Source organism: Streptopelia decaocto (genome assembly GCF_964273445.1).
Source record: "Streptopelia decaocto genome assembly, chromosome: 3".
Lineage (NCBI taxonomy): Eukaryota > Metazoa > Chordata > Aves > Columbiformes > Columbidae > Streptopelia > Streptopelia decaocto.
The window spans coordinates 53,253,445-53,368,351 of NC_138656.1; the positions used below are offsets into that span (position 1 = coordinate 53,253,445).

The 114,907-nt window shown below is 39.6% G+C and overlaps 1 protein-coding gene and 1 long non-coding RNA gene across 6 annotated transcripts; both read left to right on the top strand.

The window, feature by feature from the left end:
* Positions 1 to 4,529: 4,529 nt before the first annotated feature.
* Positions 4,530 to 39,461, top strand: LOC309438195. 4 transcript variants are annotated; one of them, XR_014183725.1, is made up of 6 exons: positions 4,530 to 5,057; positions 19,117 to 19,230; positions 21,887 to 22,757; positions 29,670 to 29,843; positions 37,649 to 38,249; positions 39,255 to 39,461. It is a non-coding gene; the product is annotated as an uncharacterized lncRNA (long non-coding RNA). The 4 variants fall into 4 exon arrangements; XR_014183726.1 differs by having other exon boundaries at positions 4,531 to 5,057; positions 29,710 to 29,843; XR_014183727.1 differs by lacking the exons at positions 37,649 to 38,249; positions 39,255 to 39,461 and adding an exon at positions 33,012 to 33,118 and having other exon boundaries at positions 4,542 to 5,057.
* Positions 39,462 to 41,190: 1,729 nt separating this feature from the next.
* TAB2 (TGF-beta activated kinase 1 (MAP3K7) binding protein 2) lies at positions 41,191 to 102,440 on the top strand. Of its 2 annotated transcripts, none has more exons than XM_082048052.1 (7): positions 41,191 to 41,606; positions 82,838 to 83,027; positions 88,084 to 89,596; positions 95,886 to 96,046; positions 96,706 to 96,799; positions 98,117 to 98,197; positions 100,390 to 102,440. In XM_082048052.1, the coding sequence occupies exons 2-7, from the start codon at positions 82,926 to 82,928 to the stop codon at positions 100,533 to 100,535; spliced, it is 2,097 nt and encodes a 698-aa protein (XP_081904178.1). In that variant the 5' UTR covers positions 41,191 to 41,606; positions 82,838 to 82,925; the 3' UTR covers positions 100,536 to 102,440. The 2 variants fall into 2 exon arrangements, with proteins under 2 accessions (XP_081904178.1, XP_081904179.1); XM_082048053.1 differs by lacking the exon at positions 41,191 to 41,606 and adding an exon at positions 85,844 to 86,130 and having other exon boundaries at positions 82,899 to 83,027.
* Positions 102,441 to 114,907: the final 12,467 nt, after the last annotated feature.

A 114,907-nucleotide genomic window follows, 5' to 3' on the forward strand; every position in this document is an offset into this window, starting at 1 on the left:
CTGAATCAGCAATTCAGCTCAGCCTGAATTTGCTCATGTTTCTGGAGAACACATTGGGAAAGCTCAGTGGCCTAGCAAAAGCTTTAACATAGCCGCTTTCCTATCATCAGCTGGCTGGCATAATCGCCCTCAAAGTACTAATACAATTCTTACCCTTTCAGTAGATATCAAGCAGTAGAAAAGCAGTCCCAAGAAGAGACATTTATTTGCTTTGCCTCATATAATATCTACATTTATAGATTTAAGTTCAATAAAGAAGGAGTAACTGCATGTGTATGTCGTGTGTGTGTGTGTTTTCAGCACATTGGCCCTTTGATACTGACTTTTGCTTTGTTTTTCTCAATTAAGATTCTGGTGGGTATCAGGAAGTGTTCAAGCAAACAAGACATTAGCCCCATTTTTCCCAATATGTTTTTACAGGGGAAATGCAAGGACAGCAATAAGAGCGTGAACAACAAAATGCAGCTCCCAGCCCTGCAGCAAGCCGTCCTCGGTGCGCGGTTTTAGCTGAGCCACACCAGCCTCTGGGCCAGAATAAAGTATGTATGTTATTTCTGGGATATTGTCAGTAGCTCTTTGTAACTGCTGAGTAGATTCAGATATCTTCTTTATCAAGTCAGTGTATGTCAGTCCTCTGAGTGCACTAATAAGCATTAATGGCCTTGATCAGCCTCAGCTGGGGCTTCTACCCACACCCATGAGCCCAGAATCCCCATTTAAGCCCGGCCTAGGGCTGTTAGTCCTTGGCTGAGCTGTGTTGGAGTTCTGATGCTTTCCAGCTTGTCTGTCTTTGTTTTGCCACAGGCCTTGTTGACCCAGACCTCAACCTACAGATTGACATCCTGGCTAGACTTCAGCACAGCTTTGTTGTTGTGGACCTCCCCAGCCATCAATAAACTTGATCTTAACCCTAACCTACGGATTGAATTTCCAGCTTGACCTCAGACCTGTCTCATGGCCGTGGTATTGTCTTTTGGTCTGGACTCTCAGCTGGTTCTGACCATCATCTCCAGGTGTGTCCTGCTCAGCTCATTCAGATACTGTGGAAGTACTTGGGAAGGGCACTGTTTTGGGCATCTCTCTCTTTCCTCCTTCTTCTTCCCTTGTAGATTTCTACAAAATCATCTTTAAGAGGCTGCTACACTCTCAAACATAATTTAAACTGGCTAGGGTGTTCCACAGTACTTGGAGAAGGGGCTGAGAGGCAGATGGGCTTTGTGTAAGCCTTTGTTTCTCTGAACTCTTATACTATTAAGGGAGATTAAAGTGCTCAGGGAGTGGAGATATTTTACCTCCTTCGTTGTTTAATTCAAATTCATCCAACAAACACTGTAATGATGTATTAAGTGTATTTAAAATATTTTAAAACCACTGGTTTCTACTTTCTGTTTTCAGAACTGCTGTGCAAGATCAGCATTTTACACTGGGTTGTGATAAGAAGGAGCTTCTAAACAGCCATTAAGCTGCATGAGCATATGAGGAACTGCTCATCATTAACTTACAACAGAGGGGATTTTTGCAATTTTGAAAGACTAGCAAGTGTAGTTAAAATCTGTCCCTCTCTTTTTCTTTTTTTTGCTGTTTCTACAACAGCCTGAAGTGTAACCAGATAGTTTTTTGAGACCTCTGTCAGCAAGCAGAGTTTAGTGTGCAGGCACCAATCCTAGTATTATGGGAGCTTAGAGGCCTTTGAGCGCGGAACAAATTGGTTTTAAAAGCAATAGCAATTGCTAAAAGGATCACATTACATTAATAGATTCGAAAGCTTACATTATGAGCAATGCAGCAGATGAGAGTCGATGATATAGATGAAGTACTTTGTGAGCTGCTGGGAGTAAGACAGGTCCTGATTATGGCATTGACAGGAGTGGGTTGTGGGGGTAGCTGACACCTCATTAAAGTCAGGGCTTTCAATCTATCCACCACTACCATGGGACTCGAAAGGGGTGCAGGAGCAGCACTATCAGTCACAGGCTGGATGAAGGAACAAGGACAGCCTGTATCTGTAAAGTCAGTAGCACTCTGCACTGACTCACCTAAATGCTGCTGTGATAAACGTAATACTAATTAACTCTAAAAGGAAAAGAAAGAAAGAAAAGAAAAAAAGATAGGACCCCTGAGTAGAGGGAACTTTAAAAAGATCTGCATAACCCTGACAAAAGAAACCAAGGCCCAGATCTGCAAAGCTGTTGAGATGTGTGTCAAGTGGCTGAATAACTTTTAAGATCTCAGCCACAGTCTGAAGAGACAGAAAAAGAACTGGTGGTCTACTTAGCTGCTGCTTGACAGGCTGCTTTTCATCCATTTTGAGAGGAAGCCTGAAAGGCTGAGCTGTCAATATTTTTCTGGATGTTCATGCTATGGGAATTTCTTGTGCTTTTATTTGCTGTATCACAATATTCTCATTTACACGTGGTATACACATCAGAAGTAACTTGAAATGCTAGATGTTTCTTTGCTTGGCTGCCTAAATACAGCAACACCTTGTCTGGCAGACTAAATAAAAGATTAAAAGTTTTTTGGATGTAACTCCTTGCCATGATAAAATCAAGACCTTGATTTCCTCAAACACAAACTCCTCATTACGACCACACTCTAGCAGCAATGGTTAATGTCTCTAAAATAGAATAGTTATTATTAGCTAAAGCCAAAACATATTCAGTCAATCAGATTCTTGTTTGGGGATGTTATGGATGGTATGTAAAATGAAGTACTAATAATTGACAAAATAGCACAGCAATGAACTTCTATTCGTAAATTCATGCTTGCTGGTTTCTGAACTATTGTTATTGGCCATTTCTTCCTGGATGTCAAGAAGGCAGGGATGGAAAGGAAGAAAAACAAGAACTGGTAAACTAAATTTTAGTGAGCATACATATACAAGCATACATGCATGTACGTACGTTATCACGTGTGTTTTGTTGTGGGTTGTTTGTTTTGTTTTTTTTTAACAAGTGAGATAATGCCCTGTCCATTCTAAGCATTGCTTTTCTGCTGTTCTATCTGTACAAAGGGTTCTTACAGCATTTATAAAAAGATACAGAAGATGAAGAGAGGAGCAAGTGCGTATAAGACCCAAGAAAAGTGTACAAATCATGTGGACGCATACTGTGTGGGCAGCGTGTGCTGCCCCTTTGTGCCCTATCCACTGCCTTTAATAGTTTACAAACATCCTACTGGCCCTCAAATGGCTGTGAGGATGGTTTTGAAAATGTCAGCCAAAGATAAGCAATACAAAGGTGTCCACAGGCTGGCGGAGCAAGATCTTCAAAGATCTGAACTTTTGCTATTCATCTTAATGGCATGTTATTGCTTAAGTCATGCAGCAATGTACAGTTTAGTAAAGTTAACTATTTCATTGCTGGGTAAAACTTGCAAGGAAAAACTAGTATGATGAGTAATAGGAAGATGTCCACCAGTCTCTCTCACTGGCATCTCATTTTGGCTTCACTTCTGAGCTTCATATTTGTATTATAAAGATTTGTTTGGAAATTATTTGCTCTTAAGCTGATATTCTGACTGTTCTGCTGTTTACCTGACAAACTGCATTTACATCACAATTTGACACTACTGTGACCATTGAACGATAAAATTTAAGTTCCCAAGGAGAGAAAGGAAAGCAAATTTCAGGGTGATAATCCTGGACTATGGGAGAGCAGATTCCATTGCTTCAGGATACTGTGGGAGGCTGCCACAGAGCAGCAGAAGGATGTTCTTTTGATCTTCAAGAGCTTCCTTGGAGTACCAGAATGGCCCATTCCGATGGGCAAGGGAATGAGCAGTCCTGACAGGGGACTGGCTTGGGAACAGGGAACTCCTGACTGAAACAAGCTGCATCCTTTAAGGTTTTCTGAATTTAACAGGATGAAGCTTTGAGAAACCTGAAAGTTATTCCTCCTTCGCACAGCAGCGGTTGGGTGGTCCAGAGGTCCCTTCCAACCTACAGTATTCTGGGTTTTACGTTTACGCTGTGCCTTAATGGGTGTGCATTAAAAAGATAAATTCTTTTCAGTTAACAAATGAAAGACTCCTGGCCATTGTTTGAACTGAATATGCTGCTGCCAATTAAAAATGAGAAGTCTGTCTGATATTTCTGTGGTTCTTCCTATGACCTTTTTTCCTATGCAGCTTATTCTGATTCTCCACTGTAATACAGCCACCTATAAATTCCATATGCCAGCAAAGATCAGCAAGAATCATGCAAGTAAAGGCAGACAAAAAGGTTGATCTGTGCTTTCTACAGTGTTGTGTCTCTGTAATTCTGCAAGTTTTGGGCCAGATTCTGTCTCTGTTCCACTAGAGGAAGCAAATGTATCTTCCCCAATTGAAAATAACACCCAGATCTTTGAAGGCAGGACATAGGTATCTGTCACACTATTGCAAGGCATCTTGAGAAAGCATGGCATTTCAATATGCTTATTTCTTGTTCCTGCTGAAATGAGTGTGTTCTTTACAACCTAAGGTGGTGTGATGGGGCTCCAAGTTGACTAGAACATTGAGGCAGACCTGCCAAACTCTTTTTTTTTCTTAAGTTGGGCACTCCCAAGACTGTAAAAGAGCTTTTAAACTCGAACATGAGTTTTGTTTTAATAGGAATTAGATCTCATATATTTTAAAACAGACTGACACAAAGCAGAAATGAAAGCGTTTGGAAACTGGATTCTTTCTTGCCCACTATGTCCTTGCAGGATTATACAGTATCTAAAAAACTCACCTGAAAAATGAAAGGGGCTGATAAGAGGGGAACTATTTGGCAAGGGCAGGGGGCAGGTTGGAGGATATAAACTGTTGAAGGAGGTTTATTTTAAGACCAGCTTGGCGTTGTACATGTGTGGTGAAAGAACACCACGTAAAGAGAAGTCTCTGGCTGAGTTTCTAGGGTTGATTTCTTTGTTGGTTTGTGTTGTGTTCTTTTTTTTTTCTCTTCAGCTTTAATGCTTAATACCATATAAATTGCACATGGCATGATGGAAGAACTGGCCCATAGAGGAGATTTTGGTGGTTGTCACAGAAGGACAGAACAATGAAAATCTTCAGAACCGGCTACAGGAGAGAAGGTAAGAAAAGCTACAAGAGAGAGAGAAGCCTCAAACAGTGGCGGAAAGAGAAACTGAAATGGAGGAATGATTTTACCATAGGATAAGATGTTGTTTTGTAGTAACATTTTTAAAACCATAAGAAGTTTCAATCTACATTGTACATAGACTCTTCTAGAAAGGTAAACTGCATGTAGGAAAGAAATTATTTGGTAAAAATTTGTTAACATAAGAAAGTAGCTTTGCTCATAGGTGTTTTTTCTTTTTAATGGAAAACTGCAAGAGGCACACAGATGTTTCTCGAAGACTTAGTTCATTCAGTTTAATGCCATGGAATGCCACTGTTTGTCACAAGGATGTTCTAACACCTAGTTTTGGCTCTTACCTATTTTTAAACTGGCATTATGAAACTAAACAATCAAAGACTCTAACAGTACCTATTTAAAGCAATGGTTACTAGATGGACAGGGAGAGAAAACTATACAAATACCTTTCTCTTCTCCCGCTTTTAAAAGGACTGTGTGCATAGAAAATGGTGCAGATACTGTGGCCACTCCACTCCAAACCACAGACAGCTGTGTGAAGGAGAGCCCAGGGCCATCCCCGAGTCCACCAGCAATTACAGATCTGTGGCTGCAGAGCTCACCAGAAGAGGTGCCACACCACCAGTGGCTGTGGTGGCAAGACAAAGACCTGCTCAGGCCAGGGAGATGCTGGGTTCCTGATGGTTTATACTGGGTGGAAGGCCTGGGTGTGAGGGGAGAGCACGGTACCCAGCTGCCAGTCACAATGGCAGCCTGCAGTCCCAGAAAGGGCAGGTATGCATGTGGGGAGCTCACAGAGCTATTCCTTAATGAGTCTGCAGCATGCCGGTCTTTAGATTGGCATGAGTCAACCATTTGGTTTTTAATCTCTTCCCCTGCATGCATAGTGACTATTCATGAGAGGATTACTATGAAGTGCACGGAAACTAAACGGCATGTTTAGGATCTCACGGCTACGTGAATGAAAGTCACAGGCAAGCTTGGATAGCACAAGCAAGATGCAGCTTTGTTCGCATTTTCCAAAAAGAAACTTAAAAGACCAAATACTCAGTGTCACACTCTTACTCGCACTTATCCAAACTCATAATGTAGCATCAGCTCTAAAAATTTAATTGGTTTTGACAGTATGTAAGCGGAATACCTCACATGGGTGGCACCTCTTCAGGATTGCCTTGTTCTTATGGCTCAAGAAGTCAAGCAATGGGAGCAGGTGATCACATCAGCTGAGAAAGTAGAAGAGCCAGTATCTTCTGCAGATCTCATTTTTTAAAATGTTCTCAACAAGCATATGCCTGCCTGAATTTACCCTGTAAGACAATATAATACTCAGCTGTGTAACTACAGAGTTACTGCTTGCCAAGACTCCTGTAAAGCTGAAGTTTTATGTAGATCCAGGTACTTAAGGCTCGCCCTTGTCTCTGGGGCACATTTTGCAATGCTTCACAGTTAAAGTTACACACATATGCTCAGCAAAACAAGATCTCTTCCACTGGGATGAGGGGAACGGGTGCATGGCAGCTAACTACCAGTCTAAAGACAGAGGAAAATGAGTCACAGTCATTAAATAGGTCGCTTCCACTTTTTGCAGAAGTCTTCTTCTAGTAGTCAGGCTAGCCTCTAAAATAAGGAACTGTCTGGGCTCAAGTTTCCTTCTGTGTTTGCTGTTTCTGCTCCAGATAAGTGGGGAAAAATAAGGGAAAAAATCCTGCATAACAATTGGTGGTTTTAGCTGATGAATGTATGATTGTGGATTCTAGTGAAATTATTCTAACTCCTACCGATTGAACATGTGGGTTAGTTTTGTTTCATGCATCTACGTAGCTTCTTTAAAAAACAACCAACCAACCCACCCTCTATAGCAGCTGCATTGGCTTCTGCTATTATTTGCTTCCCTTACCAAAAAAAAAAACCAAACCTAAAACCTAAGCAGTTCAGTAAAAGATGAAAACCCTTTATTTATTTTTATTTCAAATCACGTCTTTGAAATGTGAGTTTCTGCTGGAAGAAGGAACACAAGCTTATCTGTAGTGAGTGGGAGGTTGCAGTATTAGATCTTTCAGGAAGCCTCTTTGACCTCAAACAGAGGGTCAAAGCATTTTGGTCATCAAACTCTTCAAACAAGGCATTTCACAGCATTTGAAGATGTAGAGATAACAATGTTTTTTCAGGAAATTTCTCAGAAGAGGGAGGGGTGGTGGTGTTGTTTTGCTGTAGCAGATACACTGCTGTCTGGAGACACTGTCCTTGCTGGAAAATTGATTATGGTTTAGTTTTGAAAGGGGGTGTTTCCTCTGCTTTTAGTTACCATATTAGGTGTTCATAAGAATAAAACCCCTCATTTCTCATGTTCCAGCTACTTCCCCGAGAGAGCTCTGTGTCACGATTTACTGAATGTGAAATAAGCTGCTGCTTCTTTTTTTCCCTCCCCCTCGAGGAAACAGTTGCTTTAGGACTGATTCTAGTAACCTGATACCACTTGATGTATTTTTGCTGGAATATAGAGCCTACATAAATTGCACCATAAGCACATTTCTTTATAATGGAAGGATCGGGAAGCTGCAGTTTGGCAGGCCATTTCATTGGTGTGCTTTTTTTAAGGTGGATTTTCCAGACGCATTTTTAACAGATGATACTGGAGACTTTTGCAAAAGGTATTAGGAATATGCAGTTGTCACTGTTCGTACAGAGCATCCCACCTGTAGACAAAATGGTATGTATTTGGAAAAGATCCTGCCTGACAGATATGGCTCTATAAGCTAAAAGGAAAACTGCTGTTATTTGTCCTTCCAAATGTGCCTAGTTATTTATTAGCAGTGTTACATAAGCCCAGAGAATCCTGCTGAAACTGAGTACAATCTTTGCACAATCTCAAATAGAGATGAAAACTTAGTCTCCACTTCCACAAAAAAATACACAGAGCAGTAAAATATGTATGCATTTTAGTAAACCAAAACATCCTTCCTTTCTGACTGGGACACAGTTGTTGATACAGGGACTTATTTAGATGCAGGATGGACAGATGTGACACTGCAGCATGGTGTGATGCAGGCAGGGGCTCTTCCAGTGCTGATGCTGAAGGCCAGAGCTTCCAGCAGGAGAGTTTCCTCCCAGCTGAGAAAAAGTTCTTATAGATTATGGCTAGAGAGCAATCAAGCAAACCATCTGGACCTACTGCATGCAGAGTGCATCTGGGGACTTTGCTTCCATTTGAGCATGTTGTTCCTCCTCAATAAAATGAGCCTGTGCTCCAGAAATTTTTCTTTTAAATTGTTGCATTGGAAGTAATGTTTATTAAAGGAGCCAGAGAGAGACTGAAATCCTTTGGCCATCCCCAGGCCATATATAGCAAGTGACGCTGTGAGAGAAGCTTCACTGGGCTGCCCTTCCAGCAGATATTTGGACCTTGCAGGGCTTCAGCTCAAGGGAAAAGGAGAAATAAATCTTCAAGGCACCTTTATTTCCATTTTTCCCTGGGGACACTGTCAACAATGGTGCCAGGTGAACTGGACAGGTGCCCATAACACTAATGCCACAGCTGCTAACCAGATTCACCCAGGTGACAAGGCAGTGTGTCAGTGCAGCAGATCTGGCCACAGGTCCCCAAGGCCATGGGCTGTTCCTCAGCTGGTGAGAGCCTTCCTATCCTCCTGCTGTCCCCAGGCACTCGGCCACCAGTACCTCCCACACTGCAAGGGGCTGGTACTGCATGAACACTGCAGCAGCACGTCCTTTGCCTTGGGCCTTTCCAAGGCGCCATGCTGCTGATGCCTTTGCTAGGATTTCCTGACAGCTCTGAGAAAAACAATTCTTCATAAGGTCAAGACTTATTCCTGCTATCATCAGAAGCTACCTTCCCTTCCTGCATTCAAACAACAGAGTGGGAAACCCTGGTCAGCAACTTCGACACGGGAAGCACTTTTCAGAGATTTTAAAACTTGCGTTGTGTGCCTGGCACAGGTTGATGTTCTGGGGAATGCTCCAAACCATTCAGACCGTGCAACCTCTGAATAAGAGAGCTCCATTACAACCCATTAAAGCTCCCAGACCATTCAGATTTGATCACGTTGTCATTACAATATTATCTGTCCCCAAGATGCTGCACAGTAGTGTGCCTTCTGCCAGCTCGTCCTCTCGCTGCGGCGCACGAACGCATGGTGCCTGTGGCTGAGCTGTTTGTCAGGCTGTGCTGCAGGGGAATTTCTCCTGATAAGGTAAACCCTCATGCTCTGCCCAGAAATGGAGCCCAGCCCTCCAGAAGGAAGGAAAGAAGGAGATTCCCACTTTATTCCTTCCACTGGAAAGAATGCTGCCCAGTGATCAGATTGAAGTAAACAGGAGATAGGAGGCTGGAAGGCAATTCTTGCCTTATCAGCTCCTGGGCCCTGCCTTGGGAACCCTTTTGTCATTTGTCATTTTGTAGCATTTATTATGGGCTTACCAAGCATCAGAAAAGCTTCTGGGCTTTGGGCCTGTGCTGCTAAATTACTTGTGTGTTGATGAATGAGCACTTTAAACTTACAGCACATTGCTTCATCCATCTCCAAAACTCTTTAACAGGAATTTTACTGGGCTCCCTGGAAACTCAATGTTCATAAATTGCTTTGAGAGCCTTTCATCAAAGGCTGTAAAGGCACAAAACATATCTTCTTGTCATGTACAAACAGTGTAATAACCATAACTCCAGGTTATAATTCTACAGCCAAGTACTAAAGAGCAGCTCAAATTCACACTGCTCAGGGTTTGTCTGCCCTGGAGCGAGGTGGCGGCATCCATGATGTGCTGCTACCTTTGGCCCAGGTTTCCTCTAGGTCCCGTGTAGCATAATTGTGGCCATGAAACTCTCTTTTCTTTTATGTATAACTTTTTTGAGTTCAAAGTCTCTGATATAACCTGATCTCCTGACAAATTACTCAATGAGAAAGTCTTTCAAATACAGTCTCAGAGGCTCTTGTTCAAAGAAATGGTTACAAGAAACTAAACCATGCATCATCAGATAATAATTATTATAATTAGGTCCTATCCCTTAGTCTCATGCTTTAACTGTTCAAAAATGAGGGTATAGCCTTAAAAAGCCCTTTTTAAAATATATGTTTAGTATATGTGGCAGCGTGGTTTCCCTAGGCAAAAGACCATATCTGCTGCTTGGTAACTGCTAAGGAGGAGCTGGTCTGTGCCTGTGGGAGGGATTTCCCCAAAACTCGGCACCCAGGGATCCCAGCCCTCAGACACTGACACTTTGCATACACCTCCAGCCCTGGTGGTTGCCGCCAGTCGTCTTAACTTGCATTTATCCATAGCCACTAGTTCTGGGATTACTTTTTAAAATATTTTGTTGGTATTTTCATAATGTGTAACAAAGAAAGTGGGTGATTTTTTGAAACAAGTTTTCCAGGTCATGTTCATTTGTCTCCCAAATTCTTAAGTGATGGCAGCTGAGATCACACTTCTTTTCTCACAGATGCCTACAAGGGTCAAAAAACAGACATAAGGCAAGAGGTGTAGAGTAAGTGTGAAACGTGTCATTTCACTGTAGCTGTGCAGAAAACAGTCAGGTGCTGCAAATGGGTATTAGGGAAGCAGCACAGCTCTAAAGGGGCATGCGTTGAAAGAGCCAGGGAGGTAACACACCCACTGCAGAGGTATGAGCTTATGTCCTTCAGCCACAGGAACTCCCAAAGATCCAGTAGATTTGAATATTTGTCACATTTGTGTTCTAATAAAAGTGGGAAGTTAATTGGGAAGTAGTTCACTTAACTGGATTTTATTCTCTACTAGAATTTTACTCCTAGTTTTGGTTGAGTTTTTGTTTTTACTGTCTTGATGTCCTCCTGTTACAAATTTAATGTTTCCTTTTTCGCTTTAGTAACGTTTTTTTGTTGGTGTGCAGGAATCTGAATAAGAGTTAAGTTATCCCATAGGGACACACAAAGGAAAGACAAGGACAGAATAAAACTAGAAAGAGTGCTTTGGTAGAAAACATGGTATATCTTAAAATGTATAAGTGGCAACAGGAAAATTGGTCATGTGGGATTTTTCTGGAGAAGACCTTTCAAAGAAGGCTTAGAGACAAGCTGAAGTAGTCACCTAGGGGTGCTTTGAGATTTATGTGCTGATTGCAGCCTAGTGTGAAAGCATTCAAACAGTGTGAAGTCCATGCACAGAATCACAGAATGTTGGGGATTGGAAGGGACCTCCAAAGATCATCTAGTCCAATCCCCCTGCTGGAGCAGGAACACCTAGATGAGGTTACACAGGAAGGTGTCCAGGTGGGATTTGAATGTCTCCAGAGAAGGAGACTCCACAACCTCCCTGGGCAGGCTGTTCCAGTGCTCTGTCACCTTCACTGAGAAGAAGTTTCTTCTCACGTTTAAGTGGAACCTTTTGTGTTCCAGCTTGTACCCATTACCCCTTGTCCTACCATTGGTTGTCACAGAGAAGAGCCTGGCTCCATCCTCCTGACACCCTTTATATATCTGTAAACATTAATGAGGTCACCCCTCAGTCTCCTCTTCTCCAGGCTAAAGAGACCCAGCTCCCTCAGCCTTTCCTCATAAGGGAGATGCTCCACTCCCTTAATCATCTTCATTGCCCTACTAGTTGAACTGGTCAGTTCCCAAGGAATAAATTATTACTGTTCTTGTTTGACATCACATGGAACAGGAATCCAACACTAAATGTTTTAAAAATATGGAATAAAAAAGAGTTTAGCTTTATATAGATCTCATAGCTCTAAGATGGTGCTAAAATACGTTATTTGGCTATGATAACATGTCCAAGTCTTACCTGTTTCAGATGGAACATGGTTATGGAAAACTAACTGACAAATGTTAATCATCATGTACTAGACATTTTCCGTCCTATCAATAAAACATCAGTAAAGATATTCAAAGAACAGGTTACTTTCCAGACAGAACAAACAGCAAAGTATTCATGGTAGAATTTGTACTATATTGTGCAGTCTATGCTGCTACGAAACATAGCAATTCCTTCTGATTTGTGGATGTCAGTGAGAGATGAGCATAGCTTTATTAGCAAAGGGGGAGTACATTGTTCAAATAGAGTTAGATATAAGTAAAAGACATGATGCATACATGCATACATCAGAAATGCATGTAATATTTGTTCTTTCCTATTCTATGCATTCAGAACTAACTCTTTCACATACAGGGTGCAAAGATGTGAAAAGATGGGGTAAAGTGGCAGATGAAATTCAGTGATGAGAAATACAAACCAGGGGACACAGGGAACAAGAAAAATTAGCTACCACTGTAGAATGCTGGGTACTAAATTACTTACTGCTCCTTAGGAAGGGGACCTTGGAATGACTGTGGCTAATCCTCTGAAAACAGTTGCATTAGACTCAGAAAGAGTGAAAAAATTCTCTCAGAAAGGAAAGGAGAGTTAAAGAGGAAACGTCGTTGTTTCACCACGGAAATTTATCATCTACCTACACTGCGGTTATTGCAGGCAGTTCTTTTCCCCTGTCTCAGAAAGTGCTGGTCAAATGAGAGAAAAGTCAGGAAAGAGAGAAGAGATGCTCAGTGGTGTGGAATGTGAGGGGCAACTAAAGAGTTTGACATTTTTAGCTTGAAAACAGAGATAACAGTGAGGAGATGTGATAGCTGTAAAACAAAGAAAGCAGGGAAAAGGTACAAAGGAAGCACTTCTTCATTACATCTTATATCAGAAAAGCTAGGTGTCATCTGAATGATCAGGCAACAGGTTTAAGTCAATACACACAGAGAACAATTATGCTGTGGAATTCATCATGCAGGATGACATGGCAGCCAAAAGAATAAATTAATTTGTAAGAAAATATTAGGCAATTTATAAGGAATAGCTCAATCAAGACCTATTAATGCAACAATCCAGATGCCATCTCTGGCTCCAGAAATCCTCTATGTGCTGATGGCTGGAAGCTGGAAATGTATATCAGAAAAAAGGATCACCCTGTCCATACTGCTTCTGCTCTGTCTCTAAGCATCCGCTATGGTCCATGATAGGAAATAGGATACTGGATCAGACCGACTGGTACAGATATTCATACTGTCCAAGGCAGCACTGATTATGTGAGCTAAGTAACATCCAACAATTGCCAACAGAAAGTGAACACCACTTATAAGAACTAAGTTTGCCAAAGAATCAGCCAGCCTTAACATTGCATTATGTTGACCAGAAGTCTCAGCAATAATAGAATTAAACACAGAAGCCCAGGTCATGTTTTTTAAAGCCTTTACAAATAATAGTAACCTCATTCAATCAACAGAAGAGTGATTCATTGGATACCTGTTTTCCTTACCAGGTTCTTTCTTTCCTTCGGTGTTGCAGAACAAATATAACAAACTAATCATCAGGGTCTTTAATTTACACCAAAATTACAATGACATTATTTACAACAAGGAAAAGTTATAGCTCCACTCAAGGTGGAAACGTGAAACTTTTTAAAGCTGGTGACCTATTGCACTCGAGGAGCGAAAGCCCCACTGCAGCAGGCCGAGGCCCTCACAGGGGCCTGCTGCAAGAAAGCTCCTCGGCAAAGGAGGCTGAGGCACTTCCAGAAACGGGGCGAAAAAATAGTAGTTTTTGTTTCAGTATATCAAAGCATTTCCTACTTCAATTTCGAGACAGATGAACTTTTGACAAATAACAACCCATTCGGGTCCTGTATACCCCTTGATAGCCATGGGGCGAGTACTTAGCAGGGACTGTCTGTCCAGATACTTTGCCTCAGAGCAAGGGCAGCAAATGTCAGCACCTGAGGGGGTCATGACATTTTTGTAAGGCTGTGAAACAGTTAAATACATAAAGGTATTTGTATGTATTTATACACATAGAAGAATACATGCACACACACTTATGTATTCAATATATTCAAATAGACTGCAATTTTTGAGCAGAAATTGTGCAACTGGATCTGTGTGATAGTATGCAAAATTATTCATTTTCTATGTTTCTTCAGCATTTCCATCATTTTTATTAAACATTTTTAATGAGTTCTCTCTGAACTCCTATCAAATGTTAGCATTTGCCTACAATGGTTTGTTTCAGTAAATGAACATAACTGCAGAGTAAATTTGACTATGGTGTTGTAGAAACTTTTGTGTTTCTGTTGGTGAGTTTTTACTCTGGGGAAAAAAAAAGAGGCATTTTCTGTTGGAAAAGATTTCTCATATACAAATTTTTTACTAACTTTAATAAAAAGTCAAAGAAAGGAAAACATTCCTGTCTCTTGGCTCTTGCCAGCTGCTGCTGCTGCTATTTGTTTTTAGTTTGTTCCTTTATTTTTATTATTACCGACCATTTATTAGCACTGTAGTGGTGCCCAGAGCCTCCCCAGGACAATCATAACTACACTTTGCAGCATGATTTAGAAACCGACAAGTTGATACCAGTTCTCCCACCAAGACCTTGCTCTCCCAGCACACAGTCAATGGACCTAAAGCCAGGGAGAGCAACACAATAAAATTGTTCTGAGCTTTGGGGTATGTATTGTGAGCAAACACAAGTGGGGGGATTTAGAACAACCGCAGGCAAAAACAGTTGGGGGGGCTCAGATCTGCATGCTGTGGGCACTGGTATATCCATCTTTCTAAGAAGAGGAAGGGGTATTCCTCAGCCAAAAGAAAGGCTTTTGTTCATCCTCCAGGAGTGGCCAGTAACTGGATTCTGGAGAAGGCTTATCCTGCACCTTCAGACTGTGATGGCATGTCACCCCCACTCCAGGTAGATGGCCCTGGGCTGGCAGGACAAGGTACAGCCACCGGGATGGGAGCCTGGGTGTGTTTCTTCCGTATTGAAGGCTTCAGCAGGGGTCACCGAAGGGGGAGCATGGGGCCCTTGACAGGAGAAAGGATTTGTGAAGGCAAGAGCTCATCTAGGTTTGAAGCCTAAACAAAACAAAACAAAACAAAAAAGAGGGGAGTTAGATAAGCAGTTACAGCAGTGGACAAGGTTTGGAGGGTTTAGGAGAGCTTTGAGAAGGAGAGAAGTGTGTGATCTTGTACTATTTTGAGAGCATGGAGGGTTTGAGAGAGGATTGATGGTGGAAGGAGGGAAGACATCATGTCCACTGAGGCTGGGAGAAGGGATTTCCTTGCCTACTCACTACTTCTATGTGAGAAGGTCTAGTCACTTGGAGGGAAAATAATCTCAAATAGTACACCAGAAATTAAATTTGTATTTTTATTTTTTTTATAAACACACTGAAGTTGGAAGGAAGGTATTAAGAGGCTGCAGACACCTTCTATTGGAAGACAGTAGCTAAAAAGTGTTATAAACTTGTCGAGTGGAAGGAATGCAGGTGGAAATGTTCAGGACTGAGTAGCACAGAGGGAATCAGTGGCTTTGCAGCAAAAGAAGCTCTGGGCAGGACTGGGAGGGCTCAGCTGGTAGCACCTGAACCAACAACAAGGCAAAAAAGCCAGAAGTAATCCTGAAGTAGGAGAAAATGCAGGAGTAAAGAAAATAAGGCTGTAGGGCACTGGAGTGAGACATGCCTGTCGGGATGTGGCAGGAAATAGAGCTCACTAAGCCCATCCGTCTCCCGCTATTAATAAAAGTAATTTCCCTGAAGCTAATGGAGTTGGTTTGACATTCATTAGGTGAAGACAGTGAGGGGATGAAAGAAGATGATGATGATGCAAAAGAGAGCTCTGGAACATAATTCATCCCTAAACCTGCCAGATAATGTCTGGCTTGGTCCGGGCCATGCAGTCAAGGATACCAACAGCAGGAGAATAACTCCACGACTGCCTTGGTGGTGAGGCTGAAGGCACTAAAGTGAGTTATTAACTGTAGTTTTATGTCAACAATGGCATAACATTTATCCTGTAAAGAGCTAAACTGATAATAACTAGTAAGAACTGTTTGTGGCTTGTTCAATGTAAATTAAGCCAACAATGAATAAAATATAATCAGATATGCAACAAATGCTAATTAACAAATTAGAGACAGTGAGACAATCATTGGCAAGCATGATTAGAAATGCTTAAATACTGTATTAGTTGCAGAGCAGATGTAAATTAAGTTAAATGGACAGTTTTGGTGACAGAGAAGATAAATTTTAAAAGTAGTAAAATTCACGGGCAAAACATATTCTGCAGTGGACTCAGAGGATAATACAGGAACTAGTATTGAGTTGCCATATATCAGATGTTTTGTTTATAATATCACTATGATTTCTGCCTCTTTATGAGAAAAATGAAAAATAAAACATCCATGTTCAGTCCATGTAAGAAATCATATCTGCAAAACTCAGTAAGACAAGACTGAAAGAGCACAGAAAGTTATCATTCTTTTTGATTCAATAATGTGGAGACACCTGCCTTGGGAAGGTACTAAATACATTATCTGCAACAACTATTTATACTGTATTAAGGATGAAATCAAAGTAAGCACAACCACTTACTGCAAGCAAGGGTAAACTGGTAAAATTTGCTTACAGTGTTTATATTAGCCTCATACCATGAAAAACACAATTTGTTGGAATAGATTTTTTTATGGTATGTTTCTTTTGGCTTTACAAGTTGTCCTGTAACTTCGATCATGCAGATAAAGAAAAAAAAGATTCTACCTGAAGTATTCCTGTTGTCACATAGTATTTGTGTTGCTGATAAACAGGAAAATGTTTGCTCAGCCTCTTGTTGTAAGGCCATAGTGAAGCAACAAGTGGTTTCTAAAACGGAACTACGTTGCTGTAGCCTGTATTTTAAGGCTAAAATCTGAAAGATGAGGTGTGAGATAGGAGTCCTTGTGTTCACCCTCTTATCCCTTTCTGGCAGAACCAAACCTCTGTGTGGGAGCTACGATGCTGAAGTCTGGAGCTTCACACTTATCCCTCTCTGCTGGCTGGGTAGATCTGTACCCTCTCACTATCTAAGTCAGGTTTTCATGTGACCCTTGCAAATCTATTGTCTTTCTGCTTTTCCCAAATCCAAATATTTAATTCCTAGATTATACACTCCAGGGGCATCAGTCAGGGTCTTTTATAAAAACTCAAGCGAGAAAGGAGAAAGAGTCCTCTTCCTTCCGTATAACACGGCATATTCATTTTCCAGAATAATTTTTTTCTGTGTATAATTTGGTTCAAAAGAAAAAAAAAAATCTTCTGAAGACAAAATGAATGAAGGTTCCTAGTTTGAAAAATGCATTTTGTATTCTGTATTTTTGGAAGAGATTTTTATTGTGCTTCTTTCTGTTTGATTGTTTTGTTTTTGTTAGTGGAGAAGAATTCAATGGAATGAAATTAAGCCTATGAACTAGAACCAGTAATCACATTAAACATGGGAGAATTGAACTAGCAATTTCCCCCAGCTGTAGGCAGTTTGTGAACTGCCAGGCAGTAAATCCATTGCCATCTACCACAGAAAGAACTGTTGCCTGGTTTCCCTTCCCTCTGCTTTGGGATTTGCTTTGCATTTGGTAGATTGCTTCAAATCCTTGCCCACATTCAGTATGAAGGCTGCAGTCCAAGAGCAGCTGAGAGTTTCCTCCTTTGCAATCACTGAGTGGGGCCAGGTCTTTGAGTATTAAATATGCTTCAGGGGACAGGCACAAAGAAGTGATCAGGTGCTGGGGAGCCTCCTGTGCTGTAGAACTCAGAAAATAGGTCAGCTGTCCTTCAGCTGCCTTGCAAAAAAAAAAAAAAAAAAAAAAAGCGGGGGGGGGGCGGGGGAAGGAACAAACTTGTTTTTCTTTACTTCCTATCAACATTGTTCCAAACCTGAGGTGGGGGGGAGGGGAAATATCCACCTCCTACAAACTGCACAAGGGCTGATGTTCAGATTATCGGTTGTTCCATCTTTCTGCTGCTGCGAGTTCCCGGCTCCTGGGGCTGCAGGGGCTGCAGGGGCTCCATGCGCCGGGCAGTGCCGGGGCAGCGGGTACGCTCCCAGGCAGATCCCTGCTGCCAGCTCCTGCCAGCACCGCGCTCTCGGGGCACTGCTGCGCTCCGCTCCTGCCGCCTTCCCAAGCAGAATCACAGCCCTGTAGAAAGAGCTCCTTTCTCTACGCTGGCTTTAATTTCCCCACTAATTCTGCAAACAGGCGGGTTCTTTTCTCTCTTCTCTTCTCTTCTCTTCTCTTCTCTTCTCTTCTCTTCTCTTCTCTTCTCTTCTCTTCTCTTCTCTTCTCTTCTCTTCTCTTCTCTTCTCTTCTCTTCTCTTCTCTTCTCTTCTCTTCTCTTCTCTTCTCTTCTCTTCTCTTCTCTTCTCTTCTCTCCTCTCCTCTCCTCTCCTCTCCTCTCCTCTCCTCTCCTCTCCTCTCCTCTCCTCTCCTCTCCTCTCCTCTCCTCTCCTCTCCTCTCCTCTCCTCTCCTCTCCTCTCCTCTCCTCTCCTCTCCTCTCCTCTCCTCTCCTCTCCTCTCCTCTCCTCTCCTCTCCTCTCCTCTCCTCTCCTCTCCTCTCCTCTCCTCTCCTCTCCTCTCCTCTCCTCTCCTCTCCTCTCCTCTCCTCTCCTCTCTTCTTTCTTCTCCTTTCCTTTCCTTCTTTTCTTTCCTTTCTCTCCTCTCCTCTCCTCTCCTCTCCTCTCCTCTCCTCTCCTCTCCTCTCCTCTCCTCTCCTCTCCTCTCCTCTCCTCTCCTCTCCTCTCCTCTCCTCTCCTCTCCTCTCCTCTCCTCTCCTCTTTCTTATTTTCTTTTTTTTTTTTTCCCCTCTGTATAAAGAAAAACCTCTCTCTGAAAAAGAGGGCTTGTACTTGGCATGTAGCATAGTAACATGAGCATAATAAACAAGAGTGGCTGTCCCCATAAATAATAAAAGGAATGTTTCTCCTCACATGGCAGCTTTTCAGAGGAGAAAAGGCAGGGAATAGGTAGTCCTGCTCTAATGCGCACGTCGCAAGCTCTAATCCCTGTTTCTGTTGTTTTCTTTGGCAAGCCACCAGCCAGTGGAGCAGGGGTACCTCTCTGTTCTGCATTCCCTCGTAACTTTTATTTTGTTTCTTATCTCCTGTGCCTTGTGCCTGCTGGAAGCTAGAAGGCTGCTTAAAAACATAGTTATATTTCTTCCCTCTGTCTGTGTGATGTTTTACATTCTCAGGATGATGGAGCTGCGCTCTGCTGGTGATGAACTTGGACTCATAGTACCAGCTTGGACATGAAAACAGACCATTCTCAGCTTCACATCATGCAGATTTATGTTGCTGCAGCAAAGGTGATGAGCTTTTGATATAAGTGAATAACTGTATCATTGGAAAATGTTTCTGATGTTGTTTCAGCTGCTTACGTAAAAATGTTAAGCTTTCTCACCATTACGGACATGATTTACTGGCATGTCAAAATTTCCCTTTTCTGGCCACTCAGTTCAAACTTTGAATTTATTGTAGTTGGCGTCAGTCTTCAGAGCCATGTGTGAACTACTGCAGTAGCTGAAAACGCATGCAAATTATCCTTTTATTCTGGCTGAGATTACAACATTAAAACAACAACAACAGAGAAAGGCCTATGCAGAGAGTATCATAAATAATTTAGCTTAAGTGAATGCTGAAATTAGTCAAGGCACTGCATTGCTTGGCTCCAAGAAGTCTGTTTGCAGCCAGATATGTAGAGTACCCTCTGGCCAAAGCTTAGCCTTTCAAAAATGGAAAGCAGGGAAAACAATATGATCTTATTTTAAAGAAGCACGTTGGAATGATCTGCAGGGTTAAATATACCTAGACAGTCCTCCGTGTCATAGCTCCAGTGATCTCGAGAGAAAACAGACTGTTTATAAAGAGCCATGAGCTGGGGAAGGAGATAATGAAATGTGCTCGTGTATTATTGGCAAGTGCTCTGAATGGCACAGGCCAGCTAAGTGCATACAGTATTATCTTGCATAATTATTGGGTCACTGTACTGTAAATGAAGTGGTTACTATACTTAGCCATACTACTGCACTCACTGCCTGATTAAGGACTAGATCCACCTCTCACTCAAACCAGGCTGTATTAACGCTGTGTTCAAAGGACTGAACTGAGGCCTGGCAGTTCTTCTCGTGGCGGCCTTCATTTCTGAATATCTGAGATGAATGTGGTGACAAAATAGTGACGGGCATTTGTAATCATAGCAGTAGGGATGCTCTGGCTGCAGAGATGTCTGGGGAGCCCCTGGGGTTTCGGAGCTGGTTGTGGCCAGGCGCTGCGCAGCCTTTCCCAAGGAGTCCAAGGCTTGAAGACACAGCGAGACCGCAGGTGGGCAAAACCAAAGAGATTACTTGGAGGATTTCAGAGAGAGCGAGAACTGATGTGAACTACAGACTAGACTATTTCACAGCTACTGCTTAGTCCGCACAGATCAGAAACCCCAGAAAATCTCAGCTGGGGAGCAAGTGTGTGTTTTACACACATTCCTTTAAATGTTGGTAGCACGTGCAGTTAGAGTTTGGGGAGAAACTTCTGCCAGCAAAGTACAGGAGATCAGGGAGCAGGCCGTTTGGGCACTCAAAGATTTAAAGACAACTCTGACAGGCAAAAACTGCATTCTGTGGAAGGAGAAAATCTGAAGGAGTTTTTTACTATGGGCACTTTCAGAACCAGCCTCCTTAGCACATTTAAGAGTCCCAAAATGACTGTGCGGTTGAATTAGTCATGGAGAATGGAGGAGACCCCCAAGATAGCCCAAGGCAGTTAGTTAAGCAACAAAATGTGTGTGTGCGCACGTACCCTCATGCAAAACCACACAGCTACTGCGAGTTTAGCAGGCTATTTGTAGTGACACAGGACTGCACTAAGATCAAGAAGAGAGACTGTGAAAACAAGGGGTGAGAGAAGGAAAATAAGCCAAGTTCATAGACTAAGATGAGACAGAAACAAAGGCCAGGAACTGAGATACAGAAATGGGAAGCGGAAAATGCAGCAGCAAGAAATGAAGTTGTGAACAGAAGACAAACAGAAAGAGAATGGAAAATGAAAATAACTTGAATATTTTTGTTGGTTAAAGGAAGAATAAAAAGCTTGAGCCTTGGGAAATACACCAGGTGAGAGAATAGAAAACTTATGTAAATAAAGTAGTGGGAGAAATCACTGAACAACACTAACATGGCAAAGGAGATGAGAAATCTGTCCCCAGATGCTAGTGGCAGTATTTTCTCTTAGCTGACAGGTGAAAAAATGGGTTTAATTTTATATCCTTATTGCCCTTAACCATGCTACCATTTTTTCCAAATGGTTGTTTCACTATGGCAGGCCGTTACCAGTTCTTACTCTGCAAAGTTTGCAGTATAAGAGTAAATATAGAGATAAGTAAAAGTGTAGGTTTTATCTATATACCTGTATCACCTGATGTATTGCTAATGTTTTTCAAGTCCCACAGAAATGGTCTGAGTTACTAGACCATAAAGTCAACTTGGAAAGGTTCCTGATAACTGGGGCTTCTTTCAGTTCTGGTTTCATGGGAAAATGTAAAGACAAACCCTAAATGCTAAGGGATTCCAGTGCATACAGCCATCCTCCCAAAGGCAATCACAGGGTGTATTGCATTGTCTGAGTGCTGTAAGAGAGAATTTCCTCTGCCAGCCACTCCTGCCCTCTCAGTGATGTCCCCCATCCAAACAGGTGGACATGAGGAGGGAATAGTACTGCTCTCCTTGGAGAAAGAGGAGATGCTGAATATGCTTTAGGTAGCAAAGGATCTACAACACCTCTTCACATCTAATGCATCCCTAATGCCACTTTCATAGAGGCAGGAAAAGGCAAAAGCAGTCCCCTTTTATCAGTTCCACATGAAACATGAAATTCTGGGTCAGATTCTTCTAACCATGTGTGTTTTAAGCTCTATTGAAATATCTCTTCCAAAGATTTAATTCTGTTTGTAAACAATGTTTTTTTCCAAAGGACCTGGATCCAAGGGAGTATTGAAAAAAAGAAGCCAAGATCTGACATAAAACCTGAGAAAAACTTAATTAAGATATTCAGCCTTCATATCGCCTGAAGAGGAGCAGTGGAAATAGAGACTGAACCCATTCACCTCTCTTCTCACACAAGCTGGGACAGGGCTCACGGCAGGAGAAGCAGCTGGCCTGGCTGCGGGCACACGCAGGGGGAAGTGGTCTTTAGTGGCTTTTGCTGCGGGTGCAGAACAAGCTGCAACTCACCCCCTACCACAGGACTTGGACTTGCTATGAACCTTGCGTACAAATACAGTGTTGTGAAATACTGTGGTAAGGGTGCTTCTATCTCCTTCCTTCCTGCCCTTTTTTTTTTTTAAGCTGAAGACTGCTGGTGTGGACCTTGGGAGCCCAAAAGTATGTAATTTTTATCCAACAAAAATGAATCTTCCAGTTATATTGAACCAGTCCACTTACGGTAACTGGCAGGTGGTTTTAATTCCTTGGATGTGTTTATGTGCTTCAGAGATGGCTACTTATGAAAAAGGTAGCTTGATTTTTGAGACTGAGAGGTGCAGCTTTGTAACATTTTAAGTGAAGTCTGAAGTACATTAGCATTTCCAAAGCAACTCTTTCATGAGAGCTGTTTGCTTTTTCCACTTTTAAAGACACAAAGCCTGCTTTAGGTATTTAAGATGAGGAAAAAAACTTACCTTATTGAACAAGACTATTTGCCTTATCAAGTCGTGTTCACCCCACGAAACTTGCTACAAGTCAGAAAATCACAAGAACGTGAACTTGGTGTTTCTCATCAGCAATCTTCATGTCTTTCCTTATGGAGGGGCCCAGATAAACACGAGCCTCTCATGAACATTAAGGTGAGGTCTAAACAGATGTTTCAACAGTAGAAATAATTTTTGGACATTTTCGATCTTCAGTAATCTCCCACATAAAACAAGTTGCCATATCTCAATAACATTTTTTCTGAATCCTTACTAGGTTTGGTTTGGTTTGGTTTGGTTTGGTTTGGTTTGGTTTGGTTTGGTTTGGTTTGGTTTGGTTTGGTTTGGGTTGCTTCGAGGGAATTAAATTATGCCTGCAATTTAAACCTGCAGTGTGTGCATGCAACGTAGAAGTAGGTTGCTTGGCGGGAAAGAGTTATACATTCAGTAGCCTTTGTATATTTATTTGTTCAGCATGCTAGCTCTTGTGCCATTTGCTGGGAAGGAATGCCTGCACAAAAAGCTATGAGGTGTCTCAAATAAAAAAATCCTAGAATGTTTTGAAAGCCTCCCCCTTAACTTCTGATTGAGGGAATCTGTAGAGGTTTTGGCACATTATAAATCTGTGTTTACTGGGGGGGGGGGAACAAAAACAAACAAACAAAAACCCCACCACAACAAAAACAAACAAACAAACAAAACCAGCTCCACTTGGATTCTGGGTTTATGTCTATGAAAGCATGAAAGTATATGCCAGCCGCAGTTTATAGAATGTCAAGTGCTAACAAATCACAATAGATCCAAAACAAAAGAAGACTTTAACTACATTCTGGGTCAAAACATGTACAGTATTGAAGTCTAAAAATACTATGCAATTTGATCTTAAGAGAATGAGAAGCTCCAAGCTTATTCCACATTGTTCCAACTCTTCTCCTAGAAACTTGAACATAAACTTTGTGTTTAAATATAAACTCACCTCTGGATTTGGCCTATTCTTATTTATTTTATTTGCCATGCTCGTGAAAAGGTCATGCGCACAAAAAGAATGCCCTTCTCCTAAACTTTTTAAGATACTGATGGGGTTGTTCATGCAGAGCACTTAGTTTCTTTGTGCCTCTAGAAACTGAAAGCAAACTCTCTTTCTAGTTCTTCCATCTCTTTTTTCACACTGTGGCATTTCTTTTTTTTCTCTCTTAAATGCTCATTCTGGCCTTCGGTTACAGACGCACACTCAGTAGGGGATATAGATACCTATCACAGTTTAGAAGTAACTTTGGCACAAAACTCTTGTTCTAACAAGATAAAATCTTTCTTTATGAAGTCCTTCCTAATATCAATAGAATAAGCTGGGATTTCTTTACGTATTACTTGTTTTAATCCTATTTGCCCGTCCTTTGTATGCTTCCTGAGAACTGGGGCAGAAGGACTTTGGGAATAGAAGATTGGTTTTTAGTACCTGAGGAGCCCTAGGAATTTCTATTTTTTAGTACACACTTTAAGTTCTGCTACCACCTGCCCAGGACAGCTGCCATTGTGCAGCTGAGCATCTCCACTGCTGCTTCCACCTAACCCAAACCTGAATTCACCAACTAGGTGGCCCTGGTCATCTGAAGGCCTTGTTTCCATAAGGATATGCTGAATTCAGCACCAGTGCCGTGGTCAACTTTCCTTGTGGATCTTCTGGTCTGTGGCCAGGAATGTGTCTAGTAGAGAAGTCAGCTAAAACTGACCTCTACCAGGAATGAAAGAATGTGAAAAGTCTCCTTCATCAATGCAACAGCCCCAGAAATGTTTCTCCTGTATGTTAGAGTATCTCTGCCCCGCCAATGCTGCATTTAAATCCTTCTGACTCTAATCTCCTGTCCTAACATGGCCAGACAACTGGGAAAAGAAGGGAACCATAAAGCCAATAGTATTTCAGGGAACAGTGTGAAGGAAATACCTCACTGATTCACTGAATTGGCTTCCCAGAGCATTATAGAGAAGGAGCAAGTACTACCAGTGACCTCCCTCTAGCAAGGTGAAGAGCTAGCAAGCTCTTTCTCTCTTTATTTCTCTTTATACACAAATTGTTTTGGAGCAGATGGAGCTATTTGCAGGTGGTAAGTTGGGCTGTGTTGTATTTTGTGAGGAAACATCCAGAAAGCTGATTCTGCACACAGCAGCAGGAACAGAGCATGTGGTAGGGGGCGGGGCTGGGGGGCAAATTGGAGATGAGCATAAAGGTAGCAACAAAAACTGCCAGATTTAGAAGTTTGGAAATTTCACTGATAACCAGAGCTTTACAAAATTGCTTAAACAGAAAACCTATGAGCTGCTTTCTTTTGCTCTAGTGGAATACAGAGGCTTATTCTGTACTTGCTGGCCTTTTTTATTTTTTTTTTTAATGTGGATGAGGCAAAGGCAATCCTCAAACGAAGAGCAAGATTGAATCTTTAAAGCATGCTACAATCTTTTGGTTATTCCTCCACTTTATCACTGCAAACTCAAATAATATTTGCTGGCATTTTAGAGACTCCATAGTTGCTCTGCTCTCAGCACTGCCTGATAACAGGAGATTTGTGAAAATGTCTCTCTCCAAAAGAGAAGGGGGTGGACAGAAACAAACTTTTCACAGTGACTCAGAATTATCTCACTGGTAAGTTTAGAGAGAAAAAACTTTTTGAAATCTCCTGCTGCCTTTGGAACAAATGGTGGGGGGAGGGAAAACAGTACTCATTTCCATTGTAAAGTATTAGTTTTTAAACAGAAAGAAAGAGGTATTTAAAGTGGGGGGATGGTACAGCACGGGAATCATGTGTTTTTCGTAGGAACGCTTCACTTTCTACCAGTAGTTGTAGAATTTCCATTAGACAGAAAAACAAATAATAAGGCTGCCAACCACAGAGATGAAAGAAGAAGCCAATGGAGAGAAACAGATTTTTACAAATAGTACAGTGATGACAAAATACCAAGACTCATTGACAGCATTTTCAAAGCTTAAAATTATAGTTAATGATACAGTAGTGGCTCTCTGACATTCTAAAACACCATGGTACATGGATGTCTCACTGTATTTGCGGTTTCCTTCTTCTCTAAAGAACAACGAACTTAGACTGATCCTGCTGTTAGGTGATAACAGCCAGTGTAAAACAAGTACTGTCTCAGGCTATAGCATAAATTGGATCAGGCGCTCCTCTGTACACTTTGTTATCAGCCTGCTGGGAGCAAATATAGCACCATAGGATCAAGAGTTGTTAGTTCAAGTCAGGACTTGGGTGACTGAGCAGGTGGAAGTTTTACATGTCAGATGGAGGAAGCTTAATGTGATATTGAGTAGCAGTTACATAAACTCTGCTAGGGTGTTACTGCTCCTTTACCAACAGGCAAGCTGCAGAGGCTAGGGAGTTTGAGGTGGATAGAAAAGTCAGGTAGTCCACAGCCATAAAGCTTCTCTTTAATTTCTGTTGGACTCAGGTTTTATCAGCAAATGGTTGATAAAGATTAACTGTCAACACTGAAGTGCTTTGGTTTGGTTTAAAGTGGAACTCAGGTGCCTAACTGCAGCCATGCAGCCTGCAAAACACACAGCCTGGTTCCTTACCTGCCTCTCCATCCGAAGGCACACCAATTCACACCACAGCAGCAGGTTTTGCTCTCCCACACTGTCAGTAGGCACTGAAATGTGAATGAGACACAGGATTTCTCATTTGCTTATGGTGATTTTGTTGTGAATCTCATTTTGGAGCACTCATGCCTCCTGCACCACCTCTGAGTGAAATGCACTGACAGCATGGGGACAACACCTCTGCCTAAAACTGTGGCACTGGGCTGTAAACACATGCTCTTTCTTCCTCCTTCCACTTTTGACCCCAAACCCTTGTTTTTCAGTTTGAACTATGCAGTAACTCAGGCTAACAGATGGGATGCAGGAGGCCCTACATGAGAATTACCTGGGGTGGGGTGGGTGTGCAGACCATGCATGTAGGAGAGACTTCAACAAGGAAGTTGATAAGGATGCCAAATCCTAGTTGTCTCCTTTCTGCTGAGTGCTGTAGGCTACCATGCAAAATGTAGCTGGTGAGAATATTGACTGGTGTCCTCTGGTTTAAAGAAGTGCCAGTAATCAACCATCTGAGGAAAGGTAGAACACGGAAACAAGTAAAGGGAGGGAAACTATAGGTAAAAAATGGTATTTCCTCTAATATGCAGTTTCAGGAGAAGGGTGTTTAACACTAAGAAATGGAAATGAGCATACCTGGGATGGCAGCAAAGTTGAAATACGTGAATGTGCTTATTTGAAGAGTGAGACAGAGATAATACATTAAAATAACCAGTATATTGGAAGAACTAGCACGTGAAATGGAATCGAGAAGTAAAGATTTTGAATAAATAGCTGAGTCTTGATCAGATAGTGAGGAAAGGACATAAATAGCAAGTACTCTGCCTGTGGATAAGATGAAGGAAGACTACAACATAAGCAGTTAGCTCTAGTGATCATATCTCAACCCAATGCAAGGCTTGTAAATATTGAAGGAAATATTACTGAAGATATTGAGAAAAATTAAAAATAAGATAAACCACAACATATCCTTTAGGACTAGATTATGCCACACTGATGAGGTATGAGCCTTTATCAACTGATCTTCTTGCTGACAATGTGTCATGGTTTAACCTCAGCCAGCAACTAAGGACCACACAGCCACTCGCTTACTCCTCCTCAGTGGGATGGGGAGAGAATTGGAAGAGTTAAAGTGAGAAAACTCATGGGTTGAGATAAAGACAGTTCAACAGGTAAAGCAAAAGCCTCCAGGAAAGCTGAGCTCCGTCACACTAACAGTTACAATGCCATCACTCTAAATGTCTCCTCCTTCCCTCTTCTTCCCCCAGATTTTATTGCTGAGCATAATAATATATGGTATGGATTTTCCCTTTGATCTGTTGAGGTCAGCTGCCCTGGCTGTGTCCCCTCTGGTCCCTTCTTGTGCTCTCCCATATCACTCGCTGGTGGGGTGGTGTGAGAAACAGAAAAGGCCATGACTCTATATAAGACCTGTTCAGGAATAACTAAAACATCCCTGTGTTATCAACACTGTTTTCAGCACAAATCCAAAGCATCACCCCATACTATCCACTCTGAAGAAAGTTAGCTCTACCCCAGCCAAAACCAGCACACAAGGAAACCATTGTATCCAGTCCATCTGAATGTCAAAGAAACACACCAGGGACAGCAAAAGTTAATGCAGCACAGATTCAAATTAGTAGCATAAAAGGAAAGGTGGCCAAGGGACCAGCTAAAGAAGAGACAAAACAAATAAGTGAACAAAAAAACCACCACCACCACCAACAACAACAAAAAAGCAAAATAAAACAAAAAAACTAACAGCAAGAACAACAAACAACCCCAAAACAAAGCAAACAACAACAACAAAAACCTGAAAAACAAGAGGAGATAGGGCAGATGTCACTGGGGAACAGAAAGGAGATATTTAAGGTAAAAGTCAGTACTGGCACAAAGTAGTGTAAACTGCCCTAACTAAATTTACATTGAAAACTTAAGAAGTTTTGAAACATTAGAGGAGAGAGCTCTGGGAACAGCCACCCAGTCAGTATAATGGAAACACTGTTTTAAGACAGAACTTTGCAAACAATTTTAAGCTTGATAAATTATAGACTGCACAGCTGACTCCGATAACAGGCACCTGGGTTTGATGAGCCAGGAGATCCTTTCCAGTCCTTTGTATGTAAATTGGAATACAGGAGTTGGAGTACTTGTGGACCAGTCTTCCTACTGATAATGCAAGAGATTATAATTTTGAATACTAAATAGCATTAAAGAATAAAGTGACTTGTTCCTTTATCACCTGATAGTCTGAGGGAAGAGGTAAAGAAGAGAGGTATAAACTTCTGTGAACTGTAAATCTTCTTAAAAATTTAGATTTATTTTTTTAATTTATATTGAACAACTTTTTTTTGCATGTGTCTAACATGGTAGTATTTTGCATTGATAAAGGAGTCATTCACAACAGTAAAAATTGATAAAAGCTAGCAGAAATATTTGCACCTTAATTACAAACCTTTATTGTATACTAGAATCATGTATAGTAGAAATAGGCCTGGGGAGGAACTTACAGAAGTAATTCAAGCCATCCCCTGTGGGATGAACTATACCCTACAGCAGATGACAGATGTTTATACATTAACCTGTTTGTAGAGATCTCCAAAGATGGAACTGTGTGAACTCCCCTTGCTATTGCAATTCTTTTGTTGCACTCACTGTTTAGAAAGGTTCACTTAAGGTCTAGCCACAAACCTTGAAGCAATTTAAACCCTTTTTTTCGTAAGTGACTGTTCCGTGTTTGAAGATTGTTATTTTATCTGCCTTCAAGCTTTTCTTCTCTTGATCAAACAGCACCAGTTCTTTCAATCTTTTCCTCATAGGTTGCATTTTTCTGACTTCTAATCCTTCATTGTTGCTCTTCTCCGGTTTCAATAAAACTGATCTAAAGCCATACTGAACTCTGAACATCAGTGCTGAGTGGCATGAGATTACTTTCTGTATCTTGCCGACTTTGCTCTTGTTTATAAAGCCTAATATGACATTGTTTACTTGGAAGTTCTTCCTGTTTTAAAAAAGGATCATTTCATGAAGGTGAGAACACGTGTCCGCCAGGCACTTTCAAAAAAAAGAACTGAAACAAACTAATGTGAACTGGGTCTTAGTAGAAACGTTTTTAATAAGCTGTGAATAAGAAAATTTAAAACTGTGCAATCAAAAGGCATAGGTTTTGAGTTTTAAAGGAAACACAGAATCACAAATAACAAGGAGAGTAACCTGTTCATGAATTTAAATCTAAGAATTGTAGAACTTTGCCAGAGCACACTGGTAGAAATGAACCAGTAAACATCAGGAGATGTTTTGTTTTAAGCATGTTGGAAACTAAAGGAATTCTAATAATAGTTGGAATTTTATCTAATACAAGGCAGAAATGTTATGTTGAAAGTATCAAGGAAGAGAAAAAATATTCATACGATGGAACTTTTCTGTATTTTGAAATAATTCAGTGATGCATTTGATCTATTTCCCAGCTTTTGCTATTGTTGGGGTGAGACGTTTCTATGTGTTCAGGTCATTTGGTGTTGGATGCATGCCAAATGCCAACAGCTCCGTGCTCCCTGTGTGCCTCCATTCAGCCTGGGTTTCCTTAGTGCGTGCCAAGGAATCTGTTCTGCCCTAGGGGGAAGGACCCATCTCCTGCCCAGGTAATTCTGCTGGTCTCTGTTCTTTGGAGAGGTTTTGCTATGTGTAGATTTGTTTGATACAAATCTGTTTGTTGCTCTGCTGTCCTATATGCTTGCCTTTAATTGTGACATTTGTAATGTCTCCAGTGTTAGGCGGATGGCACCGTATTTATTTTTTTCTCTTAGCGCAGAAGGAAATAAATATTTTACAGTTGAGCATCTTCCTACAGAATTAAAATGTTGGGAATTGTCATGCTCAACAGATGTCCTTACTGACAGTGTTTCAGGCATTACTTCTGACAGGAACCTCTTGCTCACTTATTCTTCTTTGTCTTTCCAATAAAAATAATACAAGAGCATTACCTCTCCCCCACCCTTCACTTTGCCAGGGTAGCAATACAAACAGTTCTTGCACATGCAAACAACTGCCCTGCATTATGTGATGTGATTAAAAGACAAATCGTCCTGCTTGCAGTATCTGTTGATCACACACTCTTAAGCAGAATGTCTTTAAGGCACATGTTGCCACCATGGCCCAGGTACTGTGTGTTGAGTGGTGACATGAGAAAACACTGCTCATGCAATCACCTTGATCACTAAGGGCTCTGTCTCAAGACGGGCTGCAGAACCAGCTGGGGCTGTAGCTACGTGCCACAAATGGCTGCCTGGTACCTTCTGCAGCCTGGTGTTCCTCTCGCAACTTCTGCACAGGTTGTTGTGAGCCAGATGGGAAAGTTTGTGCATACACAGAGAGATTTGATGTAGCGCACATCGCTTCCGGTATGATGCTCTGAACAATTTTGCTTAACGCTACCTGCAGTTGCACCACAAACACAGGAGCTCACTACAGGCTACACTAGTCAGCTCCACAAGGTCAATGACCCAAAGCCTTCAGATTTACATTTGAAATGCTCTCCTAGCTAGTACTAAACTGGGAATTAATGCTCACAGGACCACAGACTTTGTGGAGTTTAAAATGTTTATTATTTGTACCAAAACCACAGTAATGAGACCTTTTAAAATACATAACTGATTTGTTAAACAAGTTATTTTTAACTACTGATCTTTTCCTTAAGTAGAAATATTAAAAGCTGTATTAATTTAATGCTTGGCCAGGTAACCAGAACAGAAAGTATCTCTGCTAGCTACATTACAGCGACACTGGAGCTGTGCTCAGCAAAAGGTTTTAAGTGTGTATTTGAACACTCTGATTATCTGATCTGCATATTTAAAGGCAGGGCACTGGATTATCTCAAGAAGACGTAAGCTGATATGGATACTGCAACTCTCCTATATTCCAATAGCTATTTTCAGCCTAATTTCAGTGCCTTAAGTGGTATCACCACAATACTGCTAAAAGTACTTCCCAAAGTAATATGCATATTTTTTCTTAAAAGTTGGGTCAAATTATTTCTGTTTCAAAATTATCCACTTTTTATTGTTTCTCTATCATAAGATGGTTAGAGCAGTTTCTAGGAATTGTTACAGATCTATATGAATAAAAGGCAGTGTTGGCCCCAAGATATCCATGGAAGAGTTCTTCATTTTAGTGAGACAACTGCAATATGAAACACCTTATAAGAAATGTAGGTGTACTATCTGCAAGCCAACTCCTTTATTGCAACACGTTGTCTTTTAATGTTGTACACTGTTATTTGATTGCATCATTTATGACAGCATGTCCTTTAATTTCAGCTGAAAATTACACACTGTACTGCAACTATTTCCCCTCCCTTTTACATTTCTATTTGATTCCATTCTGAAATGATACCAGGTACTGTTTTTTCATCACTACATTGCTTCAAGGGTGATTACTTATATGTAATTTTCCTGTATAACTCATTGTACCTCTAAAAGAAACAGAAAGTGCTTGTAGTTATATTGCCCAGTTACACAGCCACGTGGTCTATGTAATTCTTTTTTTGAAGCTGTATTATCTAAGCTGCAAACTACAAATTTACTTATGCTGTAGGTATGATAAATGAAGACTGTAAATTAAAGTACATGGAATTGTGACTCAAAATGAATGGCTTGTACATCCTTAAACTAAAAGTTGGATACACTAAATTAGTGATTTATCACAGATGAGCAGCCAAAAGGAAACCAGTTATTGAGGGCATCTTGACTTACATACTTTAAAAATCACCTCTGCCCTCCTCTTGTGCAGAGTGCTGTGTTATTTGTTCTTTACACAGGTACCTCACGAGTCTCAGATGCACCAACTTACCATTGTGTCTTTATTGTTTTCCACATCTATTATAGTTAGGAAAACTATAATCAGAATAATAACCAAAACCTGACTTTCTTTTTTGGGTCCTTTGTTGTATGTTATTTTGAGGTTTTTTCTCTCCTTTGTAAACTGATGGGTAGAAGCTGGTTTAGAATATAAAGTACTGATTTGCAACCCCAAAATTCCTAAGAGCATTAATCATCCTTGAAACACACTTACTACTTGAATATCTATTGCCTTGGGAATGCACAGGTGCTTTTGTAATTTAATATATGCATTGCCTTTGTAGATCTTCATTGTTTGGAACAAAAATTTGTGCAAAATACTGTTGCAAGATTTCTGAATAGAAATATTACTCCTAAAAATAAAACTGAAACTCTCTAAATTAAAAACAAAGTCTGTTTATGCTATTGGGCATCAGGTATTTACAAGTGAGCTTACAAATGGCTTATTATACAACAAATAGTTACTAACAGTAGTATGAATCTTCTGTTTTTCTCAGGGTGATGGTGTCACTAAAATAAATACTCACTGACAATTATTTTAATTGGTAACAGTTCAATGCATATATAAATTTCAGATGACTACCAGGTATTGGATTTTGGTAGCTAGGATATTGAACTGGCTGAGACCTCAGTGGTTCATTGAACTTGGTTACATGAAGCTGCAATAATAGGTTTTTATTCCATTTTGAAACTGTTTTCACTCCCCGTTGCTGTTGGAAGACTATTTCAGAATGTCATTTCTGTGATTAGAAACTTGTTTCTAATTTGTACTTTAACTGCAGCCTGTTACACAGCACTGGGACTGATTCTGACAAAGATTAACTGAAACGGGTAGGAGTTTTGCTTGGAGAAGGGCTGATGATTAAGCTTTAAAATATGTGGTACATTAGGAAAAAGCTCTCAAACTGGAGACCTCAACCTGATGGGATTTTTTTTATGGTTCCATTACTGCAGCTATTTAAAAACACAGCACTGAGTTAACTGTTGGTGAATCTGAACTGTCATCCTGGCCATCTCTGAAACTGTTCCCTGGGCTCTGAGCTCTGCCTGGCAACGGGTGGCGAGCACAAGCACCTGCAGGCTGTGTGCTTGGCAAGCTTGTCCCCTTCAGAAAATGGGCAACAAGGAGAGGGCTGCTAAAGATGGGAGAAAAAACTAACTGGAAAAGGAATGATCATGTCTTGTGAATGGAGGACTTTCCTTTGGAAAACATAGAAAATACAATGCACATACGTTGCTTGGTGATTCAGGTGTGAAGTAATGCTAAAGCAATAAATGAAGCGGTTGTTGCGAAACAGTTTCACACATTTTCTCTGTAAGGGTACTAGTGAGAGGTCTGCCCGTTGGTACAGCTCCACTGCTACTGGGAAGAGCCAAAGTGCAATTGTGGAGCAAGCTGCTGCGACCACTGCTGTCTCCATATACAAGACAGATCTGTTCTGAACAGGGCCAGATAGCACTGCACTTAAAACACCAAAGGAGCTCTATCTACACTAGAGTTCATACTTTGCTGCACTGTTGTTAGCAACAGAAAGTTTTTGCTGGAAAAAATAAAATTAACATAGACACAGTCTAGTAGAATTGTATCCATTCTGCTTTTGCAAATGATGTAAGTTGTCTTTAAAGACTAGACTACAATACCAAATATTTAGAGAGGTTCTTAGCCTTAAAAATAAATACACATCAGTGCACATGCATACAAGATAATTAGTTAACTGGCCTTTATTTATATTTATATAAGCAATTATATGATTTGTTGTGTAAATCATTTGAATAAGCAAATTCAGGTGCATGTGTGTAATGAAACTCAGTGTTTAAAAAGCATGGCCTCCTGTCTGTCCCCTTCTCCAGGGAATGCAATGGTACCTCTGGAACAGCCAGGCTGTTACTAAACAGTGGGAAAAAATGCTTTTGAAGCTTGTGCTTGCAAAACATTTTTTTTTCCTTGATGGGTAGTTTAATTTGCTTTCAGGGATGCAAGGATGCAAAAAATGTTCTTCATCAAATTAAGAAAAATGAAGGTGCTTCTGTAGCAGACTAATTAGATAGCTATCTCAAATAAATGTTTTGTTTAACGCCTGATTTCTTCTTTAAATACATAAATACCAGCTAGTGTTTTAAAGCTTCTGTAGCTGTGAATGGCTCTGCTGTCCCTCACTGCAAGCTACGTTTTTATTACTTCTTCCCAAGAAATTTATTTTGCTGACATGGGCCCTAATCCAGTGAAGTGTTAAAACATATGCTTAATTTTAAGCGTGTGAATAAAGCCAACAGAACTGTTCCTATGCCTAATTTAAGCACAAACTTGTGTATGGCTTAGCTGGAGCTATAGTTTCTGAATTTTCTTGAAGATTGTGTGTATTTTGCAGAATTGGCACCCTCTTCATGGAAGAACAGACTTTCCTGAGTTTTTAAGGTTTGTTGTTATTTATCCAAAAATCTTGAGAAGAAAAATATACCAACAAGTAAACACTAAAATTTTTGAACATTAATGCATTTCTTTAAATATGTACATTATGCAACCCCCAACAAACTTCCCACCATTTCATTTTCCACCTCTACATGACATTGTAGTAGCTGAAAATGGCCGAGATACTAGCTGATTGTTTTAATGAATCACCTCCTTATTTTCTGTACTGGTTTTCCTAGCTGTATTGAGCTTGCATTTCAGTTTGGTGACGAGATGACGAACTGATGTGTTAGAAGTTCCATATTTCTTTAAATCTTGCTCTGTGATACTGAAACATTCTTAAACTATGGGTATACAGAAGTGGTCTTTTCCCACAGATAAGTAAAACCTTGAGAGGTGAGAGCTCAATTGGAACTTGAAAGTCACAGAGGTAGAACAGGAACTTGGTGATTTTGATGCAGTAGCTAGAGGATAGTTGGTTTTATAGTGAAATGTATTCCTGCAATTTTCATTCCTGCTGGCAATCTCAGACAGACCTAGGGCAGGGTGGACCTGGAAGCTGAGCTGCCTCTCCTTACAAGGGCTTGCATGAGATCCAGGAGGAAACAAACCGGTACAGTGTGTATATAAGCTTACATGACTGATTCGCTTTTGTTACACTGGTGAGTTTTCTATGGAAATGGAGAATTTGGTACTGCTTTTCACCAAAATCGAATGTTTTTCATGTACACACACACACACACACATATATATATATAAACAGTAGAAAGCTCAGTTATATATTTGAAAAAAATGGGGTGGCTTAAAGGCTTTGTGTGTTTCATTTGTACCATGCAAGTTGTCAAGCACCACGGCTGAAGAAAGAATGCAGAGAATCTGCACTAAGGTTTAATTTTACTTAATAGCAGGCACAGGATTTGTTCAGAGTTTTATTATTGGGTGAGGAGTTAAGGTAATTACAGCAGTGGGGCAGAAGGCCAGAAGATGATGGAGAAATCTAAAACCATGAACCATTTAGGTTTAGAGAGTACTTTGGGTCATTTTTAAAATATACTAGCCACCTACCAATAACCCCCTTGGCATTTGGGGGAATTTAAATACGCTATAATTATTACACCTTGTGTGTTACCATATATTAATATAATCAGATTAAGTATATAGCAGTTTGCACTCTGTCTCACATTTACAAAGTGTGTAAAGGAAAGGGATTTGGCTGAAGTCAATGAGACAGAAGAGGTTAAAATCAGTAGCTGGAAAATGAAAGAGCTGTAAGACGTTCTGCAAGGGTTTTTACTATGAAAACATTCATGCCTGATTTGAATCTGGAACAGGAAAGTCATTTGTTTGGACTTCAAGGTAGGTTTCCTGTCTCAAATCAGCAAGTTATACCTGTCCAGAAAAACACTTAAGCCCATTCTTTGCCTCAGATTCCAACATGGCGTAAAGTTTAAGCAAGTGGTTGAAAGGTACCCTGAATAATGATGGGCTTTAGCAGAAGACAAAGTGTTTTGCTGAATCGAGACCCTAATGACATGCAGTGAATAAGTACCAGTATTACATAATTCTCAAGAAAGGCAGAAATTTATTTTTATCATTACTTTCTACTGAATTTCCCACAAAGCATAGGAAACAGTGGATTTGGGAAGAAACATAACCAGTATTTCTTTGGAATTATCTTTGAGCCTCAAATCATCTTGGCTTTCTATATTTTATGTCACTGAGTTATAAAATATTTTCATAAAAGAGGCATATGGTAGCATTAAATAATACTAAATTTGTCTCCCTAGTAGGTATTGACTCAGCTGTACGTCATGTGAACATCTATAAACTTTTATTCATACATTTTTAATTCTGTTATTCAGAGCACTAAAATATCTGTGAATTGTTGATGCTATCAACAATGTACTTTTTCTGACTCAGTCAAAAGATTGATTTAATATGGCAGTCTTTCCCAGTTTTAAAACGATTGTTTAAAAAACTTCAGAATTGCCTTGGCTAGGCTGAGATCTTTTCCTTCAAGGTGTAAACATTCTTCTAAGACACTCATGATCAATATCATCTCAGTTTGTTGGGTTAATAAATAGCCTACAGTATCACTCCCCTGTAACAGAGCTCACTATGCTTTTAAAATTGAAATGCCAGGGTTGGCTGTTTCTCTCAATGGATTTCCCTTATGCAAAGGCTTTACCCAAATCCTGCAAGGCTGCTGGAACTCATGAACCAGTAAGGCACCTCTTAATCGTATCGTTATCTCAAATGTCATGTTTGCTCTCTATGCCTAAATAGATGAGCTGTTAGAAAGTGAAAAAGCTGGCACTATCTTGAAGAAAGGAAGGAAGCAACCTGGAAAACCAGGGAAGCCTCAACAGTGATAGCAAAGCTGTTTGTGTACTGTGGACTGAAAAGGAAAACATCAGGGCACAACAGCTTTTCATAACTGCACACATGTGCAACCTAAGGAACCAGAGTTCACTATACTCTTTGAATTATTTGACCTGAAACCTGTTTCTTTACCAAAACATTTTCCTCTACTTGAATGATTGCACTTGTTTGTTATTTTAGGATTGTTCATAAATGCTGAGCTCCTAGAACTGATGTTTCTGATTAAAGAATAGTGGTTTGGGTTTGTTTTTAAAAACAGCCATAGAATTACACTGACATTTAAAAGGAGGAAAAGATAGTAAACTAGAATTTTGACACTACAGTTTCTGACACATTCCTCCAAATAAACATTAATAGCTGGACTACTCCTATGCTGGAAACAAAAATGGACTTTTAAAAGCTATTACATTGTATAAGCACTATAGGAGGGTGAGGGAGACAAGTGCTGTGAACCTTCACTTGAGCAAAGCTGTAGTGTGTATTGATCTCAGCTTTGGCTGTATGCTGAGGCTCTGCAGTTGAATTTGCTTCCAAATCCAGCGATATCCACTTGTCTACAACAGGCTGGGCAAATTACTGCACTGTGACACACAACTGATAACTTCTGGACAGGACAGAAAAAGTACAATACATGAGTCTTGTTAAATAAGGTGAAGTTCCATATTTCCTTGTCACATTATTAATTCAAATTCTAATTATTTTTATTTTATTTTATTTTATTTTATTTTATTTTATTTTATTTTATTTTATTTTATTTTATTTTATTTTATTTTATTTTATTTTATTATTTTTTTTACAGGAGAAGCTGTGGATGTAACCTCAGACTGGGAGCTTCCAAGGACTGTCCTTTGGCCAGTGAATGCTACCTCTATTTTTGTGAACCTGAAGACTGAGAGACATTTTGCCTAAAAGAATGAAAAGGAAATGGCCAGATGAATGTTCAAGGGAAAACGGTGTTTTTAAAGCTGCCAATATCACTGTTTTCCACTGTAGAAAACTAACTTTAAACTCAGTTTCAGAAATAATTATGCCAGTTGTTGTGGATTGTTTTTAACTGGCTTTGTTCTCTTACCTTTTCTAAAAAGCATTCTCAGGGAATTTTAGCATTAGAAACGTCAATACCAAGCTGACAGCATTGACTGCACTTTGCAGAAACACTTTTCCTGTACAATATGTTTAGAATAATTCCCCAATCCTATTTATAATTTCACTTTCTAGCAGTGAAGAACGTAAACAGTTTGATGAAGGTTTTAAAAACATGAACTCATTCCTTGTATGGCCAAAAAAAATGGTAATATCTAAAATCCGCAGGGAAAGAAGTAAGGCTCTGAACAGACTGGAGTGCTGGGCAGGCAGGTCCCTGTGCCTCACTGGTGACTGAAGCCTTGATTTGCATCATGGTAAGAGTTACAACCACATTGTAATATTAGATACATCCTCTAAGTTCTTGTTACAAATGCACAGGAAAAAAGAGTTTTGTTCTGAATCTTGGTACACAACAATTTTCTTAAATACATTGTTTTTTGATTTTGGAAAGGTGTTAAAAAATGATTCACAAGTAGTGCTATAGAGAAGAGCAGCTTTACCAATGGGTTCAGACACAGACACAGTGTGGGGAGTCTGGGAGGGGAGGGGAAGGGAAGGAGGGTGCAGCTCACTCACATGGTCCCAGTGCTCAAGCATTGCAGTAAATAGTGCTGATGGAGCAGCGAGAGACAGTCTTGCACTTTCCTGTGGCAAATCCCTGTTTTAGCAACTGTAGGCAAAAGGGTCAAATATTTAACTTGGTATTAAACTTAGCAAAATAAACTCAGTTTCTAGTGCACAAAACGTAGTCATGTAAGTATACTGTCCTATCTGTCTGAAAGGTCAGGTATGGCTTAGCAAAGTCTGGAACAGTTGTGCTGGAGGAGTTGAACAGCAGTCTGCTTGAGTGGATGAGCAGGCATATCATCAACTGTCTACAGCGTGGGTCACAAAAGAGAAAGGTTTGATTAATGCATCTAAGCAATTACAGTGGAACAACCCTGGTACAGCTCTCTGTGACCCAATTTTTCCATTGCATCTTCTTTCTAGCTGCCCCATTGCCCATTTTTGTAAGGGACTATATCTGGTTCTGGCTGAGTTTAGGAAAATACTATTTCATTTACAATTAACAAAAAAATCTTGTCAGATTTTCAGCCCTGTATAGCCTTGAATCAATACAGGCTAAGTAATACACTTTGGACATGTGTTTCATGTGCCATGCTGCTGATGTACAAAAAAAATGCAGACTGCTGTAGCTTATGAAAACAACTGATTATTACTGGAACGTATATACACACCTATATTTCCACATTTTATGGAGGGAAAAACCTATCTTCCTTTTTCTCTTTTTTCTTTATTTTTTTTTTTTCTCCTCCTAGCAAAAGAACCCACTGTTAGACCTGGTGGTGTCATGTTCTCTCTCTGCCAACTCCAGGCAAAGCCAGTCTGCGCAGTTGCTTACCCTGGGATTCTCGCTGTTTGACAATTTTAACTAAATGCAGTTGAAAGGGCTTTTTTCACTTGTTAACACTTTCATTCGGAAGACATATTTTCAGTCATTTCTGAAAATATCCATTGTTGCAATGCCAAAGTCAACTTTATTTCTTGTAACAGAACACTTAGCCTAAATTGTCACAAATAAATTAGTTCTTGCCTAGCACATCTTAGTTTTTTATTAGTTTATGTCATTTTATCTCATGATTGTCAATTGGCCAGTCTGACAGCTGGTGAACAAAGTGTGGCCTTCTCTCATCACACCGTTGCAATGGACTACGCAGCTTTAAGGTCTGAGATGACTATTGCCTGGCAGTTTTGTAGCTCCTTTCAGACACTGGAGCACGCTGGAAATCACTGGTGCCTCTGGGAGTTAAGGTGGGGAAGAAAATATCTCTGTTGATTTCTGCACAGGATCACTGTTGTATGGGGAAATCTGAAAGCCCCACCACATCCCTTTCCCCACCAGGCCCCCTTCTAGGTTGCAGGGTTTCGGGCCGTTTTCCTTCCACTGCAGGTGATAACGATTACTTTTAAACTATTTCTGTTTCTGACTGTATTTTGTGAAGTAGGATTACCCAAGAACGGATGGATAGATTGTCCATTGTTAGTGCAAGCAGCACCTGCTCACTGCAGGATCCAGGAGATGCAGGAAGAAAGGAAATACAGGAAGAGTAAGAAAGAGTAATTGGTGTAAGGTATCACACTCCCAAAAAACAATTGACTTACTAGATGATTTTACAAATTCAGCTGAAAGTTGCCTTTTCATTGAAGGTGCAACTTTATGAATTATGAAATAAAAAGGCTGACTTGAACGTCCCAGTAAAATCAAGGATGCCTGTCTTCCTGTCTGAAAAGGACAGGTCTGCACCTTAATGAGCCATGGGGCCTCCTGCACCCAGGGATGGCAAGGCTCCCCTCCTGCCGATCAGGGCCTGGCTGGTGCTGCAGAGCAGTTCGGGGCTCCCCTCGGCAGGTCTTGATGGCTGCCGAGCTGAGGAGCAAGAGAGCTCCACCAGCCAGAATACTGGCCCCTTCTCTCCCATCGGCATATTGGAATCAGGCTGAGTTATACCTCAGAGGGATGATGGAAACCACAAACTGTGTACAACGCATGAAAAAATTTAGAGATAGCACCATTTCTGACAGAAAGCGCTTGTTCCCTTTCTGAACAACTGTTTCAGATATAGGGGTGGGTTTTTTTAAAACTAGTAGAGCCATTCCTAGTTTCTTTTTCCCCAGCAGATGCTACGCAGCTTGCGGCTGCCCTTCCTCCCTCAGCTCCCTTAAACCCTGCTCTGTTTCCCGCCAGCCTCCCCTTTCCCAGGCGGGCGGCCCACCCACCCACCCCCGACACCGCCTCCCTTCCCTGGCGCCGCGCCCGCCGGAGTAGTGGCCACAGCAGGAGGGGGAGGGGGGACGGCAGCCGCTGGGGCAAGAAGAGGCGAGGGAAGAGAGGGCCGCTGCGCAGTGGCAGCGCGGGGCTGGGTCTCGCTGGCGGCCCCGCAGCCCGAGGGGCGGGAAGGGTCCCCCCTCACCCACGCGGTGGCCGGTACCCCACGCGCTCCGCGCGCGTGCCGCAGGGGACGGGACGGGGCGGGCGGCACAAGCCGCCGACCCTCGCGTGGCGGCGAAGCGGCTGCCCCCTCCGCGCGAACCCCGCGCGCCGCAGCCCCACCCCCCCACGCCCCACCCTGGGGGCGGTGTCGGCGGAGACCCCGCCCCTCCAGCAAACACCCCCACCCCCCCCGCCCCAACCGCCCGGCGCCCATTGGCGCGTGCTGCATCCCGTTAGCACTCGGGGCCCGGTCTCGCGATGCTGGGCCGCCGCCGCCGCCATATTGTGACACTATTTTGATTTGGAGCGCAGCGAGCGGGGGGAGGGGGGGGCCGGGAGCGACGCGCAGCCGGAGCGGTTCCAGCTGAGGACGGGAGCGGCGCCGCAGGCACCCACCCACCTACCTACCCACCCAACCCCGGCCTCGCCGCTTCTCCCGCCCGCGGCGGCAGCACGGACCCCCCCCTCCCTTCCTCCTCCTTCTCCTTCTCCTCCCCCCCCCGGATCGGAACGGCGGCGGCGGGAGGCTGCGGAGCGGGTCGGCGGGGTCCCCCCTGCCGGGCGGAGGCGGCGCTGGTGGCGGCGGTAGTGGCGGCGGCTGCCGTGGTGGGGGAGGCGGCGGAGGAGGAGGAGGAGGCGGAGGAGGAGGAGGAGAAGCAGCAGCAGCAGCAGCAGCACGGTAAGGCTGACCCCGCCGAGGCGGGCCTGGTGGCTCCCCGGGCTGGTTTCCTGGCGGGACGGGTCCCATCGCCGGGGGGCTGCAGGGAGAAGCGCAGGGGGCTGGCCCGGCTCGGTCCGCAGGCCTCAGAGGGGCCGGGAGCCCGAGGCGCTGCCGTAGCCCTGCTCGTCGCCCTGGGCTCTGCCAGGGCGAGGGCAGGGGAGGCCTGTGCGCCGGGAGGGAGCAGCCCCCGGCACCCCGCTCATCCCGGTGTGGTGGGGCGGGGTGGGGGTGGGAGTCAGCCTCCCCGGCAGGGTGGGGAAGGGCGGGCAGGGACGGGACGGTAAGCCGCCGCGCAGCGGGGCGTCCAGCGAGAGATGGAAACTTATTTTCCTTCGCCAGCCGCTGAAGCTTCTCCCGCGCGGGGAGGGATCCGGGCCCGCGTGTCCGCGGGTGCGTGGCGGCGGCCCCGGCCCTGGCCTGCCCCGCGGCGGGGGCTGCGGCGGCCCGGGGAGCAGCGGAAGCAGCCTGGCCGCGGGCTCGGCTCGCCGGGGGCGGGGGCCTGGCCTAGCGCCCAGCAGGTGACAGGTGTGAGTGCGCCGGGTGAGACACCGCCATTTGGGGATGAGTAACAGGGTGTCAGAGGTGCGGTGTTTTGGTGCCTGGTGCCTTTGCGGGGGCTGGCTGGGCTCGATTCCATGTAGAATGTATTCGGGACGTTAGTTTCCATTATTCAAGTCAGTTTAGTTGTTGGGCAGAAATTCTTGAAATGGTTCTGATAAGAGGGATTTCAAAGAGAGGAGATGCATATGGTTCCTTTTTTACTTTTTCTGTTTTGTCCCTCTGAGAGACCTGGGAATGCTATGCAGAGGTGTGTAGTACTTTGTCTCATTCATTGAAAGGCTTGTATTAAAAGCCTGAATGCTCAGTTCTGTTAGATGTAACAAGGCCTTCAGGGCAGGGACCTTGTGTTCTCTGTACTGTACCTGGTAGCTCAGCAGGCCCTGGTTTCTGCCAGTAGGTGTTTCTGTATTAGTCATAGTAAGTACATACTTAAAAAAGGAATTCTGAAGGAATACTTCTTAGCAAGGAGGAGGTTTCAGGTGTGGTTTTCTAGTCGTAATAACTTTGGGGTATTTGATATAGACTGAATAAAGCCATTTCTGAAGTTCGGCTGTAGAATGCTGAAAATGGTGTTGCATATAATTTTCAGTGCTCTGACTTATGTAGATGTTTAAGACGTACATTAAATACGGAGTAATTATCATATATTGCTCAAATTGTTTCATATCAGAACTTTAGCCACCAAAATGGTACTGCACATGTATTACAGTAAGGAGGGCTAGTGACTGTGTAGTAATAGCACTATATTCATGGTTGGCCACAATTTGCTGAAATCAGGAATAATTTTCAGCTTCGCAAGTGATTTACCAGATAACCAGGCATTTGCGTTTTGTACACATTTTTCAATTATTTGTTCTTTATCTATATTATTGTAATTAGGTTTTCTCAAACCTCAGAATTCTGATATCTGCTTTCAGCAGGAGGGAAGTCCCACTGATAAATTAGGAGGCACATGTCATCAGCTTCAGTAAGTTCTGCTCTTCAATTTAGACCAAAGTTTCAGTCACTTGTGGCTGTTATCCATATGTTAAACTCACGGATGCTCATCTGTAGGTAATACCTTGGCCTGCACTGCTGCAGAACGGATGCTGAGCTGGCGCTCTATTTCTTTTAAAAACTGAGAAGACCAGTGTGTATTTTCTCATGTTGCTTCACAGGAGAGCCAGCAAAGGGGAGGAAGGCTGTTGGAGGAGATACTTGGTTTGGGTCATCCCAGTTTTGTTTCTGAGAGATGTATGGTAAAGCATCATCCCTATGATTACATGTGAAGGCAGTGCCATTTTCTTGCTATGCTGCCCTTGCTTACGCCAGCTTTCAAAGACTTTGTGAAGCATAAACCCTTTTCTCTCTCAACATCAAGAGAAGTCAAAGGGTTCTTTTCATTTAAATTTGCTGATTTAAAAACAGACTTCTTGAAAATGGGCATTCTTCTCATTAGAGTGTCTTGGTAGAAACTTCTCTTTTCCAGCAGTGACGGGATGGAAGAAGATAGTGGTTGTTCTCACCATGGCATTGCTTTGAAGGCTGAGGTCCTGTGTTGTTTTGCGATGGTCTTTGGCTTTATAGATAACTGATATGATTTTCAAGACTTGTAGCGTTAAACCTGTCATTTGTTGAGGAGATTATTCTCAGTAATTTTTTTTTTTTTTTTTTTGCTAGGGAGGTTAATGACCTTTTGGCAAACTACTTCTTCGTAAGAGTGCACTTTGAAACTCTTCATTCTATTCCAAGTGCTGCCTCCTTATGATCTCCATGGCTGGAAACACTGAAAGAAATAAGTTGGTCAGATGTGACCTCAGATTTATTAAATGACGGTAAATTTAGGACTGAGGGATCAGGCTGATCCTTTCTGAACTGCTGCAAGCGGGATGCTGAAAAATGTTGCTGTTGGTGCTTTTACAGGAAATAGAACAAAAATTCCAGTGATTCAGAACTGGAGTTTTTTTTTAAAGCTATACTCAAAACTCAAATATTTAAATGATTGAAATGAAAGTTAACTTTTTTCCCCACTAAGGTATACAATGATTCAAGCTGGGTTTTTTCTCTGTAATTGCATAGTAGGTTATCTCAACTGGAAAAGTATATGCTTTCTATTTCAAACAGGAGAAATGCTGGTGGATATTCTAAACCATCTTGAGCCTTGCTTAGCAAACTCATCTGTATTGGATTCCACGTATTTAAATGCAACTGTGAGAGCAAGAAAGCTGTCAGATTCACAGTTGGATAATATTTTTATAAACTCTTAATTGTAGGCAGAGGTTCCAGTATAACAGTTGTTTGTTTCACCTGCTCTTGAGAATGCTTACCAAAAATCACTGTCATAATATTAATGTTGTCACTGACAGAAGTTTTTGTAGACCTTTTTCCTCATTATAGTAAAATTATTTTAATTGAACTGATCAGCAAGCTCAACTCTCATGCAAGAAAGTATTCCTGGTAGTATGGAGATATTTGCTGAGTTCTTTCTAGCTTTACGTTATGCTTTCTTTGGATTTTGGTATTCCTTAATTGGTAGTAATCTGGTTTCTAGTGAAACCAAGTGAAATAGCTTGACATAATTGAAGTTGAAAGAGCTGTGTTGTTTGTATCTGGTATGCTAACAAACATTTCTGTTGTTGAGTGAACAGCATCACTCATGATGTTCTTGTTGCCATAGGTGCAGTTAAGGTGTAGTGAAATCATTAATATATTTTAAATGTGTTAGGGTTTTTTTTTGGTGGCAAGAAGTTAGGCATAAGTTATAGTAGTGTGCTATTAATAAATAAATGTTTAAGTTAGTATCTGGCCACATAATTTTACAAGAAAATATTCTTTTGTTTAAAATATGCATGATATTCTTAGAAAAATGCTACATGTAATAAATTTTTGTTAGCAATATGGAGAATGTATAGCTCTTTCCTATTCTGAGCACAGATGAAGATCAAAGTTCACTGTCTGTAATGATAAATGGTTTAAAACTCATTCACATCTTGGTTGCACTATCAGCAGGTTTTAATTTTTCCATTATTCAAAAATAAGTGTTTCAGAATGGATGCAAATATTGTTTTCTCTGTAGTAGTTAGAAAAGCATTAACTAAGGAACACGCAGTGGTAGGAAAAAACCTCATGCATTTATGTAGGTTTCATATACAAGTTTTTAAAAATCTAAAAAACAACAAAAAAACTGTACACCTCTTGTCAAGATATTGTTAGGCTTGCCAGAATTTACATAAAATGGGACAAAGCCATTATATCCACTCACTACTTAGATGATTTTCTTAAGTGGAATAAACACTCAAATACTAAGTATCTAAAGCTTTTTCCAGAATTAATCAAATGTGGTGCTATGTGCTGCTGGCTGGTTGGTCTACTGAGGCTGCCAGTGGGGAAAGCAGAGTGCCACCTGCTTTTCCCCTCATTGAAGGCACGAATTAGAGTTTCTTTTTTCTACAAAGCTGCCAGTTCTCACAAATTTTGAGACTTTTACACCTACTTTAAAATGGTTGAGGATGCAAATACTTATTAAAAGGACAAAGAGGACATGTAAATGCAGTTTCTTAAAGAAACCTTAGTTAATTGGATATGCTAGAATTTTTTTTTTTTGCAATTTAGATCAGAATCAACTGTTCTTACATGGATAAGATATTGAGATGCATCTGTTTTCTGTGTATCTTTTTTTGAAGTAATAGGGTTGCTGTTGGATTTTATATCTGTGTAGTATATAAACAGTCTTTTATTCCCCTTTTTAAAAGACACAAATCTTGAGCAATTTTGTTTTGTTTAATCCTCTATGTCAATAACTTGAGCTCATCAGCTAATATCAGCAAATAAATTAGCCAAGGGTCAAAATCTGAAAGATTTTACGTTTTAATAATATGTAACAAGCTTTGTTAAAATTGATGGCTTCATTGAGCAAGATCCTCTCTTTAGGGGAAAGTTTTGCATGAATTTAGCAGTTACCTGTATTTAGCCTACCAGTTGACTGGCAAACAGTTGTCTGCTGGGTAAGAACTGGATATGAAGTGCAGTACTCTTTTCTTCAGTCAGTCAGAGGACATGAGAGGTTAAGTGTATTGTGGCTAGTGCTTGGAAGAGAAGAGGGGTAAGATAATAGGCATCTGGGATAGAGGTGGAATGTGACTACTTGGAACACTGGGGCATGGCTGAGGCAGAGTGCAAATCTATGGGAAATGGGGCTTTGTTAGTTCTGCTATTTATAGAACGATGCCTTTAAGAGGAAGGTTAGCAGCAGCTGCCTGTTTTGGTTTACTAAACAAAAATCATGTTACAATAGGTTCTTAAGGAGATGAAGGTTGTGGGGAAAAAAAAAAAAAGGTGAGATGTAAGGTAGCTGAACAGCCTGCTGGGCTGCTAAGATTGTGTTGTATCACTGGCATTCTTTTGACTCCTCTGACAGGACCTCTTAGGGTGAGGTGGCCATTAGATGTTTGGTGCTACTGTTGCTTACACACACACACACACACGCAGTCTCTGCTGCTGTGCCTGCATGTGTGCTTGTGTGAGCCTGATTGCCCTGACACCTAGACCGATGCAGTGCACATAGCAGCACGTGACAAGAATGCTTGCAAGTCATGGAGGAGTCACTTAAGCTGTGTAAGAAATAAATGTTATTCTCAAAATACTTTCTCTAAAGCATTATTTTATGATTACATTGTATCTAGTTAATGGTTTCTGCACCTAAAGTGACTTAGATGTTTGTCTCATGCTAATAGTATAATTTAGTTGTGTCTTTGTGTGCTGTCACGTGCAACGTTATATTTAATTATTTCCAGGTCTAATAGACTTATCTGTGAAGATGAGCCATCATAGTATCAAATTGTTTTAATAAGCCTGAAATTATTTGCTTTTTATTAAAGATTTATCACAGACTAAAGATTTTGCGTAGTTAATTGAATCTTGATTTAAGTATTTGTCTGGCATACCTCTGTTGTGTAGATAATGCTGGTAGAAATGGATAAGAAATCACTGGCAGATGTGAAATACTCCTAACAGCAAACTCTTAATTTTGTCTATATTGATCAAGATGTTTTGCTATTGTCAGATATTTTCATAGGTGACTTCTCAAAAGATCAAGTATATGTTTAGGGAGCATTTCTTAGGAAAATTCTTAGAGGCTGTCAAAGCTAGGGCTTTAGAATGCATTTTTCAAAGGAAATTGCATTGTATGTGTGTAAAAATACCTTTTGTTGATCCATCTGTTTATCAATATGTTCTCAGAATATTTTTTTTAGTTAGTTTAATCTGCTGTAAAAACAAGACACAGTAAGTTTCAGAATCTAGCCACCCCACAAGACATTAGTACTTGTTACTGATCTGATGCCTCAGAAGCTGTGACTAATATGTACATCCAGATAAATGATCTGTTTCCTGAGGTGGGGGTATTGATTTCTACTTCATAATGAAGGTTAGAAATGCAGACAAGTATTTTCACACATGAGTCCTAAGCCAGATTTTCCCAGGTGGAAAAGGTTATGAACATGTAATTTCATCCTTTGTCAATTCATGTTGTGTTTACACACTTAAGAAAAGTCTCTACCTCCTGTGCCCATGTTGTGCTATGTATCTGTTTTTACAGTGCTCTCCTGTCTTTTTTAGCATTTTTTTTCTGTTTGTTTTTTCTTGAGTTTTTAAAAATCTGGTCCACATGGAATTAATCTCCTCCAACCACCTTTTTACTGATATCCTATTGTATTTGTAGGTGAGCTAGAAAAGGAGATCTGTTCATTCATATCCTTTCTTCACACAGAATAACAGAATGTTAGGGATTGGAAGGTACCTCGAAAGATCATCTAGTCCAATCCTCCTGCCAGAGCAGAAACAGCTAGATGGGGTTACACAGGAAGGTGTCCAGGCCCTTGCCTAGGCAATATATGATCTATACAATTGAAACCTTAGTGCCCTCTTGTTTATACTTCTCTGGCATTCTTTTCTGTTTTAGTCTTTCTTCTTGGAAAATTTTCTTCCTTCTTAAGAGACCAGTTCAGCACTTGTCATTTCTTTTTCATTCTATTTCCTCTTCAGAGTACCAGTTGCCAGGTTTGCTTCTGCTCCATTTAGGTTTCCCTGAGAGAATGAGAGAAAAATAGAGTATCATGGGTTCTGTACTTGGATTTCCTTCTATTCATTCAACTGGTTCAAACTGCTACTTTCCATTTGTTGGACAAACATTTGATTTTTGATGGGGAGTGGTACATTATCTTTCTCAGACAGCCTTCTTTAACAGATTTGAGCCTGGGAATGGGGAATCTCCAGGGGCTTAGCATGTATGATTAAAAAGGCATTTTAGGTTGATAAGTACAAAACAGTATGTTTCACATCGGTTTATGAAGTTGATTAGGTTAAAAATTTTGGTGTCTTATTGCTTTTTCAAAAAATACTCATCTGTCTTTGGTAAGTGGGAATAAGATTTTATATTTTATTTATCCTTTGGTATTGGCTAGAGAGCTTGACTTGGATCAGGCCCTTTTGTGCAAGGCACTTTATAAATATTTATTAAATAAATCAGTCCCAGAAGAGTTGGCAGTACCATGAATAATAAATCTTGTTTACCAAGATGCATATATTGGATTAGAAAATACATTTTGCAAAGTATTAGTCTTACCTTTCATCTATTATGCCTGTTCTTCAGCCATTTTAAACTGTGCCAATCTAAAAAAAAAAAAAAAAAACCAAAACAAAACACCAAAACCCCAACAACAACAAAAACAAAACAAAACCAAAAAACTGTCTTTAATAGCTGTAATTCATTTAACTGTTTTGGCACACAAATTTTAAGATTTATGTGAATGATTCATACAGGAATTATCAAATTACTTGAGTTAGATCATCATCAGTTTGTATTCATTGGTAGCTACTTAGGGTATGGGTAGGTGTATCAAAGCTGGGAATCCTGCTGAAGGTTGTGACAGTGGATCAAATCTATGATGTTTATAGTCAGGACTTCAATCAGAATGAGAACGTTTTTTTGTAAAATGGATTCAATACAAGGAGAAATTTGTCAACTAGCAAACTTTTAAGTAGTATAATTTTGTTGTGTATCTGAGTTAGGACTTAGCTATGTGTAAAAGGGGTTGCTGAAGAGTTAGTTCTTGCTTCTCCACAAGAAGCATATTTTGATCTTCCCTCCCAGGCCTAAAGAAGTACAACACTTTTTGGATTCCTGTTCCACAGTATCTGGTGAAGGAGGATAAAATAAATTGTAAGCAGTGGGAGAGAACGGTCATTCAGATTGTGGAAATTTCTGTTCTCTCCATCCTCTTGTTTCTAGTAGGGGGTATGTTAAGCAGTAAGGTTCAGAGAAAATACCCATCATTTGTTTCTTTTTTCCCCTGCCTGGGGTTGAAAACCCCTGTGGTTTCCAGACTGAAAGGAAAAATATCAATTCTCCCAGTAGTGCTTTCATACGCATATTGCCAAGGGGAAAAAAAATCAGTATGATAATCTGTTATCTTTACTCTTCTGGTGATGTAGGTTTTGTCAAAGCTGCGAGTGGTACCAACATGGCTGCATCGTTTTGGGTGCATGAAAATCTTGTCCTTCCATAATGTAGCTGTATGCATGCAGAGGTTGCTAGTGCAGCTGTGGTTATACATGCAAAATGGTGTTATCTTCCTGAAAGATCTTCCACCTTAGCTTGGCTGAGTAGTTTTGGTTTATTGATATAAAATATGCCTGTGCTGCCATGAAAGGAATGCTTTAACTTTTTCTGTCAGTATTTCTATGTAAATCAAATACTCTTAGAGTAGTATAACAAAACAGGTTTGAGATAGCAGATTTAAAGCAAAAAAAAAGAGGAGGAATGCAAGCATTTCTGAGCATCAGGGGCCAGTCTGATAGTTTGCTGTGACTGAACAGGGAAGATTTTTTTTCACTGACAAAAGCAGCTGGTCTCTGTTACTCGTCTCATCTGTCTGTAAGCCAGATCTGTGTATGTACTAGGGGTTAGAAAACTAACCAGAAGAAGTTGATTGCTATTTAACTGCCTTAGGTGATCTCTCGGACTGAGACCAACGCCTTGATGCTGTGAGGAGCTGTTAGATCAGTTCAGTAGTTTCCTATAACTTAACACTGGGGGGATGTTTTGCACTGCAGCAGTGACAGTACATGGATTTGCCATCCTTTCCCCTTAGTTCACTAATGTGGTTTATAATATGATCTCACAAATAGGTTTTTCTGCTCAACTGAGGTGTGGCAAAAAAGTAGAAGAAGAGAGAAGAGTTTATGAAGCTGGTATTGTTGATGAAGAAATCCTCTTGTGAAACCATAGATCTAAGAGCGGGGCTACAATAGACAAGCAGGAAGAAGTCATTTCTGCCCATCTGTGGCACTGCAGCTGTTTAGAGGGTCACCAACTGAATCTCCAAAATAATACAAACGGCAGCTAGCCCTTCAAAAAGTAGGACAGGAACTAGTTGAAGTGACTTCACCTCAGCAGTGGATACTGCCACTGCGTGAAATCTTCATGAGTGGCCTACCTGGGTTAACAATGGTAACAGGAACCTTCCTCCTGTCTCATGGAGATAATCAAGGAGTCTTAAATGCTTTCAGCAGGCATGTTTTAATCAGTGAGCTTTAAGTGATGATTCTTCTAAGAATCCTAGCAGTTGTCTCTTTGTCAATAAGAATGGCTAGATTTTCCTAAGGTGTTTAGTCTTTGAATGTTGTAGTCCAGTTTTGCAATGGAATAGAAAGTTTGTGTGTCGTTGAAACTAGTGAAAGTGGGGCATAACTGCAATGAGGTATCCAAACTACGGAAAGAGAGAAAGATTAAGAGAATAATTTAGAAAAGACATGCAGCACTTGTCGACATTTGAGGAAAGACATGGTTAAAATGGGATAGCAAAACAGATGTTTTGTAGAGATATTCCTGTTTTATCAGGGTACTATAGGGGAGTATTATTTGAGTTGGCCTAGAGTTAGAGACTTTTGTAACTTTTAATGGTTATGAGAGGAAACTGGTAAATGAATTAAATTATGTGCTATTCAGCCATATTAGTGAATATAAAGTCTAGTTTAAAGATGAGCAAATTAAAATTCATGTGCAGGTGTCCTATTTCTTTAAATTGCAGATTTTGCATGGATTGTGGAACATAACAGTAGCTGCCAGCCTGACCTGCACGTTCAGATTTCAGGTTGGCACACACTAACAACTTTTTCAAGCTAAAGCTTATTTCTAAGTGTCCATCTGTGTACAAAATGCGATACAGAACATAAGTGTTGAAGCCTTATTGATGTGCTGAAGTTTGACACTACTTGTTTCTTGGTTGTGATTATTATATTGGTTTTGCTTAATTTTTTTGTTGTGGATTTTAGTGCCAAGTAAATCCCTTGTGACAGAGAGTATCTTAAAGTCGAAGTACCACCTAATGGTGTTAGCAGAGTTGATGGAGCTACAGGCTTCCTTCCTGTTGAAACTGGCCAAAAGAACAGGCCAAACTGTAGCTTGTGTTTCTTCAGTGTAGAGCCAATGGCAACTCTCCGGAATGTTTTTTCCACTCCCCATCAATGAGTAGGGAAATTCTTGCCAACGCAAAGGAGATCTTGAGACTTGCAACTTGACTCAACGTAATATAGTTCATACTGAAAAAAATACTTTAGCTAGAGAAATATCCAGTTTTATACTAGCATGAGATTTTGTTAAATAGAAAAGTTTTCATTTGCTTTGAAGTTTTTATGAGACTTAGAGCAAAATAGTATTTCAGCTTTGTCTGTATTTCAGGCTGCTGCCTGTTTGTGATAAGGGCAAGTCATCACCTTATGCTGTCACGTCAATGAATGTTGCAGAATGCCTGCAGTGACTGCTCAGACTGTCAAAATTCACTGATTTTAAAAGCATTGTCTCATTTTACATCTTGCTATTGCAGTACAGCTTATTGGGTTTCTGTACCTTTGTTTTCTGATGTACATGCATTGACTAGGATTTTTAATTGATTTAAGAGAAACCTAGCAGTGCAACTTCGTTTGCCTTCTGAACTTGTGAATTTGTCACTACTTTGTCATCCTTTCTAAACCTATTGTGAGAATGAAACTATATGTAAGTGGGAGGAATAATACTTTGCTATTAATTTACGGGGGAAAAAAAAGTGCATTTATGACAAAATTAGAGCACAAGTGGTTTTTTGTACCTTTGTTCATGCCAGCTCCTGTGAAAAGTCCACATCTGCATTTTTAAATTATGCCTGACTGTAACCCGCAGCTTAGTATTTTTGCGGGACAAGCATTAGAAAATTATAACAGGTGCAAAACTGAATCCTTCAGAAATATGAAGCTGAGTATAATAGTTATGAATCCTCTGCCACTTATCTACATGACATTGTTCATCTTATCTTTCCAAAGTTGCTCTACTTCTATTAACAGGCCTCTTATCTTTGCAAATGCAAGAAATGTATTAGTATGCCTAAGTTGTGAAGAGCTATCCAGACTAGCAGAGTTACTTTTCATCTATGGAGCTCTTAATATCTTGTTTTTATAAAATGGGATCTCTGCACTCTCTTTAGTTTCCTGAAAACACCTGATATCCGGCTATATCTGTGGTTAGAAGAGTAAACTTAAACACTAAGGCTTAACTGTTCTTACTTCTATGTACTTTTTGTATTTTCAGTGTTCAACCTCAGTTGTAAAGAGAAAGATAAAACACAGCTAATTTCTTAGTTAAAAGCTATAAGGTAGTATAATATCCAGAAAACACAGAGGAAGGTCAAAATCTGAGTAGGAAGATAAGTGTTTAGTAAAGGGTAGTTATCTCATGTTTAGAATGACTGGCAAGTTAATAAAAAAGCTTGTCATTTTATTAATTAGTTAAACAATAGCTTATTTTTTTACTTCTGGCATGTGTTATTATGTCCAAAATATTGGCTGTCTTATAATTAAAACTGTTTGCTAGATTTCATAGTTTAATAATACATGTATCTCATTTTCAGAGAGAACCATTTTCTATTTTTGCTGCTAGATGACAGTGTAATCTTGATTTCTAGCTTTTTAAATGATGGTGTATTTCTGTACTTACCCTCTGCCTCCACCCCATCCATAGTTTGCAAGAAAAGGCCTTGGAATAGAGATAAGACAGGGACGGAATCTTAGTTCAAATTTTCTGGATCTTTTTGTTTGGATTTTAGTCTTCTGTAGGTCTTGCTTCTGTAGTAGAATTTTTTTTTTTTTTTTTTTTCCTTTCCCAAGCAGTGTGACAAAGTGGAGGACCTTACAAGGTTAAAAGCTCTTTACTCATGTTGTGCTATGAGGTGTCTATTCTTTTTCAACTTCCCTCTATCACTTTCCTCATCTGCCTTTTTCAGAGCAGGTTATTTTTAATTTTTTCCTTTTGACTATCTAGCTGCCTTGTTAATCTATACCTGATGTCAAAACGTGTGTAAGGAGATATTGTTTAAGGTAGAAAAGGTAGATGGTAGGTTAATTTGTAAAATGATTAGTGACCATCTTTTAAAGGTTATAATAGCAGGAAAGAATACGTATTGGGAAGCCTTGAATGCTGGAGGAATTTCTGCTCTTCCCAGCTTTCCTCTCCCCCTTCCCTTGTTACTCTCCTCTCCCTGAATCCTGTGTGGAGTAAAGTGCAGGAAAAAAGATCAGTGTTAGGCCCTTATGGTGCAGGAAGTGCAGTGATCGTATCTTTCTTTGACTTACAGAAGGCTGGAGAACAAGTTGCATTCTTCTTTTCTAGGACTTTCTGCCAGTGTAGTTTCACAGGTAAAGATAACCGCACTTTGTATTTAAGTCAAGCTCTGTTAGCCTAAAACTATGGCAGGTCAGCTTCTTCCTAATATGTGCAGCCTTCCTATCCAAGGGCCTCTGTTCCCCTGCAAGAGAAGAGGATAGACAGAAAAGGGGACTTCTGTGGCCATTTGTTTCTTTATGATACTGCATTAGATAGCTGAATGTCTTTCTTCTGCACCTCTTGGTGGTAGCCTCCTTCTTGGACATGTCGTACCAATCCTACCAACGACTTCTCCTGCTCTCACTTCAGGTGCCCTTTTTTAGCACAGTTGTTTACAATTAGCTGCTCACAACTCAAGGAAGTGGTTTGCTGTTATTAACCCTTTTTGTGTTGCTTCTGTAGAATTTGTATCTTCCTTCCTCGTACCCTACTGGCCTACATTGTTGTTTGTAACAGCTGCCAGAGACAGCTTTGTATAGTTGGGCTAGATGTTTTTCTTCCTAAATATTTACTCTAGTACTAAGGTAATGTAAAATCAGAAAAGTCTCTTTTAGTGTTGAACACAACCTTCATTTTTTCCCTCCTCCTCCAAGACTGCTCTTGGGAAAATGTAAGGGTATGATTTGTAAACCAGTGTTAAGCTGGTTCCACTTCTTTCTCTGTGTTCATACTGGTATTCATCTGACTAAAAGCTAAACTAGCAGAAAATTAACACTACTTTTTTTTTTTTTTTAAATTTCTCCTGGTTTTGTTCCATGAACTGGCTTACTGCACAATCAGATGAGTGCCGGCATTGGCTTAGATCACAGGAGGGAGAGCGGGAATGCATGCCTGGGAGCAGGCAGAATGACAGTAGCAGTATTGAATTGTTTTGGAACTGCATTTTAAGGAGTCGCTGAAATACCCAACCTTACTGTCATTCAAACATTATGACTAAACAAGTCAAGTCCCTGACAAAGATGAAAAAGGAATTTATATTTTTGCCAGAGTCAGCTTTCACTTTTACCAGTGACACCTCTGTTGTGTGTGACACTAGCCTTTTTGCCCCTTGAATATGAGAGAATAGTATGAGGATTACTGGGAAATGAAATCTCAAAGTTCGTGAAATAGACTGAGATTATTCTCATGGTGAGTCACCCAAGGTAAATGGGAAGAGAGTAGAAGTTGCCCTATTGTTGCTCAGGTAATGATTAGAGAACAGGAGGGAAGCTGGAGCTCATGGTACTTGACTGCTTGGTTATCTGACTCCATGCCCACTGGTCCAGTTGCTTCAGACCTTTCACTCTGCTTGCATCTGTTTCTGTGGGAAATAGGACATGGGACTTTCTCATTCATACGTAACTGCCTGATAGTGGTCATGCATTTTATCTTTTTTACGAATTGGTGGTGAAAGGTGAAAGTGTTTTGAAAAGGGTTAATGTACTTTCAAGGAGCAGGTGGATTTTTTTTTTTTTCTTTGCTCATTAGCCTCCTTCCATCTACCCACCCCTCAGCTGATCAAATTGCTAAGGAATGGGAGTTGACCATAAGAGACCTCACCATTTTGGTGGCTGCAGGACAAGGTGTCACTTGTCATGCCTTAGGAGAGTGAGAGAGTTGCATTTGATACTACCTTGAATCTTGTCCTACTGTGCTAGTTGCAAATGTAATTGGAAAAGTTTTTAAGTGTGGTAAAATGAGAAAAGGATAGTTTGATTTTGATTATAAATCATTTTTTTCAGGATATTTTGGGTAAAATAAAGTACAGCATGCACAAAACTGTTCTGATTGATCTTTGTATATATCTTTTAATCATACATTTGTTTATGACACTATATCTTTAAGCCTGCTGTTCTCAAAAGGTGACCTCTTTGAATGAACTCTTGCAGGTACATTTTCCCCAGATCCTTAAAGTAACCAAAAATTTTGCCCCCATCGGAACAACTCCACTTTTACTTCACTGAAGAGAAACCTGTGGCTGATTGCTTTAGCCAGTCATTTTCTAGCTCAAAAATACCTTTAAACTTCAGAAAGAAATAATTTTCTGTGACTTATACTTTTCAGTTTGATATGGATTTAGGCTGTGACACGTATAATAATATTTACCTGGTATGTTTTAGTCGATATGTGAAATGTTTTAATATGCTGATAATGTTTGTTTTCTGGATTGAAGTAGTATGTGCATTTCAAAGTGGTATTGTCTGTAATGAAACATTTTAATTGAAGCTCTTCTTGAGCAGAAAGAAATATGCTGTATGTGAAAGGTGTGCAGAAGAAGGCAGAGACTGCTGTATTTGAAGAGCTGGATCTGATGGATAGGCCACTCAGTAGATAAGGAACTGGCTGGATGGTTGCACTCAAAGAGCTGCAGTTGATAGCTCAATGTCCAAGCAGAGACCAGTGATGAGTGGCATTCCTCAGGGGCTGGTGTTGGGACTGGCACTGTTTAACATCTTTGTTGGTGATGCAGACAGTGGGATTGAGTGCACCCTCAGCAAACCTGCTGACAACAGTAAGCTGTGTGGTGCAGTCAACATGCTGGAGTCAAGGTATGCCACCCAAAGGGACCTTGACAGGCAGGCCTATGCGAGCTTCACCAAGTTCAACAGGTCCAAGTGCAAGGTCCTCCGTGTGTGTCAGGGCAATCCCAAGCACAAATGCAGGGTGGGCAGAGAATGAATTGAGAGCAGCCCTGAAGAGAAGGACTTGGGGGTTTGGTTGATAAAAAGCTCAACATGGCCCAGCAATCACAGAATGTTAGGGATTGGAAGGGACCTCAAAAGATTATCTAGTCCAATCCCCCTGCTGGAGCAGGAACACTTAGATGAGGCTACACAAGAATGTGTCCAGGTGGTTTTGAATGTCTCCAGGGTAGGAAACTCCACAACCCCCCTGGGCAGCCTGTTCCAGTGTTCTGTTACCCTTACTGAGAAGAAGTTTCTTCTCAAATTTAAGTGAAACCTCTTGTGTTCCAGTTTGAACCCATTACCCCTTGTCCTACCACTGGTTGTCACCAAGAAGAGCCTGGCTCCATCCTCATGACACTCACCCCTTATATATTTGTAAACATTAATGAGGTCCCCCCTTAGTCTCCTCTTCTCCAAGCTAAAGAGCCCCAGCTCCCTCAGCCTTTCCTCATAAGGGAGATGTTCCACTCCCTTAATCATCTTTGTCGCCCTGCACTGGACTCTCTCCAGCAGTTCCCTGTCCTTCTTGAACTGAGGGGCCCAGAACTGGACACAGTATTCCAGGTGTGGTCTCACCAGGGCAGAGTAGAGGGGAAGGAGAACCCCTCTCAACCTACTAACCACCCCCCTTCTAATACACCCCAGGATGCCATTGGCCTTCCTGGCCACAAGGGCACAGTGCTGGCTCATGGTCATTCTGCTGTCCACCAGGACTCCCAGGTCCCTTCCCCCTGTGCTGCTCTCTATTAAATCATTCCTCAATTTATACTGGAACCTGGGGTTGTTCCTACCCAAATGCCAGACTCTACACTTGCCCTTGTTGTAGTTCATTAAATTTTTCCCTGCCCAACTCTCCAGCCTGTCCAGGTCTCGCTGGATGGCAGCACAGCCTTCTGGCGTGTCAGCCACTCCTCCCAGCTTGGTGTCATCAGCAAACTTGCTGATAGTGCACTCTATTCCCTCATCCAAATCATTGATTAATATATTGAATAATACCGATGTGGGCTTGCATCCCAGAAAGCCACATTTTAAAAACAAACAAACTTTGGTGTTTTCTAGATTAATCTTTTTCTTGAGAACCAAAGGATTTTTTTCCTTTTTTAAATAGTTGGAATGTATGAACTCTGGATGATGTGGAAATGAAAGGGGAAAATAAGACAGAAATAAGGACAGGGCTGCAAGAGTAAGACGAGTTCCTTTCCTTTCGAGTCTCTGTCAGATAAAACTGCCAGAATGTGTAGAAAAGCATTATCCCTGAATGTGAAACTGAGAGTCTCTGCTGAGTTTACAACTGTTCAGAGAGTCCTAACCTTCTAGACTAGTTTTACTCTTTTGCCTTCCATGCTATTAGGAAGAGACCGTGCAGAGCCTGGTATCTTCCCAGACACCTTAGAATTTTCCAAAAGTTAGCCATTAACTTTTAATCTGCTCCATTCAAGGGTATAAATGCTACTTGTTTTGAATGAAATAAAGTGAGAGAAAAAGAAATTATACTGATAAGAATTCCTTTCTTCTTTCTTGTCTGAGGCCTTTCAAAAAAGCGGAGCTCATTTTTATGTGGCCATGGCAGTATCTTTTTTTTATTAGCGGTTCTTTTAAAACTGGACTTGCAAACTTTTCTAGTCAGCTTCATGCTGCTGATGACTATAATGGATGTAAAATTACATTTGTTATAAAGTTAAAATTGTAAAACTATACAATCGAAATTTGTGTATTCTGAAGGGTTGTCACGACTAACAAGTAAAATATGGATCTGAGCAAAAGTGTCACCATTGCATATCTGGTGCCAAGCTTGAAATTTTTATTTTTGTGAATTACCAGGTACTTGTACAGCTCAGTTAACTTGATAAGCTTTGTTCTTGCTTCATGATGTAGACAACAGATTTTTGGGTTTTCTTGGTGGGTTTGGGGTTTTGTGGGGTTTGTTTTTTTTGTTTTTTTTTTTTTTTTTTAGTCGACTAGTTACTTCATCACAGCATGGTGTCATCGTTTAACCCCAGCCGGCATCCAGGCACCACATAGCTGCTCACTCTTTGCCCCCCTTTAGTGAGAGTGAGGAGAGAATTGAAAAAAACTCATGAGTTGAGAAAAAGTTTAATAGAACAGCAAAGGAAGAGAGAATAATTATAAAAAAATATACAAAACAAGTGATGCGCAATGCAGTTGCTCACCACCTCCTAACTGATGCCCAGCCTGTCCCCAAACAGTGACTCTACCCACTGGCTTCCCCTAAGTTTATGTACTGAGCACGACATCATACAGTATGGAATATCCCTTTGGTCAGTTGGGTCAACTGTTCTGGCTGAGTCTCCTCTCAACCTTTAGTGCTCTCCCTGCCTTCTCATTGGCAGGGCAGTAGAAGCTGAAAAGTCCTTGACCGCTTAGAAACAACTGAGACATCAGTGTATTATCAACATTATTCTTATTCTGAATCCAAAACACAGCACCATACCGACTACGAGGAAAAACATTAACTCTGTCCTAGCCAAAACCAGGACACACAGAAAATGTGCTTACATATAAAGGTGCTGTAAACAGCTATTACTGTTCTAGCTTACAGTTTATTTTCCCCTCCTTTTCCATTGCCCAGGATTTGTTCAGAGAACAAATGCAGTAGAATATTAACTGTTTACGTGAAGGGCGGAGATCCAGTATGAGGTTTTGTGTGTGAACTAGTGAAGGAAACAGTAAATGAGAGAATACACTTGTTCCATACAAACAGGGAATGATGGAGGGGGAGCAGTTTGCAACTTCTATTAAAAAAAAAATAGTTTGTAAGAGAATTTCTTATAGCTCCTGCAGAGTATTTTGTGCAAAGTGTGTGCAAACCTCTTGTGCTTTTTACGCACTTGTAAGGTGGTATTCTTCTATTTTATTCTGCACTATTTAGGTAATGCACTTAATCAGGGAATGCCAAAACATTTAAAGACCAAGGGTGTCATTTCATGAGCATTTATTTCCATGTCAGCACTGGCATGAGCTGCCCTGACCTTATCTTCTCATTCCTGCCTTGCCCCTGAGTTGCACTAGTATAACTAGTTAACATTCCAGGTGGCTATGCAGCAAAGCAGATTGTGGAATTTACCATCAGAAAAAATATTATTTTTAACCTGGACTGATTCCCTGACTGGCCTCACTGCTCAGCTGCATAAACAGTTGTGCCAGCACAGCTGAGCGATGAGGACTGCTTAAGCTGGTACTACAGTGGAAAAAGTGTTGTGAAACTGTAGCTTATGTTTTCTAGGTGTTTTGCTGATACAATTATACTATACTGGCAAAATATTCCTCATACAGATGCAGCTTTCATCAGTACAGTTATTTTGATTGTGGAATGGAGAAAGGATAATTGTGAGTTTTGCTCTGATGCTTCTGTGTTGTCAAAATATATATATGTCAGTCTGTCAATTCTGTATAAAAATCTTCTGTATTAAAAATGGATTTGAACTACTATGGATCATTATAAATAGGAAGAGCTATAAAATCAAGGCATCTATTGTTTATTTGTGCTGTCTGCTTGGAATAAGTGAAATGTTAAGATAGTTCCTTCCCTCTTTAACCACATCAGTATTCCTGCAGATGATGAAAGATTAATAGGGATCTTTATTTTTTGAAGGTGAGAGGAAGTCTTACAAGAAGTGAAATTCGCAGTTGTAGATACAATAAGAAGCTAAAAGCTCTGAGAGGAGTTTTAAGATTTCAGTAGATAATATGGGATTTCTTATGAATTATTTTTTTGTCATACACACGTTGGAAGGTGGTTATATGGCTATTGAGTCCATTTGGGAAAGAAAACACCAAAATGTTTTGATTCTTTGTCTAGAAACTTGGGCCCTCCTATTACATGTCAAATTTCCTACCCCCAGGCGATAAGATTCTTTAGTTTCTTTTCTGATCTGGTTGTTCTATAATATCATTTTAGCTGTCAGTTCGAGTTCTTAGTCTTAAGCTATAAATGGGCAAAAAAAGGGCAAGTATTCTCCTTTACTTAGAATTGTTAAAGAACTTGAATTTTATTATGCTTTGCTTTTAAAATTTGTGAGTGTCCATATTGCTACCTACACTATACAGTGAAGAACAATTTAAAACTATTGTTAACATTTCTTTGTATTTGGGTATCATTCAGCTAAAGTGGGCTTCCTTCAACCATATTTGACTAGTAGTGTATTTATAGTACTAAAAAAAGTGACTGTATTTCATATTTTCTATTCTCTTTAAGTTGGTAAATATCTAAAATCACAAGTGACTATAAAACAATTTCACTGATTTTGTTTGGTAATTAGTGTTTGGAATGTCTTCTGCCCAATTTAAATTCCAAGTGTTAGTTTGGAATGGGCATTGTAATACAGGGACAATGAGAAATCCTAGGTTTTGAAAGACTAGTCTAGTGCTCTAAACACTGTTATCAAATGCTACTTGTCATGTAATGTTAGTGCCAAACAATTGCAAATCAATTGAGAAATGTAAGTTAATGTTACAGTAGAAATTTGCTTTGTATATTCCTTTGAGAATTCACCATCCCTATGCAACAACTGGAAAGAGCTTTTTATAATTATGCAGAGTTTAAGGTTTCATTAAAATGGGGGGGGGGGGGGGGGGGGGGAGGAGGAGGGGCAACTCACTCCTAAGCTTTTACATTTTATGGCTTGGAAGGGAAACACATCTGTTCTTTGTAGACAGGTTTTTTGCTGACTCTTTGTAGCTTTCTTATGCGCAGAAGAGAAATTTGAATATGTGGATATTTATCTGCACAAGAGTGAAATTGCTAAAATCACTGATACTTGCAAAAATTGTGTAATAGTTCAGAAGCTATAAAGAAAACTCTTCCAGAATTTCTTCTAAAGTTGGAAGAAGGCATATAAGCAACTTATTTCACCATAACAGTAGTTTCTCTTGCTCTTAAATCCATAAGAAATATATTTCTAACTTCCAGTGCTGTTTTATAAGATAGTTTCATTTATAGAATTTTAAGTTATGAGAAGAACTGTCTGTTGTGTTTTTTACAATATAAACCAAGATACTTTTAAAAAATGCGAGTTACATTTATTGTTGTAGAGTAGAAGTAATTTGTTGTTAGATTAGCTTTTACTATGAAACATTATAGTGGAGATATTTTAATCAACTATTATACATATTAGCCCAGGCACATTTCATAATTCTTCATTCTAAATTCATATGTCTGAAATGGCAGTGTTCGTGGTAAATTTTTCTGTTCTAGAGTACATTGCTTCATTTTGTTCCCGAAAGATACTGGTCTGTAGCTTGCATCTCAAGTTGGTAGTGTTGGTATTGACATCTAGTTTGGATTTGGCTGGAGCAATCAATCCTGTTAGGACTCTCTGATGATAAAAAGGATTTAGTTTACTGTAGCTGAAACAATGAAGCAAGTATGAATATTTCAGAACATGTTTTCACATAGTGAAATGGAATAGCTGTAAGTTTATTAGATTATAATTACTTATGATAACCTGTGTTACCTTATGAGAAATTCAGTGAATTCTGTGAAAGACTTGCTTTGCATTTTACTTCTTTCCTTGGATGCTGTCCCATGGCCAGCATCACTAATCCTCTGTTAACGGGACTAAAATTAGTCATGTGTTTTAAATCTATATAGTTCCCATTGACATAAAAGGGCACAGTACGGTCAAAATTAATGTTTCAATGTATTGAAAATTTGTCCAGATGTGATTAGTTACTGATTGTTACACACCAATCAACCAAGCTGCTGTATCTATCCCCTATGGATCCCAATGAAATGTTTTAGATGTCTTGGTCAGTGTCGTTAATACTATTACATAATAACAGGAGGTAAGAGGCCTCATCATCTGCAGACTTGTTCAGATTCCAGGGATGCCTGGAATTTTATACTGTTTGATTCCCTCAGTGGCCCAGTCACTAAAACTGCTCCTGTAGTACCATTACAGTGTCAGAATGAGGATGTGACATTTACAGTGAGAGATTACTGACTTCTTTACAGCTTAAACATAGCTTTAAGGGTAAGGTAGAAGGACATTAAAGCTCAAAGTAGTTGTAGTCTTCCAATGTAATTTTGTAGGCTGTTGTCTTTGCTTCTGTTCTGAGGACTTCTAATGTAGTGACCAAAAGTGATTGCGTGTCCGTATGTCTTGATACTATTCAGTAGGCTTTCTTGGAAGATCTGTAGGATAAGAGGAAGCCACAGTATTTTGAAATGTTTTTAATTCGTTTTTTTTCCACATAAAGAATTAACTATACCACCTCGTTTAAAATAACCATTCATTTGCAACATGGTAGTAACTTTTATTTCATGGAAAGTGTAGCAGTTTCCATTCCTTATTGGAAAGAAGCAGTTCTCCAAGGCAGGAGGTGTGGGGGAAATGAAGCTTAAAAGTCTGAAACCATTTGGTTTTGATCTGGTGTTGTGGGGTTGTTTTTTTTGTTTTGTTTTGTTTTCCCCCTTAGTTTCATAATGACTGTTGCCAGTAACAACTCACAGTAGCCCTTTTTGATATCTGTATGCTTTTTCACTTCCAGGGTTTACTGTTTTCTTAACCGATAGATGGCCATCCTGCATCCATCCACAAAAGCAGAGCAAGATCTGGCTGCAGATGTGACATGGAAAGATGTCAGTTTTTCTGAACTTCAGTGTATGATATTGAAAAAGGTTTTCCACTGTCTATACTGGCATCTAAGACTTTCCTACTGTGAAAATATTGCTAGCAGTGGCTTTGATTTTTGGCATTAAGAAGTTTGGCATTTAAAATTTGACTTTCAAATATTTAAATGGCTTCTCTGTGGTTTCTAGAGAGGACATTTGTCTGGGATAGAAGGAGATAAGTCTTGCTTAAATTGAACTAAATTCCACTGAAATATGTGAACATCTAGTTAGTGAAGAGAGCCCTGAAGGTCTCTGGAAGAAAGAGCTGAGGTTCACGTAAGCTGCTGATTAAAGATCTGTATAGAGCCCAACAGTAGCAAATAAATACTTGGCACAGAGGTTTGAATTAAATTTGGGCTCAGTGTCACAAAATGTGTTGAGGCTTATAATTTTTAATATAGCTCTTCCTTATAGCATATTCAGCCCCATAACTTTGATTTTTCTCTGCATGTTTCTCCCTACTTCAGTTTCTAAAGTGGGCAGCTGTCAAACTGCATGCTTTTCTCCACATTCTGCAAGTTGTGTGTGTGTGTGCGTTCACAAAATAATCAGAAGTACGTTGAAGTGTTGAAAGTACTACGCATTTAGAAGTAGAGAAAAAGTACTTCTAAACTATATTTCTTCAGATACCTATTTTTACTTCATTTAGAATAAAATTGTGGATGCAAAAGCACTGTAAAGCTTCAAGTTCATTAACTTTGCTTTAAGAAAAGTATATTTCAAAGAGCAGCTGTGAATCTGTATGGGCTTCAATGTACTTCTCAGTGTGTCAGTCTTCTCAAAGCATAGGCAAAAGGGCTTTTTCAGACTGAATGCAAGAGCAAGCATAGCCAGCATGTGATTATTCCTTCTATTCAGCGCTCGTGAGGATGCGTCTGACAGCCTGTCTTGAGCCTGTCGTTGCAGGAGGTGCTGACAAACTGGAGCAAGTTCAGCTGAGGGCTGGTTAAGATGGTTAGCGATATATGTGGAGAGGCTGAGGAAACTCAGCATCTTTAATGTGGGGAAATGAGGGCTAAAGATGGACTTACGTATAGTTTTCAGTTGTTTTTAATGGGAATTACAGTCGAGGTGGTGAGCAAAATGACAAGAGATAAGTAATAAATTGAAATGGGGAAATCCCGATTAGACATAAGGAAAAAGTTCTTTTAGTGGGGGCGATTAAACACTGGAGGATGTTTTCCAGAAACCTAGTGGAATCTCCATCCCCGGGGATTTTTAAAGTTTGGCATGCACCTGGTTTGAACCTGAAGTTAGCCCTGCTTTGAATAGGTGTTTGGAGTTGTTGACCTTCAGAAGTGCCCCCTTTTTCAGTGATTCTGTGAAAGCAGAGCTGTTTTTTATTGCAGAGTATTCCAGAATTGTAAGTACAAGTTTACAAAACATTATAGATCAGTAGTGTTTTATCGGGGATGCTGTTGGAAGTGGTTTGAGACAGAGGAGTTTTACATTTTATATAATTCTAGTCTGAGTCCACATAAATCAACACTAGTGCTTTCTAGGTAGATGTTTTTACATGTTTCTTAGCAATGTTTTTGATTTGTTGTGAGGTGGGGTTTTGGCAGTCACTGCTTTTAAGCACCTATTCTAGTTGTAGAATCACTTTAATATGCAATCCCATGGAGAGATAATCAGAGTGGAATATACAACTGATGCAGTCATACCACTGATCTGATGCTGGCTGCTAAAATAATATAATGCATGGCTCATAACTCACTACTCAAATTCAGTTTCTGGTCTAGCCACGCTTACAGGGTCTGTAATTCAGATTCTTAATTATAGTTCTTGGAAAGCGGGTGTAATTTATGTCAGCCTCTTTCATTGTTCCTCTCATTGTAGTCATGAAATATTTGATTTCAGGGAATCCAATTCCAGACATTTTGCAAGGTAGGATCTTCAGTGTGCCCTACTATCTGCTGGATGTGATATGGGGGAATGTCCCTAAGGCAGTTTGAGCTTATGCAGCACCTCATTGGTGCTGAAGCATAAAATTTGATGCAGAGAAGAGACCAGCAAATATCATGGCCAGAGCAAGGAAGATGGCAGAACTGCAATGTCTGGGAGAAGAGCAGAGGGAGAAGTAAAGATATGTTCTCTTACTGAAACTTTCAGTCTTCTCAGCTTTCTCATGTAGTTTCACCCTAAATATCTAAGCGCTTCGTTAGTACAGGAGCTTGCAAGGTTGATTGTCACTGCCAGATAATGAACTTGCAGTACAAATCTTGCATGTCATAGCTGCCTCAAGTCTTCTCATAGAGGAAGATTCATGGAACAGTCTTATCCTCACAGTGTGTGAAAACAGAGATAGTGCATTTGTTGAGTATTCCCCATAAGCAGGCTGGAAATTGAGGGTAAAAAAAACCCAAAATAGACTCAGTGGTCCTGTCCTGGCTAAGGTACTTGTGCTACAGCAGACAGCTGACAGATCTAATAACGTTAATGTTGGAGCTTCATTGTTTGCATCTGCAACAACAAGTAGCCTTTGCACATGCTTTGAAAAAGTTCATAGAGATTTGAGGCATATGTATTCAGAGAGGTTCTTTTGTACTCCTCCAAATGCAAAATAGGCTTCATTGTTAATTCTGAAATTACTTTGAAAAGTTGAAAATCAGAAAACTCTTAGGTGCCTGACTAGCCAGCTTTCTTTTGTATTGAAGCCAGTAGAATTTAGGTAAAATATTTTGAAGTAGTGTTTTCTTTGGCAGGGGGAAGGAATAATTAATGAAAAGCCTTAAATATTTGGTAAAACATGAAATTACTATTAGTATGTTCAAATAAATGTTACTTAATTAACAAAGAACAGGAGAGTTACAGATATTCAGAAAGAGTGTGACTGTACCTGTGGAGTCCTTAATCTGAATGAGTACAATTCTGTTTTTAGCAACTAATTTTTTTTTTTTTTTTTTCCATGCATAACTTTTTTGCCATAAATCATTCTCTTAGTTTGGTGGTCTGAATTGTAAGAAAAGTCCTCCTTTTGATACATTATGCCTGGACTGATGATTTAAGTTACGTGATTATTTTTAGATTATTTTAATTGAACTGATTGAAATTATTTGTTCTTTAAATATGGATATGTAAAATAAGTTACTTGCATACAGAGCAGGGAACTCAGAGCACTTTCTGAAAGGAGTATGTGGAAAGTAAAGGGAATACTTGGAGTTACTCTTAAACTTTTTGGATTCCTTGTGGCTTTTTGTGACACATGCATTCACTACTTGGTGAATGCCAGAGAAAGTGTAATTTGATCGTTGAGCCACATTTGGTAAATACTAGTTTTGTGGGGACAGCCTGTTCTGTCCATAGGGGAAAAGCTCACTGCCAAAATTTAAAAGCTTTCTCTTTTATTTAGTTCTGTGTTCTTTTGCTCTAGACTACTGAAATACAAATACATGTTACTTGTGACACTAACAGCATCTGTATTTGCTTTATTGTTGTATTTGGAAAACAAGTTTTCAAACTATACTGTTGAAATCTGACTGAATAGTTACTTAGAGAAAATATTTTGATAAAAGATTTTGCAAAACTTTCTCTAAGGTGATCAGTGAAACATTAAAATCTGATGTGATGCCCATAGCCTGCTGCTTCTTGGCAACTGTTTGAATACTTTCTCAGTTCTGGTATATATGAAATACAACTATTTGTGTTCTGTTGTTTGATGCTTTCTTTAATAGTCCAAATCTATTTCCAGTTTGTAAATGGTGTATTTTTAAAACTATGAGTCAGTCTTCCACACATCATTTATAGTGCGGGTAAGGATGAAAACACTAGCTGAAAGCTCCTTAAGTGTTAAATTTGTGTTCCTTCCATTTGGATTGTAAACGAGAATGAAGTACCTGTCTTGCTAGACATACTTCTAAAAAGCATTCCCAAAGCTTATTTCTTTGGCACTACATAATATTTTTTCCCCTAGAGAAGAACATCAGGGAAGAAGGCAAGTGTTAGCATTCTGTGAAATAGTTTTTCATCTTCAGCTCTTAGTTCTGAGAATGATTTTAGCTGACACAGCATCTGTCAGCTTCTGTTGCTCCAGTTGGCAACAAGTATTTGATTGGCAGAGTAATGAACAAGGCTGGGAAACTGATTTAGGTTAAAATTAACCTAGCCTGAAAAAATGGAATTACTAAATAGACGAAGATGTATTCTGAGTAAGTAATCTAATTTTTTTCATACAAGTGCTTGCTTAAGGGAGAAAGTGGAAGTGCCAGCCCAGGTACTAATGCAGAGAAAAGCAGGATCTTACCCTTGAGAGCACGTGGACCTCAGGCTGCCTTAAATGCCTTTTGTCCTAATCATCCTACCATGCCTGGTATAAATCAACTTAAACTACACATATGAACTATTTGATACTAGTATTTCATAAGAATATTTTGATACACAAGGAGTGATATTTCCACAGTGTAATCTTAATTGCCTGGTTAATTAATGTTACTGAGTTACAAATACAAGTCAATAGCTTAAACTTCATTTACGTCTTCAATGAAATGTAAGTGAAAGGATTTGGTTTGTGGTAATGAAGGCTTAAACTGTGGATGCAAATTCAGTGGCTTGAAAAGCAAATGCTTGTGTGATGAGGACTATACATGACTACTAGGAGGAAGTTGTGTGGTGTCATGACTGTACATGGCAACAGGAAGAAGGAAAACAGCTTGTTCCTTCTTTCTCTAGTGCATTGAGCTGACAGTCTATACACACAGCTATGGGTTGGTGATGATCCATTTTAATACTTTGAGCAATGGCCTTCACGTAAATGGGATCACATGTTTCACCATCAGAGCGTCAAATTGAACTACGCTTCTGTGTGGCATATAACATGCATTTTCACATGGAGCTAACTGAGCATTTGTACTGTGGAGGAAAGAACAATGAAGGTGATATGTGAGGAATTTGTTTTGCTCTTAAATAATACAGTTTATAACTTGTAATAACTTCCGAACTTGCTACAAATACTATTACTCAAGCTATCCTTGCTATCATTTTCCTTTTCTCTAAGCAGATAACCCCTCTACTGCCAGTGGTACTGCTCTGGAATTTTCACTTCCAGCACTTTCCTTTTGAGTGGTGTTTTGTATAAACCAGACATTCTCAAAGTAGTCTGGGAATCACAGTGAAATGCTACATGAATGTGGCTTCAGCAAGCTGAATGGGAGAGTTTGTGTGCTCTGTATACCAGCACTGACAGTTCCTGGTTGTGTGACTGCTATAGCCCTTGCTATAAGTTTGTGCAGAATGTTAGTATTCTTCTCTAAGTGCCTGCTTAGCATATGGGGAATCAGAGATTTTGACCCTGTGAGCTGGAAAAATTCTTGTTATTTCACAATTTATAATTGCTGCTATGTTCTAAATGAGACCAGCAAAGAGACTGTCTTGATAAGACTGGAAGATACGAGAGTTCAGAAGTGTTGAGTTTTGCCTAGTGAAATACAAAAGAAAGATGATGAATGAGCTGGAGTATGATAAGAAGAGAGAAACTGTGTCTTTGGTTACGTTCCAGTTTGTTAATATCTGAGTGTGCAGTTCTATTCCTGGCATTACTGTGGAGTTACTGCAATATGCTAGGTAGGATTTGAGTGATATGAGTGTGAATACACATTGTATGGCTGAGTTGTGATGTTAGTAATTTTTTTACTCTTTTTAACTTCCCAGTGCTTGATAGTTGTTTGGGGTTTGGTTTGGTTTGTTTTTTCAAAAGTAATGTTATTTTATGTGGATGTGTGAAGTCTTCACTGAGTTAAGTTACCATTAATGTAGTCTGCTCTGTAGTGTATGTATCAACTGTTAAACGCTACATACCAATTTAAGATACAAATTAAGAATAATTTTAAAATATATCGTTAAAGTTGGTACTATTTCTGGAGTTTGGCTGTCGTGATATGACTGAATCACCCTTGAATTCATAAATAATAAAATGTATCACAAGTAGATTTAATTTACCTTTGTACATTCATGCTTTTTTGAGGCCTTTTATTCAGTTATTGCATTGGTCTGACTTTTCATCTATAGAATATGATAAACTGTATATAACACAGCTGTGAGGTCAAAGACCCAGCAGGAATGTTCTTCATAGTAATTTTCTTGTTCATAGTAGCTTTATTGTAGCAGGAAATTAGAATTCTAAAGACTTTTTTGGTTATTGTTGTGATCATAGCTATTGTCAGAAGATCAGGTTTTAATTTTCATAATGAAAATTCCTCAAGGTAGAGACCTATCTTGCTTGCCTTGTGAAATGTTATTGCATCTCCTTGGCTAAGTTAGGAACATAATAAAATAAGTTTCCTTCCAAACTGTATGTCTTTGGGAGATTTGGCACTGTGCCATGGCAACTGCATTCAAAAGCATTAGAGTCAGTGTTGCTCTTGCTGCAGTAGAAACAACCCTTGGAGCAATAGAGTAAATGGAGGATGGAGAGATCTCTGACTGGTTGACTATTCTGGGAACATTACAAAGAAAGTTAACAAGTAAAAAATGGAGGCCGACTTAATTATATCAGGGGAAATAATTAGAAAAGCTTCCTCATAAAATCAGGAAACAGTCTGTACCTTGTGTGCCTAAGAAAGAGATGCAAATTTTTTTTCCATAGATTAATTTTTGGTCAAAGCAGCAAGAAAAGTCATTAGAAATACTTGGGGTAACCTTTTTGTTTGTTTGTTTCAGAAAATCTCACTGTTGATACACCAGGTGTGCTATAACAGCATTTTAAACAAATATTATAAGCAAGCCGTTTATTTCTTCTAAGGAAAAAGGTACCTCACAGATTAGAAAAAGGTATACAGCATATAATGTAAGAAAACAATTGACATACCTTGTTACTGCCAGGATTATTGTGAATATGTTTTTTTTTAATGTAATTGTATGCATGCAACCTGCTTTACAGCCTGACTTCAACAACATCATCTAATTGTAGGGGAAAAAATATCTTAAGGCATTATTTAGTGCATTGGATTTTGATGCCGTTAAAAGAATTGCAGCTATCTTTGGTTTGGACATCACTGATTCACAGAATGTTTTGGGTCTGAAGGGCTGACAACATCTAGGTAAAGCCATCTAGTTCAAGCCCCCTGCTGTGGGCAGGACTTCTTTCACATGATCAAGTTGCTCAAAGCCCCATCCAACCTGTACACTTCCAATGGGGGCCATCTGCAACTTCTCTCGGCAACCTGTTCGAGTGTCTCGCCACTCCCATCGTAAAGAGCTTTTTCCTTACGTCCAATCTAACATACACTCTTTTACTTAAAAAACATTACCCTTCTTTAGAGTTATTTGTCTGTAGCTATGGGCAATTATCGAGATACTTTGATTCTGGAATGTTGTCCATAAAAGCTGACCTGTCCTTTCATCTCTGATTAGCTTCATTTCTGATGTACAGTTGTAGGATAATGAAACTTCTTAGCATTTTTTTTAGCAGTACTTGCTTTAGTATGGGTCTGAAGCACAGAAAGAAGTCTCTGAAATACCGGTCTAGTCATAAGCAAAACCACTAAAGATTGAGTTACATAATGGAAGCTTTGAGATGTATAATGCCATTGCTGGCTTCTGTGTTGAACTGCTGAAGTTCAGATATTTGCTTGGGTAGGGAGGCTTTCCCAAGCTCCCAGCTGTGAACTGGCTAACCCAAAACATGTATCAGAAATGGAACTACTTGACAAGCAGCTAAAACATTGCACAACAGTGCTTGTCTTGTTTATGCTCTTGTATGAATTGTGAAAACATATGATAATGCTGTCAGTGGGAGCATACTAAAAGGAGTTCACGCTCAGATTTTCCTCTGTCAAAGTGTGACAACAGGATGATTTTACATCCAACAATTGTAGTTCGTTATAAATGAGAGCAAAAGCTTTATATTTCATACATGTAACTTAGTTGCTCTTTCATCTTTGAATTGACAATGTAGGAAAAACAATATTCCACTTTCAGTTATGAAATTCAAGAATTTTTTCATGCATAAATCTGACAGTTATTTCAGTTTCAAACCAGTTGTGTTTGAAGTTCCTCTCTGATAGTCTTACCACTGAGGTGGGTGTAGTAACAGCACTTTTATTTAGTTCTGAATTGAAGTGATGACACTTCTGGCTGTTTTAGAATGAGAGCTAAGATACACGAAGTAACAACAAGCAATGCATAACTTTCGTTTGTGAGAAACTCTGTAGGAATGTTGGAATAAAGAGTGATCTCTACAATGCTTGTGTGTTAAGGCATAAACACATTGTTTGGCAGAAGCTGTTGATTACTCAGTGTATGAAACCCAGCAATTGTTCTTAAGTATTTCAGTGTGGATTTGCTTCTCTTTGCTCTTTTAAAAATTCAATTTCAAACTGTTTCCATCTAAATTTATTTCTCTAAAGTTGTACTTCCTGTCTTCTAAAAATAAATTGTCTGTGTATAATTTTGAACAGAGCTTTATAGTGAGGAAGCTGGAGATATACCTGGTTGTGTAATCTTATAAGACCAAAAACCATCCTGCTCTTCATATGTGTCACCTTTTATATGGTGATATCCCTTGGTGGCTCTTCAGATAGTCATCATGTACGTCAGTGTTTTCTGAAAGGTTTGATACCTAGTTTGTGTGCTGTCTTGTTTTGGTTTTAAACTGGGAAATCACTGTCAAAGTACTGCAAAATATCTGGGGTTATGACTTCCTAGAAATCATTATTCCTGTTTCATCAGATGTCTGCTTCATTTAGCTGACAATTTCTAAATGAAATATGGGTTTAGTAAGCGTAAGCTGAGTCTTACCTGGATTCAGTGAAACTACCGTGGGACTAGAGACTCCAGAGTTCAGACTGACAGTTCTGGAGCAGCCAGTCGTGGTGCACTCTGGTTTTCAGTGGTGGAACCAGAAGCTTGAAAGCCTCTGCAGCTTCAGGTCTAATCAGAGTGTGGTTTCATACTATTGAGAGGGTGTTTGGAGCCAAGAGGTTTTGAGATGGGCTTCTGTGTATTTAGGCTGCAGGGTCTGGCCCTTTGGCCCAGACTCAGCTGTTGCAGAGGTTCCTGAAACTATTGAATGAACTTGTCATTCATGTCCATTTTATTGCTGCTGTTGGCAGTAGGTTACTGGCAAGTTCCCTGAACATCTACAGCCTTTTAGGGGGCACCTTGTTCTAGGAAGAGTTTGATCTAATTTGGACTGAAGTCAGATACAAAACCTGGAACTTTACAAACTGCTCTGGAGCCAGCTCTTTTTAGAATTGTTCTGTGTGTAGGATAGTGATTAAAATTAATGAAAGCAGAGGGATAGAAATAAACAAACTGAGACTTTTAAGTGCTTGTTACCCTGCTTGTTACTGTGGTCACGACCAGCATGTACAACACTTTTCTAGCTTTAAAGTATTATATTAAGGACTTTTTTGACTATGACTCTCTGTTGCAGCTTTTACCAAGCTATCTCCTACTCAACAAAACAGAAAGTAGTGAAACATTGGAACACATTGTAGACTTGCACAGACAATGATGTTCGTGGAACTAAATATGGAGAAGAAAAACCATAGGTGGGAGCAAGGGGGAGGAATAGGTGATTAAAGTTCCAATATGCAGTCTTGTAGTGTGTGGAAGGCCTGGTGATGCTTACAGGTACTGTTATCATAACTCTCATTACAATTCAGAAGATGGATCCTGGATTCATTGCAGTTACCTGAAACTATTTGCTCAGTGTTCAGCAGCAGCCAGAAGAGGCTGCAGAGGTGTTGGGTATCATCAGAAGGATACTGAGGATATGCGGAAAAACTGTCTTTTTGTTTATCCATAAAGCCCTGGTGAGCTCTCCTGAGTACTGGGTGCTACTGTCCACGTATTTCAGGAAGGATATAGTGGTATTATGGAAAGTAGCAGGAAGATTTTTTTTTTTTTTTTTCCTATTCATCAAGGTGAGAGCTCTTGCCTTTTAAGGAGGCACTTGAAAGACTGAAGCTTATCATTCTGGAAACGTGGAGGTTATAGGAAGATTTATGACTGAAGCTTGCAAATCTTGAAGGCAGTTAATCCAGAACTGTTACAAAATTCTGCAACTTCAAAACTATGTTGCACTCAAAGCTTCTAGGACAACTGGACAGAAAGAGTCTGAGGGAGATCTTTAGTTGATTTTATTGTTACTGTTATTTTTAGATGCACAAAATAGTAAACTTCTGGAATCCTTTGCCGCAAAGTATTTTGGAGGCAGTTTTGCAGGTTAAGAAAAGGAATTTGATTAATCCATTGTCAACAGGTCTGTAAAGAGAAGAGACAGGGATCTACTCTCCAATTTCCTTAATCACAGTTGTGTATACTGAGAGAAGGAGAGGAACATACTACAAAATGGCTCAGGCTCACATGTTCTTCCTGAATATCACTTTTTTGTTGCCCCTCTTGAAGACAGTAGTGAGCTAAAATAACCATTTGTTTGACTTAGTGGGATATGTCCTATGTTCTTATATTAGTGTGCATTGTGACCAGAGAATCTGTAAGAGACTATACATCTAGTTAGATTTAAACTGGTTGTTTAAAATCATCACTTCATTTTGAAAGGCTTTGAATTTTTTTGTATTTGTCAATAATCAGTCAAAATCAGATTTTAAAGGAAACCTAGTCAAGTGAGTTGAAAAGAGAAAAATGACAGGCTTTATTAAGCATATATTGCTTATGTATAGATTATGTTGGTTTTTTGATAAAGGTTTGTCCTATAGGTAAGTGTTTTCCTGCTTCTTTCTCCAATTGGCATTGTCTAAGTTTTTTTCCCCCTCTTCCTCCAAATCTCAGAACAATGGCACTAGAAATAATGCATACTCTTCAAAATAGCCATACCTAAATTCAGCAGTAGACTCCAGGGGCTTCATAGAGGATTATTTTATGAAATTTATGTTGCAGCCGTAGTAGAAACTTGAGGGTGCAAAAGGAAAAAAAAGTGGAATGTGCTCTGCTGCTTTCTCATGTTGTTAATCTGTGGAAGAAACCTGATACAATTGCAGTTGGGGATGTGATGGTTAATACTTGCTACTTGAACTTCCACTGAATTAATGATGGATTTTTCATGCATTGGGAAGTTGACAAATGGAAGCAAATGTGTAGATGTATAGAAAAGAAGAGAATAAATCTGCTTAAAGGTGGAGAAAATTGATTACCTGAGTAAAATTGGCATGAAGGATGCTAAGACTGGAATCTTAATACAGGCAGATTTAGATTTACTATGGAGTTCATTAATATAATTAGTGGGTTGTGTAATGCCTGCTTTGTCTGCTTCATTTCCATATGACATCCTACAGTTGCCATGAAACAGGTGCTGCTAGACACATGCCAAGCGTATGGTTGCTTCTGAGGTGGAGAAAATGCTTTATCAAGATAAATTTATAAGATTCTGAGTCTTTGAAGTTTCTGAGTTTCGTTAAGGACTATTTAAGATACACATGGCATTCAGTCATCTTGATTTTTATCTTCACATATATTCTGTGTGCAACTTAATGGGTAGAGCCTCTATTTTCATATTAATGTGAATACCTAACAAATCATTAGTTCTTTTTTACCAATTAATTGCACTTCCACTGGATTTATTAGGGAGAAAAATAGTATGCTTAGATTTTCTCCTTGTGACCTTTTCATTTCAACTTGGTGAGAGAAATTTGATTCTGGGAAGGACTGATATGTTCTCTTCTTAACCCAAAGGTTAAGAAGATGCAAAGCTTTTAGCAGTTTTGGAAGAACTGTGTGGACGGGAGGGCACATGAGAAGTATTGGTCTTAAACGGTTGGGTCTGCCCTTGAGAATAACCGTAGAAAGAATTAAAAATGCCTTCTCAGACATCTTAGAGATGCTATTCTTTCCTCACCTCTACTTTATATTAAGCAAAATAGAATTGAATTTTTACAAATTTCAAAGCTTTCAGATCCAGATTTCTGTTGTTAATGTGTTATGCAGGGAATACTGGTCAAATTTCAAACTCTCAACTTTAGCAATAGCTTGAGATGAGCTTGATAATGGTTGTCATAGGTTTTTCTGTAATGAAACCATACTCCTGAGGAATATAGTGATCTGAGAAACATATTTTTAAGGTGCTCATGCGTGAGGTTTGCTAACATATTGCTGAGCTATGAAGATGTCAGCTCTGCTTTGGTACAATCTATAGAAAGGCCCACAGTATAGGAAGCTGACCTTGTTTTTTATTAATCTCTAGGGGATTAAAAAAAAACACAAACCAAATTTATGTAAAATCCATGAATAGAATCCCTTAATGTGCACATTAGCATGGCTGACCTAGCAAGAATTAAAATAATTCACAGTTACAATTTTTTTTTTTTACTTTGTGCAAAATGAAAAAAAGTACAACCCCAGCTAACTAACATTCCTTGAAAAAGTAATTGTATAAGTGCTCATAGTTTCCAAGGAAATACCTGACATATTAAACACCTTTAAATGTTTAATATTTGTGCACTTTTGCTATGGGACCCATTATAGTAGATTGTTATTCAGGCCAGGAGTTAAAAAGATTTTATGAAATGTGTTAAATGAAAGTTTTTTCTGGAAATGAATATTTGCAATGAATTTGGAAGAAGAAAAAATACTAACTCATGCTTCAAGGTATGAGTTACTTCCATGTATGGTCACTTAAAATAGGTTTTCAATAGGAACAGATTATTTCTTGGAACTGTTGCAGAGTTTACCATCTTCCTCTGATCGTGCTCATCATTATTTGACACAAGTATTTTGGTCTAATCCATTCCAGTATTGTGTTTGAGGGATAAATAACTCTTAGTCATACTTACTTGTAGTTCTGATTTTTTCAGATTTATATTCTTGTTTGGATTCAGAAGAGTGCAGAGTAGAGAACAGGTAAATAGCTAAATAGAAGTATCACTTTTAGGAGGTTAAGGATGAGGCCAGAAACTGATTTTGATGAGCTTAATTTATTTATATGTTTATGTGTATATCATTTCACTTCTTAATCTCTTTTGCAGAGAGAATATGGCACTCTGTGATAGAATGTTCTTGTTTCTGTATATTCTCCCTTACACAATTACTCTAAATTTTAATTTTAATAAAAAAGTGCGTGGCAGGCAGGCTATATTTGATTTCATGTAAGCATTCAGAAAAACGTGTATTAGATAGGGGAGGAAAGGCTATTTAATTACTTCTTACTGTTTAATTTCTAAATGTGTTTTGTACTGTGGCTTCCCAGAGAATCATAGAGTTTTGATTGTATTGTTCTTGAGGTGTTGGTTTTGGGGTTTGTGTTTGGTTTGGTTTGGTTTTCCCCTGTTGGCAAGTTGTCAGCTTTATAGTTAAGGCTGTGAGGCTGTGCAGTCCTTCCTGGAGCTAGAAACTTATTTCTTTAAGGAAAGTTGGCCTTACGTGCAATGGAATCTTTGGGTTTTTGTGTTTTGGTTTGTTTTTTTTCTTTCCTCTATTTGCTAGGCACATGTAGTGGGAGTTCCTAGACTCACCTTTTAACAAGGAATTGCAGGGATGGGTGAAGAAGGAAAGGATGGACTAATAGGTCTGGAAGTCTGCCTGTTAAGAGGTTGGAGAGGCAGTTTGTAGGAGGAGAATATGGCACTTATAGTCTGGGTTGTTTTTTTTGTTGTTGTTGTGTTTTGCTGTTGTTTTGTTTTCCCAAGCAATAAGGATAAAAAATATACCTCAACCTAATTCTAGGTGAGGGTGTTGACATGTAGCAAGGAAGTATAAACTTGCAATGCTTGTTACTGCCAGAGGGTGAGATCCTGCTTAGGAGGGGTGTTTGCTGGATAGAGATTCATAAGCTTATAATGTGATTGCCAGTCTTAAGTATAGACCAGAGACCTTATTATATTATTGAAAGAGAGATGAAAGAAATGCTAGCAATATCTGTATGAGCCATGCTTTGTAGTTCGAGCTGTTCAGTGCTCAAGAAAGCATGGAGTGAGGAGGAGAAAAGACTCTTTTCCTTTTTTTGAGTGCTCCAGTGGATAGAATAGTTTGGGAGAACTGGGGAACTGCTCAAGTCCTGCTGAAGGAAATTGAGATAAGTGTAGAGGGGTCAGAGTTGGGTTGTTGGTGGTTTGTAAATTTTTTTTTTTCAGTAATCTTTATAATTGTTTATCTGTTTCTGCTGTCTTTCTGCACCTCTTGGATCCATCGAAAGAAATATCAGGAGTCCCTTGGCAATGATCTCAACAGGCGCTTCAGCAGCCTCTACTGGTCTCGTATTGCAACTTGTTGCATCTAATTTGCTGTCATTACAGCAGTCTTCTTAGCACATCTCTAATGTGCACCGTTAATTCTACAAGGAAGTGTACTCTACATTCACAGCACTCTTTTAATAAATATTGACAGCCAGTTTTCTAAAATAAACTTTTAGATGGATTACTTTTATAGCATTTTTAGCCATGTGAGTAACACAATTCAGGGCAGTTCATCTTCTATAAGAATCCAGTAAAACACAGTTCAGATTTGATCAGTTTAAAACTACAGAAAAACATGAGTCATTTACTTATTAGATGTAGCTGAAGGATAAAGATGTAAAGATCTCAGTCATTTGATTTTGGGGGAAGGCAAAGGGCATGCTGTTCACTGTTGCAGTGTTCTGCATGTTTTCAAAAGCTGTTTCTAGAGTGGTGGCTGACGATAAATGGGACTTCAGTCATTACGAGTGCATTGTAAGTTCAACTGGAGTTGTTCAATACAGCAGTTATGTTAATATTCGCACAACTATCTTTGATATTTCTTATGGTATGGACTGTATGTGAAGTTGCAGTAAGAAAAGTAATAAACAAAAGTGAAGATAGCAGCTGACATTCTGTAATGTTTTGTTGAGATTTTGGTAGGTGTAATTATGTCATAAAGTCAGTTTTGGCAGAATTTACTCTGAAGAGCACTCGCATTTTAAGCATTTTGTGAAAAGTCAACGTGATGTTAAGTTTAAGGTTTGTATTGAAGAATTGTCTTTGATCTGTTGAAAGTTTGCTCTGTCAGAAGAAAGGAGATCTAAAAATTTATTTCTTAACTGGCTATTGGTCCAGACTTATAATGGCTTAACGTTTGGCATCTGAATCATATATCGCATTAAGTCGTCTTTGAGTTTTTTAATAAACAAGATAAGCAGTTTATTTTTTGTCTCCTACTCATGGTTCTGAGTAGCCTTTGGGAGATGACGCATTGTTTACTTTCGTATCAATAGTTTTCACAGAATAAAACTTCAACAGGAGCTCTCCATCCATGTTCCATCATGTTACAATTGCCAGGCCTTTTAAGTTATCTGGGGATCTTGCCAGTAGTCTTTGAAAGAACACAGCTAATTAATTATTCCATTTACTTAGTATTTCTGGCATACATGAGCAGTAGGATCTTTGTTGTGCGTGTCTCTTTTCAACAGTTTAAAGTCACACTGAAGGGTTTTTTGAAACAGCTGAAAGGAGTATGTGTAAGGATTAGTAAATGGACATTACTACAAAAATAACTTTGTATTGTACTGCACTCCAGTATTTAAAAGTTTTCCTTTGTAAGTAAACCCTTCTTTTAATGGGTTAAGGAAGAGTTTTTCTCAGAGTCACCATTGCTGGATGTAATTCCTGCTGATAATTAATTTCTTGAATAGATTTTTTTCAGTTTACTTCTGTAATGCTGTATTGCCATTATTTTATGCCTGAGTCTGAATGAAGTCAAATCTTGCTGCCAGCAGTTTCCTTTACCTCCTGTTGGTACCCTTTTTTTCTATGCTGTGCTACTGGCCATCTTGGCTGCTCACTCTTGCTTTTGTGCCTTTTATTTTCCACTGGTGTATATATAACTTTCTAACAATAATCTGGATGTCCTGCTGCCAGATTCCGAGTTCCATGGCTGACAACAGCGCTATGTTTCCATTCCTTAGGCTTGCATCTGTCAGAATAACTTTTAGGTTCTTTAAGCTTTCCTCTGGCAAGATGAGATGGATGTCGAGTCCTTTTTATAGTTCCTTTGCAACATCAAGAGTTGGGAAAAAACCTGTTAATCTGTCTGTACTAAAGAGACCTCATGAGGCTTCCTGTTCTGCCTCTTGGGACTTCCTTAAGGCTTATTAATAATCTCTAAATATCTTTGAGCTCTGCAGTAGGTTTTTCTTTAAGTGATGTTTGCAGTGAGACCTTAATGTTCGTATGACAAAAGTACATTTTTCATATGCTATGTTGGCAGTGAAACCATAGAAGCTACTTATTGTAATTGGAACTGAAGAAAAAAAAAACACCCGCTTCTTTGTGATTGTGGTGGATATACTGCCTTCAGGAGTTTTGAATGTGTTTTTCTGTGAATGAAAATAGTGAGAGCAGAGGCTACTGCATTTCTTTTCTCCCATACTGCAGTAAATATAATGATGTTCTGCCACGTTGACACATTTGATGCTTGTGTAAAAAAATTGTTAGTAACTTCACTAAAATGATAGAGTTAACTCTGCCTCTTCCTTCACTAACTGCATGCATTTTCTTGGTGCTAGGCCACCAAAGCTTTAAAGTACAGTAGTAAAATAAGCCATTGCCCAAGTATTGCATGCTGCTAACAATTAACTGTGTTTTGAAAACATGGGGTGATATCCCATAAGTCATTTTATGTATCATGAAGGTGCAGAAAAGCTTCTTTGCAACCCTTCTTTGAATTTTAAGGTAATTCTTCTAATACTTTGCTGTTTTGGAGTAGTAAATGGCAATTGTGGTCATTCTGCATTTTATCAAGACACTGAAAAATGAGTTAGAATACGAAATATTTTATGGAAATTAAGTACTGGGGTGACAGTGTGGAATGATCTTCTGGTTTTCAGTGTTTTGAATAATCTTTTCTAATCTATTATCTGTGTTTTTCATTAAAAGAGTGGATACATTAGTCTTTCTCCATGCAGTTTTTGCTGTAAAAGCTGTGAAAGTGCTGTTTTGCCGATCTGATTAAAAATCAAAAGATGGAAATTTATATAAAGAGAAAATATGAACTTTTTACTACTGTACAGGGAATTTGAGATGGAGAGTACAGAATTTATTGTTTTGCTAATGATATTTCTTGTGGTATAGGTTGCTTTAATGTAGGTTAGAGAAACGGGAAAAAAAAGAGGTATTGGGAGGATCAAGGGGAGGTTTACTGTTCAGCAGTAAGTTTAATGGGCTACTCAGTATGAGAGGAGTGAAAAAACGTCATTTCATACTGAATTAAGGCAAACCAGTTTCCTTATTAATAGAATCCTGTTGTTTTTCTGGACTTGCTGTCTTCATGCCAGCTTTGAATTTTAGTTTGAGAAGCATTGTGGTACAGTTATCATTTATAAATAATTTAATTCTTTAGTTGCTTAATTTTGTGTGTGTGTGGTGTTTTGTTTTGTTTTTTTTGTTCCTGCTGAACAGTGTTTTTCTTAATAGTTGTTTAAAAGAAGATGTTGAGATCAATAGTGTTTTGTCACTGCTCAGATTTGTCTAGCATTCCTATACTACAGAAGAAATAACAGGGGTGTGTTTTTAGTGAGGCATGGATTCATTAATTTTTAAATTTCACCACCACTGCCACGGAGTTGACTTTTTCAGCGTTTAAGAGTATAAAATTTTGGAGCAGTGTCAACCCAGCTCGTGTTTTCTGTCAGAGTACATGTATTTCCAGAGTTGGGAGCAGGATCTGCAGTCGTGGTTGCTCCAAGCCAGGGATGGATGGCTGCTGAAAGCAGGTGGAAGAGAGCATTTGCTGCCTCAAAGCTTTATGAATTGGTTGCTTTAAACATGAGTAAATGTAAACACGCTTTAGCGTAGTTTTAACAGTACATGTACATACACACTGAACATTGTGCTAGACCAATGCACGGGAGGGGAGAGGAACTCTTTAGTACTTCGTGTTTGAAGTCTTGTTTCAGGATTTCATTTTAACTCTTGCAATTCTTATCCCTTATTTTAACCACATTAATGTTAGATTTAATTGAGCTTTTCTCAACAATAAAGTAAAAGCCTGACACTTTTTTCTGGTAGAAAATTAATTTGTGATTATATCAGAGCATTTATGAGACTAAAATAATGAGCAGATGTTTCCTGGAATATTCTTGGGACTTTCAGTCTTCACTGTTTTGTTGATTAACAAGTTGGTTTTTTCCTATGTGTAGTGCATATAGATGAAGTCTTCAGAGTAACATATATTTCAGGTTGTTTTGATTTTTTTTTTTTTTCTTCTTTCTTCAGAGCTGTTCTTAAATTGTTGGCAGAAAGTTGAACTGGTTAATGTGTTGCTTTTCAGATCATGTTCAGCTGTTAATGGAGGTTGGCTGCTTCAGGCCAATTAGCAGTTGACTAGTAATTGTGTCACTTCAGGCCAGAGAAGATGTAGGAGTTGAAAAAGTCTTATAGTAGACTGGTTCATTACTTCAGTCCTGCAATAGTGTTACACCTGTCTTGTCAAGCCTGCTGAAAGTCACCTGCTTTGTGCTTTCCCATCAATTCTTTGCAGTTTTTCTCCATCTTTTCGGTCTTGAGAGAAGTTATAGCATTGCACTACGTTATATCTGAATCACAAGTGGTGTTAATGCACTAGAAGATTGCGATTAATGCTTCCCAATTAACTTGCCGCTAGTTCCCTTTTAGCACACAGAAGTACAGGCACATAAGCACATAGGCTCACTTACAAAGTGAGTGTCCCAGTGGGATTGTTGGGAGAGAACTCTGGCTGATGGGATCCAGGGAGCAGCACATACAGGTGCCTGGTGGCACTGGAGGCAGTTCTCTGCTGCAGGTAGCTATGAGTCAGCACGTGGGATAAGAGTGCGTGTTGAATATGAGCCAAAGCAAAAAGAAAAGCAGGTAAAGGAGGGAAGGAGAAATCTAATAAATTGATGGAGGTGTTTGAATAAGATTTGCTAACTTTGCTAACAAGAGGTAAATGAATGTTGGAGTTCACTACTCTGTGTTTTCTGAAAACTATATGGGCACATTTATTTGTAGTATACATGATGAAGATACCATTCCATTGCTTAACATATACGCTGGTTCTTCCAAATTTAATTCGTTTAAATTCTTCTTGGTAAAAGCCTGTGGATATCATATGGCCAGGGCAGATAATTTGTATCAATGTGTTGATTGGGTGATTGTGATATAATCTTTGTAACTCCTCTAATTTCCTTCAAAGGAGAAATGGACTTAGTTGAAGAAATGTGAGTTGTCATAGGGCTATTTCTCAGAATATTGAAGTATGTTAGGTGAAAAACAAGTAGACTTGCTAGTAAATCGTTAAGCTTAGAAGCACTGAACTTCTAGCCACAACATTCTGATAGTAAACCATAACAGTGATGATGAAGGTAACAGTGTACGTGTACTCAAAAGCTGAATGAATACCATATTCTGATTTTTGATGTAGACTTCTTTATGTTTGTATTTTAAATAAGTAAAAAATGCTATTCTTAAAACCATGGATTTTAATACTTTGAATCAAGTATTTTTTTATTCATAATATATTTTTATAATGTCAATATAAAAACTAAGCAAGAAACTGGTCAGGAGATGTGTCTATTAATGGCTAGTTTTCAAGGTTTTGAGTGCATGAAGGACGAATAGTTAGCCAGAGATGTTGCATGGGAAAACACTGATATAAAATACAGACTTATATTTCGTAACTGGAAAGGGGGTTTGTGTGTGTGCATTTCCTTTTTTGGCGTCATTTTTTGTTGCGTTTTGTTACATCAGAAGTGTCTGCCTTCAATGTCTTAAGGTTTTGTTTCCTTTTCCAGAAAATGCTGGGACAGAAGAGATGAGTACTCCCTTTATTAAGGCCTAAAACTGCCTGTTGAAAAACAATCCTGACCAGGCAATATACGAATGGCCCAAGGAAGCCAGCAAATTGATATTCAGGTTTTACATGACCTGCGACAGAAATTTCCTGAGGTACCTGAAGGTGTTGTATCCAGATGCATGTTACAGGTCAGTGTTCTGTTAATGACTGTATGAGTAAGTAATGATGCTTATTTAAAGTGTTAAATGTGGATGTCTCATTTGAAAACAGATTTTTCTTTCTATTTGCCTTTTTGTGTGAGATAGATACAAACAGCCAATTTTTTTATGTTGTGCAGCTGGCTAAGTGTTAAAGTGGCCTCCCTTTTTCCATCTCTAATCAGGGGTGGCCCAAGGTGAACAAGCCTGTAAATCAGTGTGTGCATGGAGACTGCCATCTCAGCAATCAGTATGTTCATGCCTTTTGGCCATCTCAAGAGCCAAAAGTAACTGTGGCAAAAGGAGGGATGCAAAGCCAACTTGAGTCGAGCAGGGACAATTTAGGGCAGTGCTGCGCAAATGCAGCTTTGTTTTGTTTTGAGGGGCAGGGCAGGTCCTGAAGCAACTTTGCTACCTTGTCTCCATCAGGCGGTTGCCTGTGTGCAGGTTGCCCCCACTGTTTTCCAGTCCAGCTCCCTTGACTGCAGAGCCAGCGCAGGTGGCCCTTATGTGTCTTCTGCAGCGGGTAGCCTAGGCGTGCAACACTGGCACACCTAAGCTCTGCTGCCAGATGGACTTGCTTTGGTTTATTGTAGCTTTGGATTCCACACTTATATACCCATATTTTCTATTAATTTCTGCTCTATAACATCACACTAGTTACTTCAGCAGATAAATTATTATGCCACTCCAAAGCCCAACATGGGAACATTAAGAAATGCTTGTAGACATACTTAACTGTGTTGCTTAAACATGTTTGCTTTGCATTTTCCAGTGATCCCAAAGCATCCATACTGATTGAATGTTTTTCATTATCTAAGGTATTCAACCTTTGAGTACTCTGGATAATAAGAGGATGGTCTGAATATTTATATTGCTCATCAGTAAAAACAACTTGACTGGAGAAGATGGGTCATGAGTTCCCAGAAGCTAGCTATCTCTCCAGTATGGCTAGGACAACTATGTTTATGATGCAATTGCGAGAAAAAGAATGTTGATTGTCTTGCTTTTTATATGTATTTTTGTGTATAAAATACATATATATGTGTCCTTATATATGTATATGTAGTCACACACACATGCATCCAAACACACTGTTTGTGTTGTGACTATGCCAATTTAATGTTTGTATTTTCAAGACTTTTTCATGACTCTCCATTCATAGTAGACTAAGAAGCTGTGAAAACTGCAGTTCTTTGAGAGAATTGTTTTTGATTGGAAGAGGGCAAAATTCTGCTCAGGACTTTAAGTTTCAGGTGTTTTCCAACCCTTTCTCTCTAATTATTTAGCTGAAGAGGAAGCTGAACCAGACAATAAATTGCCTGTATTTGTTCTCAGGATTGTACACCACCATTTTTATGTTAGTTCTCTGTAGGACTAGTCTTATACTATAAGTACAGTTTTTTTTCTTCAAACATGAGAACTGCTTGTTGAGCAAGGTTAATGAACCTGATAGAGTACATCTATCAGTAATCACTTTTTGAATTTAATTCTTGATAAATTTAAAAGCTAGTGCTTGGTTCTTGAGAGACACTTAACAGTCTTAGTAACATTGAATATAGTGAGTTTGGGTTTTTTATGAAAAGGAGCCTTATAACTGTGAAGAAAAGATTGTGCAAATGCCATATTTTGACAGGAATGTGGGGGAAGGGTTTAGATTTGGGGGAGTGTTTTAGCTAAGCTTTCATAAGAGAATTTTTCAAAAATTCCATAGGGTGAATAATGTTCTATATGTGCACTATTGTTACACTAGAAAGGTAGCTTTTCTGTTGTTCACTGAGAGCTTCTAAGGCTCATTAATAAATTCTGTCATGTTGGTGGTTCTTTGAAATTTCATAAGCTCTGGTTTCTCTGAATCAAGTAGCTTCTAGCTATGCCACTCAGCACAAATTTTGTACTTGGACTGGTCATGAAGATTGAAAAGCAGAATCTGATAGTACTTTTGCATGTGTTTGCAATACTGCTGGAACACTGTCTGAATCCTGAGTTCTGCCTTCTTGTAGTTCAGCATAGTGAAAGGAACTTCTGATAAATGCAGTGAATATGGTTTAGGTCAGCGAGAGGTACTTAAGGACATTATGAGGTATAAGAAATGCTGCATTTGACTTGCCCCACAGTACCTGATATGCAAACACCATGTGTCAGGATGAAGTTCTTTTTATACCAGGAAACATAAGAGATCCCAGGAGAGAACCTGTCAGTTTAAGCAGTTTCGAGTGATACTGACCAAAGGCTTTTATAACAAGAAGAGTTACTCCAGATCACAGCAAATTGTGCAGGAATACTATACAGATACTTCAGTCCTCTTCCTTGAACTTTTTTAGCCAAACACTTTCAGCTTGTTTTTAAAGGAAAGATTATAGCATTATATGCTTGTAATGAAAAACTTAAGGATAAACAGAGTGTGCAAATGTCTTGAGGTGAGTAGTCTGCTGTTGAAATATCTGAACAATATTTAGTATACTAAAAGCCGAGGACCACCAAAAATCTAATAGGATGAAATTTAAACCTGAGTAATCTAGGGAATAGAAAGTTTTATTTCTTTCTTGGGCTGACAGCATTGAATGTTCCTGAAAAGTTTTGCATCTCACTGTTCTTCCCAACAAGTCTCCTGCATTCAGCTCGCCCTTTCTCCTAATTTAAAGGAGTGACTGCAGCGTCCTGAGTCTGTGGACATTGTCCCGTTTTGCTCTTTTTTGTGTCTGGAGCATTCTGTAACCACCTGCTCCTCGAGTCTACGTCCTCTCCTTGCTTCCTTATTTCCCTCCAACATTCTTATTCTTTCTTTTTTTTTCTTTCTCTTTCAGGGTGCCAACATTTTAAACTCATTTGGGACATGGGCAGAGCTAAGATGAGGGGTATTGTTTTGCTGGAATATGCTCATTTCTGCCATCAACCGGTTCTCTGATCTATAAAGAGCTAGAAGCGGTTGAAACTCTGCCTCTGCCAGCCAGAAGATGCCAGGGGTTCCATGTGCCCTGTTTCCCCTTTCAGTTCTCCAATTTGCTCATTGACGTCACTGAAATTTTGGAATTGATTGGATGCAGTCTTAAAAAAGAAAAAAATTGTCCAAAGAAATGCATTCAAGCTGAATGTAAGGGCCTTGCAAGCTTGGCCTGTTCCTTTTTGGTTTGGTATTTTTGGCCTTTTTGTTAATAATTTTAATTCACTTAAGTTCATGCAAAATCTGCCTTTAAGATCTTTCTAGCTTGTTTTTCTGTGGCATCCTATCTTTTTCCCTTTTCTGGCTCGTTTTTCTCCTTTGCAACAAATACAAGCCTATTGTTCTTATCCTTTCTTACCCTCTGTTCTGTCTATGTGTGATTCCTTTCTTCACTACTAACTTCATTTGATTACTTTGTCCTTTGTTGCTTATTCCAAACCAGAGCCAATATGTATACCATCGATTTGACCCACTTTTGTATCTCTCAAGACTTTTCTGCAACAATTCTTATATACAGTTGTCTAGTTAGATGGCCTTTAGGGAATCCTGTTGTTTTAGAAGGCTTTTGTGGCTGGGTTTTTTGTGTGATTTGTGGTGGTGTTTGGTTTTTTTTTGGGGGGGGGGGAAGGGGGAGTTTGGGGTTTTTTTTGTTGGTGTTTTTTTTTTTTGTTGTTTTTTTTGGTTTTTTTTTGTTTTTTTTTTTGGTGACAGTTCAGAGCTGAATCTGGCCTGTATCAATGCACAGTTTTGGTTTTGTGGGTGAGGTTGAGATTTATCTTCATTCACCTGCTTCTGTCATGTCTGTCCTTTTTTATTTCTTTTTTTTTTTTTTTTGGTAAATCTGTAAGGTAAACACAGTCTTTGTACATCTACAAACCACTCTATGACCTAATACTCTCCACCAGTTTAACAAAAATAACTTGATACAAAGCATGTAGCATGGATCAATTTGTCTTGCTTGTGTTATTCTTTAACCGATAATGTTACTACTTGGCATATGCAAATCTTTCCTTGATCATATGCATTTTTTCTAGTAAATGTTTCTGTGTGCTGGATGAATTTGACACCTATTTAGTTTTAATAATATCTGGGCCTCAACAGATGCTCTTCTGGCTGAAAGTATTAATTTCTATTTGGGCTGGGGGGCAGTTCTATAAAAAGAGTAATATGAACAGAACACAGTATTAAGAAATTATGCTACTGTTGCATGTTTACTCTTTTCTAAAAATTCTTGTGTAGGAACTGAATTGAAAAGATCCAAGTACATTATTACTAAATGTAGAAAAAGAGAAGAGGGATTAGAAGTTTGCTTCTGAAATGTCCTTAAAAAGCAAATTAGCTAGATTGTGGGCTTTGTTTCAAGTCATCCTATTACAGCTTTTATAAAGTAACTTATACAAATATATGTATTTAACAGCTTTGCGAGCAGTGGTTTAAAATGAAATTTCAAATGTCCCCTGGGTTTTCCATTAATAGTTTAATCTTGCAAGAGAGTAATTATGCTTTATACATATACTGAATTTTTAACATTTCCTTTAAAGTCATGTACAGCTCCTTGCATCAGCGTGTTTCTTTTCTAAATAAGATTCACTTTCCATTTTCAGCAAGAGATAATGCATAACTGGTTTTGAAGTATTTGGGAAAACATTTAAAATGAACATGTATTTTGATTTTTGGTTTTAAGTCATTGATTAGTAATACACGTGTGCTGTGAGTCAATTTCTTTTGTCATCTTCCCCCTCAAGCCAGAGACTTGGTCATTACTGAAGGTTGTCTGGAAATTGAGAAGGAATAGTGAAAGTATTCATCCAAGGTGTATCATATTGTGTGGTGTTAGCTTGTCAAGGTCACATATCTCCCTGTCACTGCTTCAGCAGCAGTGCCAACCTCTGCCCTTGGTGCCAGCGACCAAGTTGGTGTTCTCAAAATAGTGAAGTTTCACATGCAAGCCCCTTGTGCATGTGTAGTAGTTATGCGAGCCAGCCACCTAAAGCTTTCTGTTTGATGCTAGTTACATTGACAATTTTTGAACGGTGATTGGATGCATATATATCTGTGACAATATTTTATCAGTAATGTCAAACTTTCATCTGTCTTTTATAGAATAACAATAATTTGGATGCCTGTTGTGCAGTTCTCTCTCAGGAGAGCACAAAGTATCTCTACGGTGAAGGAGACCTAGGTTTTTCGGATGACTCTGGGATTCCTGGACTACGAAATCACATGACATCTCTTAATTTGGATTTACAGTCACAGAACGTGTATCACCATGGAAGAGAAGGAAGTAGAATGAATGGAAGTAGGACTCTGGCTCACAGCGTTAGTGATGGACACCTTCAAACCAGTCAGTCCAACAATGAACTGTTTCAGCAGGAACCGCAGACAGCACCTGCGCAGGTTCCACAAGGATTTAATGTCTTTGGGATGGGTAATACAGTTAGTACTTCTAATCCAGGGCAGCACCTTGGATTTCACCTAGGCAGCAAAGGAGTATCTAACTTGTCTCAACAAACGCCCAGATTCAACCCCATTATGGTAACTTTAGCGCCAAATATTCAGCCTGGTCGCAACACCCCTACATCTTTGCACATACATGGTGTACCTCCTCCTGTACTTAACAGTCCACAGGGAAATTCTATCTATATTAGGCCTTACATCACACCTCCTAGTGGTACCACTCGACAGACACAGCAGCAGCCAGGCTGGGCATCTCAGTTTAATCCCATGCACCCTCAGCAAGTCTACCAGCCTTCGCAGCCAAGTCCCTGGACTACTCTTCCTACATCCAGTACTACGCCACATACCTCATTGCAGCACTCAACGCAGTCAAATCAGCAAGGCCACCAGACTTCTCATGTCTATATGCCTATCAGTTCTCCTACTACTCCACAAGCACCTATGATTCATTCATCTGGTAGTTCACAATCCTCTGCGCATAGCCAATACAACATTCAGAATATATCCACAGGACCTCGCAAAAACCAAATTGAAATCAAACTTGAACCACCGCAAAGAAACAATTCTTCTAAGTTGCGTTCAACTGGCCCTCGCACTTCCACTACTCCCTCTTCCCTCAACAGCCAGACATTAAGTAGAAGTCAACCCACTGTTTACATATCGGCCAGTCCTCCAAATACTGATGACGTGATCACACGTGGTCAACCTAAGGTCTACATTTCAGCAAATGCCACAGCAGGAGATGATCAAGTTGTGCGGAACCAGCCCACGCTTTTCATATCAACAAATCCTGGAGTATCTACCACTTCTAGGAATATGTCTGGTCAAGTAAGCATGGGTCCTGCATTTATTCATCACCATCCACCCAAGAGTCGAGCAGTGGGCAACAGCACCACTGCAACCTCTCCTCGAGTGGTGGTTACGCAGCCTAACACAAAATATACTTTTAAAATTACAGTTTCTCCAAATAAGCCCCCTGCAGTTTCCCCAGGGGTAGTGTCCCCAACATTTGAACCTACAAACCTTCTAAACCTTCCTGATCACTATGTTGAACCAGAGGGTATCCAGCATCTTACTGACCCTGTTTTAGCACATGTGGATAGGATCAGTGATGCACGGAAATTGAGTATGGGATCTGATGATGCTGCCTACACGCAAGGTAATATTCTTCATATAAATAGTAGAGATTTCAACCAGATTGTCAAATCAGAATGTAGATTACAGAACAGGAAACAGTTGATAAACCTTTGTGATGTTAATACAGTACCTTCAACTTCAGCATACATGAACACTTGATAAATAAAAAAGCTTTATAAGCAAATAATTTCTTTTTATAGTGAAGATATGTAACTTAATACTTGGAGATAATTATTCTGTTTGTGTTAAGTAGATAACATTATCTGTTTAATGAAGTGGAGTCATAGTGTCTTCATTTTTATGTTGTTCTGAAAGAAACATCTAAGCTTCTTCAGTTTGTCCTAACAATTTAAAGTTACAAGTCTACTAGCAGATTTTTTAATCAGTTGAGATACTGTTTCCATTGGATAAAGTTCTCATTTCTTTTTATTTCTGTGAGTGTTGTTTTAAGAAGCAAGAAAAGCAGACTTCAGAAGCAATTGGTGGGTTGAATTGCTTTCTTCCATTTTTCTTCATGTGTGCCTGACAATAAAATGCTTAAAGTCTTGATACTTACTTCTGTTAGAGAATGTGAGAGGACCACCACACCAAAGAAAGCTGTTTTAAGGGATCAGTGGTGTAATGGGAGGGTGAAACTTAAAATATTTTATACAACACCACAACCTGCTACTCTTTTTCTTCTGTTTTCATGTTTTTTGCATGCTTTTATTGCCAACTTGATGGTTTATTAATCCTCCTGTGGACTTGTTGTACAAGGATTTTGAATAAGTATTAGGATATTTAAGAAATATTCAGGATAGGATGTCAAAATAATTTCTCTTTGACCTTATTAGTCCTCTTTGGACTTAACAAACAATTCCACATTTAAAAAAATGGCTTGTTCCATAGCTATTCTAGAAGTTCTTCAGATTAATTTAGCCATTTTGTTTTGTATAAGCAAGTACAGTGATCGGAACACTGGGAGCCTGGTCTGCATCTGGACTACTATAGTAATGAAATAAACCAGAAACTGATTATAGCTTGTGCACTACTTCTGGGTATAATTATATCTTCAAGAGAACAATCCATGCTAACTTAAGTGTCTAAAGGTTAGGTGTCAAAACCAAAAAACTAACATCCTAGACCATCTTTTACAATTAATGAAAAGTTAACTTCAGAAACTGGTTCATCGGCAGATAAGCAAAACTAATTGCTCTCCAGATGTGATATTCCCTTTCCTTACTCTGAAGGGAGAGTTGTCTGACTGTTTTAGTCCTAGAAGACTTTAGATACTCAGAAATTAAGCAATCAGAATTTTGTCCTTAGGTTCTAAATACTGTTTGAGATCATGAACTTGCTTCCCAAGCATTCTGCATTTTAGGGACACTCTTACCCAAAAGGTAAATTTCTCCTGTTCTGCCTTTCTGATGGAACTGACCTCTGTCAGGTATAGCTCATCATCTCCTGTACCCCTGGTGGCGGTGGCTGCTGTAACCTGACTTCCTGCACAATCTCCAGCATCCAGTTTATCAAGCTGAGACAAGCTTGTGACACCCCGTTCTGCTATGCAGCCTGGAGTTCAAAAGCATTGACTGGCTCCTACCTGCTCTGGAGCCCAGTTGTTCCTGAAGCCAAGACAATGCAGTTTTTAGATGAAGTCTAGATGAAGATGAAATATAGATGCATGATGTGGGCTGGTGCAGCTTTTGGCTTTCTGATGACTTTAGGGAAATGCTGTCCTGCTGTGTCCTTCACTAGTTCATGTGAACTCAGGATTATGAAGTTCTTTATATTCAGAAGTGTTTACAATTTTTGGCATGTGTTCCTCCATTTCTGCTCTAAGAAGTGCAGTATTTTTAATTTTTATTATTTGATCTTTGGAAAGTTGAAAACTCTGTGATGGACTTACTTCTGCAATCTTGATATCTGGTAGTCCTAGTTATTGCTTTTAAATTTGAATCTTTTACTTAGATTTGGCTTATTTCTATTATATACTGAAAGTGTGATTTGAGTAACTTCATGCTTTCCATTGTGAAGCCATGTTCTAAGCTGCTTACAATTTAGCGAGACTCTGCAAAAAAGCTTCCATGCTAGTTGTTCGTCTTATTTTCATTTTAGCCTCAGAACAGATGGGTAGTTTCTCTGGCCATGATTAGAGAAAAATGTATTTTCATTTTTGTCCAGAATGCTCCTTACCTTGGCAAGGAGAACTTAAACTGGCTTGGGGTAGAAGGAATGTGAAAGGTGGAGTTGCTTTGTTGACAAAGGAGACTTCCTTCACTTTGTTCCAGTGAAATACATTCATATGCATGGTCCAACCCAGGAGAATAGAAGGTGTTGGACCTATCTGCAAGTGCTGCTCCCTGCCATATATTTGGCTCTGTATATCAGGCCTCACTCTTTTAAGTGAAGCTCTTTTTTTAAAAAATAAAGGAGTATTGGAAAGGGTGAATTAAAAAAAAAAATCCGTGTGAACTGTTGAAATTACATATTCAATGACTGAATTTTGTGCAGCTTCAGATACAGAGTTTGAAAATGTGTGCAAACATAAGTGTGTCCTGAGAATTTTGCTAACCTACTGCCACAGAATAATTGCATTGCCGGAATTCCCCTTTCCTCCGTATTTGGTAAACTAAGAAAATTCAAAAATTCATAGATCAGTAGAATAGGATGAAACAGTAGTGTTCCTAGATTAGTTTTTTTCTTGGAAATACTTACAGTAATAAAAGACACTATAAAACAATAATTTTTAAAAAATTCAGATTCACAGAGGCTTTTAGAAAACAATTATGCATACATTTTCTTATTTACCAGTATACTCAGTGCCTGTTTGAGTAGGTCTCCAGGAAAAGTTAACTTTTGTACTCTAGACTTTCACATTCCCTGTGATTATAATGATTTACATTTTTTTTTGTAGAAAATGTGCATTTTAATGTCAAAGGAAACAGTGAACATGCAGAAGCTGAAACAGTTGTGTGTGCACAGTACCCTGTTTGCCCGTAGTTAAAACATTGAAATCTATTCTGGTTGTGGTAAAAAATGATGAGTCAACGAGGCAGTCTTTGTTCTCCTTTTGCTAGGATGATTACAGTAAATAGATTAATTACAGTAAATAGCTTCTTTTTAAGGATGTCCGAGGCTTTCTGGCTTGTACTCCAGGTTAAGTAAATTTGGGTGTGCCTGTGCTGCCTGCATAGGTGGAATCCCCTTCCTGCAAGAAGCAGAGAATTACCAAAAAGGCCATGAAAATTCTCCTTGTGCACAACGTAAGCTACATCTAGTAGCCGAATTGCATTAGATTCAGAGATGCACTGAAATTTTTCTTAATGTTTTCAGTTGCTTTGATTGACACTAGAGGGAGCTGAATACTTAAATTGCTGTTTTACATAAATAAATACTGCCATGGGTTATGGGGGGTTTTTGTCTTCCCCACCACGTTTTTCCTACAGCTGCCAAACTGGCATTTAAGCAAAATTACCAAATTGCTTGTGAATGCTACCATTTAAATCAATGTCTTCCCAGTCCCTTATCCAAGTTATTTTTAATAGTAGAAGTTTAGTATAGTGATATCAAGTGATTCTTCTTCTTTAATCATAATGGTAATTTTGTAATTATTGTATTTAAAAATGTGTTGGGATTTGAAACTGTGAAATGGTAAAGTAGTCACAAAGCTGCTAGGAGAATAAATTGGACCATGTCTAGAAAGTGATGTGAAAATGAAGAACATGTGATAGTACTGTGGGCATCCATCAGTGCCTTCTGCTCCCTGTTCGGTTCCATGACCACTTAATTTCTCTCTCACAGAAGTGAGAGAGCTCGCCATGTGTCCTGGAGATGCTCTAGTAGTGCTCTCCCTCACCATGTCCAGTGAGCTGGCTGCTCAGCAGCCTGCATCCATAGTTTGACAGGGCTGTCTTTTGAGACTACTTACTTGATGATTCCAAGTCTTCAGCAAAAATCTTTATCTTGCGATTTCAGTTACTATGTTTTTATATTGCACATCAGCACAGCTGCAACTCTTAACTATAGCGTGACTAGTGGCTACCCCAAGTAAAGGAGCCTATTTATGCAAATGTCTCTAAACTGAACAAAACCAAACAGAAGCTCAAGCAGCTTTGTCATTTTGTTGTCCCAGAAAGTGGGATTGTTGCCCTGTGTGCAGATACCAATTCACACACAGAGTTGAGGTATTTGCTTTATCTATGATTCTGCCCAGAAAAGCGTGCTGAGCAATCCTTTGCAAAGCTAGCACACCAGAGGCAGGCTGAGATACATATTTATACATTTTAGCTTTTAGCCACTCCTGACAACTTATTTATACATACTTGAAGTTCCTTGGTCTAAACTTTGCTGGCTCCCATGTAGAAGTACAGTCCACCTTTATTCTTCTATGCATGCTCAGTGAATAGTGGGCTTTTCCAAGTATGGGGTGTGTATTGAGTCTGAGGTTGTGGTCTCCCCCTGCTGCCTTTACTTTTCACCTAGTTCCTATACCCTTTGTTTAGGATGATCTTGGCAATCATCCATCCTTTGGCCACTGAAGCTTTGAATTCCTCATTTATCTATTTTTTTATCCTTCGGGGAGAGTTAAATTTCAACCAAAGGTTCAACCAAGTGAGCATCTCCACATAATACAAATCCTAAGGTCTAGACAATAAATCATTACATTTCCAGTCACATAGTGGCAAAAACAATTCAAATTACTTATTCAGCTGCCTGTTTCCCCAAAAATACAGCAGGGTCTTATATTAATTTTTGCTCCAAAACTTATACTTTTTACAGGTATAGCTGCCTGGACACTATTTAAATTGACTTTTTTAATGAACTGTAATTAGGGCTTATTTTTGGAGTGGAGCTTATATTTCAAGCATCCTGAAAAATCATGCTAGAGCTTATTTTCGGGAGAACAGGGTATGTCAGCGTTCAAGATCTGAGACATGATTTTCAGTAGCTTCTGAACACGTGTGACTCAGAAACCTAGGCTGAATCGCAGTAAAGCCTTGCAGTAACACTGTACAAAAATAGTTTGGCATAGTTCCTCCTTTTGAAGAAACTCTGGAAGACAAAATATGATGTGTGAATGAAAGAACAAGCAGGAATTGCAGCAGATGGTAGTTCTACTTGCTGAAGATGTGGAAAGTTGATTCTTTTTGATGTGCCTTTTTTTCTTCTGCTACTCAGAAAACCTCCCCAACCAAATTTGAGTGCTTTTAATGTTGGGGTACCTGAAGAAATCATGAGTTAAACATTATGTTCCAACCAGAGTTTTGCTTAAACACTTTGTGAAACAAAATTAACCTTTTAAAAATATTTTGTTATTGCTATTTTTTTATTATTTCCACAGTGCTATGAACATGTGCATAGTCTGTGAAACTGAAACCAGTGTATATGATTCAGCAGTTTAATGGATGGATGAATGAATGGCTGTGTGGAAGTTTAAATGATTGTTTGGTTTATTTAATGAAATACTTTTTTTTATATAAGGTGGTTATTGCTTTGAGCAGTGTTGTCTGCTCATTGGTATAGTAACGGTATATACCTACCTTTAATGAAATAGACTCCTTAAATTGTATTAATTTGATTGCATCTTCTGTTACTTCTTTATAGCTTTAAAAAGCTGTGGTTTAAAATGCTGACTTCATAGTTTCTAAATTAGGTCTCCTTGTGCTATTTTCTTTACAAGTAGTAAACAGTGATAAAAATTAGAAGCTGAGCTAGTGGGTTTGCACCATAGTTTAGGGATAAAATGGCATACAGTCCAGCTTCTGTGATAAATATAACTAATGTTTGCCAGCAGTATTGCTTGTAGTACTTGGTTTCAGTTTCATTTGATGTCTCCTGCTATGACCAGAACACTGTTCCGATCCAAATAGCAATAAAAATCAAAATCCTGATGCTTATCTAGCATATATATAGTGCTCTGTATTGCAGCCATCTCACTGAAATCCTCTTCATACTACCTGTTCTACAATGGTTGGGCTGCATACAATGCAAGGAAACATTTGTTGTTAATTTCTGGGAGTCATTGTTGTAGATTGGTTGGGTTCTTGAAAAATGCTTTCACAGATTACAGCCAAATTTTGCATGGTCATCTGTTATGTTGTATGACTTTCTCATTGTACTTGCTTGTTGTCTGTAACTGATTTGTGTTGTTATCAGGAATACAACACTTTGTCTTATGGCAGAGATTTTCTTACGAGGAAAATGGAAAAGCAGTCTGTAGCATTTGGTTTTGTCTGTGTTTTCCCAAAAGAAAACTCACTTTCATCTTTATCTGATGTTGCCATGTCGAGGATAATAAAGTAGATAAAATGAGACTTTATGTATTGCAGCTCTACTGGTACACCAGAAATCCAGGATGGAGCGACTTCAGCGAGAACTTGAGGTTCAAAAGAAAAAGTTGGATAAACTAAAATCAGAGGTCAATGAAATGGAGAATAATCTAACACGAAGGCGCCTGAAAAGATCGAATTCTGTTTCCCAAATTCCATCAGTAAGTTGAAATGTCTGTAGGCTATAAACCTAAACCACAAGTGTGGTCTGTCACAATAAACTGAAAGGAACAATTACTTGTATATTGACAATATGCTAGTGGCAGGCAGTAAAGGTAGAATTAAACTGGTAAACAGTATAGTTTAAAGACTAAATATGCGCTGTTTAACCACAGCCTTTCAGTTTGTTAACTGCTTTGTGAAGTGTTGCTTTTAAAGGCAGCCACAAAACTTGACCTGGTAGTCCTTCAAGATGTTGTTAAAGGCATGATCACCTAACGTTTCAGACTACAACTTAACACTCAGACTGCTTTCCACACAAAATATTTTTTAGTCTTCATGCAAATATCAATCTCAAAGAAACTGATTAATGCAGCAGATTTCAGTGCCAGAAGATCAGCTGTTGGTCAACCATAGATCTGGTGTCCTGACCACAGTTTGGAGTTGTTCAGTCAACCCTGAAGTCTGGTCAGAGAGGGAAGAATTCAGTGGGTCTGAAAGCTTTTTGTAAGATTATGCTTGGATTAGAAGAAAGGTCATTGTAAGGGAAGATTGTTTTATCTTCATTTCTAAAATAAATAAGTGCTGTCTATCTCTGCATGAATGATAACTGATAATAAAATGGGAAAACTTAGTCTAACAGGCAGATTTAATTTTTCAGCTGGAAGAAATGCAACAGTTAAGAAGTTGTAACAGACAGCTGCAGATAGACATAGATTGCCTTACTAAAGAGATTGACCTTTTTCAAGCAAGAGGTACAGTATGTCTTCGTGCATCAGCAACTCTAAATGTCTGATTTTTAAATTTTTTTTTCTCACTGTCTGCATGTGTCAAAAGCTCTGTGTTATACATGATGGGTAATATGCACTTTGCAAAATCATCACATTAGTTTGAGTGAAACCATGGAAGTAATTGTCTTCTAAGCCTGTTGTTGTTGCCTTTATGATTTTCCTAATCCCACGGTCATTTCTGTCTCATACTTAGTTCAGAAGAGAGAAACTTGTGATGCCATTTACTTAATAAATGCTGGGGAGGCGGGAGAGGTTGTGGATATCTGGTTGAATATCAAAAAAGGGAGAGAAGTTTTCTAAATGATAATGCCATGCGGATGTGTCCATCTCTGTCTTCTGCTTGTATTCAGCCTCCCAAGTTAGCAAATACAAAGTACAGTTGGAACTTCCAGTATGCTCTCCTCCTTCCACTTCCCTTGTCTGCAGGGACACAGCCTTGGGTCACGAGGTGAAATTATGAGACAGCTGAGCCAATTCAGGAGCTGCCAACAGGAGGTCCCTTGCTCCTCCTGCTTCCCTCTCTTGCTGCTTACTGTGCTCTGGCTCTGTATTGGCTATTTAGACCCTTTGCAGAACAGATTCTGCTCACTAACCAAGCAAAAAAATGTTGCATTGCTGGAAGAGCTTGCTACAGCTGATGTGAGGGAGAGGCACGGGAAGGGAGAACTGAGATAGCGAGAGGGAAGGGACCAACACTTTCCACTTTGAGCAGCAGCAAGCTGTTGGATCACTTCAGTCAAGTGGAGGATCTTCTTCAGACAATGTACCTGCAGATAAGGAGAATGTAGGCAGGTGTGCTGAGTGTAATGCTGCACTAAAAACTTGACCTTAAATACAATATTCAAGTTGCGTGTGATTTTATCTGTTACAGTATATTTGTGTTAGGAGTTCCTTTAAGTATTAAATCTAAGCATATATGATATTCTGTATAGTAGATAGCACATCTCTTTCGGTATAGTTACAATTTAGAAAAAGTCTCAGGTAAAATTTACTAATAAAATGCTATTAAATATTTAAGAGTGGCAGAAAAAATATATTTAAGGAGTTGGACTGATGGATTCTGTTTCTGACCTTACATTGCATATTCTGGGCAGTAAGTTTCTTTAAGTGTATCATTGACATCACTAATATCTCACTTGGGTCTCTATTGACACCTTGATATAAAGGGTGATAAGTGAATAACAGGGACTGTTTCAGAATTGCTGCCAAAAAAAATCCTGATATGCTTTCCTATCCAAGTTTATTTTTAAAACTGCGGCACTTTCTCTTTTTTATTTTTAGGACCACATTTTAATCCCAGCGCTATTCATAATTTTTACGATAATATTGGATTTCTTGGTCCGGTGCCACCAAAACCCAAAGGTACTGTATTGGTAAAATTTGGATTTAACACTAATATCTGGTTTGCATCTAATATCAAGTTCTATGAATCTAGTTTAAATGTTGATTATGAAATAGATTACTTCAAAAGCGTATAAATCTTTCATTTTATTTGTATTGGCAGTAAATACACTTCCGCTTGCTTGTTTCCTCTCTATTCATACATTTAGGAAAGAGAAGCATATCAAATGAGGCATGTTTAAAGGTGGATAATATGTCAGGGGGTATGAAAGTAAATGGAAGCATTCATCTTTTTTTTAAATGAGCATGAGAGACATTGCTTAGTGATGATTGAAACTTGCTTAAATGACTTCATCATCGTCCTTGCTGAAGAGTGGATTTATTTACACATTACAGTAACTCAGTTTGGTTACACTGCCTGAACTTCCTGCCTACTCTAGGAATTTGCTTGACAATTTACATAAAAGCGTTATCTAACTATTGTTAAATATATTTTTAGATAGTTGAAGAGGAAAGGAATGTTGCCCAATAGGGCAGTCAGTATTGCACAATTTATTAGTTGGTCTTGATCATTCTGCTCGTCATTAAGTTTCTTATCCTAATGGGATGTCAAACAAAACAGAACAGTTACCTCTTGTGTGTTGCATAAAGCAGAGGATGAAATTAACTTGTGTGCAACAGCATCATACTCTGAGCTGTAGTCAGACCACCAAATGAAACAGATAACCCACTAATGTTCTGTGCAGTCTTTCTCTCCAGGAAGTTCTTCACATATATGTGTGTGATTGGGCCTTGTAGTATACAGTAAATGTTCTTACAGAATCTCATTTTATGGATTTCTGATCATTCAGTACTTCAAAATAGTCTAGATAAACTGCATTTTTCTTGTCCTCTAAATAGTTTGTAACTCCTCCAAGCTGATACAGTTGTTTATGCTTTAGAAGGTTTTTTTATCCTTCATTATCCAAGCTGTTAGTGAAAATATTGAGTTAAAGTTAAATCCATATGCAGTCCTATTAGACACATTTTACAGCTGAACCATGAAGAGATTTTCTGAAGTTCTCTCAATTACTTACTTCCCTTTACAGCAAATAAAAAATAAACTATCAAAGAAGAAAATTAAAATTAATTTTCTGTGACTAGTTTTTGATGTTTGCATTAACTCATCTTCTAGGAACTCACAACTTTAGATGTTTAATAATTTGGTACAACCTATCTTGAAAATGCCAAGTAAGCCCTGTCTGGTTTGTAAATGTCTAAAGTACCTCTTATTCTCTCTTTCTTTTCTTCTTTTTTAAAAACTATCACTGCTGTATCTTCATCCTTTATTTACTTTAATTTTTAGTTAATTTTATTTAAAGTTTCAATTTAACTGTAATGTAGCAGTGACTTAAACCAGAATTACCACTGTTCACAAAAGAATGAAAAATAAGGTTTTTTGCCGTTCTGGTCAGTAGCATTGTGCTTCCTGAAGCTGTCACTGTCATTTTGCAGCAGTTGCAGTGGGCTAATTGCTAATGAGGTGCTCTCTAGTTGAAATAATTGGCTAAAAGACTTTTCTGCAGTTGCCTAAACCAGGAACCCATAACTTCAGAAGTCACTCTTCTCTCTTTTCATCTTTTTCTTCTCTTTTCATCTTTTCTCTTTTAAAATAGTTGTTGTCTTAACATGTCATGCAAAAAGATACACTTGTGTGCTTGGGAGGATTTCTGTATAGCAGTACAGAGCTAGGAAGTGATTTTTCTTTAGTGTATCTGACTGATTTGGTTTGAGGAAGAACTGATGTTACTCATTCTAGGGTCAGAATGTTAAATATGTCAAAAGGTTAAAGAGTGCTTATTTTTTGTCATAATGAATTTTATACTGCTCCGTAGAACTCAGATTTCTAAATCTTACGCATGTTTGCTGTACTGGTTGATTTCCAAATTATATCTCCGTTTCATGCAACAACTTTGAACTGAGAGCCAAAGGGAAGAAAGCAGAGTGGAGGGATGGGAAACTTGCTTTTTATAGTTTCACCTTGTGCCATTTGGCTGACTTACAACCAAGCTGTAGTCAAGGGGGTGGTAAAAAGCTGCCTCTGTCACTTGTAGTAACTGTGCTGTTCTCAGAGGAGCAAGATGGTTCTCTGTTACTGAAAAAAAATAATCTCAAAATTCTTTCCATGCTGCTCTTGGTTAGTAACTACTTATCTTATCTCTTTCATGTCACAGATCAGAGGTCCATTGTGAAAACACCAAAGACTGTTCCAGACACAGATGAAGATGAGGGAGCTCAGTGGAGTTGTACTGCCTGTACTTTTTTAAATCATCCGGCCTTAAATCGCTGTGAACAGTGTGAAATGCCCAGGCATTTCTGAGCCAACAGGCCGGGTACCTTTTGTAAAACTATAGCAAACATACAAGGAACTGTCCAATCATTGGGGGGCAAAAAAAGCATTTATCTGTAGGATTTTGCAAAATTGAAGATGTGACAAGACGGTATTTTGCTAATGTCAAATGTCAGCCCACAGAGCTAGTAATACCTCAGTGTTGTGTCACAGGCAGTTGAACTCATCAGCTGAAAAGTAATCTGCTGAAAGACTCAGTTGTCAGCTGCCTTAACCATGTACAGTATTACCAGTATCCCAGTAACACACACCATGTTCAGTGCTTGGGTGTTGCCCATCTTCCTCTCTGCCCCGATGTCACTACTGAATTTTGACAGGGGAAAGGAATAGAGTGCTAGCGTTTTTGTTTTCAGAGCTTTCAGTGAAACACTACATGCACAGACGAGATCTAAAAGGAACAAGGTTTGACTGTTTAAACTGTTTGCTGCCACACAGTGCCTTCGATAAAGGGAAGAACTTCACAAATCAGTGGTACTCTTTGCCTTGTCTTCCCTGAAAACATCTCTGTGAAGCCAGAAATCAATACAATCATGTCTAAAGATGAAAAGGAAAAACTGCATGCGTTGTCTGTACAATACACACAGTGAAATACCCCAGAGCTTTTCCTACTGTACATAGCTCTAGAGCCTGCTTTAAGTGATTTCTTTTCTTCACCTTTATTATTTTCTTGTACTTCTGTATGTATAGTGTAATAGTCTTTTTGTTAACTTTCTTTTTTTCCCTTTAAGTGATTAAGCACGATCATGTCCCTTTTTTTAAGCTTTTATCTGAGAGAAGCAATGCCTTAAAATAAGAGCATTAATAAGAAACTATGCACAAAATAGCTTTCCTCTGCTCATTCTGTACATTGCTCTTTTAAATGCTGATGATCTGTGAAGACCTGCAGATGCAGCATGGTAAAAATGCAGGAAAAGTTGGAAGAGTTATGCATATAGTTCACTCTGTACACTGAGTTTTACGGTGGGTGACACAAGGTAGCGTTTTGTCTGGCGTGAGGAAACTTCGTACTAAGAAACTTTCCACCCACCAACAGATCAGCATCCGATTTAAGCTTGCTTCATCTGCTGGGTATCTTGCAGACTCCTGAAGAGAGATTCATTGGGGAGATACATACAGTGCCAAAATCAACAGCAGCAGCATCGTACAGCTTTGTTCAAGGACTTTAAATGCTTTCCTGTTTTGGCAGCCAGTTTCTAAACCTGACTTTGTGGTGAAGTCTCATATTTATAGAAAACAAGGATAGCAATATTTAGGACAACTGAAATAAAGGCTGGAAAAGAGAAATCAAACAGACTTGAACACTGAAGCAACCTCAAGCATCTCTTTATTTTGATGTTCTGTGTTTTTTAAGGAAAATATTCACATGATCGGGGATGTATGTAACCGAGATCAAGAAAATGGAATTCCAGTACAGTATGCATGAAAGACGGCACGCAAAGAATTATGTAGCAGCACTTAGCGTGAGGCTGGAGGGAGTGCTCATCATGTAGCAAGAGAAAAAGTAACTGTCACCCACTGTAAACATTTGCCAGTGGACACTTTTATTAGGAGTTTTACAAGTGATCTATGTGAATGCACAGAGGCCTTTGTTTTGAAGGCTATGCATTTTTTTTTATGTGGGAAGAAAATGCCAGTCCCAGGTAATTAGGCAGTAGACCCAAAGCACTTGCATTCAATGCATTTTGTTTATAAAATGAGGCCTTGTTTTTCAGCTTCATCTGCAGTTCTATGTGAAGATTGACAAATCAGTTTTTACCTGTTTATTAATAAAACCTAATTTGGATATCTTGAGTTGATGGTTTTGTGATTTAGCTGGGTAAACTGTCTTTGTAACAGATAAGTTATTTATAAAAAATAAAAAAAATTATATTCTAATGTTTGGTTTTGTGATTTGTTTGCTTTTCCCATGCTGTGGAGCAACAAAATACTCAATGGAACAATAAGCATTAAGAGTATTAAAAGTAGGCTTATTTCTTATGACCAGAGATTTTATTTAAGCCTTTGTTGTGTTGAATCTCATATCTTTTCTCCCATGCATTATTCTGTTAATACTAAGTCAGTGAGTGTAAGGAATATATTCTGTGAAGTTGCACTGACAGTATTGTGTCCTGACCTAAGAACCATTCAGTTATTCATAGAGTAAGCTAGACACAGGCCCTTTTTACGCTGTGCTTTTTTAAAAAATGTTTTTCTAATTCCAAACGGGAAACCACTCTGTCCAAGGTAATAGATGACATAGTTTGTTTATTGTTAGTAGAAGCACAGTTTAAGGATTAATATGGTTAAACTGTATTTTGGTGCTATGTGTATTATCATGATATGAGATGTGGAATGTTCGTGACACATCTTTCTCTCTGGGACACTCTGTCTGGACAGGCATTGGAGATGTGAGTTGGGCTTTCCTGAGGGACAGTGGTGCCGTGTAAAAGCCCTTCAGGAGTCACCTATATACAGTTTATAACAACAGATCCAGGAAAAAAAAAATCCTTAACACAGACTAACCAACTGGAGTGCCATAATCTGTGGTATGAAAAATAGTGTTTGGAGTGAGGAGGGCAGCTGTATTTAAAGAAAAAACAAACAACAAATCAGCTATAGGATGGAAAAAGCATGTTTTTGGAAATAAGTAAAGTGGAATTCTGCTCTAATCTTTTCCCTGCATTTATGTGTTTCTTTTCTAGAGGAAAAAAGTAGTATTTACATCCTGGCCCCAGCTAGCTTTGCAGAGCCATCAACACACTAGTGTGAGTGTGCGGGGAAGGATTTTCAGTAACTGATCCTGGAATAGTGGGACAAGAGAAATGACATCTCCAGTGTTTTCTGTTCCACAGACTTTTACCTTCAGGGGTTTTATGTTGTTCTGCTATTTTAAGTCGTATACATCATTAGCTCTTCCTTCAAGTTGTTGCCAGTATGTTGGTGTATTGCTATTGTACGTTTTTAAGAGTTTAAATTTTGAAGGATGAAGTTGAACTGAATTTCACTGCTGATTTTTTTTCTTTTCCCCCCTCAGAAGAGAAATATAAAATAAATGAAACATTTGCAGTAAGGTTAAACTTTGTATTGTGAACATCAGTAGTTTATCTTGGATGCCTATTTTTTACTTTTCTGTACTGTGTTTGCAAAGGAAAAAAATGTTCCTTTAGCAGGAAGGGAGAAGTATACTTCTTGGCTTTTAGAGGTGCTCCTGTTTATTTTTTGTGAACAAGTGACAAATATTTCATGTATTCCAGCTTCAGAGTAGGGATACCTTTAGAAACACAGGCAGCAAGCTGAGGCAAAGAGCGGGTAACCAGGCTGTTGTGTCACATCAGCTCCATGGAACTCATACACATTGCCGCCTTTCGTGATAAATTAGGAAAACCTTTTGTCTTCTGCTGTCTCCAATCAGGAGAGCTATTCAGTTTCCCAGGAATATGGTTATGTGTGGCACCCCTGAAATTCAGATTAATTGTGAAATTTGAAACCTTCAGTCTCAAGCTAATGATAGGTGTTAAAACTGCATGGTCGGTATATGTACCTGTATGTGTATTTGTTTTATTTGTATGGGCTTAATCAGTTTTATGATCTTGAAATATCTACCTTCAGCATATGTTATAGATGCCCAGGGAGAATACTTTTTTCGTTTTAAGGGAAATATCCGTAGCAGTACTGCATTTCTTCAATCAAATTCCTCTGCCTTGAATGTATGTTGCAGCCTGGACACTGAAGGAAGATTTAATTAAAGATGTTGAACAAGCATTGAAGAAAAAAACCCAACCAAACAAAAAAACCCCGCAAGTATTTAAATCTACTGAGTATTTACTCTTTTCAATAATACTTCTTTGTTATTCTAAAATGAGAGGATTGCTGCAAACAGTGGCAGAAACTTTTCAATACAGTTAATTAACAGCATCTGTAGTATAGCTTGATGCGTCACTGTAGCTGTAGCGTCAGGTTCCTTGATGAGCTTAAGTGCTATGCAAACAGTTTGGAATACTGATGAACATTGATGTGATCAGGCTAAATTTCAACTTTTTTCCTTTTTTATACAATTCTCAATAGTTTTGGGGTTATTTTTGTTTGTGCAGTTCTGTATCAGTGATATGCTTGCCTGCTGCAGTAGAGCTTCTTGAACAGTACCACCTTCAGAGGCGGCGCTGGTAGAACTTGTGGAAGTGCTGCTTCCGTTGGACTTTGGTCATGGTGATTCCCAGCCATGTGACTTGATCTAGTTATGCTTTCATCAAATATGCAGATATTTTTAATATTTAAACAAAATGTAACAATCTCTGGCCAATACAATACTGCTGCAGACATGAGCTTAGCTGACTATTTCTACCAGTGTCCCATTCTCTTCACTGACCTAATTTGCACATAATCTGTGTGTAGTTACAGGGGACTTCAAGCCAAAATGTCTATCTATATGGATTCAAACTATTATTTGCAAGTTTATTTAAAATGATAAAAAAAACTATCATATTGCATGTGAGTGCAGATTTTGTGGAAGAGTAGCATATCAATTTGGGTACTACTCAAATGAGCAATTTGAAATGCTTGTATAAACCTAATTCAATTTTTTGTTATCGATGTGCAGTATGTTACGGCTTTAAATTCTGTGATTGCATGCTGGTTTTCCACACCGTTTACAGGAGCTACAGTTTGATGTAGTTGATTTGGTAATGAATGGAGGAACGTGTATTAGGCATTTTTAATATGATTTTGTCTTAGTAGATATTCAGCAGACCACATCCAACCTGTGACTGATAAGCTTTGCCTAAATTGAAGTTCCTGTTGCAAGTGATGGAGAATCAGGGCTGAGAAAAAGGGTGATGGAGACAGAGGAAATGGACTAAGCAATGTTGCATCCTTTGTCCTTCGTATGCAGAAGCAAACGATGGTGCTTTTCTTGCACCCTGCTGTAACACACAGGTAAAACTGGCAAACTTCAGACCTCAAGCTGAAAAGACTGTAAACGTCAGAGACAGGAACTTGGAATGAGGCACCCATAGCATGCCTGGCCAGGAGGGCTTGTGCACTTGGTCTGCAATGGTGGTGCCTTAGAAGTCTGTACAAGTAAATGGATTTGTCACATCATGTAGCTGGTCATCGAGGGGACTCACTGTTTTTGTGGAGGTTGATGTGTTCCTATCCCATGGTTTCTTTGCAGACTTGTACAATACAATGTGAACTGAGGTCAGCTGAAGAACAGTGAGGCTGGGGAATGGCACCATCAGAGTTCATCTGCGTTTTGGCAGGGAAGGATGGCTGGCTTGTCAGGCTTGCTTCCAAGGCAGCAGGAGGTATGCTTAGTGAAGGAGGTACCCAAAAACATTTCAACACACAATTCCTTTCCTGGAGCAAGAGAGAGTGCAGGTGTCACCGCTGCTCATGTGACAGCCGCATCTCCATCGCATGCTGGTGTCTCATGCTTGGCACATCTGGTCGTGTGCCAAGGAAAGGTTCCCCAGGTCCTCCTGAGGAAAGGACAGCGGGAAGTGGTAACACGTCCGCTTGCCCACAGCAGAGTGGAGCCTGCAGGTGAAATGGATTCTGCTGCTACAGTTTCAGTGGTTGGACACTTATTCCTTAAAATAGACATCTTATAGTCTCAAAAGGAAGGCTGACATATCGTTTGCTCTTTGCTATCATGCTACAATAATAAACCCTTAAAAATGTGGTGTTTTTCTAAATAAGTAGTAAGCCTAGAATTGAGCTCAAAGCAGGTTAGTGAATATTCATAGCTCTTCTGATGTGACAGGAAATACGCGTATCAGATGAGCAGGTGAATGCTTGTTTGGAGTGAAAACTTGATTAGGAAGATTATCAGCCCAGGTACTTCAAATAAAGGTTTGACTTTTTAGTGGCTTTGTGTTAATCCAGGATTATAAGCAAAGCAAATGTTTGTATTCATAGAATGTCTCTTATTAGCTGATATATTAAAAAAAAATAGTTCATTTCAAAACACCACTCGTGGTAGTGACTCCGTACTTCATAGTTAGCTGTAAACTATTAAGTTGGGGAGCACTTCTTCGGGTATTTGTTATTTTTAGTATTTGACATTTCCTATGTTGTATCCTGGGTAGAACATAACTGGACTATTGCATTTGTTTTTTACAAAATCTTTTCCTAATATGTGAAAGTCTCCAGCATTCACTTTCTTGGTCTTGCCTTTGTTTTTGTTTTGTGTTAGTCAGGTTTCCAGAATGACTTACTTAGTGCCTTCCAGTGTTTTAATGGAGACTTGCCGTCACCCAGCCTGGGGAGCTGCTGTTCAGAGGTTCACGCAGAAGATACCTGAGTGTGTTACGCCCCTCACAAGGCCCTTGTCCAAAACTAAGTTTGTCTGGAGGGGACTTGTTAGTTGGAGAGGACAGGGAAATCAAATCAAGAAAGTTGTAAGAACCAGCTTCTTAATGCAGCAATTGAAGCAGAAGCAGCAAGTTCAGTGCTCCTTTCTCCTGGAAGATTTATGACAGCGCTTTAGGGTATATACACTTCCTAACTGTAATAGATGTTTTCACACAGTCTTTATGTTGCGACAGTATTCTTTTATGTTAATGGGAGTGGAACAGGGCAGAGAAATAATCAAAGGATCACAGAAGATACTAAAAAAAACTTGTGAAGATACCACAGGTGCAAAACCAGCACAGCAATCTGAGGCCAAGCATTTATCTCAGCAATACTATGTCACTAGCTCACTTTCCAAAAGATGCTCTGCTCTGGTGACGTGGCAGCTCTGCTCTGAGCAGCGTGCAGAATGTTAATCCAAGATCTTGCTATTCCCTGTGCCTTCGTTCAGCTCTTTCCCGATCCCTGCCTCTGTCTTTCTTTGTAGCTTTCCTTTTTCCCTTCTCTAATTAGAGACTCAAACAACTACTCAAGACAAGTTTCCTGTGTTTTGTTGCAGCTGTCCGGTAGCTACAGTGAAAATTTAAGATTACAACCAGGATGTCTTTTGTTTTCTTTCATGATCATTTTCCTTCCCTCTGTGTTTTTGGGCCAGAAATCAAATTTAAATATGGCTCAAGGAAGTAAAGTACTGTCTTCCAACAGTACTATTTTTTTTTGTCTGCTAGAATAATTTTTTGGTAGCCAAGCTACAGATTAAAATTACCATCATAGAGAGGAGATTGGATGCCATCGTGGGGTATCCAGCCTAAAGTCTGAATGCAGTTCAATGCCATGTCACAGACTTGCAGGGTGGTTTGGAGAAAGTTGCCGGGGTCCTTGTCTGTCCATCCCACGGTGGCAGTGTGACCTTTCTCTTTTTGCAGTGTTTCTTGTGCTGTTCCCCTGTGATTCTGAAAGCATTTGGAAGCACATACCTGTCTTTATTGCTTCATGTCTTTTCTCCATGTTTGTGAATTTTAAGATTTCATAGTTCATAGTGTGCCAGTGCAACTAAGCTCCTGCTGTACTTCACTTTAAAACAAAATAAAAAAAATTTTAAAATATATATTTAAAAAAAAAAAAAAATTGAAAAGGCAGCTTAACTCTTGGCATTAAAAAGCCTTCCTAATCCTTGCCACAGGTGCCTTGAACATGAGAAATAATGTCACATTAGTGTTTCTTGAACTGAATGACATAACAAACGCTTTCCCTCTTTAATAATGATTATGATCCTGTTATTTTCTGCCGAGCTTGATACTTTTACGTTAAATCACTTTGGCTTTTCGAACCCCTAAGGACACAAAGTGCTGTGCTGCCTGTGTTCTGACCCTCTGAGTTTCACTTCTGGCCCTGGGACTCTGGACCACATGAATCAGAACTGCCAGCTAGCAAGGGCTGAGAGGAAATCTCCTTTTGGGAATGGGTCCTGCAGCTGCCCCACGAGGTCCTACCAGGGAGTGCTTTTCTGCCAGCCCCACCACGCTGGCCATCAAGCTCTGTGCTTCGAACTTATCCATAGTTTTGCTCTGTAAAACAGACTTTACCATTTTTCAAGGCAAATGTGATGTGTTTTGCTTTTCAGTGCTTCCTGAAGCAACAGTAGAGTTGGGTGATGGAGAGAAATAATTTATTGTTCCCCTGATTTATAATTAAACCCAATATAACTGTCAGGCATATCCGTGCCATGTGATGCTGTGCTCAGATACCTCCTTCCCACTTCAAGAGCCCAGCCGTGTTTGAAGAGGATACAAGGTAAGTAACATGCAAAAGTATGTCTTACATATAGTAGTTTTGTTGAAAAATTATCATCCATCTCCTGGTTTATTGCTTCACATTAGTTTTCATTTTCCGTTACTTACTTGATACTCTCCTATCTTTTTATCCCATTATTTTCCTGGACCAATACCTGTACGCTGCTATCAGGACTGAACCTATTGATTTTTGAGTGCATACAGTGGTCTAGTTCAAAACTTGAGTCAGCATCTAGATCTCTCTCCAGCATCAGTCTGTCACCCCATTCCAGCCATGCTCTTCTCTTTAGTTTTTAAAACATTTTTATTAGTTCTAGTTTTAGTACTGCCTCAGAAGGTAGTAGGCTACTATGTGTTGATTTCAACTCGCTATCTTTTAATTTCACATATGAAATCCATCTTACAAAAACTTTAAGGCAAAATGCATTAGTAATGCTCTAGAACACCCCCCAGCTGGAAGTGTCCTCATTACTAGTTTGCAGGGTTGTACTCTGTGATGCTCCCATTCTCTGTGGAGCTATTCATGAGCTACAAATCTGTGTTCTGGCATCAGAATTGTACACCCTCCCTAGTGGTGACAAGGAATGGTTAATCTCAGTATTGCCCATCATTTGGTCACAGCTAGTGCAGAAGGACTGCTACTTCTGAGACCAAAAGGAAGTTGTTATCTAGTGTTGATTAAATTATTTTTTCTAAATTTTTGTTTGTGTGACGCTAGCCAGGTCTCAGAAAGGTGACACAGCTCATTTCACAGCACAATTGCATTCTGCTCTTTCTGCCATAGCCAAATTCTTTTTTCTTATCATTATTTAAGAGTAAAACCATTTCACTCCAAACTCATAAAAGGCCAACAAGTAAAACACACCAGTGAAGTAGTTGTGGACAAAGGCCTGAGGTAGGTGGCATAAACGGGATTGCTCAGAGGGTTGTTCTGTCTGTCGTTAATCATCTGTTAGCAACTCCTGTGTGGTCCTCTACAGCAACAGCCATGGTCCATATTTGAAAGAGCTTGCTTCCTGTGGTCTCCTCCAACCCGAAGCCCTGCTGTATTGTATTGAGCTACAAGAGCAGCTCCTTACCTGCAGTTTCTGTTGGCTGCTTCTGGGTATTGTTTTATCTGGTGGTTTGAGAGGGTGCGTGCCAGCTGTCAGGAACAGACACAGCTAGTTCTCTCTGCGTGTCCTCAGGCAGTAACGGGAGCCAGCATGCTCGCTGACCTCTTCCAGATGTTTTATTTGTCAGCCTCCGATACCTGGGCTGCCCTTTTAGCCCCTTCTGCTCTGGAGCAGGTAGCCCTGGTGCAGTGTTGTGAGGGGTTAAACCATGGTAGGGGCACAGAGAGCTCCCAGACTGCACTTTGCTGTTCTCGTTTGACCTTCCTGCTAGCATATGTGATAGTGCAGAGCTTGAGTGATGCGCACACTGGCTGCTGAGTCAGCCCTGAGCTGGCAATGTTTTATTGTACTCTTAACCCCATGTAGAGCTGTCTGGTCCCTGAGCAGGCAGCAGAGTAGCCCATGTTTCCTGCTTTGTTTAAAATCACATCAAGGCCAGCCTGTGGGAACCTTCACTTTCACCTGTGTGCGGCTTTCAGCACAGATCACCCTCTGCGTTGGATGCCGTGCACTGAAGAGCAGCATTCCAGGCAGAGCCACAGCAGCACCCCTGGGTTCTAGCAAAAGCCTGTGTGCAGCCTGGGCTGTGGGTCCTTTTGGGTCCCAGCTTTGTTTTGGTGCAAAGTACATATGTTACATATGCACCATAACAGTGTCTGTGTCCTCCAGAAGTTTCCTAATGGATGTGTGTAGTTTAGAATTTAGTAGACTGTACAGCTCAGTAGTTTTTCAGCCTAAGTGTTCAACAAATCATCTATAATTGAGATATATTTGTTTCCCATTTGTCCTGCAGTCTTTGCTTTCACCATGGCAATCTCTTGAGAGCAATTTTACTGAAAAGGTAAGTGTAAAACTTTGCCATTAATTAGATGTGTGCAAGAAGGATGGGGGTGTCTTTTGTTCTTACAGATTCTTGTACATACAATAAGGTCTGGAAAGCATGTGTAAATTTGTAGCATTGTTACTAATGACTATGGTGCAATTCGGCCTTGAGATGGGACAGAAACTGCATTTTGCAGAACGTAAAAAAGACTGCAGTTTGAGCTCTGCTAGGTACCACAGATGCAGTATTTACGGCAGACCCGAATAAATGCAAGCGAGGATGGCACAGCATCAGGAATCGGCTGCCAGCCCGTGGGCAACCACAGGCTCCATTGGGAGACTCAGGAAATCCTGCCTCCAAGCCAGCGCTGTTGCTGCGGGGGTGATGTGACAGCTGGACCAGAGGGGCTGATTTGTGCCTCTGGCAAGGAGCTGAGAAACAAGGCTGCAAGCAGGTTTCGGATAGCTGGGAGCTCAAGCCCCCATGTGCTGTATTGTACATGCAGCCTCGGCCTGGCTAGTGAAGAGTTTTATTTTTGGCTCTACAGAGATGTGAATGCACAACCCAGCTACCTGGCCTTGGGCATGTGTACAGCCGCGGTGACCTCACTCTCCAAAAATGCGAAGAAAAGAAGGCAATAGGAAATTGGGAGTTTGGAATTGCTTTGGAAGAAACTTTCCCACTACCCCCACATAATGCTGCCTTACAGCTGCATGCATGAAATACTTGCCGTGTATCTGCCTAATTCTTGATTGACACATATGCAAGATAATAAACTTAATTAGTTAAAATCCCGTGTATTCAGATTGACCAATGTTGTGCAAAGTACACCTGGAAAGACTTTAGAGATAACATTTGTAAGGCAATGCCCTCTGGACTCGAAGAGAAAGTGTTTTCCCAATTGATTTCTGTCTAAGGGTTGGCTGTGATACTTATCCAACTGGCAGACCTAGTTTCAGATTTCAGCTTTAAAATATAGTTGGCAGCTCAGCAAATTCATAAAATTGATCCCCATTCACACTTATTTTTGGCTTGCGTTAAGAATGTGCCAACCTGGAACTCTAAACTTGACCCTGGGTGACTTTCCCAGGGCTGCTGCCCCGAAAGGGAAGCCTGGCAGCAGCGCCTGGGCCCCAGCCAAGATAAATCGTCAGCTGCGGATGTCAAGGCAGTAGGAGCTTCAACCACAGGTGAGAGGAGAATAAAAAGATGGAACAAAGGGTAGATTTTGTAAAATTTCGCCTTTCTGAAACCCATTACTCAAGTAATCCTGTGTTTGGCTCTTACTGCTCCATGGTCTGACATGGTGCTGCAGCTCCTAAGACCGCCTGATCAGGCACACACACCTTAAGGGCTGCTTAAACATAAGACACGCGCTAAAGTTACGTCCATGCCTAACAATGCCTCCTTGTATCTCAGCTCCAAGTACGAAGCAGCAGCCAGGTGAAGGTGGTGGGATGGGTTCAGCAGTGTATTCAAGCCTCGCCTGCAGGTACATGTATTTCTTTCAACCTGCAGGAGCATCCCTGGCCAGGAGGCCCAGGTGAAGCTGTCTTCTTGCCGGGCAAAACCAAAACTCCAACATGTGCTGCCACATCGTGTCGGTTCTGTCCAACAGACGGATGAAGTGCCCACGACTGCCACGGATGGGATTTGTGCCAGTGGATGGGACTGGCTTCTGAAAGGCAGCCCTGGAGCCCCAAATCCTGTATCTGCTGCTACCACATCGACACCTTGTGGTGGACTTGGCCATCATGGTTTTTAAAAATGTGTTATTGGTGTATGTCTTACAGATGTTGATTACTAGACATTTCCTAGAAGTGTTCCACTTGGCTGGTCGTACCTTTTCTTTCAACAGCTCTACTGAATCTCCCTTGGACAAACACAAATATTAGGACATCAAAGTGTGGAGGCTGACCTAAACCAGCGTCTCCCAAACACCATCCCTGGTGCATATGCAATATTATGAAAGGTGAACGGAAGTAACCACTGGAGAATATTTTTTCTATTTTTCTATTCTTCCAGAACTTGGATTCTCTATCCCTTTTTTCCATCATATTCTGTTATTTTTACTTCAGTTTAAAATGGTACTAATTTTTTTTCCCCTCTTCTGCAAGTCTTAGGTATGACCTATGTAGCTTAAGAAAGATGCTCTAAGGGTTTAAAGAACTTCCATCTGCTTCTTTAAATGAAGCCAGGGCTCCAAATCCACATGTCATATGTTATATTATGAGCAAAAGGATATTCAGATGCTGAAGTTCTTCTCTGGGAATGTTTCCCTGCTGGAAATAACATTTTTACAAGCTTCTGTGTTCCCTGCAGTCTCTTTCTAACAGGACCTCCTGCAGGGAGAACTCGGTATTTCTCATTCCAGTTATAGTTTTGAGTAACGTTTATAATTGCCTGCCAATGGCTGTGTATTTTTTGGCAATAACAAATCTGAGGCAAGTTTGCTTCCCAGCTAAAATTTCTTTAGCACCGCTTTCAGAGTGGTCATCGGATGGAGTGCAGGTTTCGCCAGGCTATGGTGACATTTATGCCTTCGCTTTCCTTGGAGATGCAGAATGTGGTTTTATTTATGAAGTGCATTTTGCCATTTACCATTTCGAGTGGTAAAAGCCATCACGTTCCTCTGTGCTTCTCCTGCTACCCCCTCAGCAAGTATTGGTTGCTTTTTAGTCCTCTTGGGCTGTTCTCATATACCTGTTGCTTTTCTGCTGCCAATGAGAGGAAAACATTATTCCCATAGTAAAACTGGGTCTACTCTGGAAACCAAATCATCAGACAGTGATGGCATCTTTGTCTTGTCCTCGTGTTCAATGCTGTAGCTCATTCATTTACTACAGTTGATATCGCTTCTTATCTAGCAGTTTTCCCAGTTGTTTGGAGTCTCCGCAATAGAGATACTGAGTACAGCAAGCTGACAATCACCGAAGAGAGCCGGATCCTGCTTTGCTCTGTGTTACAAGTATGCAGATGGATGGCAGCCACCCTTTTGAATCTTACTGTGGAGGGCAGCACCTTTCTGAGGTTTATCATACTTGATGTAACATTCAACAGTTGCTTCTACCAGCTCTAGATTTCTTTAACGTTATTTAATACTACTTTTATGCGAGAAAAAATTATTTCCATTTATCTAGGTTGTCTAGGTTTATGTCGCTCATGTTTTGATGTCTGTTCCTAGGTTATGGTTTCATTTTGCCATTTAGTGCCCTAATGCCTGCTTCTTTTCTATATGAAACCAGTAGTGTTAGTAACTCCTGCAAACATGCTATTTTGGTGGTGGCAGGTGGAGGATAATTGTTACTTTTACAGTGGGATTTAAGGTAGCTAAGATCATATAATGGCTGAGTTTCTGCTAGCATCCCATTTGATCTTTAGAGAAGAGAAAGCCGTACAAAGCCAGCACAAGCAGGTGTGAATGTAACTGTCTCCTCAGTTTCCTGCCCCACACAGCTTTTGCTAGGAAGACTGCTTTAAGGCGGGAGGGGAAAACAGCCTGAGCATATCAGGTCTCTGGCAGGCTAAAGGTAGCCATGTCAAGGTGCGAACAAAAATGAAGAAAAAACAAACGAACAAACAAACCTAAAAACCTTTCAGCTGGAGGGTGGGGTGAAGGGAGAGGTAGGATTTGGGAGCAATACCCAGCAGAACAGAGGAGGAAGGGAGGGAGCAGGGAAAAGAAGAGAGCAAGAAACAAGGGTTTAGGTGTGGGTGGGTGATTTCTGTGGAGACGGAAGGAGAGGGGTTTGGACAATGAAGCGTTTTGTGATTTGCAACCCACTCTGTAAAGGGTGCAATGGAAATTCTGAGTCCAGCAAGAACTGGAGGAAAGAACTGTGGAAAAACTAGGGAAGCTGAGCGAACTGTGTGGCACAGAGAAAAGCCAGAGAGAGGGAGCTGTTGTTGTGGTTAGATGAGCGATTCTCATGCCACCATTCTTCAGCAAAAGCACATCTTCTGATTTCCTCATGGCATTCAAAGCCCTGACAGCCCTGCATGCGTTGTCCTAACTTTCTGGCTTGCCACCTTGCATTTGCTACCCCCACAAATCTCTGTGTTCACAACTTTGCTCCATTCGTATGTCCATGTTGATTGCATTTGCCAAGTCAGCACATCAGTACATCTCACTGAAGAGTTCCTCTGAGCCGGCTGCAAGAATTCAAGGCAGTGAGCCCAGCTTGGGGCAGAGAAGAGACATGGCTAAAATGCTATCAAAATCCCTTCACTGTCACTCACAAGTCATAGCACTTTCTTAATAATACAAATGACAAGTGATGC

Coding starts and splice junctions, on each gene's coding strand:
- TAB2 (XM_082048052.1), top strand. CDS start 82,926: ATGGCCCAAGGAAGCCAGCAAATTGATATTCAGGTTTTACATGACCTG. Junction 89,597..95,885: donor TGATGCTGCCTACACGCAAG/GTAATATTCTTC, acceptor TATGTATTGCAG/CTCTACTGGTACACCAGAAA. Junction 98,198..100,389: donor GGTGCCACCAAAACCCAAAG/GTACTGTATTGG, acceptor TTCATGTCACAG/ATCAGAGGTCCATTGTGAAA.